We start from the raw sequence: 109862 nt of genomic DNA on the forward strand, positions 1-109862 counted from the left end.
TTGGTGTCTGTGAGCTTTTCCTAATCAGAGTTGCACGGGGGGCATTTTGTGGCTGCTTCAGTTACACTCTACTTAGATATTACACAGAGGGGAGTTAATTTTTGTTTTCTTCATCCTAGCTTAATTTCATCTCATGAAATAATAGTAAGTTTTGGAGTTTTGGTATGAGTTCATCTCCCCAGCCAGTGTTGGGACAGGGTAGCATCGTGGCAGGATTGGTGTAACTTTTCTTATCTTTTTAGCCGTGCTGCGTAAGAGAAGAGTAGTGACAAATTCATTACTTTCGTTACTAGACATGGTCTATTTTGTCTGCAAGTGAAATACATCGATACGTTAATAATTTACACCACGATAACATTACTGCAGAAGTATCTAGAGACGTGACTTTGAGACGTTCACAGTATATTCGAACCGTATACAGTGTTTATTTTGCATAACATTACAAAACAGCCATGTCCAATAAAACAGTGCATCTTTAATAAGCCGCATTGGTTTCGAGTCAGTAGTAAAATGAACGAAAGACTGAGAAGCCCCGTAAACTTGACCCTGACAATAATATTCGATCTTATATTTATGTTTATATATATATATATATATATATATATATATATATATATATATGTTCGAATTAACGTTTCAGAGTAGCCTATATAATTTGTCTTGTCATCACACAGACACACGTACACACACGAACAAATAAAACATGAAATCGCGTAAAACCAAATGAAACTATGGCAAAAATATATAAGCAGTAAAAATTACAGTAGTATCCTGTAGGTGATCCTGTGATAACAGGCGCTGACCCTCTGGAACTGTTTAGTTCTGTTAGTATTGTGTTCAAGTATGAATGTTTATGGGGATTTAATCTGTCTCTGCTGCCGCATCTATTCACCGTAGTGATAAGTGATTAATGCCCCATCAGATCTTTGATGGAGGGACGTTATGCTGGTTAAAGACATACTGATCCGTATGAACAGATATTTGTTCCAGATATTATGCGTTATTAATCGATTTGTTATGCCAAATTTTGACTATCAGCGAAAAAAACATCAGCGAAAACATCAAAAATATAACGAAAACAAACTCAAGCAGAAGTTCAAATTCAAGCTTTACTTTGCAGCAAAATATTATCTACCAGTGTATTAAACGGAAATAGATAAAATACACCGTAATGTAAAATACTGTACATAGCCTGCACTTGTATTCCGTACCTACAACGACTGGTATAGATAAATTACAGATGTTACCGTCTTTAAGTATTATTAAGGATGTCGTGAAAAGTATTGCAATAAGTAGTTTTATTAATTAATTTAATCATTAATTAAAATAGCATAAGCATCATGGATTGTGTATTGAGTGATTTAAATCTGTTTTATGAATCGTTTTTTATCCCTCTTTTTTACCACATCATCTTTTTATGAAACTATGTTGACGTTAGTTATGTTATATATATTAAATATAGTAACCGGCTGCTTGGACACTGCAGAAGCAGTCAATGCTCCATCTGGCGGAATTATACAGCATTGCAACTATCTTTTTAGAAAGCGCATGGGGGCATTTATGGGGTGGGGCATCGTTAACTACGTCATCGCGGGGGATCACATTCCGTGCACGGATCGATCATGGTCCTGTCACGGCCCTGTCATGGACCTATCATGCTCCAAGCGGCTGTTTGACGTGGCTCCCACTGTAGGTGTGCAAAGTTATTAAAGTGTCTTTGTGCAATGGTCCAGGATGTAAGCGTACGACATGTAGTATATATATGAAGGAAGGTGAGCATGTAATTGTCCATAGTGTTCATGGATGTAAGAAGATTGATGGATTTGATCAATTATGAAAAAGATGAAAAGATTGTTAGTTCTGCATAGTGGTGTGGTTGTGGTTGAGAGACCTTATCGCCTGCGGGAAGAAGCTCCTCCTCAGTCTCTCTGTGTTGGCCTTCAAGGAGCGGAATCGCTTCCCAGACCGCAACAGAGTAAACAGTCCGTTATTGGGGTGACAGGTCCTTCACGATCTTCCTGGCCTTGGTCAAGCACCGCTTGCTGTAGATTGAGTGCAGGTCAGGGAGCTCGATGCGGATGATGCGCTCAGCTGATCGCACCACCCTCTGTAGAGCTCGTCTGTCCTGCATGGTGCTGTTCCCGAACCAGGTCGTGATATTTCCCGTCAGGATGCTCTCTATGGTGCAGGAGTAGAAATTCCTGAGCACCTTGGAGGGCAGTCTAAAGTCTCTCAAGCGTCTGAGGTGGTAGAGACGCTGCCGGGCCTTTTTTACCACGGTGTTGATGTGACAGGACCATGCCAGGTCCTGCGTGATGTGAACTCTCTCAGCTGGGCTCCTGTTGATGACGGGGGTCTGGTAGTTCCTCACCTGCTTTGTACTAAAGTCCACTATCAGCTCCTTTGTCTTACTGACGTTCAGGAGGAGATTGTTTCTCTGGCACCAGTTCTCCAGATTTCCAACCTCCTCCAGGTAGGCCGTCTCATCGTTGTTCGTGATCAGGCCCACCACAACAGTGTCGTCAGCGAACTTGATGATGGTGGTGGAGCTGGTAGTGGCCACGCAGTCGTGGGTGTACAGAGAGTACAGCAGGGGGCTCAGAACACAACCCTGGGGGGCTCCAGTGCTGAGAGTGAGGGAGGCTGAGAGATGTCCGCCCATCCTTACTGCCTGTGGTCTGCCAGTCAGAAAATTGGAGATCCACTGACACATTGATGAGCTGAGTCCCAGGTGCTCCAGCTTGGTGGTAAGTGTGGAGGGAATTATGGTATTAAATGCAGAACTGTAGTCGATGAAGAGCATTTTCACATAATTCCCCCTCTGAGTGTCCAGGTGAGTGAGAGATGTATGAAGGAGATGAGAGATTGCATCGTCCGTGGAACGGTTTGTACGATAAGCGAACTGTAGTGGGTCTAGTGGGTCTGGTAGTGAAGAGATGTTGAATATCTCAGTGAACACAGGTGCTAGCTGGTCTGCGCAGGCTCTGAGAATACGGCCTGAGATGCCGTCTGGTCCTGCTGCTTTCCTGGTGTTCACTCTCTTGAAGGCTCTCCTCACGTCATGCTCTGAGATGATGAACGCGCTTCCGGTGCTGGCAGTGACTTCCTGTCTGCAGCCGTGAGCACCGCTAGCATTAGCATCGCTAGCGTCTTTAGCTGCAGCCTCGAAGCGAGCATAGAAAGTGTTCAGCTCGTCTGCCAGAGACACGTCTGCGTTTATCATACCGGATGTTGGTGCTTTATAATCCGTTATTGTTCTTAATCCCTGCCACAGGCTCCTAGAGTCACTCTGTTGGAGTTGTGACTCTAGTTTGCTCCCGTAGCGCTGCTTCGCCTCTTTCACCGCCTTCCGGACGCTGTATGACGCAGCCTTATATGGTTCCATGTCCCCCGACGCGAGTCCCGTGTTGTAGGCAGCGGTGCGAGATCTCAGAGCGTCGCGGATGGTTTTATCCACCCACGGCTTCTGGTTGGGAAACGTTTTAATAGTCTTTTTTTCTACGGTATCGTCCGCTAGTTTCCCGATGAATCCCACAACCGCTTCCGTAAACACGCTGACGTCACCATCGGAGCTGTTTCTGAACATGTCCCAGTCTGCGTCATCGAGTGCGTCCTGTAACGCGGCCACCGATTGGTCCGTCCAGCACGCGACCTCCCTCTGAACCGGAACTTCCTGTTTCAGCCTTTGTTTGTATTTTGGCATGAGGAAGATGGCGACGTGGTCGGATTTACCAAACGGTGGACAAGATTGTGCCTTGTAGCCGTCCTTGACCGTTGTATAGCAGTGATCCAGTGTCCTTTCGCCCCTTGTGGGGCAGGTGATGTGCTGATAAAAGTTCGGCGCTGCGCGTTTGAGGTTGGCACTGTTAAAGTCCCCCGCCACAATAAGCGCAGCGTCCCGGTGTTGTGTTTGTTGCTGTGTGAGTGCCTCATGCAGCTCGCATAAGGCAGTGTCCATGTCCGCTTGTGGTGGAATATAAACGGCGCTGATTATGACCGATGTAAACTCCCGAGGAAGGTAAAAAGGACGACACATGATGGACAGTAGTTTCAGGTTGGGTGTGCAGGAGCGTGTGAGAGGAACAACGCTTGCGCTGTTGCACCAGCTGCTGTTCACCATTAAACACACGCCGCCTCCCCTTGACTTCCCCGAGTCCCGCGTCCTGTCCATGCGGTGAACCGAGAAGAACTTGGCCGGCTGAATGGCGTGGTCCGGCACCGCTGGGTTCAGCCATGTCTCGGTGAAACAGAGGAGATTGCAGTCCCGAATGTCTCTCTGGAACTTTATCCTGGCCCTGAGGTCATCGAGCTTGTTTTCCAGTGACTGGACGTTGGCGAGCAGGATGCTAGGCAGAGGAGTGCGGTGTGCACGGGCTCTCAGCCTGTTCCTGACGCCGGCTCGTTTCCCTCGAGGCCGCCGCTTCGCGTCGCGTCCTTTGTTGTCCCTCAGGATCTCACTCGGCCAGCTCGGATCCGGAGTTAAAAACGTCGAATTGTGAGTACATTGTATACCAATAGAAACAAGAGTGTCTCTATCATAACTAATGTACCCCATGGTGGTAATTTTGCCGGTTTTAAAACGCTGTAAACTAACTTAAAGAACAAAAACAGAGAAAAGGTGGTCGGAGCAGTCGTGACGGCAGCCGACCTCACCGGCGCCATCTTGGATATGGCAGGGTGTGTTGCTTTCAGGCAGGATTTCTGCTCAGTTGTCAAGTGGTTTCCACAGGTAGACACTTGTCCATGGAGCTCAAGCAAGATAGCTCTATCCCTGCTACGAAAGTGAATAAACTGTGACGTTTTCATTTGCAAGAATTTAAACATATTCTGAGTAGCCTTGGACCAATTGCCGTCAACAGATGTTTGCTTCCACACAAGTGTGACTTTTCTGCTTTACTGACTCACTTTTGGTCAAATGTAAATGAGGACAATGGCTGTCAATGAACAAGTACATAGACTACTTAAAAAAAGAACAACTATGTCAACAACCAAGTCAAGCACTTAATCCAATGTTTGACTCGCACGCCTCTCATATGTGTATGCATGGTTCAAGTCAAACTGGGACTAAGTGTTCCTTTTAATTTTTTAAGCAGTGTTTATATTTATTTATATAGATATTTTTTTCTTTTCATGCACTGTATGCCATTTGCAGATATATACCATACAGTGTGTTTGTAGTTTGCCAACAGTTGTTCATCTTTGCAAGGCTGAAATCTACTGCAACAGGCACGATCTTTGTCTACAATGGACTTGGAACAACCTGAGATGAAACACCATGACTGGCAGATATGGTGTGCTCTGTGGAGCATGGTATAGCACTGTGGGACTTCATTTAAACTCCTATCGAGCTGCACGCCAGTGGAGACAACCTTAGCCCGAGAGTCAAGTTCCTGTCCTGCAGCTTATCAGGTACGAGTTTGAGGTTGTTAGTGTGGGGCCAAGGTTGTCCTGTGGCGCTGTGGCTTAGTTGGTTAAAGCGCCTGTCTAGTAAACAGGAGATCCTGGGTTCGAATCCCAGCAGTGCCTCTCGCTGTGACTTAAGGTCACACAATCTGCAAGCTTTCTGATTAACCTAGATTAGAGTCCCACCTTGTGTATCCTTAGTGCTGTCAACATTTCAATCTTGTCTTGCGCTCCATTGATTTTTGAAATACAACTTGACTTGTGGTTGTGATTATTCACGTGTTGGGGAATAATCACAACCTGTACTGATGTCTCAGATTTGTAGGACCTTACACCACAAAATGTGCAATGCACGGGGAGGAGGAGATACCTTATTTAATATGTTATCTAGAGCTTACTCTAATGTGTATATGAATAGGTCTTCATGCTACTGTGTAATCTGAGCAGTGCCTAGTGCAACAATCACCTGGTGGTGCGAGAGCTATCCCTTTTCTGCCTTTTTTACAGCCAGAGATGAATAACCTTCCAAACCAGACAGGGCTAGACAGGGTGGCAAATTCCATGGTGAAATCAAGGCATTCTGTCCACGCTGTTGACAGCTTGTGGGTTCAGCTCCTGCCATAGTTGTTTGCATTTAGTGGAATTTGATTGTTGGCAAAAGAAAAGCATCTGCCTCATGAACTTGACCATGCAAGTTCTACGCCTTCCATGAGTCTTGGGTAGCCTGAAATGAAACACCCCAGACAGCTCCCGCGGTTTGCTCTGTGGCGCAATGGATAGCGCATTGGACTTACATTTACATTTACATTTGGGCATTTGGCAGACGCTCTTATCCAGAGCGACTTACATTTTTATCTCATTATACATCTGAGCAGTTGAGGGTTAAGGGCCTTGCTCAAGGGCCCAACAGTGGCAACTTGGTGGTTGTGGGGTTTGAACCTGGGATCTTCCGAACCGTAGTCCAATGCCTTAACCACTGAGCTACCCCCTGACTTCTAGGCTCAGGTGAACTATTCAAAGGTTGCGGGTTCGGGTCCCGCCAGAGTCGAATGCTTGTCACCTTCTTTTCATCCACACACCACATATAAGATGAAATCCGTGGTCAAGAATCACACTTTCCTTTCCGATGGAGGAAATCTTGGCCTTGCGAGCAATGTTATGTCTTGTCCAGAAGACTCTCTGTTAAAAGTGCTGGGTCTTGCCCGAGGTGCCAGCCAGGCCTTTGGCACTGTGGCTTCGCTGGTGAAAGTGCCTGCCTTGTAAACAGCAGATCCTAGGTTCAATTCCCAGCAGTGCCTGTTGTGAGTTTCTTCTCTTGGTATGCCAGATGAGCTGTGGGTCCAACTCCATAAGGAACTCAAGGCTTAAGTGCCTGTGTTAACAGCTTGTGGGCTTAGGTCATGGCAGGGTGTGTTGCTTTCAGGCAGGATTTCTGCTCAGTTGTCAAGTGGTTTCCACAGGTAGACACTTGTCCATGGAGCTCAAGCAAGATAGCTCTATCCCTGCTACGAAAGTGAATAAACCGTGACGTTTTCATTTGCAAGAATTTAAACATATTCTGAGTAGCCTTGGACCAATTGCCGTCAACAGATGTTTGCTTCCACACAAGTGTGACTTTTCTGCTTTACTGACTCACTTTTGGTCAAATGTAAATGAGGACAATGGCTGTCAATGAACAAGTACATAGATTACTTAAAAAACGAACAACTATGTCAACAACTAAGTCAAGCACTTAATCCAATGTTTGACTCGCACGCCTCTCATATGTGTATGCATGGTTCAAGTCAAACTGGGACTAAGTGTTCCTTTTAATTTTTTAAGCAGTGTTTATATATATATATATATATATATATATATATATATATATATATATATATATATATATATATAAAACACCATGACTGGCAGATATGGTGTGCTCTGTGAAGCATGGTATAGCACTGTGGGACTTCATTTAAACTCCTATTGAGCTGCACGCCAGTGGAGACAACCTTAGCCCGAGAGTCAAGTTCCTGTCCCGCAGCTTATCAGGTACGAGTTTGAGGTTTTAAGTGTGGGGCCAGCGTTGTCCCGTGGCGCTGTGGCTCAGTTGGTTAAAGCGCCTGTCTAGTAAACAGGAGATCCTGGGTTCAAATCCCAGCAGTGCCTCTCGCTGTGACTTAAGGTCACACAATCTGAAAGCTTTCTGATTAACCTAGATTAGAGTCCCACCTTGTGTATCCTTAGTGCTGTCAACATTTCAATCTTGTCTTGCGCTCCATTGATTTTTGAAATACAACTTGACTTGTGGTTGTGATTATTCACGTGTTGGGGAATAATCACAACCTGTACTGATGTCTCAGATTTGTAGGACCTTACACCACAAAATGTGCAATGCATGGGGAGGAGGAGTTACCTTATTTAATATGTTATCTAGAGCTTACTCTAATGTGTATATGAATAGGTCTTCATGCTACTGTGTAATCTGAGCAGTGCCTAGTGCAACAATCACCTGGTTGTGCGAGAGCTATCCCTTTTCTGCCTTTTTTACAGCCAGAGATGAATAACCTTCCAAACCAGACAGGGCTAGACAGGGTGGCAAATTCCATGGTGAATCAAGGCATTCTGTCCACGCTGTTGACAGCTTGTGGGTTCAGCTCCTGCCATAGTTGTTTGCATTTAGTGGAATTTGATTGTTGGCAACAGAAAAGCATCTGCCTCATAAACTTGACCATGCAAGTTCTACGCCTTCCATGAGTCTTGGGCAGCCTGAAATGAAACACCCCAGACAGCTCCCTCGGTTGGCTCTGTGGCGCAATGGATAGCGCATTGGACTTCTAGGCTCAGGTGAGGTATTCAAAGGTTGCGGGTTCGAGTCCCGCCAGAGTCGAATGCTTGTCACCTTCTTTTCATCCACACACCACATATAAGATGAAATCCGTGGTCAAGAATCACACTTTCCTTTCCGATGGAGGAAATCTTGGCCTTGCGAGCAGTGTTATGTCTTGTCCAGGAGACTCTCTGTTAAAAGTGCTGGGTCTTGCCCGAGGTGCCAGCCAGGCCTTTGGCACTGTGGCTTCGCTGGTGAAAGTGCCTGCCTTGTAAACAGCAGATCCTAGGTTCAATTCCCAGCAGTGCCTGTTGTGAGTTTCTTCTCTTGGTATGCCAGATGAGGTGTGGGTCCAACTCCATAAGGAACTCAAGGCTTAAGTGCCTGTGTTAACAGCTTGTGGGCTTAGGTCATGGCAGGGTGTGTTGCTTTCAGGCAGGATTTCTGCTCAGTTGTCAAGTGGTTTCCACAGGTAGACACTTGTCCATGGAGCTCAAGCAAGATAGCTCTATCCCTGCTACGAAAGTGAATAAACCGTGACGTTTTCATTTGCAAGAATTTAAACATATTCTGAGTAGCCTTGGACCAATTGCCGTCAACAGATGTTTGCTTCCACACAAGTGTGACTTTTCTGCTTTACTGACTCACTTTTGGTCAAATGTAAATGAGGACAATGGCTGTCAATGAACAAGTACATAGATTACTTAAAAAACGAACAACTATGTCAACAACTAAGTCAAGCACTTAATCCAATGTTTGACTCGCACGCCTCTCATATGTGTATGCATGGTTCAAGTCAAACTGGGACTAAGTGTTCCTTTTAATTTTTTAAGCAGTGTTTATATATATATATATATATATATATATATATATATATAACACCATGACTGGCAGATATGGTGTGCTCTGTGGAGCATGGTATAGCACTGTGGGACTTCATTTAAACTCCTATTGAGCTGCACGCCAGTGGAGACAACCTTAGCCCGAGAGTCAAGTTCCTGTCCCGCAGCTTATCAGGTACGAGTTTGAGGTTTTAAGTGTGGGGCCAGCGTTGTCCTGTGGCGCTGTGGCTCAGTTGGTTAAAGCGCCTGTCTAGTAAACAGGAGATCCTGGGGTTCGAATCCCAGCAGTGCCTCTCGCTGTGACTTAAGGTCACACAATCTGCAAGCTTTCTGATTAACCTAGATTAGAGTCCCACCTTGTGTATCCTTAGTGCTGTCAACATTTCAATCTTGTCTTGCGCTCCATTGATTTTTGAAATACAACTTGACTTGTGGTTGTGATTATTCACGTGTTGGGGAATAATCACAACCTGTACTGATGTCTCAGATTTGTAGGACCTTACACCACAAAATGTGCAATGCACGGGGAGGAGGAGATACCTTATTTAATATGTTATCTAGAGCTTACTCTAATGTGTATATGAATAGGTCTTCATGCTCCTGTGTAATCTGAGCAGTGCCTAGTGCAACAATCACCTGGTGGTGCGAGAGCTATCCCTTTTCTGCCTTTTTTACAGCCAGAGATGAATAACCTTCCAAACCAGACAGGGCTAGACAGGGTGGCAAATTCCATGGTGAAATCAAGGCATTCTGTCCACGCTGTTGACAGCTTGTGGGTTCAGCTCCTGCCATAGTTGTTTGCATTTAGTGGAATTTGATTGTTGGCAACAGAAAAGCATCTGCCTCATGAACTTGACCATGCAAGTTCTACGCCTTCCATGAGTCTTGGGCAGCCTGAAATGAAACACCCCAGACAGCTCCCTCGGTTGGCTCTGTGGCGCAATGGATAGTGCATTGGACTTCTAGGCTCGGGTGAGCTATTCAAAGGTTGCGGGTTCGAGTCCCGCCAGAGTCGAATGCTTGTCACCTTCTTTTCATCCACACACCACATATAAGATGAAATCCGTGGTCAAGAATCACACTTTCCTTTCCGATGGAGGAAATCTTGGCTGTGTTGCTTTCAGGCAGGATTTCTGCTCAGTTGTCAAGTGGTTTCCACAGGTAGACACTTGTCCATGGAGCTCAAGCAAGATAGCTCTATCCCTGCTACGAAAGTGAATAAACCGTGACGTTTTCATTTGCAAGAATTTAAACATATTCTGAGTAGCCTTGGACCAATTGCCGTCAACAGATGTTTGCTTCCACACAAGTGTGACTTTTCTGCTTTACTGACTCACTTTTGGTCAAATGTAAATGAGGACAATGGCTGTCAATGAACAAGTACATAGATTACTTAAAAAACGAACAACTATGTCAACAACTAAGTCAAGCACTTAATCCAATGTTTGACTCGCACGCCTCTCATATGTGTATGCATGGTTCAAGTCAAACTGGGACTAAGTGTTCCTTTTAATTTTTTAAGCAGTGTTTATATATATATATATATATATATATATATATATATATAACACCATGACTGGCAGATATGGTGTGCTCTGTGGAGCATGGTATAGCACTGTGGGACTTCATTTAAACTCCTATTGAGCTGCACGCCAGTGGAGACAACCTTAGCCCGAGAGTCAAGTTCCTGTCCCGCAGCTTATCAGGTACGAGTTTGAGGTTTTAAGTGTGGGGCCAAGTTTGTCCCGTGGCGCTGTGGCTTAGTTGGTTAAAGCGCCTGTCTAGTAAACAGGAGATCCTGGGGTTCGAATCCCAGCAGTGCCTCTCGCTGTGACTTAAGGTCACACAATCTGCAAGCTTTCTGATTAACCTAGATTAGAGTCCCACCTTGTGTATCCTTAGTGCTGTCAACATTTCAATCTTGTCTTGCGCTCCATTGATTTTTGAAATACAACTTGACTTGTGGTTGTGATTATTCACGTGTTGGGGAATAATCACAACCTGTACTGATGTCTCAGATTTGTAGGACCTTACACCACAAAATGTGCAATGCACGGGGAGGAGGAGATACCTTATTTAATATGTTATCTAGAGCTTACTCTAATGTGTATATGAATAGGTCTTCTGCTCCTGTGTAATCTGAGCAGTGCCTAGTGCAACAATCACCTGGTGGTGCGAGAGCTATCCCTTTTCTGCCTTTTTTACAGCCAGAGATGAATAACCTTCCAAACCAGACAGGGCTAGACAGGGTGGCAAATTCCATGGTGAAATCAAGGCATTCTGTCCACGCTGTTGACAGCTTGTGGGTTCAGCTCCTGCCATAGTTGTTTGCATTTAGTGGAATTTGATTGTTGGCAACAGAAAAGCATCTGCCTCATGAACTTGACCATGCAAGTTCTACGCCTTCCATGAGTCTTGGGCAGCCTGAAATGAAACACCCCAGACAGCTCCCTCGGTTGGCTCTGTGGCGCAATGGATAGCGCATTGGACTTCTAGGCTCGGGTGAGCTATTCAAAGGTTGCGGGTTCGAGTCCCGCCAGAGTCGAATGCTTGTCACCTTCTTTTCATCCACACACCACATATAAGATGAAATCCGTGGTCAAGAATCACACTTTCCTTTCCGATGGAGGAAATCTTGGCCTTGCGAGCAATGTTATGTCTTGTCCAGGAGACTCTCTGTTAAAAGTGCTGGGTCTTGCCCGAGGTGCCAGCCAGGCCTTTGGCACTGTGGCTTCGCTGGTGAAAGTGCCTGCCTTGTAAACAGCAGATCCTAGGTTCAATTCCCAGCAGTGCCTGTTGTGAGTTTCTTCTCTTGGTATGCCAGATGAGGTGTGGGTCCAACTCCATAAGGAACTCAAGGCTTAAGTGCCTGTGTTAACAGCTTGTGGGCTTAGGTCATGGCAGGGTGTGTTGCTTTCAGGCAGGATTTCTGCTCAGTTGTCAAGTGGTTTCCACAGGTAGACACTTGTCCATGGAGCTCAAGCAAGATAGCTCTATCCCTGCTACGAAAGTGAATAAACCGTGACGTTTTCATTTGCAAGAATTTAAACATATTCTGAGTAGCCTTGGACCAATTGCCGTCAACAGATGTTTGCTTCCACACAAGTGTGACTTTTCTGCTTTACTGACTCACTTTTGGTCAAATGTAAATGAGGACAATGGCTGTCAATGAACAAGTACATAGATTACTTAAAAAACGAACAACTATGTCAACAACTAAGTCAAGCACTTAATCCAATGTTTGACTCGCACGCCTCTCATATGTGTATGCATGGTTCAAGTCAAACTGGGACTAAGTGTTCCTTTTAATTTTTTAAGCAGTGTTTATATATATATATATATATATATATATATATATATATATATATATAAAACACCATGACTGGCAGATATGGTGTGCTCTGTGAAGCATGGTATAGCACTGTGGGACTTCATTTAAACTCCTATTGAGCTGCACGCCAGTGGAGACAACCTTAGCCCGAGAGTCAAGTTCCTGTCCCGCAGCTTATCAGGTACGAGTTTGAGGTTTTAAGTGTGGGGCCAGCGTTGTCCTGTGGCGCTGTGGCTCAGTTGGTTAAAGCGCTTGTCTAGTAAACAGGAGATCCTGGGTTCAAATCCCAGCAGTGCCTCTCGCTGTGACTTAAGGTCACACAATCTGAAAGCTTTCTGATTAACCTAGATTAGAGTCCCACCTTGTGTATCCTTAGTGCTGTCAACATTTCAATCTTGTCTTGCGCTCCATTGATTTTTGAAATACAACTTGACTTGTGGTTGTGATTATTCACGTGTTGGGGAATAATCACAACCTGTACTGATGTCTCAGATTTGTAGGACCTTACACCACAAAATGTGCAATGCACGGGGAGGAGGAGATACCTTATTTAATATGTTATCTAGAGCTTACTCTAATGTGTATATGAATAGGTCTTCATGCTCCTGTGTAATCTGAGCAGTGCCTAGTGCAACAATCACCTGGTGGTGCGAGAGCTATCCCTTTTCTGCCTTTTTTACAGCCAGAGATGAATAACCTTCCAAACCAGACAGGGCTAGACAGGGTGGCAAATTCCATGGTGAAATCAAGGCATTCTGTCCACGCTGTTGACAGCTTGTGGGTTCAGCTCCTGCCATAGTTGTTTGCATTTAGTGGAATTTGATTGTTGGCAACAGAAAAGCATCTGCCTCATGAACTTGACCATGCAAGTTCTACGCCTTCCATGAGTCTTGGGCAGCCTGAAATGAAACACCCCAGACAGCTCCCTCGGTTGGCTCTGTGGCGCAATGGATAGCGCATTGGACTTCTAGGCTCGGGTGAGCTATTCAAAGGTTGCGGGTTCGAGTCCCGCCAGAGTCGAATGCTTGTCACCTTCTTTTCATCCACACACCACATATAAGATGAAATCCGTGGTCAAGAATCACACTTTCCTTTCCGATGGAGGAAATCTTGGCCTTGCGAGCAGTGTTATGTCTTGTCCAGGAGACTCTCTGTTAAAAGTGCTGGGTCTTGCCCGAGGTGCCAGCCAGGCCTTTGGCACTGTGGCTTCGCTGGTGAAAGTGCCTGCCTTGTAAACAGCAGATCCTAGGTTCAATTCCCAGCAGTGCCTGTTGTGAGTTTCTTCTCTTGGTATGCCAGATGAGGTGTGGGTCCAACTCCATAAGGAACTCAAGGCTTAAGTGCCTGTGTTAACAGCTTGTGGGCTTAGGTCATGGCAGGGTGTGTTGCTTTCAGGCAGGATTTCTGCTCAGTTGTCAAGTGGTTTCCACAGGTAGACACTTGTCCATGGAGCTCAAGCAAGATAGCTCTATCCCTGCTACGAAAGTGAATAAACCGTGACGTTTTCATTTGCAAGAATTTAAACATATTCTGAGTAGCCTTGGACCAATTGCCGTCAACAGATGTTTGCTTCCACACAAGTGTGACTTTTCTGCTTTACTGACTCACTTTTGGTCAAATGTAAATGAGGACAATGGCTGTCAATGAACAAGTACATAGATTACTTAAAAAACGAACAACTATGTCAACAACTAAGTCAAGCACTTAATCCAATGTTTGACTCGCACGCCTCTCATATGTGTATGCATGGTTCAAGTCAAACTGGGACTAAGTGTTCCTTTTAATTTTTTAAGCAGTGTTTATATATATATATATATATATATATATATATAACACCATGACTGGCAGATATGGTGTGCTCTGTGGAGCATGGTATAGCACTGTGGGACTTCATTTAAACTCCTATCGAGCTGCACGCCAGTGGAGACAACCTTAGCCCGAGAGTCAAGTTCCTGTCCTGCAGCTTATCAGGTACGAGTTTGAGGTTGTTAGTGTGGGGCCAAGGTTGTCCTGTGGCGCTGTGGCTTAGTTGGTTAAAGCGCCTGTCTAGTAAACAGGAGATCCTGGGTTTGAATCCCAGCAGTGCCTCTCGCTGTGACTTAAGGTCACACAATCTGCAAGCTTTCTGATTAACCTAGATTAGAGTCCCACCTTGTGTATCCTTACTGCTGTCAACATTTCAATCTTGTCTTGCGCTCCATTGATTTTTGAAATACAACTTGACTTGTGGTTGTGATTATTCACGTGTTGGGGAATAATCACAACCTGTACTGATGTCTCAGATTTGTAGGACCTTACACCACAAAATGTGCAATGCACGGGGAGGAGGAGATACCTTATTTAATATGTTATCTAGAGCTTACTCTAATGTGTATATGAATAGGTCTTCATGCTACTGTGTAATCTGAGCAGTGCCTAGTGCAACAATCACCTGGTGGTGCGAGAGCTATCCCTTTTCTGCCTTTTTTACAGCCAGAGATGAATAACCTTCCAAACCAGACAGGGCTAGACAGGGTGGCAAATTCCATGGTGAAATCAAGGCATTCTGTCCACGCTGTTGACAGCTTGTGGGTTCAGCTCCTGCCATAGTTGTTTGCATTTAGTGGAATTTGATTGTTGGCAACAGAAAAGCATCTGCCTCATGAACTTGACCATGCAAGTTCTACGCCTTCCATGAGTCTGGGGCAGCCTGAAATGAAACACCCCAGACAGCTCCCTCGGTTGGCTCTGTGGCGCAATGGATAGTGCATTGGACTTCTAGGCTCGGGTGAGCTATTCAAAGGTTGCGGGTTTGAGTCCCGCCAGAGTCGAATGCTTGTCACCTTCTTTTCATCCACACACCACATATAAGATGAAATCCGTGGTCAAGAATCACACTTTCCTTTCCGATGGAGGAAATCTTGGCTGTGTTGCTTTCAGGCAGGATTTCTGCTCAGTTGTCAAGTGGTTTCCACAGGTAGACACTTGTCCATGGAGCTCAAGCAAGATAGCTCTATCCCTGCTACGAAAGTGAATAAACCGTGACGTTTTCATTTGCAAGAATTTAAACATATTCTGAGTAGCCTTGGACCAATTGCCGTCAACAGATGTTTGCTTCCACACAAGTGTGACTTTTCTGCTTTACTGACTCACTTTTGGTCAAATGTAAATGAGGACAATGGCTGTCAATGAACAAGTACATAGATTACTTAAAAAAAGAACAACTATGTCAAGCATTTAATCCAATGTTTGACTCGCACGCCTCTCATATGTGTATGCATGGTTCAAGTCAAACTGGGACTAAGTGTTCCTTTTAATTTTTTAAGCAGTGTTTATATATATATATATATATATATATATATATATATATATAACACCATGACTGGCAGATATGGTGTGCTCTGTGGAGCATGGTATAGCACTGTGGGACTTCATTTAAACTCCTATTGAGCTGCACGCCAGTGGAGACAACCTTAGCCCGAGAGTCAAGTTCCTGTCCCGCAGCTTATCAGGTACGAGTTTGAGGTTTTAAGTGTGGGGCCAGCATTGTCCCGTGGCGCTGTGGCTCAGTTGGTTAAAGCGCCTGTCTAGTAAACAGGAGATCCTCGGTTCGAATCCCAGCAGTGCCTCTCGCTGTGACTTAAGGTCACACAATCTGAAAGCTTTCTGATTAACCTAGATTAGAGTCCCACCTTGTGTATCCTTAGTGCTGTCAACATTTCAATCTTGTCTTGCGCTCCATTGATTTTTGAAATACAACTTGACTTGTGGTTGTGATTATTCACGTGTTGGGGAATAATCACAACCTGTACTGATGTCTCAGATTTGTAGGACCTTACACCACAAAATGTGCAATGCACGGGGAGGAGGAGATACCTTATTTAATATGTTATCTAGAGCTTACTCTAATGTGTATATGAATAGGTCTTCATGCTCCTGTGTAATCTGAGCAGTGCCTAGTGCAACAATCACCTGGTGGTGCGAGAGCTATCCCTTTTCTGCCTTTTTTACAGCCAGGGATGAATAACCTTCCAAACCAGACAGGGCTAGACAGGGTGGCAAATTCCATGGTGAAATCAAGGCATTCTGTCCACGCTGTTGACAGCTTGTGGGTTCAGCTCCTGCCATAGTTGTTTGCATTTAGTGGAATTTGATTGTTGGCAACAGAAAAGCATCTGCCTCATGAACTTGACCATGCAAGTTCTACGCCTTCCATGAGTCTTGGGCAGCCTGAAATGAAACACCCCAGACAGCTCCCTCGGTTGGCTCTGTGGCGCAATGGATAGCGCATTGGGCTTCTAGGCTCAGGTGAGCTATTCAAAGGTTGCGGGTTCGAGTCCCGCCAGAGTCGAATGCTTGTCACCTTCTTTTCATCCACACACCACATATAAGATGAAATCCGTGGTCAAGAATCACACTTTCCTTTCCGATGGAGGAAATCTTGGCTGTGTTGCTTTCAGGCAGGATTTCTGCTCAGATGTCAAGTGGTTTCCACAGGTAGACACTTGTCCATGGAGCTCAAGCAAGATAGCTCTATCCCTGCTACGAAAGTGAATAAACCGTGACGTTTTCATTTGCAAGAATTTAAACATATTCTGAGTAGCCTTGGACCAATTGCCGTCATCAGATGTTTGCTTCCACACAAGTGTGACTTTTCTGCTTTACTGACTCACTTTTGGTCAAATGTAAATGAGGACAATGGCTGTCAATGAACAAGTACATAGATTACTTAAAAAAAGAACAACTATGTCAACAACTAAGTTAAGCACTTAATCCAATGTTTGACTCGCACGCCTCTCATATGTGTATGCATGGTTCAAGTCAAACTGGGACTAAGTGTTCCTTTTAATTTTTTAAGCAGTGTTTATATATATATATATATATATATATATAACACCATGACTGGCAGATATGGTGTGCTCTGTGGAGCATGGTATAGCACTGTGGGACTTCATTTAAACTCCTATTGAGCTGCACGCCAGTGGAGACAACCTTAGCCCGAGAGTCAAGTTCCTGTCCCGCAGCTTATCAGGTACGAGTTTGAGGTTTTAAGTGTGGGGCTAGCGTTGTCCCGTGGCGCTGTGGCTCAGTTGGTTAAAGCGCCTGTCTAGTAAACAGGAGATCCTGGGTTCGAATCCCAGCAGTGCCTCTCGCTGTCACTTAAGGTCACACAATCTGCAAGCTTTCTGATTAACCTAGATTAGAGTCCCACCTTGTGTATCCTTAGTGCTGTCAACATTTCAATCTTGTCTTGCGCTCCATTGATTTTTGAAATACAACTTGACTTGTGGTTGTGATTATTCACGTGTTGGGGAATAATCACAACCTGTACTGATGTCTCAGATTTGTAGGACCTTACACCACAAAATGTGCAATGCACGGGGAGGAGGAGATACCTTATTTAATATGTTATCTAGAGCTTACTCTAATGTGTATATGAATAGGTCTTCATGCTCCTGTGTAATCTGAGCAGTGCCTAGTGCAACAATCACCTGGTGGTGCGAGAGCTATCCCTTTTCTGCCTTTTTACAGCCAGAGATGAATAACCTTCCAAACCAGACAGGGCTAGACAGGGTGGCAAATTCCATGGTGAAATCAAGGCATTCTGTCCACGCTGTTGACAGCTTGTGGGTTCAGCTCCTGCCATAGTTGTTTGCATTTAGTGGAATTTGATTGTTGGCAACAGAAAAGCATCTGCCTCATGAACTTGACCATGCAAGTTCTACGCCTTCCATGAGTCTTGGGCAGCCTGAAATGAAACACCCCAGACAGCTCCCTCGGTTGGCTCTGTGGCGCAATGGATAGCGCATTGGACTTCTAGGCTCAGGTGAGCTATTCAAAGGTTGTGGGTTCGAGTCCCGCCAGAGTCGAATGCTTGTCACCTTCTTTTCATCCACACACCACATATAAGATGAAATCCGTGGTCAAGAATCACACTTTCCTTTCCGATGGAGGAAATCTTGGCCTTGCGAGCAATGTTATGTCTTTTCCAGGAGACTCTCTGTTAAAAGTGCTGGGTCTTGCCCGAGGTGCCAGCCAGGCCTTTGGCACTGTGAAAGTGAAAGTGCCTGCCTTGTAAACAGCAGATCCTAGGTTCAATTCCCAGCAGTGCCTGTTGTGAGTTTCTTCTCTTGGTATGCCAGATGAGGTGTGGGTCCAACTCCATAAGGAACTCAAGGCTTAAGTGCCTGTGTTAACAGCTTGTGGGCTTAGGTCATGGCAGGGTGTGTTGCTTTCAGGCAGGATTTCTGCTCAGTTGTCAAGTGGTTTCCACAGGTAGACACTTGTCCATGGAGCTCAAGCAAGATAGCTCTATCCCTGCTACGAAAGTGAATAAACCGTGACGTTTTCATTTGCAAGAATTTAAACATATTCTGAGTAGCCTTGGACCAATTGCCGTCAACAGATGTTTGTTTCCACACAAGTGTGACTTTTCTGCTTTACTGACTCACTTTTGGTCAAATGTAAATGAGGACAATGGCTGTCAATGAACAAGTACATAGATTACTTAAAAAAAGAACAACTATGTCAACAACTAAGTCAAGCACTTAATCCAACTCGCACGACTTAATCCGACTCGCACGCCTCTCATATGTGTATGCATGGTTCAAGTCAAACTGGGACTAAGTGTTCCTTTTAATTTTTTAAGCAGTGTTTATATATATATATATATATATATATAAAACACCATGACTGGCAGATATGGTGTGCTCTGTGAAGCATGGTATAGCACTGTGGGACTTCATTTAAACTCCTATTGAGCTGCACGCCAGTGGAGACAACCTTAGCCCGAGAGTCAAGTTCCTGTCCCGCAGCTTATCCGGTACGAGTTTGAGGTTTTAAGTGTGGGATCAGCAGTGTCCCGTGGCGCTGTGGCTCAGTTTGTTAAAGCGCCTGTCTAGTAAACAGGAGATCCTTGGTTCAAATCCCAGCAGTGCCTCTCGCTTTGACTTAAGGTCACACAATCCGCAAGCTTTCTGATTAACCTAGATTAGAGTCCCACCTTGTGTATCCTTAGTGCTGTCAACATTTCAATCTTGTCTTGCGCTCCATTGATTTTTGAAATACAACTTGACTTGTGGTTGTGATTATTCACGTGTTGGGGAATAATCACAACCTGTACTGATGTCTCAGATTTGTAGGACCTTACACCACAAAATGTGCAATGCACGGGGAGGAGGAGATACCTTATTTAATATGTTATCTAGAGCTTACTCTAATGTGTATATGAATAGGTCTTCATGCTCCTGTGTAATCTGAGCAGTGCCTAGTGCAACAATCACCTGGTGGTGCGAGAGCTATCCCTTTTCTGCCTTTTTTACAGCCAGAGATGAATAACCTTCCAAACCAGACAGGGCTAGACAGGGTGGCAAATTCCATGGTGAAATCAAGGCATTCTGTCCACGCTGTTGACAGCTTGTGGGTTCAGCTCCTGCCATAGTTGTTTGCATTTAGTGGAATTTGATTGTTGGCAACAGAAAAGCATCTGCCTCATGAACTTGACCATGCAAGTTCTACGCCTTCCATGAGTCTTGGGCAGCCTGAAATGAAACACCCCAGACAGCTCCCTCGGTTGGCTCTGTGGCGCAATGGATAGCGCATTGGACTTCTAGGCTCAGGTGAGCTATTCAAAGGTTGTGGGTTCGAGTCCCGCCAGAGTCGAATGCTTGTCACCTTCTTTTCATCCACACACCACATATAAGATGAAATCCGTGGTCAAGAATCACACTTTCCTTTCCGATGGAGGAAATCTTGGCCTTGCGAGCAATGTTATGTCTTTTCCAGGAGACTCTCTGTTAAAAGTGCTGGGTCTTGCCCGAGGTGCCAGCCAGGCCTTTGGCACTGTGAAAGTGAAAGTGCCTGCCTTGTAAACAGCAGATCCTAGGTTCAATTCCCAGCAGTGCCTGTTGTGAGTTTCTTCTCTTGGTATGCCAGATGAGGTGTGGGTCCAACTCCATAAGGAACTCAAGGCTTAAGTGCCTGTGTTAACAGCTTGTGGGCTTAGGTCATGGCAGGGTGTGTTGCTTTCAGGCAGGATTTCTGCTCAGTTGTCAAGTGGTTTCCACAGGTAGACACTTGTCCATGGAGCTCAAGCAAGATAGCTCTATCCCTGCTACGAAAGTGAATAAACCGTGACGTTTTCATTTGCAAGAATTTAAACATATTCTGAGTAGCCTTGGACCAATTGCCGTCAACAGATGTTTGTTTCCACACAAGTGTGACTTTTCTGCTTTACTGACTCACTTTTGGTCAAATGTAAATGAGGACAATGGCTGTCAATGAACAAGTACATAGATTACTTAAAAAAAGAACAACTATGTCAACAACTAAGTCAAGCACTTAATCCAATGTTTGACTCGCACGCCTCTCATATGTGTATGCATGGTTCAAGTCAAACTGGGACTAAGTGTTCCTTTTAATTTTTTAAGCAGTGTTTATATATATATATATATATATATATATATATATATATATATATATATATATATATATATATATAACACCATGACTGGCAGATATGGTGTGCTCTGTGGAGCATGGTATAGCACTGTGGGACTTCATTTAAACTCCTATTGAGCTGCACGCCAGTGGAGACAACCTTAGCCCGAGAGTCAAGTTCCTGTCCCGCAGCTTATCAGGTACGAGTTTGAGGTTTTAAGTGTGGGGCTAGCGTTGTCCCGTGGCGCTGTGGCTCAGTTGGTTAAAGCGCCTGTCTAGTAAACAGGAGAGCCTGGGTTCGAATCCCAGCAGTGCCTCTCGCTGTGACTTAAGGTCACATAATCTGAAAGCTTTCTGATTAACCTAGATTAGAGTCCCACCTTGTGTATCCTTAGTGCTGTCAACATTTCAATCTTGTCTTGCGCTCCATTGATTTTTGAAATACAACTTGACTTGTGGTTGTGATTATTCACGTGTTGGGGAATAATCACAACCTGTACTGATGTCTCAGATTTGTAGGACCTTACACCACAAAATGTGCAGTGCACGGGGAGGAGGAGATACCTTATTTAATATGTTATCTAGAGCTTACTCTAATGTGTATATGAATAGGTCTTCATGCTCCTGTGTAATCTGAGCAGTGCCTAGTTCAACAATCACCTGGTGGTGCGAGAGCTATCCCTTTTCTGCCTTTTTTACAGCCAGAGATGAATAACCTTCCAAACCAGACAGGGCTAGACAGGGTGGCAAATTCCATGGTGAAATCAAGGCATTCTGTCCACGCTGTTGACAGCTTGTGGGTTCAGCTCCTGCCATAGTTGTTTGCATTTAGTGGAATTTGATTGTTGGCAACAGAAAAGCATCTGCCTCATGAACTTGACCATGCAAGTTCTACGCCTTCCATGAGTCTTGGGCAGCCTGACATGAAACACCCCAGACAGCTCCCTCGGTTGGCTCTGTGGCGCAATGGATGGCGCATTGGACTTCTAGGCTCAGGTGAGCTATTCAAAGGTTGCGGGTTCGAGTCCCGCCAAAGTCGAATGCTTGTCACCTTCTTTTCATCCACACACCACATATAAGATGAAATCCGTGGTCAAGAATCACACTTTCCTTTCCGATGGAGGAAATCTTGGCCTTGCGAGCAATGTTATGTCTTGTCCAGGAGACTCTCTGTTAAAAGTGCTGGGTCTTGCCCGAGGTGCCAGCCAGGCCTTTGGCACTGTGGCTTCGCTGGTGAAAGTGCCTGCCTTGTAAACAGCAGATCCTAGGTTCAATTCCCAGCAGTGCCTGTTGTGAGTTTCTTCTCTTGGTATGCCAGATGAGGTGTGGGTCCAACTCCATAAGGAACTCAAGGCTTAAGTGCCTGTGTTAACAGCTTGTGGGCTTAGGTCATGGCAGGGTGTGTTGCTTTCAGGCAGGATTTCTGCTCAGTTGTCAAGCGGTTTCCACAGGTAGACACTTGTCCATGGAGCTCAAGCAAGATAGCTCTATCCCTGCTACGAAAGTGAATAAACCGTGACGTATTCATTTGCAAGAATTTAAACATATTCTGAGTAACCTTGGACCAATTGCCGTCAACAGATGTTTGCTTCCACACAAGTGTGACTTTTCTGCTTTACTGACTCACTTTTGGTCAAATGTAAATGAGGACAATGGCTGTCAATGAACAAGTACATAGATTACTTAAAAAAAGAACAACTATGTCAACAACTAAGTCAAGCACTTAATCCAATGTTTGACTCGCACGCCTCTCATATGTGTATGCATGGTTCAAGTCAAACTGGGACTAAGTGTTCCTTTTAATTTTTTAAGCAGTGTTTATATATATATATATATATAAAACACCATGACTGGCAGATATGGTGTGCTCTGTGAAGCATGGTATAGCACTGTGGGACTTCATTTAAACTCCTATTGAGCTGCACGCCAGTGGAGACAACCTTAGCCCGAGAGTCAAGTTCCTGTCCCGCAGCTTATCCGGTACGAGTTTGAGGTTTTAAGTGTGGGGCCAGCAGTGTCCCGTGGCGCTGTGGCTCAGTTGGTTAAAGCGCCTGTCTAGTAAACAGGAGATCCTGGGTTCGAATCCCAGCAGTGCCTCTCGCTTTGACTTAAGGTCACACAATCCGCAAGCTTTCTGATTAACCTAGATTAGAGTCCCACCTTGTGTATCCTTAGTGCTGTCAACATTTCAATCTTGTCTTGCGCTCCATTGATTTTTGAAATACAACTTGACTTGTGGTTGTGATTATTCACGTGTTGGGGAATAATCACAACCTGTACTGATGTCTCAGATTTGTAGGACCTTACACCACAAAATGTGCAATGCACGGGGAGGAGGAGATACCTTATTTAATATGTTATCTAGAGCTTACTCTAATGTGTATATGAATAGGTCTTCATGCTCCTGTGTAATCTGAGCAGTGCCTAGTGCAACAATCACCTGGTGGTGCGAGAGCTATCCCTTTTCTGCCTTTTTTACAGCCAGAGATGAATAACCTTCCAAACCAGACAGGGCTAGACAGGGTGGCAAATTCCATGGTGAAATCAAGGCATTCTGTCCACGCTGTTGACAGCTTGTGGGTTCAGCTCCTGCCATAGTTGTTTGCATTTAGTGGAATTTGATTGTTGGCAACAGAAAAGCATCTGCCTCATGAACTTGACCATGCAAGTTCTACGCCTTCCATGAGTCTTGGGCAGCCTGAAATGAAACACCCCAGACAGCTCCCTCGGTTGGCTCTGTGGCGCAATGGATAGCGCATTGGACTTCTAGGCTCGGGTGAGCTATTCAAAGGTTGCGGGTTCGAGTCCCGCCAGAGTCGAATGCTTGTCACCTTCTTTTCATCCACACACCACATATAAGATAAAATCCGTGGTCAAGAATCACACTTTCCTTTCCGATGGAGGAAATCTTGGCCTTGCGAGCAATGTTATGTCTTGTCCAGGAGACTCTCTGTTAAAAGTGCTGGGTCTTGCCCGAGGTGCCAGCCAGGCCTTTGGCACTGTGGCTTCGCTGGTGAAAGTGCCTGCCTTGTAAACAGCAGATCCTAGGTTCAATTCCCAGCAGTGCCTGTTGTGAGTTTCTTCTCTTGGTATGCCAGATGAGGTGTGGGTCCAACTCCATAAGGAACTCAAGGCTTAAGTGCCTGTGTTAACAGCTTGTGGGCTTAGGTCATGGCAGGGTGTGTTGCTTTCAGGCAGGATTTCTGCTCAGTTGTCAAGCGGTTTCCACAGGTAGACACTTGTCCATGGAGCTCAAGCAAGATAGCTCTATCCCTGCTACGAAAGTGAATAAACCGTGACGTATTCATTTGCAAGAATTTAAACATATTCTGAGTAACCTTGGACCAATTGCCGTCAACAGATGTTTGCTTCCACACAAGTGTGACTTTTCTGCTTTACTGACTCACTTTTGGTCAAATGTAAATGAGGACAATGGCTGTCAATGAACAAGTACATAGATTACTTAAAAAAAGAACAACTATGTCAACAACTAAGTCAAGCACTTAATCCAATGTTTGACTCGCACGCCTCTCATATGTGTATGCATGGTTCAAGTCAAACTGGGACTAAGTGTTCCTTTTAATTTTTTAAGCAGTGTTTATATATATATATATATATATATATATATATAACACCATGACTGGCAGATATGGTGTGCTCTGTGGAGCATGGTATAGCACTGTGGGACTTCATTTAAACTCCTATTGAGCTGCACGCCAGTGGAGACAACCTTAGCCCGAGAGTCAAGTTCCTGTCCCGCAGCTTATCAGGTACGAGTTTGAGGTTTTAAGTGTGGGGCTAGCGTTGTCCCGTGGCGCTGTGGCTCAGTTGGTTAAAGCGCCTGTCTAGTAAACAGGAGATCCTGGGTTCGAATCCCAGCAGTGCCTCTCGCTGTCACTTAAGGTCACACAATCTGCAAGCTTTCTGATTAACCTAGATTAGAGTCCCACCTTGTGTATCCTTAGTGCTGTCAACATTTCAATCTTGTCTTGCGCTCCATTGATTTTTGAAATACAACTTGACTTGTGGTTGTGATTATTCACGTGTTGGGGAATAATCACAACCTGTACTGATGTCTCAGATTTGTAGGACCTTACACCACAAAATGTGCAATGCACGGGGAGGAGGAGATACCTTATTTAATATGTTATCTAGAGCTTACTCTAATGTGTATATGAATAGGTCTTCATGCTCCTGTGTAATCTGAGCAGTGCCTAGTGCAACAATCACCTGGTGGTGCGAGAGCTATCCCTTTTCTGCCTTTTTACAGCCAGAGATGAATAACCTTCCAAACCAGACAGGGCTAGACAGGGTGGCAAATTCCATGGTGAAATCAAGGCATTCTGTCCACGCTGTTGACAGCTTGTGGGTTCAGCTCCTGCCATAGTTGTTTGCATTTAGTGGAATTTGATTGTTGGCAACAGAAAAGCATCTGCCTCATGAACTTGACCATGCAAGTTCTACGCCTTCCATGAGTCTTGGGCAGCCTGAAATGAAACACCCCAGACAGCTCCCTCGGTTGGCTCTGTGGCGCAATGGATAGCGCATTGGACTTCTAGGCTCAGGTGAGCTATTCAAAGGTTGTGGGTTCGAGTCCCGCCAGAGTCGAATGCTTGTCACCTTCTTTTCATCCACACACCACATATAAGATGAAATCCGTGGTCAAGAATCACACTTTCCTTTCCGATGGAGGAAATCTTGGCCTTGCGAGCAATGTTATGTCTTTTCCAGGAGACTCTCTGTTAAAAGTGCTGGGTCTTGCCCGAGGTGCCAGCCAGGCCTTTGGCACTGTGAAAGTGAAAGTGCCTGCCTTGTAAACAGCAGATCCTAGGTTCAATTCCCAGCAGTGCCTGTTGTGAGTTTCTTCTCTTGGTATGCCAGATGAGGTGTGGGTCCAACTCCATAAGGAACTCAAGGCTTAAGTGCCTGTGTTAACAGCTTGTGGGCTTAGGTCATGGCAGGGTGTGTTGCTTTCAGGCAGGATTTCTGCTCAGTTGTCAAGTGGTTTCCACAGGTAGACACTTGTCCATGGAGCTCAAGCAAGATAGCTCTATCCCTGCTACGAAAGTGAATAAACCGTGACGTTTTCATTTGCAAGAATTTAAACATATTCTGAGTAGCCTTGGACCAATTGCCGTCAACAGATGTTTGTTTCCACACAAGTGTGACTTTTCTGCTTTACTGACTCACTTTTGGTCAAATGTAAATGAGGACAATGGCTGTCAATGAACAAGTACATAGATTACTTAAAAAAAGAACAACTATGTCAACAACTAAGTCAAGCACTTAATCCAACTCGCACGACTTAATCCGACTCGCACGCCTCTCATATGTGTATGCATGGTTCAAGTCAAACTGGGACTAAGTGTTCCTTTTAATTTTTTAAGCAGTGTTTATATATATATATATATATATATAAAACACCATGACTGGCAGATATGGTGTGCTCTGTGAAGCATGGTATAGCACTGTGGGACTTCATTTAAACTCCTATTGAGCTGCACGCCAGTGGAGACAACCTTAGCCCGAGAGTCAAGTTCCTGTCCCGCAGCTTATCCGGTACGAGTTTGAGGTTTTAAGTGTGGGATCAGCAGTGTCCCGTGGCGCTGTGGCTCAGTTTGTTAAAGCGCCTGTCTAGTAAACAGGAGATCCTTGGTTCAAATCCCAGCAGTGCCTCTCGCTTCGACTTAAGGTCACACAATCCGCAAGCTTTCTGATTAACCTAGATTAGAGTCCCACCTTGTGTATCCTTAGTGCTGTCAACATTTCAATCTTGTCTTGCGCTCCATTGATTTTTGAAATACAACTTGACTTGTGGTTGTGATTATTCACGTGTTGGGGAATAATCACAACCTGTACTGATGTCTCAGATTTGTAGGACCTTACACCACAAAATGTGCAATGCACGGGGAGGAGGAGATACCTTATTTAATATGTTATCTAGAGCTTACTCTAATGTGTATATGAATAGGTCTTCATGCTCCTGTGTAATCTGAGCAGTGCCTAGTGCAACAATCACCTGGTGGTGCGAGAGCTATCCCTTTTCTGCCTTTTTTACAGCCAGAGATGAATAACCTTCCAAACCAGACAGGGCTAGACAGGGTGGCAAATTCCATGGTGAAATCAAGGCATTCTGTCCACGCTGTTGACAGCTTGTGGGTTCAGCTCCTGCCATAGTTGTTTGCATTTAGTGGAATTTGATTGTTGGCAACAGAAAAGCATCTGCCTCATGAACTTGACCATGCAAGTTCTACGCCTTCCATGAGTCTTGGGCAGCCTGAAATGAAACACCCCAGACAGCTCCCTCGGTTGGCTCTGTGGCGCAATGGATAGCGCATTGGACTTCTAGGCTCAGGTGAGCTATTCAAAGGTTGTGGGTTCGAGTCCCGCCAGAGTCGAATGCTTGTCACCTTCTTTTCATCCACACACCACATATAAGATGAAATCCGTGGTCAAGAATCACACTTTCCTTTCCGATGGAGGAAATCTTGGCCTTGCGAGCAATGTTATGTCTTTTCCAGGAGACTCTCTGTTAAAAGTGCTGGGTCTTGCCCGAGGTGCCAGCCAGGCCTTTGGCACTGTGAAAGTGAAAGTGCCTGCCTTGTAAACAGCAGATCCTAGGTTCAATTCCCAGCAGTGCCTGTTGTGAGTTTCTTCTCTTGGTATGCCAGATGAGGTGTGGGTCCAACTCCATAAGGAACTCAAGGCTTAAGTGCCTGTGTTAACAGCTTGTGGGCTTAGGTCATGGCAGGGTGTGTTGCTTTCAGGCAGGATTTCTGCTCAGTTGTCAAGTGGTTTCCACAGGTAGACACTTGTCCATGGAGCTCAAGCAAGATAGCTCTATCCCTGCTACGAAAGTGAATAAACCGTGACGTTTTCATTTGCAAGAATTTAAACATATTCTGAGTAGCCTTGGACCAATTGCCGTCAACAGATGTTTGTTTCCACACAAGTGTGACTTTTCTGCTTTACTGACTCACTTTTGGTCAAATGTAAATGAGGACAATGGCTGTCAATGAACAAGTACATAGATTACTTAAAAAAAGAACAACTATGTCAACAACTAAGTCAAGCACTTAATCCAATGTTTGACTCGCACGCCTCTCATATGTGTATGCATGGTTCAAGTCAAACTGGGACTAAGTGTTCCTTTTAATTTTTTAAGCAGTGTTTATATATATATATATATATATATATATATATATATATATAAAACACCATGACTGGCAGATATGGTGTGCTCTGTGAAGCATGGTATAGCACTGTGGGACTTCATTTAAACTCCTATTGAGCTGCACGCCAGTGGAGACAACCTTAGCCCGAGAGTCAAGTTCCTGTCCCGCAGCTTATCAGGTACGAGTTTGAGGTTTTAAGTGTGGGGCCAGCGTTGTCCCGTGGCGCTGTGGCTCAGTTGGTTAAAGCGCCTGTCTAGTAAACAGGAGATCCTGGGTTCAAATCCCAGCAGTGCCTCTCGCTGTGACTTAAGGTCACACAATCTGAAAGCTTTCTGATTAACCTAGATTAGAGTCCCACCTTGTGTATCCTTAGTGCTGTCAACATTTCAATCTTGTCTTGCGCTCCATTGATTTTTGAAATACAACTTGACTTGTGGTTGTGATTATTCACGTGTTGGGGAATAATCACAACCTGTACTGATGTCTCAGATTTGTAGGACCTTACACCACAAAATGTGCAGTGCACGGGGAGGAGGAGATACCTTATTTAATATGTTATCTAGAGCTTACTCTAATGTGTATATGAATAGGTCTTCATGCTCCTGTGTAATCTGAGCAGTGCCTAGTGCAACAATCACCTGGTGGTGCGAGAGCTATCCCTTTTCTGCCTTTTTTACAGCCAGAGATGAATAACCTTCCAAACCAGACAGGGCTAGACAGGGTGGCAAATTCCATGGTGAAATCAAGGCATTCTGTCCACGCTGTTGACAGCTTGTGGGTTCAGCTCCTGCCATAGTTGTTTGCATTTAGTGGAATTTGATTGTTGGCAACAGAAAAGCATCTGCCTCATGAACTTGACCATGCAAGTTCTACGCCTTCCATGAGTCTTGGGCAGCCTGACATGAAACACCCCAGACAGCTCCCTCGGTTGGCTCTGTGGCGCAATGGATGGCGCATTGGACTTCTAGGCTCAGGTGAGCTATTCAAAGGTTGCGGGTTCGAGTCCCGCCAAAGTCGAATGCTTGTCACCTTCTTTTCATCCACACACCACATATAAGATGAAATCCGTGGTCAAGAATCACACTTTCCTTTCCGATGGAGGAAATCTTGGCCTTGCGAGCAATGTTATGTCTTGTCCAGGAGACTCTCTGTTAAAAGTGCTGGGTCTTGCCCGAGGTGCCAGCCAGGCCTTTGGCACTGTGGCTTCGCTGGTGAAAGTGCCTGCCTTGTAAACAGCAGATCCTAGGTTCAATTCCCAGCAGTGCCTGTTGTGAGTTTCTTCTCTTGGTATGCCAGATGAGGTGTGGGTCCAACTCCATAAGGAACTCAAGGCTTAAGTGCCTGTGTTAACAGCTTGTGGGCTTAGGTCATGGCAGGGTGTGTTGCTCACAGGCAGGATTTCTGCTCAGTTGTCAAGTGGTTTCCACAGGTAGACACTTGTCCATGGAGCTCAAGCAAGATAGCTCTATCCCTGCTACGAAAGTGAATAAACCGTGACGTTTTCATTTGCAAGAATTTAAACATATTCTGAGTAGCCTTGGACCAATTGCCGTCAACAGATGTTTGCTTCCACACAAGTGTGACTTTTCTGCTTTACTGACTCACTTTTGGTCAAATGTAAATGAGGACAATGGCTGTCAATGAACAAGTACATAGATTACTTAAAAAAAGAACAACTATGTCAACAACTAAGTCAAGCACTTAATCCAATGTTTGACTCGCACGCCTCTCATATGTGTATGCATGGTTCAAGTCAAACTGGGACTAAGTGTTCCTTTTAATTTTTTAAGCAGTGTTTATATATATATATATATATAAAACACCATGACTGGCAGATATGGTGTGCTCTGTGAAGCATGGTATAGCACTGTGGGACTTCATTTAAACTCCTATTGAGCTGCACGCCAGTGGAGACAACCTTAGCCCGAGAGTCAAGTTCCTGTCCCGCAGCTTATCCGGTACGAGTTTGAGGTTTTAAGTGTGGGGCCAGCAGTGTCCCGTGGCGCTGTGGCTCAGTTGGTTAAAGCGCCTGTCTAGTAAACAGGAGATCCTGGGTTTGAATCCCAGCAGTGCCTCTCGCTTTGACTTAAGGTCACACAATCCGCAAGCTTTCTGATTAACCTAGATTAGAGTCCCACCTTGTGTATCCTTAGTGCTGTCAACATTTCAATCTTGTCTTGCGCTCCATTGATTTTTGAAATACAACTTGACTTGTGGTTGTGATTATTCACGTGTTGGGGAATAATCACAACCTGTACTGATGTCTCAGATTTGTAGGACCTTACACCACAAAATGTGCAATGCACGGGGAGGAGGAGATACCTTATTTAATATGTTATCTAGAGCTTACTCTAATGTGTATATGAATAGGTCTTCATGCTCCTGTGTAATCTGAGCAGTGCCTAGTGCAACAATCACCTGGTGGTGCGAGAGCTATCCCTTTTCTGCCTTTTTTACAGCCAGAGATGAATAACCTTCCAAACCAGACAGGGCTAGACAGGGTGGCAAATTCCATGGTGAAATCAAGGCATTCTGTCCACGCTGTTGACAGCTTGTGGGTTCAGCTCCTGCCATAGTTGTTTGCATTTAGTGGAATTTGATTGTTGGCAACAGAAAAGCATCTGCCTCATGAACTTGACCATGCAAGTTCTACGCCTTCCATGAGTCTGGGGCAGCCTGAAATGAAACACCCCAGACAGCTCCCTCGGTTGGCTCTGTGGCGCAATGGATAGCGCATTGGACTTCTAGGCTCAGGTGAGCTATTCAAAGGTTGCGGGTTCGAGTCCCGCCAGAGTCGGATGCTTGTCACCTTCTTTTCATCCACACACCACATATAAGATGAAATCCGTGGTCAAGAATCACACTTTCCTTTCCGATGGAGGAAATCTTGGCCGTGCGAGCAATGTTATGTCTTGTCCAGGAGACTCTCTGTTAAAAGTGCTGGGTCTTGCCCGAGGTGCCAGCCAGGCCTTTGGCACTGTGGCTTTGCTGGTGAAAGTGCCTGCCTTGTAAACAGCAGATCCTAGGTTCAATTCCCAGCAGTGCCTGTTGTGAGTTTCTTCTCTTGGTATGCCAGATGAGGTGTGGGTCCAACTCCATAAGGAACTCAAGGCTTAAGTGCCTGTGTTAACAGCTTGTGGGCTTAGGTCATGGCAGGGTGTGTTGCTTTCAGGCAGGATTTCTGCTCAGTTGTCAAGCGGTTTCCACAGGTAGACACTTGTCCATGGAGCTCAAGCAAGATAGCTCTATCCCTGCTACGAAAGTGAATAAACCGTGACGTATTCATTTGCAAGAATTTAAACATATTCTGAGTAACCTTGGACCAATTGCCGTCAACAGATGTTTGCTTCCACACAAGTGTGACTTTTCTGCTTTACTGACTCACTTTTGGTCAAATGTAAATGAGGACAATGGCTGTCAATGAACAAGTACATAGATTACTTAAAAAAAGAACAACTATGTCAACAACTAAGTCAAGCACTTAATCCAATGTTTGACTCGCACGCCTCTCATATGTGTATGCATGGTTCAAGTCAAACTGGGACTAAGTGTTCCTTTTAATTTTTTAAGCAGTGTTTATATATATATATATATATAAAACACCATGACTGGCAGATATGGTGTGCTCTGTGAAGCATGGTATAGCACTGTGGGACTTCATTTAAACTCCTATTGAGCTGCACGCCAGTGGAGACAACCTTAGCCCGAGAGTCAAGTTCCTGTCCCGCAGCTTATCCGGTACGAGTTTGAGGTTTTAAGTGTGGGGCCAGCAGTGTCCCGTGGCGCTGTGGCTCAGTTGGTTAAAGCGCCTGTCTAGTAAACAGGAGATCCTGGGTTCGAATCCCAGCAGTGCCTCTCGCTTTGACTTAAGGTCACACAATCCGCAAGCTTTCTGATTAACCTAGATTAGAGTCCCACCTTGTGTATCCTTAGTGCTGTCAACATTTCAATCTTGTCTTGCGCTCCATTGATTTTTGAAATACAACTTGACTTGTGGTTGTGATTATTCACGTGTTGGGGAATAATCACAACCTGTACTGATGTCTCAGATTTGTAGGACCTTACACCACAAAATGTGCAATGCACGGGGAGGAGGAGATACCTTATTTAATATGTTATCTAGAGCTTACTCTAATGTGTATATGAATAGGTCTTCATGCTCCTGTGTAATCTGAGCAGTGCCTAGTGCAACAATCACCTGGTGGTGCGAGAGCTATCCCTTTTCTGCCTTTTTTACAGCCAGAGATGAATAACCTTCCAAACCAGACAGGGCTAGACAGGGTGGCAAATTCCATGGTGAAATCAAGGCATTCTGTCCACGCTGTTGACAGCTTGTGGGTTCAGCTCCTGCCATAGTTGTTTGCATTTAGTGGAATTTGATTGTTGGCAACAGAAAAGCATCTGCCTCATGAACTTGACCATGCAAGTTCTACGCCTTCCATGAGTCTTGGGCAGCCTGAAATGAAACACCCCAGACAGCTCCCTCGGTTGGCTCTGTGGCGCAATGGATAGCGCATTGGACTTCTAGGCTCGGGTGAGCTATTCAAAGGTTGCGGGTTCGAGTCCCGCCAGAGTCGAATGCTTGTCACCTTCTTTTCATCCACACACCACATATAAGATAAAATCCGTGGTCAAGAATCACACTTTCCTTTCCGATGGAGGAAATCTTGGCCTTGCGAGCAATGTTATGTCTTGTCCAGGAGACTCTCTGTTAAAAGTGCTGGGTCTTGCCCGAGGTGCCAGCCAGGCCTTTGGCACTGTGGCTTCGCTGGTGAAAGTGCCTGCCTTGTAAACAGCAGATCCTAGGTTCAATTCCCAGCAGTGCCTGTTGTGAGTTTCTTCTCTTGGTATGCCAGATGAGGTGTGGGTCCAACTCCATAAGGAACTCAAGGCTTAAGTGCCTGTGTTAACAGCTTGTGGGCTTAGGTCATGGCAGGGTGTGTTGCTTTCAGGCAGGATTTCTGCTCAGTTGTCAAGCGGTTTCCACAGGTAGACACTTGTCCATGGAGCTCAAGCAAGATAGCTCTATCCCTGCTACGAAAGTGAATAAACCGTGACGTATTCATTTGCAAGAATTTAAACATATTCTGAGTAACCTTGGACCAATTGCCGTCAACAGATGTTTGCTTCCACACAAGTGTGACTTTTCTGCTTTACTGACTCACTTTTGGTCAAATGTAAATGAGGACAATGGCTGTCAATGAACAAGTACATAGATTACTTAAAAAAAGAACAACTATGTCAACAACTAAGTCAAGCACTTAATCCAATGTTTGACTCGCACGCCTCTCATATGTGTATGCATGGTTCAAGTCAAACTGGGACTAAGTGTTCCTTTTAATTTTTTAAGCAGTGTTTATATATATATATATATATATATATATATATAACACCATGACTGGCAGATATGGTGTGCTCTGTGGAGCATGGTATAGCACTGTGGGACTTCATTTAAACTCCTATTGAGCTGCACGCCAGTGGAGACAACCTTAGCCCGAGAGTCAAGTTCCTGTCCCGCAGCTTATCAGGTACGAGTTTGAGGTTTTAAGTGTGGGGCTAGCGTTGTCCCGTGGCGCTGTGGCTCAGTTGGTTAAAGCGCCTGTCTAGTAAACAGGAGATCCTGGGTTCGAATCCCAGCAGTGCCTCTCGCTGTCACTTAAGGTCACACAATCTGCAAGCTTTCTGATTAACCTAGATTAGAGTCCCACCTTGTGTATCCTTAGTGCTGTCAACATTTCAATCTTGTCTTGCGCTCCATTGATTTTTGAAATACAACTTGACTTGTGGTTGTGATTATTCACGTGTTGGGGAATAATCACAACCTGTACTGATGTCTCAGATTTGTAGGACCTTACACCACAAAATGTGCAATGCACGGGGAGGAGGAGATACCTTATTTAATATGTTATCTAGAGCTTACTCTAATGTGTATATGAATAGGTCTTCATGCTCCTGTGTAATCTGAGCAGTGCCTAGTGCAACAATCACCTGGTGGTGCGAGAGCTATCCCTTTTCTGCCTTTTTACAGCCAGAGATGAATAACCTTCCAAACCAGACAGGGCTAGACAGGGTGGCAAATTCCATGGTGAAATCAAGGCATTCTGTCCACGCTGTTGACAGCTTGTGGGTTCAGCTCCTGCCATAGTTGTTTGCATTTAGTGGAATTTGATTGTTGGCAACAGAAAAGCATCTGCCTCATGAACTTGACCATGCAAGTTCTACGCCTTCCATGAGTCTTGGGCAGCCTGAAATGAAACACCCCAGACAGCTCCCTCGGTTGGCTCTGTGGCGCAATGGATAGCGCATTGGACTTCTAGGCTCAGGTGAGCTATTCAAAGGTTGTGGGTTCGAGTCCCGCCAGAGTCGAATGCTTGTCACCTTCTTTTCATCCACACACCACATATAAGATGAAATCCGTGGTCAAGAATCACACTTTCCTTTCCGATGGAGGAAATCTTGGCCTTGCGAGCAATGTTATGTCTTTTCCAGGAGACTCTCTGTTAAAAGTGCTGGGTCTTGCCCGAGGTGCCAGCCAGGCCTTTGGCACTGTGAAAGTGAAAGTGCCTGCCTTGTAAACAGCAGATCCTAGGTTCAATTCCCAGCAGTGCCTGTTGTGAGTTTCTTCTCTTGGTATGCCAGATGAGGTGTGGGTCCAACTCCATAAGGAACTCAAGGCTTAAGTGCCTGTGTTAACAGCTTGTGGGCTTAGGTCATGGCAGGGTGTGTTGCTTTCAGGCAGGATTTCTGCTCAGTTGTCAAGTGGTTTCCACAGGTAGACACTTGTCCATGGAGCTCAAGCAAGATAGCTCTATCCCTGCTACGAAAGTGAATAAACCGTGACGTTTTCATTTGCAAGAATTTAAACATATTCTGAGTAGCCTTGGACCAATTGCCGTCAACAGATGTTTGTTTCCACACAAGTGTGACTTTTCTGCTTTACTGACTCACTTTTGGTCAAATGTAAATGAGGACAATGGCTGTCAATGAACAAGTACATAGATTACTTAAAAAAAGAACAACTATGTCAACAACTAAGTCAAGCACTTAATCCAACTCGCACGACTTAATCCGACTCGCACGCCTCTCATATGTGTATGCATGGTTCAAGTCAAACTGGGACTAAGTGTTCCTTTTAATTTTTTAAGCAGTGTTTATATATATATATATATATATATAAAACACCATGACTGGCAGATATGGTGTGCTCTGTGAAGCATGGTATAGCACTGTGGGACTTCATTTAAACTCCTATTGAGCTGCACGCCAGTGGAGACAACCTTAGCCCGAGAGTCAAGTTCCTGTCCCGCAGCTTATCCGGTACGAGTTTGAGGTTTTAAGTGTGGGATCAGCAGTGTCCCGTGGCGCTGTGGCTCAGTTTGTTAAAGCGCCTGTCTAGTAAACAGGAGATCCTTGGTTCAAATCCCAGCAGTGCCTCTCGCTTCGACTTAAGGTCACACAATCCGCAAGCTTTCTGATTAACCTAGATTAGAGTCCCACCTTGTGTATCCTTAGTGCTGTCAACATTTCAATCTTGTCTTGCGCTCCATTGATTTTTGAAATACAACTTGACTTGTGGTTGTGATTATTCACGTGTTGGGGAATAATCACAACCTGTACTGATGTCTCAGATTTGTAGGACCTTACACCACAAAATGTGCAATGCACGGGGAGGAGGAGATACCTTATTTAATATGTTATCTAGAGCTTACTCTAATGTGTATATGAATAGGTCTTCATGCTCCTGTGTAATCTGAGCAGTGCCTAGTGCAACAATCACCTGGTGGTGCGAGAGCTATCCCTTTTCTGCCTTTTTTACAGCCAGAGATGAATAACCTTCCAAACCAGACAGGGCTAGACAGGGTGGCAAATTCCATGGTGAAATCAAGGCATTCTGTCCACGCTGTTGACAGCTTGTGGGTTCAGCTCCTGCCATAGTTGTTTGCATTTAGTGGAATTTGATTGTTGGCAACAGAAAAGCATCTGCCTCATGAACTTGACCATGCAAGTTCTACGCCTTCCATGAGTCTTGGGCAGCCTGAAATGAAACACCCCAGACAGCTCCCTCGGTTGGCTCTGTGGCGCAATGGATAGCGCATTGGACTTCTAGGCTCAGGTGAGCTATTCAAAGGTTGTGGGTTCGAGTCCCGCCAGAGTCGAATGCTTGTCACCTTCTTTTCATCCACACACCACATATAAGATGAAATCCGTGGTCAAGAATCACACTTTCCTTTCCGATGGAGGAAATCTTGGCCTTGCGAGCAATGTTATGTCTTTTCCAGGAGACTCTCTGTTAAAAGTGCTGGGTCTTGCCCGAGGTGCCAGCCAGGCCTTTGGCACTGTGAAAGTGAAAGTGCCTGCCTTGTAAACAGCAGATCCTAGGTTCAATTCCCAGCAGTGCCTGTTGTGAGTTTCTTCTCTTGGTATGCCAGATGAGGTGTGGGTCCAACTCCATAAGGAACTCAAGGCTTAAGTGCCTGTGTTAACAGCTTGTGGGCTTAGGTCATGGCAGGGTGTGTTGCTTTCAGGCAGGATTTCTGCTCAGTTGTCAAGTGGTTTCCACAGGTAGACACTTGTCCATGGAGCTCAAGCAAGATAGCTCTATCCCTGCTACGAAAGTGAATAAACCGTGACGTTTTCATTTGCAAGAATTTAAACATATTCTGAGTAGCCTTGGACCAATTGCCGTCAACAGATGTTTGTTTCCACACAAGTGTGACTTTTCTGCTTTACTGACTCACTTTTGGTCAAATGTAAATGAGGACAATGGCTGTCAATGAACAAGTACATAGATTACTTAAAAAAAGAACAACTATGTCAACAACTAAGTCAAGCACTTAATCCAATGTTTGACTCGCACGCCTCTCATATGTGTATGCATGGTTCAAGTCAAACTGGGACTAAGTGTTCCTTTTAATTTTTTAAGCAGTGTTTATATATATATATATATATATATATATATATATATATATAAAACACCATGACTGGCAGATATGGTGTGCTCTGTGAAGCATGGTATAGCACTGTGGGACTTCATTTAAACTCCTATTGAGCTGCACGCCAGTGGAGACAACCTTAGCCCGAGAGTCAAGTTCCTGTCCCGCAGCTTATCAGGTACGAGTTTGAGGTTTTAAGTGTGGGGCCAGCGTTGTCCCGTGGCGCTGTGGCTCAGTTGGTTAAAGCGCCTGTCTAGTAAACAGGAGATCCTGGGTTCAAATCCCAGCAGTGCCTCTCGCTGTGACTTAAGGTCACACAATCTGAAAGCTTTCTGATTAACCTAGATTAGAGTCCCACCTTGTGTATCCTTAGTGCTGTCAACATTTCAATCTTGTCTTGCGCTCCATTGATTTTTGAAATACAACTTGACTTGTGGTTGTGATTATTCACGTGTTGGGGAATAATCACAACCTGTACTGATGTCTCAGATTTGTAGGACCTTACACCACAAAATGTGCAGTGCACGGGGAGGAGGAGATACCTTATTTAATATGTTATCTAGAGCTTACTCTAATGTGTATATGAATAGGTCTTCATGCTCCTGTGTAATCTGAGCAGTGCCTAGTGCAACAATCACCTGGTGGTGCGAGAGCTATCCCTTTTCTGCCTTTTTTACAGCCAGAGATGAATAACCTTCCAAACCAGACAGGGCTAGACAGGGTGGCAAATTCCATGGTGAAATCAAGGCATTCTGTCCACGCTGTTGACAGCTTGTGGGTTCAGCTCCTGCCATAGTTGTTTGCATTTAGTGGAATTTGATTGTTGGCAACAGAAAAGCATCTGCCTCATGAACTTGACCATGCAAGTTCTACGCCTTCCATGAGTCTTGGGCAGCCTGACATGAAACACCCCAGACAGCTCCCTCGGTTGGCTCTGTGGCGCAATGGATGGCGCATTGGACTTCTAGGCTCAGGTGAGCTATTCAAAGGTTGCGGGTTCGAGTCCCGCCAAAGTCGAATGCTTGTCACCTTCTTTTCATCCACACACCACATATAAGATGAAATCCGTGGTCAAGAATCACACTTTCCTTTCCGATGGAGGAAATCTTGGCCTTGCGAGCAATGTTATGTCTTGTCCAGGAGACTCTCTGTTAAAAGTGCTGGGTCTTGCCCGAGGTGCCAGCCAGGCCTTTGGCACTGTGGCTTCGCTGGTGAAAGTGCCTGCCTTGTAAACAGCAGATCCTAGGTTCAATTCCCAGCAGTGCCTGTTGTGAGTTTCTTCTCTTGGTATGCCAGATGAGGTGTGGGTCCAACTCCATAAGGAACTCAAGGCTTAAGTGCCTGTGTTAACAGCTTGTGGGCTTAGGTCATGGCAGGGTGTGTTGCTTTCAGGCAGGATTTCTGCTCAGTTGTCAAGTGGTTTCCACAGGTAGACACTTGTCCATGGAGCTCAAGCAAGATAGCTCTATCCCTGCTACGAAAGTGAATAAACCGTGACGTTTTCATTTGCAAGAATTTAAACATATTCTGAGTAGCCTTGGACCAATTGCCGTCAACAGATGTTTGCTTCCACACAAGTGTGACTTTTCTGCTTTACTGACTCACTTTTGGTCAAATGTAAATGAGGACAATGGCTGTCAATGAACAAGTACATAGATTACTTAAAAAAAGAACAACTATGTCAACAACTAAGTCAAGCACTTAATCCAATGTTTGACTCGCACGCCTCTCATATGTGTATGCATGGTTCAAGTCAAACTGGGACTAAGTGTTCCTTTTAATTTTTTAAGCAGTGTTTATATATATATATATATATAAAACACCATGACTGGCAGATATGGTGTGCTCTGTGAAGCATGGTATAGCACTGTGGGACTTCATTTAAACTCCTATTGAGCTGCACGCCAGTGGAGACAACCTTAGCCCGAGAGTCAAGTTCCTGTCCCGCAGCTTATCCGGTACGAGTTTGAGGTTTTAAGTGTGGGGCCAGCAGTGTCCCGTGGCGCTGTGGCTCAGTTGGTTAAAGCGCCTGTCTAGTAAACAGGAGATCCTGGGTTTGAATCCCAGCAGTGCCTCTCGCTTTGACTTAAGGTCACACAATCCGCAAGCTTTCTGATTAACCTAGATTAGAGTCCCACCTTGTGTATCCTTAGTGCTGTCAACATTTCAATCTTGTCTTGCGCTCCATTGATTTTTGAAATACAACTTGACTTGTGGTTGTGATTATTCACGTGTTGGGGAATAATCACAACCTGTACTGATGTCTCAGATTTGTAGGACCTTACACCACAAAATGTGCAATGCACGGGGAGGAGGAGATACCTTATTTAATATGTTATCTAGAGCTTACTCTAATGTGTATATGAATAGGTCTTCATGCTCCTGTGTAATCTGAGCAGTGCCTAGTGCAACAATCACCTGGTGGTGCGAGAGCTATCCCTTTTCTGCCTTTTTTACAGCCAGAGATGAATAACCTTCCAAACCAGACAGGGCTAGACAGGGTGGCAAATTCCATGGTGAAATCAAGGCATTCTGTCCACGCTGTTGACAGCTTGTGGGTTCAGCTCCTGCCATAGTTGTTTGCATTTAGTGGAATTTGATTGTTGGCAACAGAAAAGCATCTGCCTCATGAACTTGACCATGCAAGTTCTACGCCTTCCATGAGTCTTGGGCAGCCTGAAATGAAACACCCCAGACAGCTCCCTCGGTTGGCTCTGTGGCGCAATGGATAGCGCATTGGACTTCTAGGCTCGGGTGAGCTATTCAAAGGTTGCGGGTTCGAGTCCCGCCAGAGTCGAATGCTTGTCACCTTCTTTTCATCCACACACCACATATAAGATGAAATCCGTGGTCAAGAATCACACTTTCCTTTCCGATGGAGGAAATCTTGGCCGTGCGAGCAATGTTATGTCTTGTCCAGGAGACTCTCTGTTAAAAGTGCTGGGTCTTGCCCGAGGTGCCAGCCAGGCCTTTGGCACTGTGGCTTCGCTGGTGAAAGTGCCTGCCTTGTAAACAGCAGATCCTAGGTTCAATTCCCAGCAGTGCCTGTTGTGAGTTTCTTCTCTTGGTATGCCAGATGAGGTGTGGGTCCAACTCCATAAGGAACTCAAGGCTTAAGTGCCTGTGTTAACAGCTTGTGGGCTTAGGTCATGGCAGGGTGTGTTGCTTTCAGGCAGGATTTCTGCTCAGTTGTCAAGCGGTTTCCACAGGTAGACACTTGTCCATGGAGCTCAAGCAAGATAGCTCTATCCCTGCTACGAAAGTGAATAAACCGTGACGTATTCATTTGCAAGAATTTAAACATATTCTGAGTAACCTTGGACCAATTGCCGTCAACAGATGTTTGCTTCCACACAAGTGTGACTTTTCTGCTTTACTGACTCACTTTTGGTCAAATGTAAATGAGGACAATGGCTGTCAATGAACAAGTACATAGATTACTTAAAAAAAGAACAACTATGTCAACAACTAAGTCAAGCACTTAATCCAATGTTTGACTCGCACGCCTCTCATATGTGTATGCATGGTTCAAGTCAAACTGGGACTAAGTGTTCCTTTTAATTTTTTAAGCAGTGTTTATATATATATATATATATAAAACACCATGACTGGCAGATATGGTGTGCTCTGTGAAGCATGGTATAGCACTGTGGGACTTCATTTAAACTCCTATTGAGCTGCACGCCAGTGGAGACAACCTTAGCCCGAGAGTCAAGTTCCTGTCCCGCAGCTTATCCGGTACGAGTTTGAGGTTTTAAGTGTGGGGCCAGCAGTGTCCCGTGGCGCTGTGGCTCAGTTGGTTAAAGCGCCTGTCTAGTAAACAGGAGATCCTGGGTTCGAATCCCAGCAGTGCCTCTCGCTTTGACTTAAGGTCACACAATCCGCAAGCTTTCTGATTAACCTAGATTAGAGTCCCACCTTGTGTATCCTTAGTGCTGTCAACATTTCAATCTTGTCTTGCGCTCCATTGATTTTTGAAATACAACTTGACTTGTGGTTGTGATTATTCACGTGTTGGGGAATAATCACAACCTGTACTGATGTCTCAGATTTGTAGGACCTTACACCACAAAATGTGCAATGCACGGGGAGGAGGAGATACCTTATTTAATATGTTATCTAGAGCTTACTCTAATGTGTATATGAATAGGTCTTCATGCTCCTGTGTAATCTGAGCAGTGCCTAGTGCAACAATCACCTGGTGGTGCGAGAGCTATCCCTTTTCTGCCTTTTTTACAGCCAGAGATGAATAACCTTCCAAACCAGACAGGGCTAGACAGGGTGGCAAATTCCATGGTGAAATCAAGGCATTCTGTCCACGCTGTTGACAGCTTGTGGGTTCAGCTCCTGCCATAGTTGTTTGCATTTAGTGGAATTTGATTGTTGGCAACAGAAAAGCATCTGCCTCATGAACTTGACCATGCAAGTTCTACGCCTTCCATGAGTCTTGGGCAGCCTGAAATGAAACACCCCAGACAGCTCCCTCGGTTGGCTCTGTGGCGCAATGGATAGCGCATTGGACTTCTAGGCTCGGGTGAGCTATTCAAAGGTTGCGGGTTCGAGTCCCGCCAGAGTCGAATGCTTGTCACCTTCTTTTCATCCACACACCACATATAAGATAAAATCCGTGGTCAAGAATCACACTTTCCTTTCCGATGGAGGAAATCTTGGCCTTGCGAGCAATGTTATGTCTTGTCCAGGAGACTCTCTGTTAAAAGTGCTGGGTCTTGCCCGAGGTGCCAGCCAGGCCTTTGGCACTGTGGCTTCGCTGGTGAAAGTGCCTGCCTTGTAAACAGCAGATCCTAGGTTCAATTCCCAGCAGTGCCTGTTGTGAGTTTCTTCTCTTGGTATGCCAGATGAGGTGTGGGTCCAACTCCATAAGGAACTCAAGGCTTAAGTGCCTGTGTTAACAGCTTGTGGGCTTAGGTCATGGCAGGGTGTGTTGCTTTCAGGCAGGATTTCTGCTCAGTTGTCAAGCGGTTTCCACAGGTAGACACTTGTCCATGGAGCTCAAGCAAGATAGCTCTATCCCTGCTACGAAAGTGAATAAACCGTGACGTATTCATTTGCAAGAATTTAAACATATTCTGAGTAACCTTGGACCAATTGCCGTCAACAGATGTTTGCTTCCACACAAGTGTGACTTTTCTGCTTTACTGACTCACTTTTGGTCAAATGTAAATGAGGACAATGGCTGTCAATGAACAAGTACATAGATTACTTAAAAAAAGAACAACTATGTCAACAACTAAGTCAAGCACTTAATCCAATGTTTGACTCGCACGCCTCTCATATGTGTATGCATGGTTCAAGTCAAACTGGGACTAAGTGTTCCTTTTAATTTTTTAAGCAGTGTTTATATATATATATATATATATATATATATATATATATATATATATATATAAAACACCATGACTGGCAGATATGGTGTGCTCTGTGAAGCATGGTATAGCACTGTGGGACTTCATTTAAACTCCTATTGAGCTGCACGCCAGTGGAGACAACCTTAGCCCGAGAGTCAAGTTCCTGTCCCGCAGCTTATCAGGTACGAGTTTGAGGTTTTAAGTGTGGGGCCAGCGTTGTCCCGTGGCGCTGTGGCTCAGTTGGTTAAAGCGCCTGTCTAGTAAACAGGAGATCCTGGGTTCAAATCCCAGCAGTGCCTCTCGCTGTGACTTAAGGTCACACAATCTGAAAGCTTTCTGATTAACCTAGATTAGAGTCCCACCTTGTGTATCCTTAGTGCTGTCAACATTTCAATCTTGTCTTGCGCTCCATTGATTTTTGAAATACAACTTGACTTGTGGTTGTGATTATTCACGTGTTGGGGAATAATCACAACCTGTACTGATGTCTCAGATTTGTAGGACCTTACACCACAAAATGTGCAGTGCACGGGGAGGAGGAGATACCTTATTTAATATGTTATCTAGAGCTTACTCTAATGTGTATATGAATAGGTCTTCATGCTCCTGTGTAATCTGAGCAGTGCCTAGTGCAACAATCACCTGGTGGTGCGAGAGCTATCCCTTTTCTGCCTTTTTTACAGCCAGAGATGAATAACCTTCCAAACCAGACAGGGCTAGACAGGGTGGCAAATTCCATGGTGAAATCAAGGCATTCTGTCCACGCTGTTGACAGCTTGTGGGTTCAGCTCCTGCCATAGTTGTTTGCATTTAGTGGAATTTGATTGTTGGCAACAGAAAAGCATCTGCCTCATGAACTTGACCATGCAAGTTCTACGCCTTCCATGAGTCTTGGGCAGCCTGACATGAAACACCCCAGACAGCTCCCTCGGTTGGCTCTGTGGCGCAATGGATGGCGCATTGGACTTCTAGGCTCAGGTGAGCTATTCAAAGGTTGCGGGTTCGAGTCCCGCCAAAGTCGAATGCTTGTCACCTTCTTTTCATCCACACACCACATATAAGATGAAATCCGTGGTCAAGAATCACACTTTCCTTTCCGATGGAGGAAATCTTGGCCTTGCGAGCAATGTTATGTCTTGTCCAGGAGACTCTCTGTTAAAAGTGCTGGGTCTTGCCCGAGGTGCCAGCCAGGCCTTTGGCACTGTGGCTTTGCTGGTGAAAGTGCCTGCCTTGTAAACAGCAGATCCTAGGTTCAATTCCCAGCAGTGCCTGTTGTGAGTTTCTTCTCTTGGTATGCCAGATGAGGTGTGGGTCCAACTCCATAAGGAACTCAAGGCTTAAGTGCCTGTGTTAACAGCTTGTGGGCTTAGGTCATGGCAGGGTGTGTTGCTTTCAGGCAGGATTTCTGCTCAGTTGTCAAGTGGTTTCCACAGGTAGACACTTGTCCATGGAGCTCAAGCAAGATAGCTCTATCCCTGCTACGAAAGTGAATAAACCGTGACGTTTTCATTTGCAAGAATTTAAACATATTCTGAGTAGCCTTGGACCAATTGCCGTCAACAGATGTTTGCTTCCACACAAGTGTGACTTTTCTGCTTTACTGACTCACTTTTGGTCAAATGTAAATGAGGACAATGGCTGTCAATGAACAAGTACATAGATTACTTAAAAAAAGAACAACTATGTCAACAACTAAGTCAAGCACTTAATCCAATGTTTGACTCGCACGCCTCTCATATGTGTATGCATGGTTCAAGTCAAACTGGGACTAAGTGTTCCTTTTAATTTTTTAAGCAGTGTTTATATATATATATATATATAAAACACCATGACTGGCAGATATGGTGTGCTCTGTGAAGCATGGTATAGCACTGTGGGACTTCATTTAAACTCCTATTGAGCTGCACGCCAGTGGAGACAACCTTAGCCCGAGAGTCAAGTTCCTGTCCCGCAGCTTATCCGGTACGAGTTTGAGGTTTTAAGTGTGGGGCCAGCAGTGTCCCGTGGCGCTGTGGCTCAGTTGGTTAAAGCGCCTGTCTAGTAAACAGGAGATCCTGGGTTTGAATCCCAGCAGTGCCTCTCGCTTTGACTTAAGGTCACACAATCCGCAAGCTTTCTGATTAACCTAGATTAGAGTCCCACCTTGTGTATCCTTAGTGCTGTCAACATTTCAATCTTGTCTTGCGCTCCATTGATTTTTGAAATACAACTTGACTTGTGGTTGTGATTATTCACGTGTTGGGGAATAATCACAACCTGTACTGATGTCTCAGATTTGTAGGACCTTACACCACAAAATGTGCAATGCACGGGGAGGAGGAGATACCTTATTTAATATGTTATCTAGAGCTTACTCTAATGTGTATATGAATAGGTCTTCATGCTCCTGTGTAATCTGAGCAGTGCCTAGTGCAACAATCACCTGGTGGTGCGAGAGCTATCCCTTTTCTGCCTTTTTTACAGCCAGAGATGAATAACCTTCCAAACCAGACAGGGCTAGACAGGGTGGCAAATTCCATGGTGAAATCAAGGCATTCTGTCCACGCTGTTGACAGCTTGTGGGTTCAGCTCCTGCCATAGTTGTTTGCATTTAGTGGAATTTGATTGTTGGCAACAGAAAAGCATCTGCCTCATGAACTTGACCATGCAAGTTCTACGCCTTCCATGAGTCTTGGGCAGCCTGAAATGAAACACCCCAGACAGCTCCCTCGGTTGGCTCTGTGGCGCAATGGATAGCGCATTGGACTTCTAGGCTCAGGTGAGCTATTCAAAGGTTGCGGGTTCGAGTCCCGCCAGAGTCGAATGCTTGTCACCTTCTTTTCATCCACACACCACATATAAGATGAAATCCGTGGTCAAGAATCAGACTTTCCTTTCCGATGGAGGAAATCTTGGCCGTGCGAGCAATCTTATGTCTTGTCCAGGAGACTCTCTGTTAAAAGTGCTGGGTCTTGCCCGAGGTGCCAGCCAGGCCTTTGGCACTGTGGCTTAGCTGGTGAAAGTGCCTGCCTTGTAAACAGCAGATCCTAGGTTCAATTCCCAGCAGTGCCTGTTGTGAGTTTCTTCTCTTGGTATGCCAGATGAGGTGTGGGTCCAACTCCATAAGGAACTCAAGGCTTAAGTGCCTGTGTTAACAGCTTGTGGGCTTAGGTCATGGCAGGGTGTGTTGCTTTCAGGCAGGATTTCTGCTCAGTTGTCAAGCGGTTTCCACAGGTAGACACTTGTCCATGGAGCTCAAGCAAGATAGCTCTATCCCTGCTACGAAAGTGAATAAACCGTGACGTATTCATTTGCAAGAATTTAAACATATTCTGAGTAACCTTGGACCAATTGCCGTCAACAGATGTTTGCTTCCACACAAGTGTGACTTTTCTGCTTTACTGACTCACTTTTGGTCAAATGTAAATGAGGACAATGGCTGTCAATGAACAAGTACATAGATTACTTAAAAAAAGAACAACTATGTCAACAACTAAGTCAAGCACTTAATCCAATGTTTGACTCGCACGCCTCTCATATGTGTATGCATGGTTCAAGTCAAACTGGGACTAAGTGTTCCTTTTAATTTTTTAAGCAGTGTTTATATATATATATATATATATATATATATATATATAAAACACCATGACTGGCAGATATGGTGTGCTCTGTGAAGCATGGTATAGCACTGTGGGACTTCATTTAAACTCCTATTGAGCTGCACGCCAGTGGAGACAACCTTAGCCCGAGAGTCAAGTTCCTGTCCCGCAGCTTATCAGGTACGAGTTTGAGGTTTTAAGTGTGGGGCCAGCGTTGTCCCGTGGCGCTGTGGCTCAGTTGGTTAAAGCGCCTGTCTAGTAAACAGGAGATCCTGGGTTCAAATCCCAGCAGTGCCTCTCGCTGTGACTTAAGGTCACTCAATCTGAAAGCTTTCTGATTAACCTAGATTAGAGTCCCACCTTGTGTATCCTTAGTGCTGTCAACATTTCAATCTTGTCTTGCGCTCCATTGATTTTTGAAATACAACTTGACTTGTGGTTGTGATTATTCACGTGTTGGGGAATAATCACAACCTGTACTGATGTCTCAGATTTGTAGGACCTTACACCACAAAATGTGCAGTGCACGGGGAGGAGGAGATACCTTATTTAATATGTTATCTAGAGCTTACTCTAATGTGTATATGAATAGGTCTTCATGCTCCTGTGTAATCTGAGCAGTGCCTAGTGCAACAATCACCTGGTGGTGCGAGAGCTATCCCTTTTCTGCCTTTTTTACAGCCAGAGATGAATAACCTTCCAAACCAGACAGGGCTAGACAGGGTGGCAAATTCCATGGTGAAATCAAGGCATTCTGTCCACGCTGTTGACAGCTTGTGGGTTCAGCTCCTGCCATAGTTGTTTGCATTTAGTGGAATTTGATTGTTGGCAACAGAAAAGCATCTGCCTCATGAACTTGACCATGCAAGTTCTACGCCTTCCATGAGTCTTGGGCAGCCTGACATGAAACACCCCAGACAGCTCCCTCGGTTGGCTCTGTGGCGCAATGGATGGCGCATTGGACTTCTAGGCTCAGGTGAGCTATTCAAAGGTTGCGGGTTCGAGTCCCGCCAAAGTCGAATGCTTGTCACCTTCTTTTCATCCACACACCACATATAAGATGAAATCCGTGGTCAAGAATCACACTTTCCTTTCCGATGGAGGAAATCTTGGCCTTGCGAGCAATGTTATGTCTTGTCCAGGAGACTCTCTGTTAAAAGTGCTGGGTCTTGCCCGAGGTGCCAGCCAGGCCTTTGGCACTGTGGCTTCGCTGGTGAAAGTGCCTGCCTTGTAAACAGCAGATCCTAGGTTCAATTCCCAGCAGTGCCTGTTGTGAGTTTCTTCTCTTGGTATGCCAGATGAGGTGTGGGTCCAACTCCATAAGGAACTCAAGGCTTAAGTGCCTGTGTTAACAGCTTGTGGGCTTAGGTCATGGCAGGGTGTGTTGCTTTCAGGCAGGATTTCTGCTCAGTTGTCAAGTGGTTTCCACAGGTAGACACTTGTCCATGGAGCTCAAGCAAGATAGCTCTATCCCTGCTACGAAAGTGAATAAACTGTGACGTTTTCATTTGCAAGAATTTAAACATATTCTGAGTAGCCTTGGACCAATTGCCGTCAACAGATGTTTGCTTCCACACAAGTGTGACTTTTCTGCTTTACTGACTCACTTTTGGTCAAATGTAAATGAGGACAATGGCTGTCAATGAACAAGTACATAGATTACTTAAAAAAAGAACAACTATGTCAACAACTAAGTCAAGCACTTAATCCAATGTTTGACTCGCACGCCTCTCATATGTGTATGCATGGTTCAAGTCAAACTGGGACTAAGTGTTCCTTTTAATTTTTTAAGCAGTGTTTATATATATATATATATATAAAACACCATGACTGGCAGATATGGTGTGCTCTGTGAAGCATGGTATAGCACTGTGGGACTTCATTTAAACTCCTATTGAGCTGCACGCCAGTGGAGACAACCTTAGCCCGAGAGTCAAGTTCCTGTCCCGCAGCTTATCCGGTACGAGTTTGAGGTTTTAAGTGTGGGGCCAGCAGTGTCCCGTGGCGCTGTGGCTCAGTTGGTTAAAGCGCCTGTCTAGTAAACAGGAGATCCTGGGTTCGAATCCCAGCAGTGCCTCTCGCTTTGACTTAAGGTCACACAATCCGCAAGCTTTCTGATTAACCTAGATTAGAGTCCCACCTTGTGTATCCTTAGTGCTGTCAACATTTCAATCTTGTCTTGCGCTCCATTGATTTTTGAAATACAACTTGACTTGTGGTTGTGATTATTCACGTGTTGGGGAATAATCACAACCTGTACTGATGTCTCAGATTTGTAGGACCTTACACCACAAAATGTGCAATGCACGGGGAGGAGGAGATACCTTATTTAATATGTTATCTAGAGCTTACTCTAATGTGTATATGAATAGGTCTTCATGCTCCTGTGTAATCTGAGCAGTGCCTAGTGCAACAATCACCTGGTGGTGCGAGAGCTATCCCTTTTCTGCCTTTTTTACAGCCAGAGATGAATAACCTTCCAAACCAGACAGGGCTAGACAGGGTGGCAAATTCCATGGTGAAATCAAGGCATTCTGTCCACGCTGTTGACAGCTTGTGGGTTCAGCTCCTGCCATAGTTGTTTGCATTTAGTGGAATTTGATTGTTGGCAACAGAAAAGCATCTGCCTCATGAACTTGACCATGCAAGTTCTACGCCTTCCATGAGTCTTGGGCAGCCTGAAATGAAACACCCCAGACAGCTCCCTCGGTTGGCTCTGTGGCGCAATGGATAGCGCATTGGACTTCTAGGCTCGGGTGAGCTATTCAAAGGTTGCGGGTTCGAGTCCCGCCAGAGTCGAATGCTTGTCACCTTCTTTTCATCCACACACCACATATAAGATAAAATCCGTGGTCAAGAATCACACTTTCCTTTCCGATGGAGGAAATCTTGGCCTTGCGAGCAATGTTATGTCTTGTCCAGGAGACTCTCTGTTAAAAGTGCTGGGTCTTGCCCGAGGTGCCAGCCAGGCCTTTGGCACTGTGGCTTCGCTGGTGAAAGTGCCTGCCTTGTAAACAGCAGATCCTAGGTTCAATTCCCAGCAGTGCCTGTTGTGAGTTTCTTCTCTTGGTATGCCAGATGAGGTGTGGGTCCAACTCCATAAGGAACTCAAGGCTTAAGTGCCTGTGTTAACAGCTTGTGGGCTTAGGTCATGGCAGGGTGTGTTGCTTTCAGGCAGGATTTCTGCTCAGTTGTCAAGCGGTTTCCACAGGTAGACACTTGTCCATGGAGCTCAAGCAAGATAGCTCTATCCCTGCTACGAAAGTGAATAAACCGTGACGTTTTCATTTGCAAGAATTTAAACATATTCTGAGTAACCTTGGACCAATTGCCGTCAACAGATGTTTGCTTCCACACAAGTGTGACTTTTCTGCTTTACTGACTCACTTTTGGTCAAATGTAAATGAGGACAATGGCTGTCAATGAACAAGTACATAGATTACTTAAAAAAAGAACAACTATGTCAACAACTAAGTCAAGCACTTAATCCAATGTTTGACTCGCACGCCTCTCATATGTGTATGCATGGTTCAAGTCAAACTGGGACTAAGTGTTCCTTTTAATTTTTTAAGCAGTGTTTATATATATATATATATATATATATATATATATATATATATAAAACACCATGACTGGCAGATATGGTGTGCTCTGTGAAGCATGGTATAGCACTGTGGGACTTCATTTAAACTCCTATTGAGCTGCACGCCAGTGGAGACAACCTTAGCCCGAGAGTCAAGTTCCTGTCCCGCAGCTTATCAGGTACGAGTTTGAGGTTTTAAGTGTGGGGCCAGCGTTGTCCCGTGGCGCTGTGGCTCAGTTGGTTAAAGCGCCTGTCTAGTAAACAGGAGATCCTGGGTTCAAATCCCAGCAGTGCCTCTCGCTGTGACTTAAGGTCACACAATCTGAAAGCTTTCTGATTAACCTAGATTAGAGTCCCACCTTGTGTATCCTTAGTGCTGTCAACATTTCAATCTTGTCTTGTGCTCCATTGATTTTTGAAATACAACTTGACTTGTGGTTGTGATTATTCACGTGTTGGGGAATAATCACAACCTGTACTGATGTCTCAGATTTGTAGGACCTTACACCACAAAATGTGCAATGCACGGGGAGGAGGAGATACCTTATTTAATATGTTATCTAGAGCTTACTCTAATGTGTATATGAATAGGTCTTCATGCTCCTGTGTAATCTGAGCAGTGCCTAGTGCAACAATCACCTGGTGGTGCGAGAGCTATCCCTTTTCTGCCTTTTTTACAGCCAGAGATGAATAACCTTCCAAACCAGACAGGGCTAGACAGGGTGGCAAATTCCATGGTGAAATCAAGGCATTCTGTCCACGCTGTTGACAGCTTGTGGGTTCAGCTCCTGCCATAGTTGTTTGCATTTAGTGGAATTTGATTGTTGGCAACAGAAAAGCATCTGCCTCATGAACTTGACCATGCAAGTTCTACGCCTTCCATGAGTCTGGGGCAGCCTGAAATGAAACACCCCAGACAGCTCCCTCGGTTGGCTCTGTGGCGCAATGGATAGCGCATTGGACTTCTAGGCTCAGGTGAGCTATTCAAAGGTTGCGGGTTCGAGTCCCGCCAGAGTCGAATGCTTGTCACCTTCTTTTCATCCACACACCACATATAAGATGAAATCCGTGGTCAAGAATCAGACTTTCCTTTCCGATGGAGGAAATCTTGGCCGTGCGAGCAATGTTATGTCTTGTCCAGGAGACTCTCTGTTAAAAGTGCTGGGTCTTGCCCGAGGTGCCAGCCAGGCCTTTGGCACTGTGGCTTCGCTGGTGAAAGTGCCTGCCTTGTAAACAGCAGATCCTAGGTTCAATTCCCAGCAGTGCCTGTTGTGAGTTTCTTCTCTTGGTATGCCAGATGAGGTGTGGGTCCAACTCCATAAGGAACTCAAGGCTTAAGTGCCTGTGTTAACAGCTTGTGGGCTTAGGTCATGGCAGGGTGTGTTGCTTTCAGGCAGGATTTCTGCTCAGTTGTCAAGTGGTTTCCACAGGTAGACACTTGTCCATGGAGCTCAAGCAAGATAGCTCTATCCCTGCTACGAAAGTGAATAAACTGTGACGTTTTCATTTGCAAGAATTTAAACATATTCTGAGTAGCCTTGGACCAATTGCCGTCAACAGATGTTTGCTTCCACACAAGTGTGACTTTTCTGCTTTACTGACTCACTTTTGGTCAAATGTAAATGAGGACAATGGCTGTCAATGAACAAGTACATAGATTACTTAAAAAAAGAACAACTATGTCAACAACTAAGTCAAGCACTTAATCCAATGTTTGACTCGCACGCCTCTCATATGTGTATGCATGGTTCAAGTCAAACTGGGACTAAGTGTTCCTTTTAATTTTTTAAACAGTGTTTATATATATATATATATATATATATATATATATATATATATATATATATATAAAACACCATGACTGGCAGATATGGTGTGCTCTGTGAAGCATGGTATAGCACTGTGGGACTTCATTTAAACTCCTATTGAGCTGCACGCCAGTGGAGACAACCTTAGCCCGAGAGTCAAGTTCCTGTCCCGCAGCTTATCCGGTACGAGTTTGAGGTTTTAAGTGTGGGGCCAGCAGTGTCCCGTGGCGCTGTGGCTCAGTTGGTTAAAGCGCCTGTCTAGTAAACAGGAGATCCTGGGTTCGAATCCCAGCAGTGCCTCTCGCTTTGACTTAAGGTCACACAATCCGCAAGCTTTCTGATTAACCTAGATTAGAGTCCCACCTTGTGTATCCTTAGTGCTGTCAACATTTCAATCTTGTCTTGCGCTCCATTGATTTTTGAAATACAACTTGACTTGTGGTTGTGATTATTCACGTGTTGGGGAATAATCACAACCTGTACTGATGTCTCAGATTTGTAGGACCTTACACCACAAAATGTGCAATGCACGGGGAGGAGGAGATACCTTATTTAATATGTTATCTAGAGCTTACTCTAATGTGTATATGAATAGGTCTTCATGCTCCTGTGTAATCTGAGCAGTGCCTAGTGCAACAATCACCTGGTGGTGCGAGAGCTATCCCTTTTCTGCCTTTTTTACAGCCAGAGATGAATAACCTTCCAAACCAGACAGGGCTAGACAGGGTGGCAAATTCCATGGTGAAATCAAGGCATTCTGTCCACGCTGTTGACAGCTTGTGGGTTCAGCTCCTGCCATAGTTGTTTGCATTTAGTGGAATTTGATTGTTGGCAACAGAAAAGCATCTGCCTCATGAACTTGACCATGCAAGTTCTACGCCTTCCATGAGTCTTGGGCAGCCTGAAATGAAACACCCCAGACAGCTCCCTCGGTTGGCTCTGTGGCGCAATGGATAGCGCATTGGACTTCTAGGCTCGGGTGAGCTATTCAAAGGTTGCGGGTTCGAGTCCCGTCAGAGTCGAATGCTTGTCACCTTCTTTTCATCCACACACCACATATAAGATGAAATCCGTGGTCAAGAATCACACTTTCCTTTCTGATGGAGGAAATCTTGGCCTTGCGAGCAATGTTATGTCTTGTCCAGGAGACTCTCTGTTAAAAGTGCTGGGTCTTGCCCGAGGTGCCAGCCAGGCCTTTGGCACTGTGGCTTAGCTGGTGAAAGTGCCTGCCTTGTAAACAGCAGATCCTAGGTTCAATTCCCAGCAGTGCCTGTTGTGAGTTTCTTCTCTTGGTATGCCAGATGAGGTGTGGGTCCAACTCCATAAGGAACTCAAGGCTTAAGTGCCTGTGTTAACAGCTTGTGGGCTTAGGTCATGGCAGGGTGTGTTGCTCACAGGCAGGATTTCTGCTCAGTTGTCAAGTGGTTTCCACAGGTAGACACTTGTCCATGGAGCTCAAGCAAGATAGCTCTATCCCTGCTACGAAAGTGAATAAACCGTGACGTTTTCATTTGCAAGAATTTAAACATATTCTGAGTAGCCTTGGACCAATTGCCGTCAACAGATGTTTGCTTCCACACAAGTGTGACTTTTCTGCTTTACTGACTCACTTTTGGTCAAATGTAAATGAGGACAATGGCTGTCAATGAACAAGTACATAGATTACTTAAAAAAAGAACAACTATGTCAACAACTAAGTCAAGCACTTAATCCAATGTTTGACTCGCACGCCTTTCATATGTGTATGCATGGTTCAAGTCAAACTGGGACTAAGTGTTCCTTTTAATTTTTTAAGCAGTGTTTATATATATATAAAACACCATGACTGGCAGATATGGTGTGCTCTGTGGAGCATGGTATAGCACTGTGGGACTTCATTTAAACTCCTATTGAGCTGCACGCCAGTGGAGACAACCTTAGCCCGAGAGTCAAGTTCCTGTCCCGCAGCTTATCCGGTACGAGTTTGAGGTTTTAAGTGTGGGGCCAGCAGTGTCCCGTGGCGCTGTGGCTCAGTTGGTTAAAGCGCCTGTCTAGTAAACAGGAGATCCTGGGTTCGAATCCCAGCAGTGCCTCTCGCTTTGACTTAAGGTCACACAATCCGCAAGCTTTCTGATTAACCTAGATTAGAGTCCCACCTTGTGTATCCTTAGTGCTGTCAACATTTCAATCTTGTCTTGCGCTCCATTGATTTTTGAAATACAACTTGACTTGTGGTTGTGATTATTCACGTGTTGGGGAATAATCACAACCTGTACTGATGTCTCAGATTTGTAGGACCTTACACCACAAAATGTGCAATGCACGGGGAGGAGGAGATACCTTATTTAATATGTTATCTAGAGCTTACTCTAATGTGTATATGAATAGGTCTTCATGCTCCTGTGTAATCTGAGCAGTGCCTAGTGCAACAATCACCTGGTGGTGCGAGAGCTATCCCTTTTCTGCCTTTTTTACAGCCAGAGATGAATAACCTTCCAAACCAGACAGGGCTAGACAGGGTGGCAAATTCCATGGTGAAATCAAGGCATTCTGTCCACGCTGTTGACAGCTTGTGGGTTCAGCTCCTGCCATAGTTGTTTGCATTTAGTGGAATTTGATTGTTGGCAACAGAAAAGCATCTGCCTCATGAACTTGACCATGCAAGTTCTACGCCTTCCATGAGTCTTGGGCAGCCTGAAATGAAACACCCCAGACAGCTCCCTCGGTTGGCTCTGTGGCGCAATGGATAGCGCATTGGACTTCTAGGCTTGGGTGAGCTATTCAAAGGTTGCGGGTTCGAGTCCCGCCAGAGTCGAATGCTTGTCACCTTCTTTTCATCCACACACCACATATAAGATAAAATCCGTGGTCAAGAATCACACTTTCCTTTCCGATGGAGGAAATCTTGGCCTTGCGAGCAATGTTATGTCTTGTCCAGGAGACTCTCTGTTAAAAGTGCTGGGTCTTGCCCGAGGTGCCAGCCAGGCCTTTGGCACTGTGGCTTCGCTGGTGAAAGTGCCTGCCTTGTAAACAGCAGATCCTAAGTTCAATTCCCAGCAGTGCCTGTTGTGAGTTTCTTCTCTTGGTATGCCAGATGAGGTGTGGGTCCAACTCCATAAGGAACTCAAGGCTTAAGTGCCTGTGTTAACAGCTTGTGGGCTTAGGTCATGGCAGGGTGTGTTGCTTTCAGGCAGGATTTCTGCTCAGTTGTCAAGCGGTTTCCACAGGTAGACACTTGTCCATGGAGCTCAAGCAAGATAGCTCTATCCCTGCTACGAAAGTGAATAAACCGTGACGTTTTCATTTGCAAGAATTTAAACATATTCTGAGTAACCTTGGACCAATTGCCGTCAACAGATGTTTGCTTCCACACAAGTGTGACTTTTCTGCTTTACTGACTCACTTTTGGTCAAATGTAAATGAGGACAATGGCTGTCAATGAACAAGTACATAGATTACTTAAAAAAAGAACAACTATGTCAACAACTAAGTCAAGCACTTAATCCAATGTTTGACTCGCACGCCTCTCATATGTGTATGCATGGTTCAAGTCAAACTGGGACTAAGTGTTCCTTTTAATTTTTTAAGCAGTGTTTATATATATATATATATATATATATATATATTTATATATATATAAAACACCATGACTGGCAGATATGGTGTGCTCTGTGAAGCATGGTATAGCACTGTGGGACTTCATTTAAACTCCTATTGAGCTGCACGCCAGTGGAGACAACCTTAGCCCGAGAGTCAAGTTCCTGTCCCGCAGCTTATCAGGTAAGAGTTTGAGGTTTTAAGTGTGGGGCCAGCGTTGTCCTGTGGCGCTGTGGCTCAGTTGGTTAAAGCGCCTGTCTAGTAAACAGGAGATCCTGGGTTCAAATCCCAGCAGTGCCTCTCGCTGTGACTTAAGGTCACACAATCTGAAAGCTTTCTGATTAACCTAGATTAGAGTCCCACCTTGTGTATCCTTAGTGCTGTCAACATTTCAATCTTGTCTTGTGCTCCATTGATTTTTGAAATACAACTTGACTTGTGGTTGTGATTATTCACGTGTTGGGGAATAATCACAACCTGTACTGATGTCTCAGATTTGTAGGACCTTACACCACAAAATGTGCAATGCACGGGGAGGAGGAGATACCTTATTTAATATGTTATCTAGAGCTTACTCTAATGTGTATATGAATAGGTCTTCATGCTCCTGTGTAATCTGAGCAGTGCCTAGTGCAACAATCACCTGGTGGTGCGAGAGCTATCCCTTTTCTGCCTTTTTTACAGCCAGAGATGAATAACCTTCCAAACCAGACAGGGCTAGACAGGGTGGCAAATTCCATGGTGAAATCAAGGCATTCTGTCCACGCTGTTGACAGCTTGTGGGTTCAGCTCCTGCCATAGTTGTTTGCATTTAGTGGAATTTGATTGTTGGCAACAGAAAAGCATCTGCCTCATGAACTTGACCATGCAAGTTCTACGCCTTCCATGAGTCTTGGGCAGCCTGAAATGAAACACCCCAGACAGCTCCCTCGGTTGGCTCTGTGGCGCAATGGATAGCGCATTGGACTTCTAGGCTCGGGTGAGCTATTCAAAGGTTGCGGGTTCGAGTCCCGCCAGAGTCGAATGCTTGTCACCTTCTTTTCATCCACACACCACATATAAGATGAAATCCGTGGTCAAGAATCACACTTTCCTTTCCGATGGAGGAAATCTTGGCCTTGCGAGCAATGTTATGTCTTGTCCAGGAGACTCTCTGTTAAAAGTGCTGGGTCTTGCCCAAGGTGCCAGCCAGGCCTTTGGCACTGTGGCTTTGCTGGTGAAAGTGCCTGCCTTGTAAACAGCAGATCCTAGGTTCAATTCCCAGCAGTGCCTGTTGTGAGTTTCTTCTCTTGGTATGCCAGATGAGGTGTGGGTCCAACTCCATAAGGAACTCAAGGCTTAAGTGCCTGTGTTAACAGCTTGTGGGCTTAGGTCATGGCAGGGTGTGTTGCTTTCAGGCAGGATTTCTGCTCAGTTGTCAAGCGGTTTCCACAGGTAGACACTTGTCCATGGAGCTCAAGCAAGATAGCTCTATCCCTGCTACGAAAGTGAATAAACCGTGACGTATTCATTTGCAAGAATTTAAACATATTCTGAGTAACCTTGGACCAATTGCCGTCAACAGATGTTTGCTTCCACACAAGTGTGACTTTTCTGCTTTACTGACTCACTTTTGGTCAAATGTAAATGAGGACAATGGCTGTCAATGAACAAGTACATAGATTACTTAAAAAAAGAACAACTATGTCAACAACTAAGTCAAGCACTTAATCCAATGTTTGACTCGCACGCCTCTCATATGTGTATGCATGGTTCAAGTCAAACTGGGACTAAGTGTTCCTTTTAATTTTTTAAGCAGTGTTTATATATATATATATATATATATATATATATATATATATAAAACACCATGACTGGCAGATATGGTGTGCTCTGTGAAGCATGGTATAGCACTGTGGGACTTCATTTAAACTCCTATTGAGCTGCACGCCAGTGGAGACAACCTTAGCCCGAGAGTCAAGTTCCTGTCCCGCAGCTTATCAGGTACGAGTTTGAGGTTTTAAGTGTGGGGCCAGCGTTGTCCCGTGGCGCTGTGGCTCAGTTGGTTAAAGCGCCTGTCTAGTAAACAGGAGATCCTGGGTTCAAATCCCAGCAGTGCCTCTCGCTGTGACTTAAGGTCACACAATCTGAAAGCTTTCTGATTAACCTAGATTAGAGTCCCACCTTGTGTATCCTTAGTGCTGTCAACATTTCAATCTTGTCTTGCGCTCCATTGATTTTTGAAATACAACTTGACTTGTGGTTGTGATTATTCACGTGTTGGGGAATAATCACAACCTGTACTGATGTCTCAGATTTGTAGGACCTTACACCACAAAATGTGCAGTGCACGGGGAGGAGGAGATACCTTATTTAATATGTTATCTAGAGCTTACTCTAATGTGTATATGAATAGGTCTTCATGCTCCTGTGTAATCTGAGCAGTGCCTAGTGCAACAATCACCTGGTGGTGCGAGAGCTATCCCTTTTCTGCCTTTTTTACAGCCAGAGATGAATAACCTTCCAAACCAGACAGGGCTAGACAGGGTGGCAAATTCCATGGTGAAATCAAGGCATTCTGTCCACGCTGTTGACAGCTTGTGGGTTCAGCTCCTGCCATAGTTGTTTGCATTTAGTGGAATTTGATTGTTGGCAACAGAAAAGCATCTGCCTCATGAACTTGACCATGCAAGTTCTACGCCTTCCATGAGTCTTGGGCAGCCTGACATGAAACACCCCAGACAGCTCCCTCGGTTGGCTCTGTGGCGCAATGGATGGCGCATTGGACTTCTAGGCTCAGGTGAGCTATTCAAAGGTTGCGGGTTCGAGTCCCGCCAAAGTCGAATGCTTGTCACCTTCTTTTCATCCACACACCACATATAAGATGAAATCCGTGGTCAAGAATCACACTTTCCTTTCCGATGGAGGAAATCTTGGCCTTGCGAGCAATGTTATGTCTTGTCCAGGAGACTCTCTGTTAAAAGTGCTGGGTCTTGCCCGAGGTGCCAGCCAGGCCTTTGGCACTGTGGCTTCGCTGGTGAAAGTGCCTGCCTTGTAAACAGCAGATCCTAGGTTCAATTCCCAGCAGTGCCTGTTGTGAGTTTCTTCTCTTGGTATGCCAGATGAGGTGTGGGTCCAACTCCATAAGGAACTCAAGGCTTAAGTGCCTGTGTTAACAGCTTGTGGGCTTAGGTCATGGCAGGGTGTGTTGCTTTCAGGCAGGATTTCTGCTCAGTTGTCAAGTGGTTTCCACAGGTAGACACTTGTCCATGGAGCTCAAGCAAGATAGCTCTATCCCTGCTACGAAAGTGAATAAACCGTGACGTTTTCATTTGCAAGAATTTAAACATATTCTGAGTAGCCTTGGACCAATTGCCGTCAACAGATGTTTGCTTCCACACAAGTGTGACTTTTCTGCTTTACTGACTCACTTTTGGTCAAATGTAAATGAGGACAATGGCTGTCAATGAACAAGTACATAGATTACTTAAAAAAAGAACAACTATGTCAACAACTAAGTCAAGCACTTAATCCAATGTTTGACTCGCACGCCTCTCATATGTGTATGCATGGTTCAAGTCAAACTGGGACTAAGTGTTCCTTTTAATTTTTTAAGCAGTGTTTATATATATATATATATATAAAACACCATGACTGGCAGATATGGTGTGCTCTGTGAAGCATGGTATAGCACTGTGGGACTTCATTTAAACTCCTATTGAGCTGCACGCCAGTGGAGACAACCTTAGCCCGAGAGTCAAGTTCCTGTCCCGCAGCTTATCCGGTACGAGTTTGAGGTTTTAAGTGTGGGGCCAGCAGTGTCCCTTGGCGCTGTGGCTCAGTTGGTTAAAGCGCCTGTCTAGTAAACAGGAGATCCTGGGTTCGAATCCCAGCAGTGCCTCTCGCTTTGACTTAAGGTCACACAATCCGCAAGCTTTCTGATTAACCTAGATTAGAGTCCCACCTTGTGTATCCTTAGTGCTGTCAACATTTCAATCTTGTCTTGCGCTCCATTGATTTTTGAAATACAACTTGACTTGTGGTTGTGATTATTCACGTGTTGGGGAATAATCACAACCTGTACTGATGTCTCAGATTTGTAGGACCTTACACCACAAAATGTGCAATGCACGGGGAGGAGGAGATACCTTATTTAATATGTTATCTAGAGCTTACTCTAATGTGTATATGAATAGGTCTTCATGCTCCTGTGTAATCTGAGCAGTGCCTAGTGCAACAATCACCTGGTGGTGCGAGAGCTATCCCTTTTCTGCCTTTTTTACAGCCAGAGATGAATAACCTTCCAAACCAGACAGGGCTAGACAGGGTGGCAAATTCCATGGTGAAATCAAGGCATTCTGTCCACGCTGTTGACAGCTTGTGGGTTCAGCTCCTGCCATAGTTGTTTGCATTTAGTGGAATTTGATTGTTGGCAACAGAAAAGCATCTGCCTCATGAACTTGACCATGCAAGTTCTACGCCTTCCATGAGTCTTGGGCAGCCTGAAATGAAACACCCCAGACAGCTCCCTCGGTTGGCTCTGTGGCGCAATGGATAGCGCATTGGACTTCTAGGCTCGGGTGAGCTATTCAAAGGTTGCGGGTTCGAGTCCCGCCAGAGTCGAATGCTTGTCACCTTCTTTTCATCCACACACCACATATAAGATAAAATCCGTGGTCAAGAATCACACTTTCCTTTCCGATGGAGGAAATCTTGGCCTTGCGAGCAATGTTATGTCTTGTCCAGGAGACTCTCTGTTAAAAGTGCTGGGTCTTGCCTGAGGTGCCAGCCAGGCCTTTGGCACTGTGGCTTCGCTGGTGAAAGTGCCTGCCTTGTAAACAGCAGATCCTAGGTTCAATTCCCAGCAGTGCCTGTTGTGAGTTTCTTCTCTTGGTATGCCAGATGAGGTGTGGGTCCAACTCCATAAGGAACTCAAGGCTTAAGTGCCTGTGTTAACAGCTTGTGGGCTTAGGTCATGGCAGGGTGTGTTGCTTTCAGGCAGGATTTCTGCTCAGTTGTCAAGCGGTTTCCACAGGTAGACACTTGTCCATGGAGCTCAAGCAAGATAGCTCTATCCCTGCTACGAAAGTGAATAAACCGTGACGTTTTCATTTGCAAGAATTTAAACATATTCTGAGTAACCTTGGACCAATTGCCGTCAACAGATGTTTGCTTCCACACAAGTGTGACTTTTCTGCTTTACTGACTCACTTTTGGTCAAATGTAAATGAGGACAATGGCTGTCAATGAACAAGTACATAGATTACTTAAAAAAAGAACAACTATGTCAACAACTAAGTCAAGCACTTAATCCAATGTTTGACTCGCACGCCTCTCATATGTGTATGCATGGTTCAAGTCAAACTGGGACTAAGTGTTCCTTTTAATTTTTTAAGCAGTGTTTATATATATATATATATATATATATATATAAAACACCATGACTGGCAGATATGGTGTGCTCTGTGAAGCATGGTATAGCACTGTGGGACTTCATTTAAACTCCTATTGAGCTGCACGCCAGTGGAGACAACCTTAGCCCGAGAGTCAAGTTCCTGTCCCGCAGCTTATCAGGTACGAGTTTGAGGTTTTAAGTGTGGGGCCAGCGTTGTCCCGTGGCGCTGTGGCTCAGTTGGTTAAAGCGCCTGTCTAGTAAACAGGAGATCCTGGGTTCAAATCCCAGCAGTGCCTCTCGCTGTGACTTAATGTCACACAATCTGAAAGCTTTCTGATTAACCTAGATTAGAGTCCCACCTTGTGTATCCTTAGTGCTGTCAACATTTCAATCTTGTCTTGTGCTCCATTGATTTTTGAAATACAACTTGACTTGTGGTTGTGATTATTCACGTGTTGGGGAATAATCACAACCTGTACTGATGTCTCAGATTTGTAGGACCTTACACCACAAAATGTGCAATGCACGGGGAGGAGGAGATACCTTATTTAATATGTTATCTAGAGCTTACTCTAATGTGTATATGAATAGGTCTTCATGCTCCTGTGTAATCTGAGCAGTGCCTAGTGCAACAATCACCTGGTGGTGCGAGAGCTATCCCTTTTCTGCCTTTTTTACAGCCAGAGATGAATAACCTTCCAAACCAGACAGGGCTAGACAGGGTGGCAAATTCCATGGTGAAATCAAGGCATTCTGTCCACGCTGTTGACAGCTTGTGGGTTCAGCTCCTGCCATAGTTGTTTGCATTTAGTGGAATTTGATTGTTGGCAACAGAAAAGCATCTGCCTCATGAACTTGACCATGCAAGTTCTACGCCTTCCATGAGTCTTGGGCAGCCTGAAATGAAACACCCCAGACAGCTCCCTCGGTTGGCTCTGTGGCGCAATGGATAGCGCATTGGACTTCTAGGCTCAGGTGAGCTATTCAAAGGTTGCGGGTTCGAGTCCCGCCAGAGTCGAATGCTTGTCACCTTCTTTTCATCCACACACCACATATAAGATGAAATCCGTGGTCAAGAATCACACTTTCCTTTCCGATGGAGGAAATCTTGGCCTTGCGAGTAATGTTATGTCTTGTCCAGGAGACTCTCTGTTAAAAGTGCTGGGTCTTGCCCGAGGTGCCAGCCAGGCCTTTGGCACTGTGGCTTCGCTGGTGAAAGTGCCTGCCTTGTAAACAGCAGATCCTAGGTTCAATTCCCAGCAGTGCCTGTTGTGAGTTTCTTCTCTTGGTATGCCAGATGAGGTGTGGGTCCAACTCCATAAGGAACTCAAGGCTTAAGTGCCTGTGTTAACAGCTTGTGGGCTTAGGTCATGGCAGGGTGTGTTGCTTTCAGGCAGGATTTCTGCTCAGTTGTCAAGTGGTTTCCACAGGTAGACACTTGTCCATGGAGCTCAAGCAAGATAGCTCTATCCCTGCTACGAAAGTGAATAAACCGTGACGTTTTCATTTGCAAGAATTTAAACATATTCTGAGTAGCCTTGGACCAATTGCCGTCAACAGATGTTTGCTTCCACACAAGTGTGACTTTTCTGCTTTACTGACTCACTTTTGGTCAAATGTAAATGAGGACAATGGCTGTCAATGAACAAGTACATAGATTACTTAAAAAAAGAACAACTATGTCAACAACTAAGTCAAGCACTTAATCCAATGTTTGACTCGCACGCCTCTCATATGTGTATGCATGGTTCAAGTCAAACTGGGACTAAGTGTTCCTTTTAATTTTTTAAACAGTGTTTATATATATATATATATATATATATATATATATATATATATATATATATATATATATATATATATAAAACACCATGACTGGCAGATATGGTGTGCTCTGTGAAGCATGGTATAGCACTGTGGGACTTCATTTAAACTCCTATTGAGCTGCACGCCAGTGGAGACAACCTTAGCCCGAGAGTCAAGTTCCTGTCCCGCAGCTTATCCGGTACGAGTTTGAGGTTTTAAGTGTGGGGCCAGCAGTGTCCCGTGGCGCTGTGGCTCAGTTGGTTAAAGCGCCTGTCTAGTAAACAGGAGATCCTGGGTTCGAATCCCAGCAGTGCCTCTCGCTTTGACTTAAGGTCACACAATCCGCAAGCTTTCTGATTAACCTAGATTAGAGTCCCACCTTGTGTATCCTTAGTGCTGTCAACATTTCAATCTTGTCTTGCGCTCCATTGAGTTTTGAAATACAACTTGACTTGTGGTTGTGATTATTCACGTGTTGGGGAATAATCACAACCTGTACTGATGTCTCAGATTTGTAGGACCTTACACCACAAAATGTGCAATGCACGGGGAGGAGGAGATACCTTATTTAATATGTTATCTAGAGCTTACTCTAATGTGTATATGAATAGGTCTTCATGCTCCTGTGTAATCTGAGCAGTGCCTAGTGCAACAATCACCTGGTGGTGCGAGAGCTATCCCTTTTCTGCCTTTTTTACAGCCAGAGATGAATAACCTTCCAAACCAGACAGGGCTAGACAGGGTGGCAAATTCCATGGTGAAATCAAGGCATTCTGTCCACGCTGTTGACAGCTTGTGGGTTCAGCTCCTGCCATAGTTGTTTGCATTTAGTGGAATTTGATTGTTGGCAACAGAAAAGCATCTGCCTCATGAACTTGACCATGCAAGTTCTACGCCTTCCATGAGTCTTGGGCAGCCTGAAATGAAACACCCCAGACAGCTCCCTCGGTTGGCTCTGTGGCGCAATGGATAGCGCATTGGACTTCTAGGCTCGGGTGAGCTATTCAAAGGTTGCGGGTTCGAGTCCCGTCAGAGTCGAATGCTTGTCACCTTCTTTTCATCCACACACCACATATAAGATGAAATCCGTGGTCAAGAATCACACTTTCCTTTCTGATGGAGGAAATCTTGGCCTTGCGAGCAATGTTATGTCTTGTCCAGGAGACTCTCTGTTAAAAGTGCTGGGTCTTGCCCGAGGTGCCAGCCAGGCCTTTGGCACTGTGGCTTCGCTGGTGAAAGTGCCTGCCTTGTAAACAGCAGATCCTAGGTTCAATTCCCAGCAGTGCCTGTTGTGAGTTTCTTCTCTTGGTATGCCAGATGAGGTGTGGGTCCAACTCCATAAGGAACTCAAGGCTTAAGTGCCTGTGTTAACAGCTTGTGGGCTTAGGTCATGGCAGGGTGTGTTGCTTTCAGGCAGGATTTCTGCTCAGTTGTCAAGTGGTTTCCACAGGTAGACACTTGTCCATGGAGCTCAAGCAAGATAGCTCTATCCCTGCTACGAAAGTGAATAAACCGTGACGTTTTCATTTGCAAGAATTTAAACATATTCTGAGTAGCCTTGGACCAATTGCCGTCAACAGATGTTTGCTTCCACACAAGTGTGACTTTTCTGCTTTACTGACTCACTTTTGGTCAAATGTAAATGAGGACAATGGCTGTCAATGAACAAGTACATAGATTACTTAAAAAAAGAACAACTATGTCAACAACTAAGTCAAGCACTTAATCCAATGTTTGACTCGCACGCCTTTCATATGTGTATGCATGGTTCAAGTCAAACTGGGACTAAGTGTTCCTTTTAATTTTTTAAGCAGTGTTTATATATATATATATATATATATATATATATATATATATATATATAAAACACCATGACTGGCAGATATGGTGTGCTCTGTGGAGCATGGTATAGCACTGTGGGACTTCATTTAAACTCCTATTGAGCTGCACGCCAGTGGAGACAACCTTAGCCCGAGAGTCAAGTTCCTGTCCCGCAGCTTATCCGGTACGAGTTTGAGGTTTTAAGTGTGGGGCCAGCAGTGTCCCGTGGCGCTGTGGCTCAGTTGGTTAAAGCGCCTGTCTAGTAAACAGGAGATCCTGGGTTCGAATCCCAGCAGTGCCTCTCGCTTTGACTTAAGGTCACACAATCCACAAGCTTTCTGATTAACCTAGATTAGAGTCCCACCTTGTGTATCCTTAGTGCTGTCAACATTTCAATCTTGTCTTGCGCTCCATTGATTTTTGAAATACAACTTGACTTGTGGTTGTGATTATTCACGTGTTGGGGAATAATCACAACCTGTACTGATGTCTCAGATTTGTAGGACCTTACACCACAAAATGTGCAATGCACGGGGAGGAGGAGATACCTTATTTAATATGTTATCTAGAGCTTACTCTAATGTGTATATGAATAGGTCTTCATGCTCCTGTGTAATCTGAGCAGTGCCTAGTGCAACAATCACCTGGTGGTGCGAGAGCTATCCCTTTTCTGCCTTTTTTACAGCCAGAGATGAATAACCTTCCAAACCAGACAGGGCTAGACAGGGTGGCAAATTCCATGGTGAAATCAAGGCATTCTGTCCACGCTGTTGACAGCTTGTGGGTTCAGCTCCTGCCATAGTTGTTTGCATTTAGTGGAATTTGATTGTTGGCAACAGAAAAGCATCTGCCTCATGAACTTGACCATGCAAGTTCTACGCCTTCCATGAGTCTTGGGCAGCCTGAAATGAAACACCCCAGACAGCTCCCTCTGTTGGCTCTGTGGCGCAATGGATAGCGCATTGGACTTCTAGGCTCGGGTGAGCTATTCAAAGGTTGCGGGTTCGAGTCCCGCCAGAGTCGAATGCTTGTCACCTTCTTTTCATCCACACACCACATATAAGATAAAATCCGTGGTCAAGAATCACACTTTCCTTTCCGATGGAGGAAATCTTGGCCTTGCGAGCAATGTTATGTCTTGTCCAGGAGACTCTCTGTTAAAAGTGCTGGGTCTTGCCCGAGGTGCCAGCCAGGCCTTTGGCACTGTGGCTTCGCTGGTGAAAGTGCCTGCCTTGTAAACAGCAGATCCTAGGTTCAATTCCCAGCAGTGCCTGTTGTGAGTTTCTTCTCTTGGTATGCCAGATGAGGTGTGGGTCCAACTCCATAAGGAACTCAAGGCTTAAGTGCCTGTGTTAACAGCTTGTGGGCTTAGGTCATGGCAGGGTGTGTTGCTTTCAGGCAGGATTTCTGCTCAGTTGTCAAGCGGTTTCCACAGGTAGACACTTGTCCATGGAGCTCAAGCAAGATAGCTCTATCCCTGCTACGAAAGTGAATAAACCGTGACGTTTTCATTTGCAAGAATTTAAACATATTCTGAGTAACCTTGGACCAATTGCCGTCAACAGATGTTTGCTTCCACACAAGTGTGACTTTTCTGCTTTACTGACTCACTTTTGGTCAAATGTAAATGAGGACAATGGCTGTCAATGAACAAGTACATAGATTACTTAAAAAAAGAACAACTATGTCAACAACTAAGTCAAGCACTTAATCCAATGTTTGACTCGCACGCCTCTCATATGTGTATGCATGGTTCAAGTCAAACTGGGACTAAGTGTTCCTTTTAATTTTTTAAGCAGTGTTTATATATATATATATATATATATATATATATATATATATATAAAACACCATGACTGGCAGATATGGTGTGCTCTGTGAAGCATGGTATAGCACTGTGGGACTTCATTTAAACTCCTATTGAGCTGCACGCCAGTGGAGACAACCTTAGCCCGAGAGTCAAGTTCCTGTCCCGCAGCTTATCAGGTAAGAGTTTGAGGTTTTAAGTGTGGGGCCAGCGTTGTCCCGTGGCGCTGTGGCTCAGTTGGTTAAAGCGCCTGTCTAGTAAACAGGAGATCCTGGGTTCAAATCCCAGCAGTGCCTCTCGCTGTGACTTAAGGTCACACAATCTGAAAGCTTTCTGATTAACCTAGATTAGAGTCCCACCTTGTGTATCCTTAGTGCTGTCAACATTTCAATCTTGTCTTGTGCTCCATTGATTTTTGAAATACAACTTGACTTGTGGTTGTGATTATTCACGTGTTGGGGAATAATCACAACCTGTACTGATGTCTCAGATTTGTAGGACCTTACACCACAAAATGTGCAATGCACGGGGAGGAGGAGATACCTTATTTAATATGTTATCTAGAGCTTACTCTAATGTGTATATGAATAGGTCTTCATGCTCCTGTGTAATCTGAGCAGTGCCTAGTGCAACAATCACCTGGTGGTGCGAGAGCTATCCCTTTTCTGCCTTTTTTACAGCCAGAGATGAATAACCTTCCAAACCAGACAGGGCTAGACAGGGTGGCAAATTCCATGGTGAAATCAAGGCATTCTGTCCACGCTGTTGACAGCTTGTGGGTTCAGCTCCTGCCATAGTTGTTTGCATTTAGTGGAATTTGATTGTTGGCAACAGAAAAGCATCTGCCTCATGAACTTGACCATGCAAGTTCTACGCCTTCCATGAGTCTTGGGCAGCCTGAAATGAAACACCCCAGACAGCTCCCTCGGTTGGCTCTGTGGCGCAATGGATAGCGCATTGGACTTCTAGGCTCGGGTGAGCTATTCAAAGGTTGCGGGTTCGAGTCCCGCCAGAGTCGAATGCTTGTCACCTTCTTTTCATCCACACACCACATATAAGATGAAATCCGTGGTCAAGAATCACACTTTCCTTTCCGATGGAGGAAATCTTGGCCTTGCGAGTAATGTTATGTCTTGTCCAGGAGACTCTCTGTTAAAAGTGCTGGGTCTTGCCCGAGGTGCCAGCCAGGCCTTTGGCACTGTGGCTTCGCTGGTGAAAGTGCCTGCCTTGTAAACAGCAGATCCTAGGTTCAATTCCCAGCAGTGCCTGTTGTGAGTTTCTTCTCTTGGTATGCCAGATGAGGTGTGGGTCCAACTCCATAAGGAACTCAAGGCTTAAGTGCCTGTGTTAACAGCTTGTGGGCTTAGGTCATGGCAGGGTGTGTTGCTTTCAGGCAGGATTTCTGCTCAGTTGTCAAGCGGTTTCCACAGGTAGACACTTGTCCATGGAGCTCAAGCAAGATAGCTCTATCCCTGCTACGAAAGTGAATAAACCGTGACGTTTTCATTTGCAAGAATTTAAACATATTCTGAGTAGCCTTGGACCAATTGCCGTCAACAGATGTTTGCTTCCACACAAGTGTGACTTTTCTGCTTTACTGACTCACTTTTGGTCAAATGTAAATGAGGACAATGGCTGTCAATGAACAAGTACATAGATTACTTAAAAAAAGAACAACTATGTCAACAACTAAGTCAAGCACTTAATCCAATGTTTGACTCGCACGCCTCTCATATGTGTATGCATGGTTCAAGTCAAACTGGGACTAAGTGTTCCTTTTAATTTTTTAAACAGTGTTTATATATATATATATATATATATATATATAAAACACCATGACTGGCAGATATGGTGTGCTCTGTGAAGCATGGTATAGCACTGTGGGACTTCATTTAAACTCCTATTGAGCTGCACGCCAGTGGAGACAACCTTAGCCCGAGAGTCAAGTTCCTGTCCCGCAGCTTATCCGGTACGAGTTTGAGGTTTTAAGTGTGGGGCCAGCAGTGTCCCGTGGCGCTGTGGCTCAGTTGGTTAAAGCGCCTGTCTAGTAAACAGGAGATCCTGGGTTCGAATCCCAGCAGTGCCTCTCGCTTTGACTTAAGGTCACACAATCCGCAAGCTTTCTGATTAACCTAGATTAGAGTCCCACCTTGTGTATCCTTAGTGCTGTCAACATTTCAATCTTGTCTTGCGCTCCATTGATTTTTGAAATACAACTTGACTTGTGGTTGTGATTATTCACGTGTTGGGGAATAATCACAACCTGTACTGATGTCTCAGATTTGTAGGACCTTACACCACAAAATGTGCAATGCACGGGGAGGAGGAGATACCTTATTTAATATGTTATCTAGAGCTTACTCTAATGTGTATATGAATAGGTCTTCATGCTCCTGTGTAATCTGAGCAGTGCCTAGTGCAACAATCACCTGGTGGTGCGAGAGCTATCCCTTTTCTGCCTTTTTTACAGCCAGAGATGAATAACCTTCCAAACCAGACAGGGCTAGACAGGGTGGCAAATTCCATGGTGAAATCAAGGCATTCTGTCCACGCTGTTGACAGCTTGTGGGTTCAGCTCCTGCCATAGTTGTTTGCATTTAGTGGAATTTGATTGTTGGCAACAGAAAAGCATCTGCCTCATGAACTTGACCATGCAAGTTCTACGCCTTCCATGAGTCTTGGGCAGCCTGAAATGAAACACCCCAGACAGCTCCCTCGGTTGGCTCTGTGGCGCAATGGATAGCGCATTGGACTTCTAGGCTCGGGTGAGCTATTCAAAGGTTGCGGGTTCGAGTCCCGTCAGAGTCGAATGCTTGTCACCTTCTTTTCATCCACACACCACATATAAGATGAAATCCGTGGTCAAGAATCACACTTTCCTTTCCGATGGAGGAAATCTTGGCCTTGCGAGCAATGTTATCTCTTGTCCAGGAGACTCTCTGTTAAAAGTGCTGGGTCTTGCCCGAGGTGCCAGCCAGGCCTTTGGCACTGTGGCTTCGCTGGTGAAAGTGCCTGCCTTGTAAACAGCAGATCCTAGGTTCAATTCCCAGCAGTGCCTGTTGTGAGTTTCTTCTCTTGGTATGCCAGATGAGGTGTGGGTCCAACTCCATAAGGAACTCAAGGCTTAAGTGCCTGTGTTAACAGCTTGTGGGCTTAGGTCATGGCAGGGTGTGTTGCTTTCAGGCAGGATTTCTGCTCAGTTGTCAAGTGGTTTCCACAGGTAGACACTTGTCCATGGAGCTCAAGCAAGATAGCTCTATCCCTGCTACGAAAGTGAATAAACCGTGACGTTTTCATTTGCAAGAATTTAAACATATTCTGAGTAGCCTTGGACCAATTGCCGTCAACAGATGTTTGCTTCCACACAAGTGTGACTTTTCTGCTTTACTGACTCACTTTTGGTCAAATGTAAATGAGGACAATGGCTGTCAATGAACAAGTACATAGATTACTTAAAAAAAGAACAACTATGTCAACAACTAAGTCAAGCACTTAATCCAATGTTTGACTCGCACGCCTTTCATATGTGTATGCATGGTTCAAGTCAAACTGGGACTAAGTGTTCCTTTTAATTTTTTAAGCAGTGTTTATATATATATATATATATATATATATATATATATAAAACACCATGACTGGCAGATATGGTGTGCTCTGTGGAGCATGGTATAGCACTGTGGGACTTCATTTAAACTCCTATTGAGCTGCACGCCAGTGGAGACAACCTTAGCCCGAGAGTCAAGTTCCTGTCCCGCAGCTTATCAGGTACGAGTTTGAGGTTTTAAGTGTGGGGCCAGCAGTGTCCCGTGGCGCTGTGGCTTAGTTGGTTAAAGCGCCTGTCTAGTAAACAGGAGATCCTGGGTTCGAATCCCAGCAGTGCCTCTCGCTGTGACTTAAGGTCACACAATCTGCAAGCTTTCTGATTAACCTAGATTAGAGTCCCACCTTGTGTATCCTTAGTGCTGTCAACATTTCAATCTTGTCTTGTGCTCCATTGATTTTTGAAATACAACTTGACTTGTGGTTGTGATTATTCACGTGTTGGGGAATAATCACAACCTGTACTGATGTCTCAGATTTGTAGGACCTTACACCACAAAATGTGCAATGCACGGGGAGGAGGAGATACCTTATTTAATATGTTATCTAGAGCTTACTCTAATGTGTATATGAATAGGTCTTCATGCTCCTGTGTAATCTGAGCAGTGCCTAGTGCAACAATCACCTGGTGGTGCGAGAGCTATCCCTTTTCTGCCTTTTTTACAGCCAGAGATGAATAACCTTCCAAACCAGACAGGGCTAGACAGGGTGGCAAATTCCATGGTGAAATCAAGGCATTCTGTCCACGCTGTTGACAGCTTGTGGGTTCAGCTCCTGCCATAGTTGTTTGCATTTAGTGGAATTTGATTGTTGGCAACAGAAAAGCATCTGCCTCATGAACTTGACCATGCAAGTTCTACGCCTTCCATGAGTCTTGGGCAGCCTGAAATGAAACACCCCAGACAGCTCCCTCGGTTGGCTCTGTGGCGCAATGGATAGCGCATTGGACTTCTAGGCTCGGGTGAGCTATTCAAAGGTTGCGGGTTCGAGTCCCGTCAGAGTCGAATGCTTGTCACCTCCTTTTCATCCACACACCACATATAAGATGAAATCCGTGGTCAAGAATCACACTTTCCTTTCCGATGGAGGAAATCTTGGCCTTGCGAGCAATGTTATCTCTTGTCCAGGAGACTCTCTGTTAAAAGTGCTGGGTCTTGCCCGAGGTGCCAGCCAGGCCTTTGGCACTGTGGCTTCGCTGGTGAAAGTGCCTGCCTTGTAAACAGCAGATCCTAGGTTCAATTCCCAGCAGTGCCTGTTGTGAGTTTCTTCTCTTGGTATGCCAGATGAGGTGTGGGTCCAACTCCATAAGGAACTCAAGGCTTAAGTGCCTGTGTTAACAGCTTGTGGGCTTAGGTCATGGCAGGGTGTGTTGCTTTCAGGCAGGATTTCTGCTCAGTTGTCAAGTGGTTTCCACAGGTAGACACTTGTCCATGGAGCTCAAGCAAGATAGCTCTATCCCTGCTACGAAAGTGAATAAACCGTGACGTTTTCATTTGCAAGAATTTAAACATATTCTGAGTAGCCTTGGACCAATTGCCGTCAACAGATGTTTGCTTCCACACAAGTGTGACTTTTCTGCTTTACTGACTCACTTTTGGTCAAATGTAAATGAGGACAATGGCTGTCAATGAACAAGTACATAGATTACTTAAAAAAAGAACAACTATGTCAACAACTAAGTCAAGCACTTAATCCAATGTTTGACTCGCACGCCTTTCATATGTGTATGCATGGTTCAAGTCAAACTGGGACTAAGTGTTCCTTTTAATTTTTTAAGCAGTGTTTATATATATATATATATATATATATATATATATATATATATATATATATATAAAACACCATGACTGGCAGATATGGTGTGCTCTGTGGAGCATGGTATAGCACTGTGGGACTTCATTTAAACTCCTATTGAGCTGCACGCCAGTGGAGACAACCTTAGCCCGAGAGTCAAGTTCCTGTCCCGCAGCTTATCAGGTACGAGTTTGAGGTTTTAAGTGTGGGGCCAGCAGTGTCCCGTGGCGCTGTGGCTCAGTTGGTTAAAGCGCCTGTCTAGTAAACAGGAGATCCTTGGTTCAAATCCCAGCAGTGCCTCTCGCTGTGACTTAAGGTCACACAATCTGAAAGCTTTCTGATTAACCTAGATTAGAGTCCCACCTTGTGTATCCTTAGTGCTGTCAACATTTCAATCTTGTCTTGTGCTCCATTGATTTTTGAAATACAACTTGACTTGTGGTTGTGATTATTCACGTGTTGGGGAATAATCACAACCTGTACTGATGTCTCAGATTTGTAGGACCTTACACCACAAAATGTGCAATGCACGGGGAGGAGGAGATACCTTATTTAATATGTTATCTAGAGCTTACTCTAATGTGTATATGAATAGGTCTTCATGCTCCTGTGTAATCTGAGCAGTGCCTAGTGCAACAATCACCTGGTGGTGCGAGAGCTATCCCTTTTCTGCCTTTTTTACAGCCAGAGATGAATAACCTTCCAAACCAGACAGGGCTAGACAGGGTGGCAAATTCCATGGTGAAATCAAGGCATTCTGTCCACGCTGTTGACAGCTTGTGGGTTCAGCTCCTGCCATAGTTGTTTGCATTTAGTGGAATTTGATTGTTGGCAACAGAAAAGCATCTGCCTCATGAACTTGACCATGCAAGTTCTACGCCTTCCATGAGTCTTGGGCAGCCTGAAATGAAACACCCCAGACAGCTCCCTCAGTTGGCTCTGTGGCGCAATGGATAGCGCATTGGACTTCTAGGCTCGGGTGAGCTATTCAAAGGTTGCGAGTTCGAGTCCCGTCAGAGTCGAATGCTTGTCACCTTCTTTTCATCCACACACCACATATAAGATGAAATCCGTGGTCAAGAATCACACTTTTCCTTTCCGATGGAGGAAATCTTGGCCTTGCGAGCAATGTTATGTCTTGTCCAGGAGACTCTCTGTTAAAAGTGCTGGGTCTTGCCCGAGGTGCCAGCCAGGCCTTTGGCACTGTGGCTTCGCTGGTGAAAGTGCCTGCCTTGTAAACAGCAGATCCTAGGTTCAATTCCCAGCAGTGCCTGTTGTGAGTTTCTTCTCTTGGTATGCCAGATGAGGTGTGGGTCCAACTCCATAAGGAACTCAAGGCTTAAGTGCCTGTGTTAACAGCTTGTGGGCTTAGGTCATGGCAGGGTGTGTTGCTTTCAGGCAGGATTTCTGCTCAGTTGTCAAGTGGTTTCCACAGGTAGACACTTGTCCATGGAGCTCAAGCAAGATAGCTCTATCCCTGCTACGAAAGTGAATAAACTGTGACGTTTTCATTTGCAAGAATTTAAACATATTCTGAGTAGCCTTGGACCAATTGCCGTCAACAGATGTTTGCTTCCACACAAGTGTGACTTTTCTGCTTTACTGACTCACTTTTGGTCAAATGTAAATGAGGACAATGGCTGTCAATGAACAAGTACATAGATTACTTAAAAAAAGAACAACTATGTCAACAACTAAGTCAAGCACTTAATCCAATGTTTGACTCGCACGCCTTTCATATGTGTATGCATGGTTCAAGTCAAACTGGGACTAAGTGTTCCTTTTAATTTTTTAAGCAGTGTTTATATATATATATATATATATATATATATATATATATATATATATATATATAAAACACCATGACTGGCAGATATGGTGTGCTCTGTGGAGCATGGTATAGCACTGTGGGACTTCATTTAAACTCCTATTGAGCTGCACGCCAGTGGAGACAACCTTAGCCCGAGAGTCAAGTTCCTGTCCCGCAGCTTATCAGGTACGAGTTTGAGGTTTTAAGTGTGGGGCCAGCAGCGTCCCGTGGCGCTGTGGCTCAGTTGGTTAAAGCGCCTGTCTAGTAAACAGGAGATCCTTGGTTCGAATCCCAGCAGTGCCTCTCGCTGTGACTTAAGGTCACACAATCTGAAAGCTTTCTGATTAACCTAGATTAGAGTCCCACCTTGTGTATCCTTAGTGCTGTCAACATTTCAATCTTGTCTTGTGCTCCATTGATTTTTGAAATACAACTTGACTTGTGGTTGTGATTATTCACGTGTTGGGGAATAATCACAACCTGTACTGATGTCTCAGATTTGTAGGACCTTACACCACAAAATGTGCAATGCACGGGGAGGAGGAGATACCTTATTTAATATGTTATCTAGAGCTTACTCTAATGTGTATATGAATAGGTCTTCATGCTCCTGTGTAATCTGAGCAGTGCCTAGTGCAACAATCACCTGGTGGTGCGAGAGCTATCCCTTTTCTGCCTTTTTTACAGCCAGAGATGAATAACCTTCCAAACCAGACAGGGCTAGACAGGGTGGCAAATTCCATGGTGAAATCAAGGCATTCTGTCCACGCTGTTGACAGCTTGTGGGTTCAGCTCCTGCCATAGTTGTTTGCATTTAGTGGAATTTGATTGTTGGCAACAGAAAAGCATCTGCCTCATGAACTTGACCATGCAAGTTCTACGCCTTCCATGAGTCTTGGGCAGCCTGAAATGAAACACCCCAGACAGCTCCCTCGGTTGGCTCTGTGGCGCAATGGATAGCGCATTGGACTTCTAGGCTCAGGTGAGCTATTCAAAGGTTGCTGGTTCGAGTCCCGCCAGAGTCGAATGCTTGTCACCTTCTTTTCATCCACACACCACATATAAGATGAAATCCGTGGTCAAGAATCACACTTTCCTTTCCGATGGAGGAAATCTTGGCCTTGCGAGCAATGTTATCTCTTGTCCAGGAGACTCTCTGTTAAAAGTGCTGGGTCTTGCCCGAGGTGCCAGCCAGGCCTTTGGCACTGTGGCTTCGCTGGTGAAAGTGCCTGCCTTGTAAACAGCAGATCCTAGGTTCAATTCCCAGCAGTGCCTGTTGTGAGTTTCTTCTCTTGGTATGCCAGATGAGGTGTGGGTCCAACTCCATAAGGAACTCAAGGCTTAAGTGCCTGTGTTAACAGCTTGTGGGCTTAGGTCATGGCAGGGTGTGTTGCTTTCAGGCAGGATTTCTGCTCAGTTGTCAAGTGGTTTCCACAGGTAGACACTTGTCCATGGAGCTCAAGCAAGATAGCTCTATCCCTGCTACGAAAGTGAATAAACCGTGACGTTTTCATTTGCAAGAATTTAAACATATTATGAGTAGCCTTGGACCAATGGCCGTCAACAGATGTTTGCTTCCACACAAGTGTGACTTTTCTGCTTTACTGACTCACTTTTGGTCAAATGTAAATGAGGACAATGGCTGTCAATGAACAAGTACATAGATTACTTAAAAAAAGAACAACTATGTCAACAACTAAGTCAAGCACTTAATCCAATGTTTGACTCGCACGCCTCTCATATGTGTATGCATGGTTCAAGTCAAACTGGGACTAAGTGTTCCTTTTAATTTTTTAAGCAGTGTTTATATACATATATATATATATATATATATATATATATAAAACACCATGACTGGCAGATATGGTGTGCTCTGTGGAGCATGGTATAGCACTGTGGGACTTCATTTAAACTCCTATTGAGCTGCACGCCAGTGGAGACAACCTTAGCCCGAGAGTCAAGTTCCTGTCCCGCAGCTTATCAGGTACGAGTTTGAGGTTTTAAGTGTGGGGCCAGCGTTGTCCCGTGGCGCTGTGGCTCAGTTGGTTAAAGCGCCTGTCTAGTAAACAGGAGATCCTGGGTTCAAATCCCAGCAGTGCCTCTCGCTGTGACTTAAGGTCACACAATCTGAAAGCTTTCTAATTAACCTAGATTAGAGTCCCACCTTGTGTATCCTTAGTGCTGTCAACATTTCAATCTTGTCTTGCGCTCCATTGATTTTTGAAATACAACTTGACTTGTGGTTGTGATTATTCACGTGTTGGGGAATAATCACAACCTGTACTGATGTCTCAGATTTGTAGGACCTTACACCACAAAATGTGCAATGCACGGGGAGGAGGAGATACCTTATTTAATATGTTATCTAGAGCTTACTCTAATGTGTATATGAATAGGTCTTCATGCTCCTGTGTAATCTGAGCAGTGCCTAGTGCAACAATCACCTGGTGGTGCGAGAGCTATCCCTTTTCTGCCTTTTTTACAGCCAGAGATGAATAACCTTCCAAACCAGACAGGGCTAGACAGGGTGGCAAATTCCATGGTGAAATCAAGGCATTCTGTCCACGCTGTTGACAGCTTGTGGGTTCAGCTCCTGCCATAGTTGTTTGCATTTAGTGGAATTTGATTGTTGGCAACAGAAAAGCATCTGCCTCATGAACTTGACCATGCAAGTTCTACGCCTTCCATGAGTCTTGGGCAGCCTGAAATGAAACACCCCAGACAGCTCCCTCGGTTGGCTCTGTGGCGCAATGGATAGCGCATTGGACTTCTAGGCTCGGGTGAGCTATTCAAAGGTTGCGGGTTCGAGTCCCGCCAGAGTCGAATGCTTGTCACCTTCTTTTCATCCACACACCACATATAAGATGAAATCCGTGGTCAAGAATCACACTTTTCTTTCCGATGGAGGAAATCTTGGCCTTGCGAGTAATGTTATGTCTTGTCCAGGAGACTCTCTGTTAAAAGTGCTGGGTCTTGCCCGAGGTGCCAGCCAGGCCTTTGGCACTGTGGCTTCGCTGGTGAAAGTGCCTGCCTTGTAAACAGCAGATCCTAGGTTCAATTCCCAGCAGTGCCTGTTGTGAGTTTCTTCTCTTGGTATGCCAGATGAGGTGTGGGTCCAACTCCATAAGGAACTCAAGGCTTAAGTGCCTGTGTTAACAGCTTGTGGGCTTAGGTCATGGCAGGGTGTGTTGCTTTCAGGCAGGATTTCTGCTCAGTTGTCAAGTGGTTTCCACAGGTAGACACTTGTCCATGGAGCTCAAGCAAGATAGCTCTATCCCTGCTACGAAAGTGAATAAACCGTGACGTTTTCATTTGCAAGAATTTAAACATATTCTGAGTAGCCTTGGACCAATTGCCGTCAACAGATGTTTGCTTCCACACAAGTGTGACTTTTCTGCTTTACTGACTCACTTTTGGTCAAATGTAAATGAGGACAATGGCTGTCAATGAACAAGTACATAGATTACTTAAAAAAAGAACAACTATGTCAACAACTAAGTCAAGCACTTAATCCAATGTTTGACTCGCACGCCTCTCATATGTGTATGCATGGTTCAAGTCAAACTGGGACTAAGTGTTCCTTTTAATTTTTTAAACAGTGTTTATATATATATATATATATATATATATATATATATATATATATATATATATAAAACACCATGACTGGCAGATATGGTGTGCTCTGTGAAGCATGGTATAGCACTGTGGGACTTCATTTAAACTCCTATTGAGCTGCACGCCAGTGGAGACAACCTTAGCCCGAGAGTCAAGTTCCTGTCCCGCAGCTTATCAGGTACGAGTTTGAGGTTTTAAGTGTGGGGCCAGCAGTGTCCCGTGGCGCTGTGGCTCAGTTGGTTAAAGCGCCTGTCTAGTAAACAGGAGATCCTGGGTTCGAATCCCAGCAGTGCCTCTCGCTTTGACTTAAGGTCACACAATCCGCAAGCTTTCTGATTAACCTAGATTAGAGTCCCACCTTGTGTATCCTTAGTGCTGTCAACATTTCAATCTTGTCTTGCGCTCCATTGATTTTTGAAATACAACTTGACTTGTGGTTGTGATTATTCACGTGTTGGGGAATAATCACAACCTGTACTGATGTCTCAGATTTGTAGGACCTTACACCACAAAATGTGCAATGCACGGGGAGGAGGAGATACCTTATTTAATATGTTATCTAGAGCTTACTCTAATGTGTATATGAATAGGTCTTCATGCTCCTGTGTAATCTGAGCAGTGCCTAGTGCAACAATCACCTGGTGGTGCGAGAGCTATCCCTTTTCTGCCTTTTTTACAGCCAGAGATGAATAACCTTCCAAACCAGACAGGGCTAGACAGGGTGGCAAATTCCATGGTGAAATCAAGGCATTCTGTCCACGCTGTTGACAGCTTGTGGGTTCAGCTCCTGCCATAGTTGTTTGCATTTAGTGGAATTTGATTGTTGGCAACAGAAAAGCATCTGCCTCATGAACTTGACCATGCAAGTTCTACGCCTTCCATGAGTCTTGGGCAGCCTGAAATGAAACACCCCAGACAGCTCCCTCGGTTGGCTCTGTGGCGCAATGGATAGCGCATTGGACTTCTAGGCTCGGGTGAGCTATTCAAAGGTTGCGGGTTCGAGTCCCGTCAGAGTCGAATGCTTGTCACCTTCTTTTCATCCACACACCACATATAAGATGAAATCCGTGGTCAAGAATCACACTTTCCTTTCCGATGGAGGAAATCTTGGCCTTGCGAGCAGTGTTATGTCTTGTCCAGGAGACTCTCTGTTAAAAGTGCTGGGTCTTGCCCGAGGTGCCAGCCAGGCCTTTGGCACTGTGGCTTCGCTGGTGAAAGTGCCTGCCTTGTAAACAGCAGATCCTAGGTTCAATTCCCAGCAGTGCCTGTTGTGAGTTTCTTCTCTTGGTATGCCAGATGAGGTGTGGGTCCAACTCCATAAGGAACTCAAGGCTTAAGTGCCTGTGTTAACAGCTTGTGTGCTTAGGTCATGGCAGGGTGTGTTGCTTTCAGGCAGGATTTCTGCTCAGTTGTCAAGTGGTTTCCACAGGTAGACACTTGTCCATGGAGCTCAAGCAAGATAGCTCTATCCCTGCTACGAAAGTGAATAAACCGTGACGTTTTCATTTGCAAGAATTTAAACATATTCTGAGTAGCCTTGGACCAATTGCCGTCAACAGATGTTTGCTTCCACACAAGTGTGACTTTTCTGCTTTACTGACTCACTTTTGGTCAAATGTAAATGAGGACAATGGCTGTCAATGAACAAGTACATAGATTACTTAAAAAAAGAACAACTATGTCAACAACTAAGTCAAGCACTTAATCCAATGTTTGACTCGCACGCCTTTCATATGTGTATGCATGGTTCAAGTCAAACTGGGACTAAGTGTTCCTTTTAATTTTTTAAGCAGTGTTTATATATATATATATATATATATATATATATATATATATATATATATATATATGTAACACCATGACTGGCAGATATGGTGTGCTCTGTGGAGCATGGTATAGCACTGTGGGACTTCATTTAAACTCCTATTGAGCTGCACGCCAGTGGAGACAACCTTAGCCCGAGAGTCAAGTTCCTGTCCCGCAGCTTATCAGGTACGAGTTTGAGGTTTTAAGTGTGGGGCCAGCAGTGTCCCGTGGCGCTGTGGCTCAGTTGGTTAAAGCGCCTGTCTAGTAAACAGGAGATCCTGGGTTTGAATCCCAGCAGTGCCTCTCGCTGTGACTTAAGGTCACACAATCTGAAAGCTTTCTGATTAACCTAGATTAGAGTCCCACCTTGTGTATCCTTAGTGCTGTCAACATTTCAATCTTGTCTTGTGCTCCATTGATTTTTGAAATACAACTTGACTTGTGGTTGTGATTATTCACGTGTTGGGGAATAATCACAACCTGTACTGATGTCTCAGATTTGTAGGACCTTACACCACAAAATGTGCAATGCACGGGGAGGAGGAGATACCTTATTTAATATGTTATCTAGAGCTTACTCTAATGTGTATATGAATAGGTCTTCATGCTCCTGTGTAATCTGAGCAGTGCCTAGTGCAACAATCACCTGGTGGTGCGAGAGCTATCCCTTTTCTGCCTTTTTTACAGCCAGAGATGAATAACCTTCCAAACCAGACAGGGCTAGACAGGGTGGCAAATTCCATGGTGAAATCAAGGCATTCTGTCCACGCTGTTGACAGCTTGTGGGTTCAGCTCCTGCCATAGTTGTTTGCATTTAGTGGAATTTGATTGTTGGCAACAGAAAAGCATCTGCCTCATGAACTTGACCATGCAAGTTCTACGCCTTCCATGAGTCTTGGGCAGCCTGAAATGAAACACCCCAGACAGCTCCCTCGGTTGGCTCTGTGGCGCAATGGATAGCACATTGGACTTCTAGGCTCAGGTGAGCTATTCAAAGGTTGCGGGTTCGAGTCCCGCCAGAGTCGAATGCTCGTCACCTTCTTTTCATCCACATATAAGATGAAATCCGTGGTCAAGAATCACACTTTCCTTTCCGATGGAGGAAATCTTGGCCTTGCGAGCAATGTTATGTCTTGTCCAGGAGACTCTCTGTTAAAAGTGCTGGGTCTTGCCCGAGGTGCCAGCCAGGCCTTTGGCACTGTGGCTTCGCTGGTGAAAGTGCCTGCCTTGTAAACAGCAGATCCTAGGTTCACTTCCCAGCAGTGCCTGTTGTGAGTTTCTTCTCTTGGTATGCCAGATGAGGTGTGGGTCCAACTCCATAAGGAACTCAAGGCTTAAGTGCCTGTGTTAACAGCTTGTGGGCTTAGGTCATGGCAGGGTGTGTTGCTTTCAGGCAGGATTTCTGCTCAGTTGTCAAGTGGTTTCCACAGGTAGACATTTGTCCATGGAGCTCAAGCAAGATAGCTCTATCCCTGCTACGAAAGTGAATAAACCGTGACGTTTTCATTTGCAAGAATTTAAACATATTCTGAGTAGCCTTGGACCAATGGCCGTCAACAGATGTTTGCTTCCACACAAGTGTGACTTTTCTGCTTTACTGACTCACTTTTGGTCAAATGTAAATGAGGACAATGGCTGTCAATGAACAAGTACATAGATTACTTAAAAAAAGAACAACTATGTCAACAACTAAGTCAAGCACTTAATCCAATGTTTGACTCGCACGCCTCTCATATGTGTATGCATGGTTCAAGTCAAACTGGGACTAAGTGTTCCTTTTAATTTTTTAAGCAGTGTTTATATATATATATATATATATATATATATATATATATATATATATATATATATAAATATATATATATATATATATAACACCATGACTGGCAGATATGGTGTGCTCTGTGGAGCATGGTATAGCACTGTGGGACTTCATTTAAACTCCTATTGAGCTGCACGCCAGTGGAGACAACCTTAGCCCGAGAGTCAAGTTCCTGTCCCGCAGCTTATCAGGTACGAGTTTGAGGTTTTAAGTGTGGGGCCGGCATTCTCCCGTGGCGCTGTGGCTCAGTTGGTTAAAGCGCCTGTCTAGTAAACAGGAGATCCTCGGTTCGAATCCCAGCAGTGCCTCTCGCTGTGCCTTAAGGTCACACAATCTGAAAGCTTTCTGATTAACCTAGATTAGAGTCCCACCTTGTGTATCCTTAGTGCTGTCAACATTTCAATCTTGTCTTGCGCTCCATTGATTTTTGAAATACAACTTGACTTGTGGTTGTGATTATTCACGTGTTGGGGAATAATCACAACCTGTACTGATGTCTCAGATTTGTAGGACCTTACACCACAAAATGTGCAATGCACGGGGAGGAGGAGATACCTTATTTAATATGTTATCTAGAGCTTACTCTAATGTGTATATGAATAGGTCTTCATGCTCCTGTGTAATCTGAGCAGTGCCTAGTGCAACAATCACCTGGTGGTGCGAGAGTTATCCCTTTTCTGCCTTTTTTACAGCCAGAGATGAATAACCTTCCAAACCAGACAGGGCTAGACAGGGTGGCAAATTCCATTGTGAAATCAAGGCATTCTGTCCACGCTGTTGACAGCTTGTGGGTTCAGCTCCTGCCATAGTTGTTTGCATTTAGTGGAATTTGATTGTTGGCAACAGAAAAGCATCTGCCTCATGAACTTGACCATGCAAGTTCTACGCCTTCCATGAGTCTTGGGCAGCCTGAAATGAAACACCCCAGACAGCTCCCTCGGTTGGCTCTGTGGTGCAATGGATAGCGCATTGGACTTCTAGGCTCAGGTGAGCTATTCAAAGGTTGCGGGTTCGAGTCCCGCCAGAGTCGAATGCTTGTCACCTTCTTTTCATCCACATATAAGATGAAATCCGTGGTCAAGAATCACACTTTCCTTTCCGATAGAGGAAATCTTGGCCTTGCGAGCAATGTCATGTCTTGTCCAGGAGACTCTCTGTTAAAAGTGCTGGGTCTTGCCCGAGGTGCCAGCCAGGCCTTTGGCACTGTGGCTTCGCTGGTGAAAGTGCCTGCCTTGTAAACAGCAGATCCTAGGTTCAATTCCCAGCAGTGCCTGTTGTGAGTTTCTTCTCTTGGTATGCCAGATGAGGTGTGGGTCCAACTCCATAAGGAACTCAAGGCTTAAGTGCCTGTGTTAACGGCTTGTGGGCTTAGGTCATGGCAGGGTGTGTTGCTTTCAGGCAGGATTTCTGCTCAGTTGTCAAGTGGTTTCCACACGTAGACCCTTATCCATGGAGCTCAAGCAAGATAGCTCTATCCCTGCTACGAAAGTGAATAAACTGTGACGTTTTCATTTGCAAGAATTTAAACATATTCTGAGTAGCCTTGGACCAATTGCCGTCAACAGATGTTTGCTTCCACACAAGTGTGACTTTTCTGCTTTACTGACTCACTTTTGGTCAAATGTAAATGAGGACAATGGCTGTCAATGAACAAGTACATAGACTACTTAAAAAAAGAACAACTATGTCAACAACTAAGTCAAGCACTTAATCCAATGTTTGACTCGCACGCCTCTCATATGTGTATGCATGGTTCAAGTCAAACTGGGACTAAGTGTTCCTTTTAATTTTTTAAGCAGTGTTTATATATATATATATATATATATATATATATATATATATATATATATATTTATATTTATTTATATATATATTTTTTTCTTTTCGTACACTGTATGCCATTTGCAGATATATACCATACAGTGTGTTTGTAGTTTGCCAACAGTTGTTCATCTTTGCAAGGCTGAAATCTACTGCAACAGGCACGATCTTTGTCTACAATGAACTTGGAACAACCTGAGATGAAACACCATGACTGGCAGATATGGTGTGCTCTGTGGAGCATGGTATAGCACTGTGGGACTTCATTTAAACTCCTATCGAGCTGCACGCCAGTGGAGACAACCTTAGCCCGAGAGTCAAGTTCCTGTCCCGCAGCTTATCAGGTACGAGTTTGAGGTTTTAAGTGTGGGGCCAAGGTTGTCCCGTGGCGCTGTGGCTTAGTTGGTTAAAGCGCCTGTCTAGTAAACAGGAGATCCTGGGTTCGAATCCCAGCAGTGCCTCTTGCTGTGACTTAAGGTCACACAATCTGCAAGCTTTCTGATTAACCTAGATTAGAGACCCACCTTGTGTGTCCTTAGTGCTGTCAACATTTCAATCTTGTCTTGCGCTCCATTGATTTTTGAAATACAACTTGACTTGTGGTTGTGATTATTCACGTGTTGGGGAATAATCACAACCTGTACTGATGTCTCAGATTTGTAGGATCTTACACCACAAAATGTGCAATGCACGGGGAGGAGGAGATACCTTATTTAATATGTTATCTAGAGCTTACTCTAATGTGTATATGAATAGGTCTTCATGCTCCTGTGTAATCTGAGCAGTGCCTAGTGCAACAATCACCTGGTGGTGCGAGAGCTATCCCTTTTCTGCCTTTTTTACAGCCAGAGATGAATAACCTTCCAAACCAGACAGGGCCAGACAGGGTGGCAAATTCCATGGTGAAATCAAGGCATTCTGTCCACGCTGTTAACAGCTTGTGGGTTCAGCTCCTGCCATAGTTGTTTGCATTTAGTGGAATTTGATTGTTGGCAACAGAAAAGCATCTGCCTCATGAACTTGACCATGCAAGTTCTACGCCTTCCATGAGTCTTGGGCAGCCTGAAATGAAACACCCCAGACAGCTCCCTCGGTTGGCTCTGTGGTGCAATGGATAGCGCATTGGACTTCTAGGCTCAGGTGAGCTATTCAAAGGTTGCGGGTTCGAGTCCCGCCAGAGTCGAATGCTTGTCACCTTCTTTTCATCCACATATAAGATGAAATCCGTGGTCAAGAATCACACTTTCCTTTCCGATGGAGGAAATCTTGGCCTTGCGAGCAATGTCATGTCTTGTCCAGGAGACTCTCTGTTAAAAGTGCTGGGTCTTGCCCGAGGTGCCAGCCAGGCCTTTGGCACTGTGGCTTCGCTGGTGAAAGTGCCTGCCTTGTAAACATCAGATCCTAGGTTCAATTCCCAGCAGTGCCTGTTGTGAGTTTCTTCTCTTGGTATGCCAGATGAGGTGTGGGTCCAACTCCATAAGGAACTCAAGGCTTAAGTGCCTGTGTTAACAGCTTGTGGGCTTAGGTCATGGCAGGGTGTGTTGCTTTCAGGCAGGATTTCTGCTCAGTTGTCAAGTGGTTTCCACAGGTAGACACTTGTCCATGGAGCTCAAGCAAGATAGCTCTATCCCTGCTACGAAAGTGAATAAACCGTGACGTTTTCATTTGCAAGAATTTAAACATATTCTGAGTAGCCTTGGACCAATTGCCGTCAACAGATGTTTGCTTCCACACAAGTGTGACTTTTCTGCTTTACTGACTCACTTTTGGTCAAATGTAAATGAGGACAATGGCTGTCAATGAACAAGTACATAGACTACTTAAAAAAAGAACAACTATGTCAACAACTAAGTCAAGCACTTAATCCAATGTTTGACTCGCACGCCTCTCATATGTGTATGCATGGTTCAAGTCAAACTGGGACTAAGTGTTCCTTTTAATTTTTTAAGCAGTGTTTATATATATATATATATTGTGGCGTTTTTATCGCCTGAAAGGATGGTGGAGAGACGAGCGAGCTTATCTTGCTGCCCAATGCAAATGGCTGGGAGTATTTTATTCAAGCACACAATCTCACAACTCGAACACATGAGACGGCTTAAAACAAGAACACCCTATCACACATACCCTGGCTGAAGCCACTAAACCAAACACCTTTCCCCAACACGGTGAACACATAAACAGTCCCTCCCGCAGAGCATGATGGTTATTACCCGAAACCCCGCCCACGCCACATTGCCCCCACCCGAGCTGTGACCGTCCCCGGTCACCATGGCGAACTCAGTCTAGCAGGCGTGACGGTGGCCGGCGCTGGCGTTGTGAACGCCGGAGTCTTTTTGCGGGGGAAGGCGGGGCACAGCCCTCTTCTTGAGGCGGACCGGCCTCCACAGAGCTCGATGTTTTGCTGACGTGGGGCTGGTAGGGAGCGAGCCGGTCCCGGTGGAGCACGACCAATCGCGACCGCCCCGTCAACCGCACCCGGTAGACCACATCAGAGAGCTGTGCGACGACCGTGCAGGGGCCCACCCAGTGCGACATCAGCTTAGGTGAAAGCCCCCTTTTCCTTCCGGGGGAATACACCCAAACCTGCTCCCCAGTAGCAAAGTCGCGCCCCCGGCTGTGGGTATCGTACACGCGGCGCTGCTTAACCCCGGCGTCCGCCAAGTGTCTACGCGCCAATTCGTGGACACGAAACAGTTTGTCTTTCAATGAATAAAAATAGTCCAAACCTGGTTTCGTGGGTAAATCCACTTGAGGCGGGGGCCCGAACACCAGATCCACAGGCGTGCGCAACTCGCGACCAACATTAACGCAGCTGGCGTCAGTTGCGAGGACTCCTGCACCGCTGTGCGATACGCCCAAAGCACGAGAGGCAAATGCTCGTCCCAATCATTTTGCCGGTTGCTGGTAAGCACGGCGAGTTGGGTGGTGAGTGTTCGGTTAAACCGCTCCACGAGGCCGTCACTTTGTGGATGCAGGGGCGTGGTGCGGGTCTTTTTCACCCCGAGGCGCTCGCACACCGCCGCAAACACCTCCGCCTCGAAGTTACGCCCCTGATCACTGTGCAACTGCTCCGGGGAGCCGAATCGGCTGAACATCTCATCCACCAGCACTCGAGCCGTGGTGGAAGCGCTCTGATCCGGAACAGCGAACGCCTCCGGCCACTTGGTGAAGTAATCCATGGCCACCAGCACATAACGATTCCCGCGATCAGAGATGGGAAACGGCCCCAGAATGTCCACGCCCATACGTTCCATGGGCGCCCCCACCCGAAAGTCTTGCAAGGGTGCTCGCGAGCGCTGGGTAGGGCCCTTCTTTGCCGTGCAGACATCGCATCTGTGAACAAAAAGTTCGCTGTCAGTATGACAACCCGGCCAGTAGAACCGAGCACGCAACCGCCGCAGTGTCTTAGTTACCCCAAAGTGTCCCGAACCCGCGTGCCCATGAACCATCCCCAGCACACATGCCCGCAAAGTCCGCGGCACCAGCAGCTGAAAAGATTCACCAGCGCCACACGGCCGTTCCCACTGGCGGTAGAGTAAGCCCCCCCGCAACGCTAGTCGGTGAAACTGCGAGTGGAGAGCTTTTTCTTCGGGTCCCAGGTGGGCGATTGCGGCATAATCCGGTCTCTGGCCCGCGTTAACCCAACTTAATACCCGCTGCAATGCCGGGTCCTTCTCCTGCTCGACCATTAGCTGATCGCAGTCCATCTGTGGCACAAGCGAAACGACCACCGGCGATGGTGTAGGTGCCGCAGTGACTCGGCTGCACGCCGGCTCGGACGGCCGATTACCGACGGGGGCTTCGGAAGACTGCGCAGGGAGAATGTTCTGATTCACGGGGGTCGGGGTGTGTTCGATGTCGTGACCACCCACACGCTCTTCAACCCGCTCGCAGTGTCGACAACGCTCCTTGCTGCACGGCCGGCGGGATAACGCATCGGCGTTAGCGTGCAATTTTCCCGCTCGGTGCTGAACGGTAAAATGATAGTCCTGCAACCGTTCGAGCCAACGCGCTAACTGCCCCTCGGGCTCTTTAAAACTGAGCAGCCACACCAGCAAAGCGTGGTCGGTCCGCAGCAAGAAGGATTGCCCGTATAAATACGGCCTAAAATGCTTAAGGGCCGCGACGACCGCAAGCAGCTCGCGCCGCGTGACGCAGTAATTCTTTTCCGGCCCAGACAACGCGCGGCTGAAGTACGCGACAACACGCTCTTTGCCCCCGGCAACCTGAGACAGGACGGCCCCCAGCCCTACATCGCTCGCGTCCGTGTCGAGAATAAATGTACGAGCTATATCAGGATATTCGAGAACGGGCGACGTAACCAGAGCTTCCCGTAACCGTGTGAACGCACGCGCGTGCTCCCTGTCCCAGCGAAACGGCTGGTTCTTTCTCGTGAGCGCGTGCAGCGGGCTGGCGATCGTAGCAAAATCCCTCACGAACCGGCGATAGTACGACGCTAACCCGAGAAAGGTGCGCAGCTGCGACACATTAGACGGCTCAGGCCAATGCTGTACCACGGCAATTTTGGCTGGATCGGTGGCAATCCCTTGAGCGCTAATGACGTGTCCCAGAAAGACAGTTTCTTGCCGCAACAACTGGCACTTTTTGGGATTGAGCCGCAAATTCGCCCGCCGGATAGCTAGAAACACCTCCCGTAGGTTAGCTAGCGCGACCGCAAAATCCTTGCCGTGTACCAATAAATCGTCTAAGTAGACGACACAACGGTTGCGAGGGATCTCTGCCAATACTCTCTCCATCAACCGTTCGAACGTAGCGGGAGCGTTGCAGAGGCCGAACGGCATGCGCCGAAATTGCCATAGACCTTGTCCGATCGAAAACGCGGTTTTGGGTCGTGCTTCCGGGGCGAGCTCTACTTGCCAATACCCGCTAAGTTCCGGAAGTTCCGCCCCGCTGGTGCGTGCTACTAACTCGTCCGGCCGCGCTTTGGGCACTAGCAACCTAGCTAAACCGAAACTACCACGCAGAGTCCCGTCTGCGAGATTCAGTACCGCACCCCACCTTTCCAAAATGTCTAATCCCAAGATACAATCATCCTCGATATCCGCCACAAAGAATGGGTGAAAAAGAATGATTGCACCTACTTGTATTCGCACTGTGCGACAGGCCCGTATCCTCAAATAACTTCCCGACACGGTGCGAATGTTCACGGCCGGGTCCGGCAGCACACGACCGCGCTCTCCGCGCTTTAACAATCCCCCGCGCAACAGCGAAACTGTAGAGCCGGTGTCCACGAGCGCCCGCAGCGAAACGTTGTCCAGGCCGCAGTCCACGTAGACCCCCGCGCGATTTTCCGACACGTCCCGACCGGAAGTTAAATCCGGCAGTTGGGGGAACAAAGATGGCTGTGGGAGGCGGTTTCCCCTCGGCGCCCCCCGAAGCTAGTTTAACGGCTGCTGGGGTACGCTGTCCTCTGGCCGGAGCACGTTGCAGCGGTATCCTTGGCCTCGGCGTTGTCGCGGAAACTCGCCGGCCGGGTCGAGGCCTAGCCGCGACGGGTAGCCCTGTCCCCGGCTAGGTTCACCTCCCCAGCGGCCGCGAGCCACCGAAGATCGCTCGGCTCTCTCGCCGTGGTGTTCTCCCAAGATGGGCTCGGCGCGCTCAGCCTCGCGCAGCGCCTCGGACAGCGACGCCGGTGCCGCTAACCGGAGGTGCTCGCGAAGGCGGTACGGCCGGATTCCCCGAAGAAACGCGCGACGAGCTAGCTCTTCCTGCTGGCCGTGTCCGAAATCCGGGTAGCCCTGGCGCGCGAGAGATCGCAGGTCCATGGCGAACGCCCCTAGTGGCTCAGAGGCGCTCCGCACGCGGGTTGCCAGCTCCTCGCCCGCGGCCTCGTTACGGTCTCCTGCGCCGAAACGGAAACAGAGCGACTGCTGCAGCTTTAACCAGTCGTCCCGCTCATCAGCCCGGAGATCTTGCAACGCCCGCAGCGCGTCACCCTCCAACAAGAGGGCCACCCGGACGGCTGTTTCTGCCGGGGACCAGCCCGCGAATTTGGCGGCTAGCTCTACCTGGGCGATGAACGCGTGGGGATCGCCGGCGCCGTTGTAGGCCGGCAGGCGCAGCTGTAGGTCGCTTCGCTGGCGGACGGGGCACGGAGCTGTAGCTTGCTCCGGTGTCGGCGCCACGTCACTGGAGGACTCCTCCCCGAGGTCCAATACCGGAACCTGGAACGCGCCGCTCCGCTCCGGTCGCCGCTCTTTGCCTGCACTAGCCCCATCAGGGAGGGTTTTCTTTCTCCGCAGCTGCTCCGCTACTCGGCGGCCCATTTGGATCCTCCGGATTTCCTCCGGGGTGCGCTCCAACTCGCGACTCTCCATAATCCCACTTCTGACACCAAATGTGGCGTTTTTATCGCCTGAAAGGATGGTGGAGAGACGAGCGAGCTTATCTTGCTGCCCAATGCAAATGGCTGGGAGTATTTTATTCAAGCACACAATCTCACAACTCGAACACATGAGACGGCTTAAAACAAGAACACCCTATCACACATACCCTGGCTGAAGCCACTAAACCAAACACCTTTCCCCAACACGGTGAACACATAAACAGTCCCTCCCGCAGAGCATGATGGTTATTACCCGAAACCCCGCCCACGCCACAATATATATATATATATATATATATATATATATATATATATATATATATATATATAACACCATGACTGGCAGATATGGTGTGCTCTGTGGAGCATGGTATAGCACTGTGGGACTTCATTTAAACTCCTATCGAGCTGCACGCCAGTGGAGACAACCTTAGCCCGAGAGTCAAGTTCCTGTCCCGCAGCTTATCAGGTACGAGTTTGAGGTTTTAAGTGTGGGGCCAAGGTTGTCCCGTGGCGCTGTGGCTTAGTTGGTTAAAGCGCCTGTCTAGTAAACAGGAGATCCTGGGTTCGAATCCCAGCAGTGCCTCTCGCTGTGACTTAAGGTCAAACAATCTGCAAGCTTTCTGATTAACCTAGATTAGAGTCCCACCTTGTGTATCCTTAGTGCTGTCAACATTTCAATCTTGTCTTGCGCTCCATTGATTTTTGAAATGCAACTTGACTTGTGGTTGTGATTATTCACGTGTTGGGGAATAATCACAACCTGTACTGATGTCTCAGATTTGTAGGACCTTACACCACAAAATGTGCAATGCACGGGGAGGAGGAGATACCTTATTTAATATGTTATCTAGAGCTTACTCTAATGTGTATATGAATAGGTCTTCATGCTACTGTGTAATCTGAGCAGTGCCTAGTGCAACAATCACCTGGTGGTGCGAGAGCTATCCCTTTTCTGCCTTTTTTACAGCCAGAGATGAATAACCTTCCAAACCAGACAGGGCTAGACAGGGTGGCAAATTCCATGGTGAAATCAAGGCATTCTGTCCACGCTGTTGACAGCTTGTGGGTTCAGCTCCTGCCATAGTTGTTTGCATTTAGTGGAATTTGATTGTTGGCAACAGAAAAGCATCTGCCTCATGAACTTGACCATGCAAGTTCTACGCCTTCCATAAGTCTTGGGCAGCCTGAAATGAAACACCCCAGACAGCTCCCGCGGTTTGCTCTGTGGCGCAATGGATAGCGCATTGGACTTCTAGGCTCAGGTGAGCTATTCAAAGGTTGCGGGTTCGGGTCCCGCCAGAGTCGAATGCTTGTCACCTTCTTTTCATCCACACACCACATATAAGATGAAATCCGTGGTCAAGAATCACACTTTCCTTTCCGATGGAGGAAATCTTGGCCTTGCGAGCAATGTTATGTCTTGTCCAGAAGACTCTCTGTTAAAAGTGCTGGGTCTTGCCCGAGGTGCCAGCCAGGCCTTTGGCACTGTGGCTTCGCTGGTGAAAGTGCCTGCCTTGTAAACAGCAGATCCTAGGTTCAATTCCCAGCAGTGCCTGTTGTGAGTTTCTTCTCTTGGTATGCCAGATGAGCTGTGGGTCCAACTCCATAAGGAACTCAAGGCTTAAGTGCCTGTGTTAACGGCTTGTGGGCTTAGGTCAAATTCAAATTTTATTTGTCACATACACAAACATACACAGTACGAAATGTAGTGAAATGCATTTTACGGCTGCCATTGACCCTGGAAGAGAATTAAGTTTACAAATAAGAAATAAATATGAATAAAAGAAATACGATAGAAATTAAATAAAAATTAAATTAAACTAGGAAAAATAGAACTAAAAATAAAAATAGAAATGTGCTAGGAAAAAAAATAGAACTAAAAATAAAAATAGAAATAGAAATATGATGTGCAAAAATAGAAATCTACTGTACAAATTGAAATATACTGTGCTGTGTGTGCAAATATGCATAGAATAAAGTGACTTTGTGCAGAGGTTATTAAAGTGTCTTTGTGCACTGGTCCAGGATGTAAACGTAAAACTGTAAAATGTAGTGTAGTTGTGAAGGTACAGATGGAGCCACGCCAAATAGCCGCGGCCGTGTGAATGGCGTACGAATGGCGTACGGCTGCCCTATGCACGCCGTAATCCCCCCTCCTTTTTCTTCGAGAAAGGCGTGTCAAGATTTCACAGTTAACACGCCCATTCAAGCCCTATTTGTGCATTTGCCTGGTTCCACCACTAGATGGCGCTTCGTTCTCAAGGACACGTTAACACAAGCCAGCAATTTAGCTGCGCTGAGTTGCAATCACGTGATTTTAACAACCCGCTCCCACCCCCGCCGAACTGACGCTGCCAAACTGCACTAGAGATGAAGATGGCGGCTTAATGGACTATTCGCGGTAAGTGGTGTTTTAATTTATAAAATTTGTTTGGGATTAGTTTACAGTTTATTTCCCAGTTTAGTTTTTTTATCGGCCATTTTGAAAATCACTGGCAGCACCAGCAGCGGTCAGATGTAACTTTAGATAACTTAATGATCTGTTTACCAGGTCTGGAGTTAACATTACAGCTTACTGTCAGTGTCACAAACTCACAATGTCACTCCTCTTTAACTAAAAAAGACACTAAAGCTTCAAAAATACTCTTAATGTCCCTATTACAAAAGGCTGCACTACCGAATGAAGAGTGTTTGTGCTTTATAAAAATGCCTTTAGAATCTGACCGCGTGTTGTCTGGATAAATTCAGCATTTATTTATTCTTTGGGTAAGAGTTAATCTGCAGGTTATATCTGTGAATATAATGTGATGCAGTTCATGAAGGACACAAGCTGAGGATAGATGTACAGGAGCTCGCGAGCTAAACGTTTATAACCACGTTTATATTTTTCTCAGTTTGGCCGTGACTTTGCGCGGTAGCGCGAGCGCTTAGTTACCAAGATGGATAAAAACTCTGAAGTGTTTATCAGTTAAGGAGTGTGAGGAGGGGGAGGTGGTGGGGGGGGGGGTTGTGTGAGGAGGTGTGGGGGGCTTCAGTACTGGGTAAGTTATAGTTTGGCTTCAGAGATGAACTAATATATACGAGTGTTATATCGCTAACTTATTTGTATGAAAAGCGCATTTTAATTTAATGCAGACGATAATACAGACAAACCGGGGTTAACACTAACAAAGTTCAATGGTTAAAGTTATCCCAGTTTATTTACATTCCAGAATTCCCCAAAACAGTATTTCACACACTCTGTGGTGTAGGTTTACTAATATCTTTTATATTTATTACAACTAGATATTCTGTAACGTTTATTTATCTTTGTCTTCACTAAATACTCCTGTTTTCTTTAATCAGAGCTCCGCCCTGGAGGATTGGGGGGTCAGACGGATGATGGTTGGCCTTTTGGAGCTACTGGAGGAGCCTGAACAAGCTGTTGAGGGAGCTGTAGGAGGGATGACGTCACAGTGCAACAGCTTTAGAATGATGTTTGGTCAGGTCTACTGTATATTCTGAACATAGAATTGCAAAACGTCTGATACTTTAAGGAGAAAACAAAGAATTAAACAGTTCCATCTTTAATATATATATATTTTTTTAATGATATTTTAATATAAAAGAACCAGATAGAGACTGATAAGCAGCTGGTGTTATCCGGGTATTTTAATGACCTTTAAGCAAAAATTTTACATGTTTTTACCTGTTTTATACAAATTATTGTTTTACCTTTGACTAGTTTTGGAAGAATAAATTTTATTTTTAAAGTCATGTGTGCGTGTTTTAATTGTTGGGGGATTGTTTGTGTATTTAAAAATACATTTACTTAAACCAACAACTTCAATGTGCAAAAATGGGACCCGACGTTGTTTTAAATAGTCAAAGAGTTAGGCTAATAATAATGATAATAATAATAATAATTATTATTATTATTATTATTATTATTATTATTATTACTGGTTATAGAAACAAATTAAAACAACAGTTAAACACTTGATCATATGTATCTGTGCTAGTTTGTGACTATGTGACCCATAATAATTTTTTCTCAGTATAAAAGTTTTGGGTTTTTTTAAGAACTCCATTAAAAGAGCAAAGACAAACTTAGATGGAGTGGAAGGTAAGAAACCTTAGTGGAGAATACTGACTAAGACATGGTGCTAATTGCTCTGTGTGTGTGTGTGTGTGTTTGGCGGGGGGAGGGGTACTTCGGAGTTACTTGTCTCTGCCCAAATGTTTGTGTTAAAGCAACGGAGAAATGCCGGAGCGCGCACACACACACACACACCTCTCATCCACAAAAGCTTTAACTGTTGTCTTGTAAATCGTTGATTAAACCTATGAACACAGCTGTTCAGCATCAGTCCTAAACACAAGCGCAGGGTCTGTTTTTGTCCTTAATTAAAAGACACCAATATGTTAATAATTTACACAATGATAGCATGTTGTTTATGTTTAATGTTTATTTTGCGGGAAAAGGTAATAAGCAATATTTAAAATAAAACAAACCAGGAAGTAAGTGTTTCATACATTAAGGTGCTGTGTATAACCAAGTGCCCCAACAGACATAGCAACAGTGTAGAGTGTGTGCGCTGTGGGGGATTGGAAGGTGAACGAAGATAATCATTTACAAGACAAAAGACGTTCAGAGGTGTGTTATGCCCTAAACCCCCCCGGCACGGATTGCCCCCCATTACGCAATCGCTATCTTCAAAGAAAAGCCGCCGCCCCTTTTCATTTAAATGCTATAGCGAGTGTTTTTCTTCCCCTCCGCTCGGTTTCGTGAACACAGTTGCGTTCAGTAACACGATGGAACCAATTACCTAAACAGCAGCAACAACAACCATTATGATCACACTTTGTTGAATTTATATTGCTTAAATATTTCGCAGCTCTGTCCTCTTTGCATTGCTACGTGTTTATTTATTTCCTTCTCGCATCGCACGTATAATGCACTCTAAAATCGACACTATCAAACTTGGAAATGATATAATATCAAATCAAACATCACGTTATTAAAATTAACGAATTTGTCACTACTCTTCTCTCATGCAGCACGGCTAAAAAGATAATAAAAATTACACCAAAGTGCTGCAGGTTTGGTGTCTGTGAGCTTTTCCTAATCAGAGTTGCACGGGGGGCATTTTGTGGCTGCTTCAGTTACACTCTACTTAGATATTACACAGAGGGGAGTTAATTTTTGTTTTCTTCATCCTAGCTTAATTTCATCTCATGAAATAATAGTAAGTTTTGGAGTTTTGGTATGAGTTCATCTCCCCAGCCAGTGTTGGGACAGGGTAGCATCGTGGCAGGATTGGTGTAACTTTTCTTATCTTTTTAGCCGTGCTGCGTAAGAGAAGAGTAGTGACAAATTCATTACTTTCGTTACTAGACATGGTCTATTTTGTCTGCAAGTGAAATACATCGATACGTTAATAATTTACACCACGATAACATTACTGCAGAAGTATCTAGAGACGTGACTTTGAGACGTTCACAGTATATTCGAACCGTATACAGTGTTTATTTTGCATAACATTACAAAACAGCCATGTCCAATAAAACAGTGCATCTTTAATAAGCCGCATTGGTTTCGAGTCAGTAGTAAAATGAACGAAAGACTGAGAAGCCCCGTAAACTTGACCCTGACAATAATAGTCGATCTTATATTTATGTTTATATATATATATATATATATATATATATATGTTCGAATTAACGTTTCAGAGTAGCCTATATAATTTGTCTTGTCATCACACAGACACACGTACACACACGAACAAATAAAACATGAAATCGCGTAAAACCAAATGAAACTATGGCAAAAATATATAAGCAGTAAAAATTACAGTAGTATCCTGTAGGTGATCCTGTGATAACAGGCGCTGACCCTCTGGAACTGTTTAGTTCTGTTAGTATTGTGTTCAAGTATGAATGTTTATGGGGATTTAATCTGTCTCTGCTGCCGCATCTATTCACCGTAGTGATAAGTGATTAATGCCCCATCAGATCTTTGATGGAGGGACGTTATGCTGGTTAAAGACATACTGATCCGTATGAACAGATATTTGTTCCAGATATTATGCGTTATTAATCGATTTGTTATGCCAAATTTTGACTATCAGCGAAAAAAACATCAGCGAAAACATCAAAAATATAACGAAAACAAACTCAAGCAGAAGTTCAAATTCAAGCTTTACTTTGCAGCAAAATATTATCTACCAGTGTATTAAACGGAAATAGATAAAATACACCGTAATGTAAAATACTGTACATAGCCTGCACTTGTATTCCGTACCTACAACGACTGGTATAGATAAATTACAGATGTTACCGTCTTTAAGTATTATTAAGGATGTCGTGAAAAGTATTGCAATAAGTAGTTTTATTAATTAATTTAATCATTAATTAAAATAGCATAAGCATCATGGATTGTGTATTGAGTGATTTAAATCTGTTTTATGAATCGTTTTTTATCCCTCTTTTTTACCACATCATCTTTTTATGAAACTATGTTGACGTTAGTTATGTTATATATATTAAATATAGTAACCGGCTGCTTGGACACTGCAGAAGCAGTCAATGCTCCATCTGGCGGAATTATACAGCATTGCAACTATCTTTTTAGAAAGCGCATGGGGGCATTTATGGGGTGGGGCATCGTTAACTACGTCATCGCGGGGGATCACATTCCGTGCACGGATCGATCATGGTCCTGTCACGGCCCTGTCATGGACCTATCATGCTCCAAGCGGCTGTTTGACGTGGCTCCCACTGTAGGTGTGCAAAGTTATTAAAGTGTCTTTGTGCAATGGTCCAGGATGTAAGCGTACGACATGTAGTATATATATGAAGGAAGGTGAGCATGTAATTGTCCATAGTGTTCATGGATGTAAGAAGATTGATGGATTTGATCAATTATGAAAAAGATGAAAAGATTGTTAGTTCTGCATAGTGGTGTGGTTGTGGTTGAGAGACCTTATCGCCTGCGGGAAGAAGCTCCTCCTCAGTCTCTCTGTGTTGGCCTTCAAGGAGCGGAATCGCTTCCCAGACCGCAACAGAGTAAACAGTCCGTTATTGGGGTGACAGGTCCTTCACGATCTTCCTGGCCTTGGTCAAGCACCGCTTGCTGTAGATTGAGTGCAGGTCAGGGAGCTCGATGCGGATGATGCGCTCAGCTGATCGCACCACCCTCTGTAGAGCTCGTCTGTCCTGCATGGTGCTGTTCCCGAACCAGGTCGTGATATTTCCCGTCAGGATGCTCTCTATGGTGCAGGAGTAGAAATTCCTGAGCACCTTGGAGGGCAGTCTAAAGTCTCTCAAGCGTCTGAGGTGGTAGAGACGCTGCCGGGCCTTTTTTACCACGGTGTTGATGTGACAGGACCATGCCAGGTCCTGCGTGATGTGAACACCGAGGTATCTGAAGCTGTTCACTCTCTCCACTGGGCTCCTGTTGATGACGGGGGTCTGGTAGTTCCTCACCTGCTTTGTACTAAAGTCCACTATCAGCTCCTTTGTCTTACTGACGTTCAGGAGGAGATTGTTTCTCTGGCACCAGTTCTCCAGATTTCCAACCTCCTCCAGGTAGGCCGTCTCATCGTTGTTCGTGATCAGGCCCACCACAACAGTGTCGTCAGCGAACTTGATGATGGTGGTGGAGCTGGTAGTGGCCACGCAGTCGTGGGTGTACAGAGAGTACAGCAGGGGGCTCAGAACACAACCCTGGGGGGCTCCAGTGCTGAGAGTGAGGGAGGCTGAGAGATGTCCGCCCATCCTTACTGCCTGTGGTCTGCCAGTCAGAAAATTGGAGATCCACTGACACATTGATGAGCTGAGTCCCAGGTGCTCCAGCTTGGTGGTAAGTGTGGAGGGAATTATGGTATTAAATGCAGAACTGTAGTCGATGAAGAGCATTTTCACATAATTCCCCCTCTGAGTGTCCAGGTGAGTGAGAGATGTATGAAGGAGATGAGAGATTGCATCGTCCGTGGAACGGTTTGTACGATAAGCGAACTGTAGTGGGTCTAGTGGGTCTGGTAGTGAAGAGATGTTGAATATCTCAGTGAACACAGGTGCTAGCTGGTCTGCGCAGGCTCTGAGAATACGGCCTGAGATGCCGTCTGGTCCTGCTGCTTTCCTGGTGTTCACTCTCTTGAAGGCTCTCCTCACGTCATGCTCTGAGATGATGAACGCGCTTCCGGTGCTGGCAGTGACTTCCTGTCTGCAGCCGTGAGCACCGCTAGCATTAGCATCGCTAGCGTCTTTAGCTGCAGCCTCGAAGCGAGCATAGAAAGTGTTCAGCTCGTCTGCCAGAGACACGTCTGCGTTTATCATACCGGATGTTGGTGCTTTATAATCCGTTATTGTTCTTAATCCCTGCCACAGGCTCCTAGAGTCACTCTGTTGGAGTTGTGACTCTAGTTTGCTCCCGTAGCGCTGCTTCGCCTCTTTCACCGCCTTCCGGACGCTGTATGACGCAGCCTTATATGGTTCCATGTCCCCCGACGCGAGTCCCGTGTTGTAGGCAGCGGTGCGAGATCTCAGAGCGTCGCGGATGGTTTTATCCACCCACGGCTTCTGGTTGGGAAACGTTTTAATAGTCTTTTTTTCTACGGTATCGTCCGCTAGTTTCCCGATGAATCCCACAACCGCTTCCGTAAACACGCTGACGTCACCATCGGAGCTGTTTCTGAACATGTCCCAGTCTGCGTCATCGAGTGCGTCCTGTAACGCGGCCACCGATTGGTCCGTCCAGCACGCGACCTCCCTCTGAACCGGAACTTCCTGTTTCAGCCTTTGTTTGTATTTTGGCATGAGGAAGATGGCGACGTGGTCGGATTTACCAAACGGTGGACAAGATTGTGCCTTGTAGCCGTCCTTGACCGTTGTATAGCAGTGATCCAGTGTCCTTTCGCCCCTTGTGGGGCAGGTGATGTGCTGATAAAAGTTCGGCGCTGCGCGTTTGAGGTTGGCACTGTTAAAGTCCCCCGCCACAATAAGCGCAGCGTCCCGGTGTTGTGTTTGTTGCTGTGTGAGTGCCTCATGCAGCTCGCATAAGGCAGTGTCCATGTCCGCTTGTGGTGGAATATAAACGGCGCTGATTATGACCGATGTAAACTCCCGAGGAAGGTAAAAAGGACGACACATGATGGACAGTAGTTTCAGGTTGGGTGTGCAGGAGCGTGTGAGAGGAACAACGCTTGCGCTGTTGCACCAGCTGCTGTTCACCATTAAACACACGCCGCCTCCCCTTGACTTCCCCGAGTCCCGCGTCCTGTCCATGCGGTGAACCGAGAAGAACTTGGCCGGCTGAATGGCGTGGTCCGGCACCGCTGGGTTCAGCCATGTCTCGGTGAAACAGAGGAGATTGCAGTCCCGAATGTCTCTCTGGAACTTTATCCTGGCCCTGAGGTCATCGAGCTTGTTTTCCAGTGACTGGACGTTGGCGAGCAGGATGCTAGGCAGAGGAGTGCGGTGTGCACGGGCTCTCAGCCTGTTCCTGACGCCGGCTCGTTTCCCTCGAGGCCGCCGCTTCGCGTCGCGTCCTTTGTTGTCCCTCAGGATCTCACTCGGCCAGCTCGGATCCGGAGTTAAAAACGTCGAATTGTGAGTACATTGTATACCAATAGAAACAAGAGTGTCTCTATCATAACTAATGTACCCCATGGTGGTAATTTTGCCGGTTTTAAAACGCTGTAAACTAACTTAAAGAACAAAAACAGAGAAAAGGTGGTCGGAGCAGTCGTGACGGCAGCCGACCTCACCGGCGCCATCTTGGATATGGCAGGGTGTGTTGCTTTCAGGCAGGATTTCTGCTCAGTTGTCAAGTGGTTTCCACAGGTAGACACTTGTCCATGGAGCTCAAGCAAGATAGCTCTATCCCTGCTACGAAAGTGAATAAACCGTGACGTTTTCATTTGCAAGAATTTAAACATATTCTGAGTAGCCTTGGACCAATTGCCGTCAACAGATGTTTGCTTCCACACAAGTGTGACTTTTCTGCTTTACTGACTCACTTTTGGTCAAATGTAAATGAGGACAATGGCTGTCAATGAACAAGTACATAGATTACTTAAAAAAAGAACAACTATGTCAACAACTAAGTCAAGCACTTAATCCAACTCGCACGACTTAATCCGACTCGCACGCCTCTCATATGTGTATGCATGGTTCAAGTCAAACTGGGACTAAGTGTTCCTTTTAATTTTTTAAGCAGTGTTTATATATATATATATATATATATAAAACACCATGACTGGCAGATATGGTGTGCTCTGTGAAGCATGGTATAGCACTGTGGGACTTCATTTAAACTCCTATTGAGCTGCACGCCAGTGGAGACAACCTTAGCCCGAGAGTCAAGTTCCTGTCCCGCAGCTTATCCGGTACGAGTTTGAGGTTTTAAGTGTGGGGCCAGCAGTGTCCCGTGGCGCTGTGGCTCAGTTGGTTAAAGCGCCTGTCTAGTAAACAGGAGATCCTGGGTTCGAATTCCAGCAGTGCCTCTCGCTTTGACTTAAGGTCACACAATCCGCAAGCTTTCTGATTAACCTAGATTAGAGTCCCACCTTGTGTATCCTTAGTGCTGTCAACATTTCAATCTTGTCTTGCGCTCCATTGATTTTTGAAATACAACTTGACTTGTGGTTGTGATTATTCACGTGTTGGGGAATAATCACAACCTGTACTGATGTCTCAGATTTGTAGGACCTTACACCACAAAATGTGCAATGCACGGGGAGGAGGAGATACCTTATTTAATATGTTATCTAGAGCTTACTCTAATGTGTATATGAATAGGTCTTCATGCTCCTGTGTAATCTGAGCAGTGCCTAGTGCAACAATCACCTGGTGGTGCGAGAGCTATCCCTTTTCTGCCTTTTTTACAGCCAGAGATGAATAACCTTCCAAACCAGACAGGGCTAGACAGGGTGGCAAATTCCATGGTGAAATCAAGGCATTCTGTCCACGCTGTTGACAGCTTGTGGGTTCAGCTCCTGCCATAGTTGTTTGCATTTAGTGGAATTTGATTGTTGGCAAAAGAAAAGCATCTGCCTCATGAACTTGACCATGCAAGTTCTACGCCTTCCATGAGTCTTGGGTAGCCTGAAATGAAACACCCCAGACAGCTCCCTCGGTTGGCTCTGTGGCGCAATGGATAGCACATTGGACTTCTAGGCTCGGGTGAGCTATTCAAAGGTTGCGGGTTCGAGTCCCGCCAGAGTCGAATGCTTCTCACCTTCTTTTCATCCACACACCACATATAAGATGAAATCCGTGGTCAAGAATCACACTTTCCTTTCCGATGGAGGAAATCTTGGCCTTGCGAGCAATGTTATGTCTTGTCCAGGAGACTCTCTGTTAAAAGTGCTGGGTCTTGCCCGAGGTGCCAGCCAGGCCTTTGGCACTGTGGCTTTGCTGGTGAAAGTGCCTGCCTTGTAAACAGCAGATCCTAGGTTCAATTCCCAGCAGTGCCTGTTGTGAGTTTCTTCTCTTGGTATGCCAGATGAGGTGTGGGTCCAACTCCATAAGGAACTCAAGGCTTAAGTGCCTGTGTTAACGGCTTGTGGGCTTAGGTCATGGCAGGGTGTGTTGCTTTCAGGCAGGATTTCTGCTCAGTTGTCAAGTGGTTTCCACACGTAGACCCTTGTCCATGGAGCTCAAGCAAGATAGCTCTATCCCTGCTACGAAAGTGAATAAACTGTGACGTTTTCATTTGCAAGAATTTAAACATATTCTGAGTAGCCTTGGACCAATTGCCGTCAACAGATGTTTGCTTCCACACAAGTGTGACTTTTCTGCTTTACTGACTCACTTTTGGTCAAATGTAAATGAGGACAATGGCTGTCAATGAACAAGTACATAGACTACTTAAAAAAAGAACAACTATGTCAACAACTAAGTCAAGCACTTAATCCAATGTTTGACTCGCACGCCTCTCATATGTGTATGCCTGGTTCAAGTCAAACTGGGACTAAGTATTCCTTTTAATTTTTTGCGCAGTGTATATAGCTTGTTATGAGCTTGTATATTCTCAGCGCAAGTGCTGTCAACATTTCAATCCGGTCTTGCGCTGCATTATTTTTTGACCTGTTGCTTTCACCCTTTGGGGACCTTTGCAAGCCCAGGTTGTGCTGTTGCTTAAAGTGCCTATCTAGTAAATAGAAGATCCTGCATTAGAATCCCAGCAGTGCCTCTCGATTGGACTTATGTTGACAGCACTTGTGTAAAATTTTCAATCTAGTTTTGCATTCCATTACTTTTTTGACATATAACTTGACCTTTCGTTGTGATGATTTGATGGTCCTTAACAGGTGAATAAAGTGTATGAGGCGCATGCACAAAAACGCAATAGATAAATGCCTTTGCTGAATCGTCATTCGTGTGGTAACCTGATGTCTCAGATTTGTAGCACGTTATTTAGCAGGTATGCCTTTAAAACAGTATTTTGTGATTCCACTTGCCATGACCATATTTGGATTTCCTGTGTCCTCATGCTATATTGGGTAGTGTTAACCTAGTCTGCATGTAAATTCACAGTGATTCAATAAACGAGGACATGATGGCAAGGATGTTAGTGTATTGAGGTTTTTCGCATGACACAACGCGGAGCGAGGCTACACGCGAGTGGAGGCGTGACCAAGGTGATAGCAGAGCAAGTGCACTGCCGAAAAGTGCCTGGGTGAGAGGTTTGCCATTTTGAAAACAATAACTGATTAAGAGAATTTTTGAACTATTTAGTGGACTGAGATTTAATTACCACTGATATTTTGGTAATTAATAAAAAAAAAACTTAAAAAATTGTATTTGAGTTTTTTTTATAGTATTGACTATTGGAACTTACCTATATGTTTATTTTTATAAACAGGAAAACTAGATGGCCCACACGAAGAGGGGATTAGTGGAGGGCCATGCGTCATGTCCCCTAGTAGTGAAGACATTGATGTGGCATCTATTTATTTTGAGTTTTGCAGTAGTGTTGAAGACAAAACAAAAGTTTTGTCTTTAAAAAAAACACAAATGATGATTTGTTCTTTACATATTTTATAGTACACGATACTGTTTTGCTTTGAGGCATGCTCGACAGCGGGTCTATGGCCTGTACTATGAGTACACAGGCCCTGTTCAGACTCATAGACGCGAAAGTTCTCACCACAAACAACATAGCTCTAACACTACTCACACTGATTGGCTGTGGTGGGCAAAGCACAAGTCCATTGGGAGTGTGTGACGTACAGATGAGAGTTTCTGCGTCCCTGTCTTAATTGTAGAAGGGCTGGATGCTGAATTAATTCTGGGAAGTAATGTCATAAAACATCTTAACCACGACATGAAAATAACAAGTGACTGGAAGACAACATTAAGCTCAGAAAGTAAGAATTCCAATACAGAAGCTTTGATCCAACTTCTGTGTAATGTTGAATCATGGAAAGGGGCAGATCCACCTACTAAAGTGGGAACAGTGAAACTGAAGCATTCTGTCACTTTGGAGCCCATGAAAGAGCATATAGTGTGGCGGAAGCTGGCTAGTAAGAAAAATCTTTCTACAGGCTGCACAGTTGTTGTGGAGCCCAGCACAGCATGCACTGCACCAAGAAATGTGTTGGTGGGTAGGATAGTTGTGTCCTTGTTAAGCAATTTCCCTCTGGGATTAATAAAATTATTTGAATCTTGAATCTTGTGGGGGCGGCGGGGGGGATGGAAGCACACCAGTTAATTTTATTAACCCATCAAGCAAGCCTCTTTGTCTAAAACGCAATAGTAAGCTAGCTGATGTGTACACTTGCATGGCTCTCGAAGACTTTGATGTTGACTGTCTTGGCATGTCTTTGCATCAAACAGAAGATTTGCAGTGTAATAAGGTAAATACTAACAGCCAGGCAAATTGACATACAGTGAACCATGCAAGATGGAAAGACAAAACTACATGCCACAAGGTCTTACTAGTTCAGCGTTGTCTAGCCTGGGGCTCCAGGACATTGAAATAGACTCAAACTCTTTAACACCTTACTGGAGAGGGAAGTTGGCCGAACTGTTGGTTAAGTACGAGTCAATATTTTCACGCCATGGACTGGACTGTGGCAAGGCCAAAGGTTTTGTTCATAGAATCTGTCTAAGCGATACTGAACCTTTTAGGCTTCCCTACAGACGATTGTCAACGTCACACTATGAGAAATTGCGTGAAGCCCTAGATGAAATGGAGGAGCGAGATATAATCAGAAAGTCAACAAGTGACTATGCATCACCTCTTGTGCTAATTTGGAAGAGAAATGGTAATTTAAGGTTATGCACAGACTTCTGCTGGCTCAATGCACGTACCATCAAGGACGCACATCCTCTTCCGCACCAAGCGGATGCTCTTGCAGCTCTGGGTGGTAAAACTTTCAGGATACTATAATGTGGAGGTGCATGAGGATGACAAGAGATTCACAGCTTTCACTAAACCATTTGGCCTCTTTGAGTATAACAGCCTTTCTCAAGGACTGTGCAATAGTCCCGCAACATTTATGAGGATGATGATGAGCATATTTGGTGATCAGAATTTTATAAGCGTTGTTATCTTGATGACATCCTCATTTTCATCCCTGATGAACAGCTTGCCCTGGAATGACTAGAAATGGTATTCAGAGACTTCAGTCACATAATTTGAAACTTTCGCAAAAGAAGTGTCATTTCATGAAACCTTCTGTTAAATCTCTCAGGCATGTTGTGAATAGTTAAGGAGTAGCTACAGATCCTGATAGAATCAGAGCTTTTGTTGACATCACAGAACAGGATCTTATGGAAGATGGCACTAACATTCCGTCACTGGCGAAGATCAGGTCGTTCTTGCGGATGGTGTTTTTCTACCAACAATATATCGAAGGCTGTTCTCACATAGGTAAACCTCTTTTTGCATTAACATTAGACATGAAAAAACCGAGACATGGCAAATACGGAAATGTGCAATTACTGGCAGAAAACTCAAATCTCGACACAGGAATGTAAAGATTTGTTTGGTGTCTTGAAACAAGCTTTGCTGGAAAAAAGTTGTGTTGGCTCACCCAGATTTTAGTAAACCCTTTTTGCTGTCCGTTGATGCTTCTAGTAATGGTCTTGGTGCGGTGCTTTCCCAGTGTCAGTGGGTGAAGAGGTTGCCCGCCCCATCGCCTTTACTAGCAAGTCATTTAATGCCCAATCAAAATATACAGCACACAGGCAGGTTTTATGCTCTCAAATCGGCAATTTGTGACGAATTTAGTCACTGGCTTGTAACACTTGGGTTTAATTAAACCGCTATTTACTTTGCTACGGGGTCGAGAATCAAAATACGGGTTTTTAAACAACACTTCCGGTATTGCGCAATCAAGACAGGACAAGTAAAGACGCGACACAATAACGATGTATAAACCAAACCAAAGTGTATTAAACCAAACAAACCAACAAACAAACAAACAAGGTGCACCAAAACCAATATATACAAAATATATACAAATATAAACAATGTGTAAGATGTATGCGGGTGTGTGAGTGCGTGTATGATTGTCCAGAGTCAATGTTATTGCAGTGTGTGAAATGATGCATGGGAGAGATTGGCTCGGCCTCACCGGTATAGATGACAAATCCGGGAGCTCGAGCAACGGAACGAGAGGTGAATTGTAATTGTCTATGAGGAATAATCCAACCGGGGAAAAGTACTCCTTTAGAACCATTCAACAAACTCTCTCTCAGAAAAAACTGGCCGGTTCTGGCTTTATACCGGCACACGTGACCCGACGCCGCTTCCGGGTTCTCTCGCGCTGCGATCGCGCATGCTCGCGAGAGCTGACCCTGTGACCAACACTGTCAATGGGGACAAGTAAAACCAGATCGGGCAAATTTCCGTACACAGGTGAGCCGCATTAGCTCCTTAATCCATTTCCTGTTTGTTAAAATGCCCCTTTCATGTGGCTGCGCTACAGGCTAAGGGATCAGCAGTTTTCAGTGCTTGCAAAGCTTGCTCCATATAATTTCAACATCAATTACATTCCTGGGCCTAAGAATGTAGTTGCAGATGCCCTTAGCCGTGAACCATTTGTGCGACCCAGCGTGTTCCACTGACTTACTAGAGTGCACTATGCTGCACTTCTGGAGAAGTCTCAAGCAGTGAATCCAGAGAAGGTCCAAGATGTGTTTTGCTGGTCATGTCATCCTTTTGAAAAACAAGCAGAAGACAGTCCTCGTTCAGACATTGAAGTGAATCACATTGCTCTGCTTAAGAAATCTTTTGTCTTCCAGGAGGACATTTCTGCCATTCTGGACAGCAGTGGGCAACAAAAAAATGAGGTTCGGCCATTTGCGTACCTGCTTCCTAAGTTGATTGAGTCGATAATTCCATCTTAGCTGTTGGATCATCCACTAATGTCACGGCAGGAGATAACAGAGTTACAACATGCTGATTCTGTCCTAAGCAGAGTGTTTAATTTTGTTAAGCGTAAACATAGGCCATCGAGGAGGGAGCGGAACAATGAATCACTTAGTGTTCCGCAGCTTTTGAGACACTGGAACAAACTGTCAGTAAGAATGGGCTTGCTATATTGTGTGTCTAAGGATGCAGTCACAAAGACTAAAACTTTCCACTTCATTGTGCCTGTTACCGTGAGAGATAAAGTGTTAAAGGGAGTACATGATGAAGCTTGACACCAGGGTCAACACAGGACATTATACTTGGCCAGACATCAGTTCTAACTTAAAGGGATGGAAAGAGATGTAAAGCAGTATGTGCGGTGCTGTAAAACATGTGTTGTGAGTAAGTAACCAGAACTTGAAGCAAGAGCTCATCTTGAAAGCATCAGGACATCAAGACCTCTTGAGCTGGTTTGTGTGGATTTTTGGTCTGCCGAAAATTAATCTAATAAGTCTCTGGATGTTTTGGTTGTGACAGACCATTTTACCAAGCTAGCTCAAGCTTACCTCTGTCCTAACCAGTCGGCTAAGGCGGTTGCTAAGCAGCTATGGGACAACTTTTTCTGTATTTATGGCTTTCCTGAACAAATTCATTCAGATCAGGGAGGTAATTTTGAAAGCAACCTGATTTCTGAAGTGCAACCTGATTTCTGAAATGCTTCAGCTTACAGGTGTCCAAATGTCCCATACGACACCATACCATGTGGTAAAGGTAAAGGCTCCAAAGCTCGGGCAGGGAATGAAATATTGTCATAAAGGTGTAATTTGAGCCACATATGGGCCTTGGCGTCCAGATCCAGGGGAGCTGGAAAAGTCACTTTAAACTCCCCCATTATATTGGTGAGTTAAACACTTTTCTTTGCTTTTTAAATAGCTTTTGATTTGTTTGTAACACATGCTCACAATGTGGTCTGAAGATAAAATCGAGCAATGTTTCCTGTTTACTCCTATTTATAACCTGCAGGTGCGTCTCATCAGATGACGTCACCTGACCGAGGTTATACAGTATAAGCCAAAATTTGCCATTTTGATACACACATCCTTCACAACCGGCAACACGAAAAGATGTTACCATAGCGTTTTTACGCAGCATCGAGTGCCTTTAAAAAGGAACATTTGTTCCCTTGTTTCGGTCAGCTTGTTTTAACTTGGGTAACTGCTGTGCTGCGTTTGCTTGTCTTGGTACATCTAGGAGTACCTAGAAGAAGCTCAGGGAGAGAATGCAAACACCATGTGCACAGACTACAAGCTAGATTTAAACTAAATTATCTAATCAACCAATCACATGGCAGTTGCTTCAATGCATTTAGGGGTGTGGTCCTGGTCAAGACAATCTCCTAAACTCCAAACTGATTGTCAGAATGGGAAAGAAAAGCGATTTAAGCAATTTTGAGCATGGCATGGTTGTTGGTGCAAGACGGGCCGGTCTGAGTATTTCACAATCTGCTCAGTTACTGGGATTTTCACACACAACCATTTCTAGGGTTTACAAAGAATGATGTGAAAAGGGAAAAGCATCCAGTATGCGGCAGTCCTGTGGGCAAAAAATGCCCTGTTGATGCTAGAGGTCAGAGGAGAATGGGGTGACTGATTCAAGCTGATAGAAGAGCAACTTTGACTGAAATAACCACTCGTTACAACCGAGGTATGGAGCAAAGCATTTGTGAAACCACAACACGCACAACCTTGAGGCAGATGGGCAACAACAGCAGAAGACCCCACCGGGTACCACCAGGGCTGGACTGGGACAAAAAATTGGCCCGGGCATTTTGACTAGAGCCCGGCCCACTAGGTATTATTGGCAAAGCCATAAAGCCTTTGAATGAAAACAAACGCTGTTCTGACAGCGATGTACACTGTCCTGTTGGTATACTGTATATGTATCAATCTAATAAACTTAAACCTACACCATCCTCCCTATTCTGGTATTCTAAACAGTACTTAGCGGAAAACAAAAGACTGCTTGGTCGAGTTAACCTCCTGAACTATCTACAACACATGGTGGAAACCTGAAATTAAGACAGAGAAGACTAGAGGTGAGACATGATCTATAATGAGTATTAAAATTAATAAATTAGAGATTTAGTGATATTTTCATAAACTATTTATTTACCACATCAACAACCAGCATGGCAGCACAAAATATTTTTTTAAACAAGCCAACCTTTAAAAAGTGAAAGAAGAGAGAGAAAGAAAGTTGAGAAAGAATAACACTTAATTGAATTTTTTATGCCATTTTACACACAGTACATGGCACAAGAACTGACAACACAACAAAACACAGAGATCACGATCGCTGGAGTGTCATCCAGAGACCTGGGCTGCCACAACCAGCTAAATCGTAACACAAATGCACAGAAATCAATTATTTTTCTACAATAATTAAATAGATTCAACATTTTTCTTCGACATAATTTCAGACTGCACAGATGGTATGATTACTGGGCTTACAGAGACTTAATATTTTTAGACTTAATATTTACTATAAACCATAATGGATTTCTATACATTTAACATCAAATGACCACTTTGGTTGTAAGATTCAGATAATTATTTAAAAGCTAGACATTTAAAATGAGAATAAGAAAGAGAAGTATTTCTTTGTGCCCCCCTTTCCTTGTTAATGCCCTACCTGGCCCCCTGGCAAAACTTTGCTATACCCGCCCCTGCACAGTTACCAGCTGTCAGCTATGTAGAAAAGGATCCTGGTGTTATTTGTCTCTCAGAAACAATTCATAACTTCCCTTCAACTCATTCATGTCACCTAAAAGATAAACCTGTTTCTCCATCACCTGTTCAACTCTCATAATTCAATAAGGACGTAAACCTACTGGTTTCACCTTTATGTTTCTCTCTCACATATCCAAACCGATCATGACTAGCAGCTTTTATGGCTGTGGCTCCAGCAAACAGCTGATAAACCGATCAGCTGATCAACAGGAGAAGGAGGGGAGAGAATGAGAGAAGCCGAGGCAGCTGCGCAGCGTAAAGACACAGGATAACTCCAGCTTTGTGTTTTTTTTTTTTTTTTTCATTCAATACAGGACAAATCGCGTTCCTTTTCACCTCAATACGAAACGCGTAATATTTTCTCTGAATACGGGACGATTACGTTTTATACGTTTGGCAACCCATACTAACTAACCTTATCAATAATTCACTCTCAGTAACATCGTAGCACCAGCATAGAAACTCTGTCATCATGCTAACTAGTGCACAGTAGGAGTTATTGTAACTGACTGTAAAAAGTTAGCAGGCACAACGAAAATAAGCTACACCTACTTGGTTTATAAGTTTTTTTTATGGTTTTACTTGGTTTTACTTAGGCTACCTCAAGTTCAGTTCTGCCACTTGGACCGGCGGCCGCCTCGGGTCTCTCCTCCTCCTGCCGCCTCGGGTCTCTCCTCCTCCTGCCGCCTCGGGTCTCTCCTCCTCCTGCCGCCTCGGGTCTCTCCTCCTCCTGCCTCCGCTTTCCCTCTTCAACCTGCGGCTGCTGGTCTCCATCACTTGCTAATTTTACTGAAGTGGAAGCTCCACTATAGCCACCAAACAACTGTGATATTTTAGCACATTTGGCAGCATCTGCCTGAAGGGCTAGTTTCTTCTTGGCGCTAATTTTCTCGGCTCCTCCTGCTCCTTTGCGTTTTTTGTTCTCTATCTTTGTTCAGCAATGATATGTGATTGCTGAGCCGTTACAAGGGGGCGGGTGCATCTGACCTCCTCGGCTGTAATTGGTCCAGCCCAGAGTCGATCATGACCAATTGGGCAATCCGCTACCTTTACAATTTGCACGAGCTCACCAAAATTGGAAAGTTGAAGACTGGAAAAATTTTGCCTGGTCTGATGAGTCTTGATTTCTGTTGAGACATTCGACTAGTAGAGTCAGCAGAGAATAAGAACATGGATCCATTATGCCTTGTTACCATTGTGCAGGCTGGTGGTGGTGGTGTAATGGTGTGGGGGATGTTTTCTTGGCACACTTTAGGCCCCCTAGTGCCAATTGGGCATCGTTTAAATGCCCACGGGCTACCTGAGCATTGTTTCTGACCATTGTTTCATCCCTTTATGACCACCATGTACCCATCCTCTGATTGCTACTTCCAGCAGGATAATGCACCATGTCACAAAGCTCGAATCATTTCAAATTGGTTTCCTAAACACGACAATGAGTTCACTGTACTAAAATGGCCCCCACAGTCACCAGATCTCAACCCAATATAGCATCTTTGGGATGTGGTGGAACGGGAGCTTCCTGTCCTGGATGTGCATCCCACAAATCTCCATCAACTGCAAGATGCTATCCTATGAATATGGGCCAACATTTCCAAAGAATGCTTCCAGCACCTTGTTGAATCAATGCCACATAGAATTAAGGCAGCTTTGAAGGCGAAAGGGGGTCAAACGCTGTATTAGTATGGGGTTCCTAATAATCCTTTAGGTGAGTGTTTTTGTCTTTGAAATATAGGGATACAATTAGTTTAAAACTATTTTTGTATATGTCTGGGAAATGTCAAAGCATGGATAACCTTAAGATTATTTTTCTTTTTTTTTGTATATTTTAATGATAACAAAACCAAAGTTGTGGGATTTGGAACCAGAGTCCATGCTATGACCCTTCATGGACAAGTGTTTCCTTAAATCATGTAATAACTGTGAAAAAACTTTTTTTTTTTAAATAAACAATGATTCTGAACTGGGTAAACATAGAAATTGGGTAATTGAAGATATTGTCCAAGCTTAAGATGAAATCCTGCAGACCAAGTAAAAAAAAATCTAAAACGTTTATTTGTTCCAAGTCAGCCTAAGTATTCTAATACCTTTTATGATGGTTTAGGCTCATTTGTACTTAACGAAAAATGTTCCTGTCTTTTTAGAGGAACATGTAATCAGGAACATACACTAGGATTAAAATCAAGGTCTTGTTAATGGCCTATAAAGCCTTAAATACTCGAGTGCCATCATTTCTAACCTTTTACAGCCATACAATACAGCATGGTACTTCGGGTTTGTTGATCATTTAGTGCTCACAAATTCCAAACCATGGTTAAAAAGTAACTAGGAGGCAATTAAGCTTTTTTAGTTGCAGCTTTTCAATTAAATGGACACAATTTCACAAAAACAGATCTTGGGCTTTTTAGCTTATGTTTCCACTTTTGGCTACTTCCTAATTTAATGCTTTTATAAATTGCAGTTTAGTAGTTT

General features: G+C 45.0%; 59 non-coding genes across 59 annotated transcripts; all 59 read left to right on the forward strand.

Moving 5' to 3' along the window:
• Positions 1–5452: 5452 nt before the first annotated feature.
• trnat-agu (transfer RNA threonine (anticodon AGU)) lies at positions 5453–5526 on the forward strand. Its single transcript has one exon. It is a non-coding gene; the product is annotated as a tRNA-Thr (tRNA).
• Positions 5527–7477: 1951 nt separating this feature from the next.
• trnat-agu (transfer RNA threonine (anticodon AGU)) lies at positions 7478–7551 on the forward strand. The gene has a single exon. It is a non-coding gene; the product is annotated as a tRNA-Thr (tRNA).
• A 634-nt stretch (positions 7552–8185) lies between these two features.
• Positions 8186–8272, forward strand: trnar-ucu (transfer RNA arginine (anticodon UCU)). The gene is given in 2 exon segments: positions 8186–8222; positions 8237–8272. It is a non-coding gene; the product is annotated as a tRNA-Arg (tRNA).
• A 3240-nt stretch (positions 8273–11512) lies between these two features.
• Positions 11513–11599, forward strand: trnar-ucu (transfer RNA arginine (anticodon UCU)). The gene is given in 2 exon segments: positions 11513–11549; positions 11564–11599. It is a non-coding gene; the product is annotated as a tRNA-Arg (tRNA).
• Positions 11600–13318: 1719 nt separating this feature from the next.
• Positions 13319–13405, forward strand: trnar-ucu (transfer RNA arginine (anticodon UCU)). The gene is given in 2 exon segments: positions 13319–13355; positions 13370–13405. It is a non-coding gene; the product is annotated as a tRNA-Arg (tRNA).
• Positions 13406–17439: 4034 nt separating this feature from the next.
• trnat-agu (transfer RNA threonine (anticodon AGU)) lies at positions 17440–17513 on the forward strand. The gene has a single exon. It is a non-coding gene; the product is annotated as a tRNA-Thr (tRNA).
• Positions 17514–18147: 634 nt separating this feature from the next.
• Positions 18148–18234, forward strand: trnar-ucu (transfer RNA arginine (anticodon UCU)). The gene is given in 2 exon segments: positions 18148–18184; positions 18199–18234. It is a non-coding gene; the product is annotated as a tRNA-Arg (tRNA).
• A 1705-nt stretch (positions 18235–19939) lies between these two features.
• Positions 19940–20026, forward strand: trnar-ucu (transfer RNA arginine (anticodon UCU)). Its single transcript is given in 2 exon segments — positions 19940–19976; positions 19991–20026. It is a non-coding gene; the product is annotated as a tRNA-Arg (tRNA).
• Positions 20027–21046: 1020 nt separating this feature from the next.
• On the forward strand, positions 21047–21120 carry trnat-agu (transfer RNA threonine (anticodon AGU)). Its single transcript has one exon. It is a non-coding gene; the product is annotated as a tRNA-Thr (tRNA).
• A 1706-nt stretch (positions 21121–22826) lies between these two features.
• Positions 22827–22900, forward strand: trnat-agu (transfer RNA threonine (anticodon AGU)). The gene has a single exon. It is a non-coding gene; the product is annotated as a tRNA-Thr (tRNA).
• A 635-nt stretch (positions 22901–23535) lies between these two features.
• trnar-ucu (transfer RNA arginine (anticodon UCU)) lies at positions 23536–23622 on the forward strand. The gene is given in 2 exon segments: positions 23536–23572; positions 23587–23622. It is a non-coding gene; the product is annotated as a tRNA-Arg (tRNA).
• Positions 23623–24616: 994 nt separating this feature from the next.
• trnat-agu (transfer RNA threonine (anticodon AGU)) lies at positions 24617–24690 on the forward strand. Its single transcript has one exon. It is a non-coding gene; the product is annotated as a tRNA-Thr (tRNA).
• Positions 24691–25324: 634 nt separating this feature from the next.
• Positions 25325–25411, forward strand: trnar-ucu (transfer RNA arginine (anticodon UCU)). Its single transcript is given in 2 exon segments — positions 25325–25361; positions 25376–25411. It is a non-coding gene; the product is annotated as a tRNA-Arg (tRNA).
• Positions 25412–27114: 1703 nt separating this feature from the next.
• trnar-ucu (transfer RNA arginine (anticodon UCU)) lies at positions 27115–27201 on the forward strand. The gene is given in 2 exon segments: positions 27115–27151; positions 27166–27201. It is a non-coding gene; the product is annotated as a tRNA-Arg (tRNA).
• A 998-nt stretch (positions 27202–28199) lies between these two features.
• On the forward strand, positions 28200–28273 carry trnat-agu (transfer RNA threonine (anticodon AGU)). The gene has a single exon. It is a non-coding gene; the product is annotated as a tRNA-Thr (tRNA).
• Positions 28274–30688: 2415 nt separating this feature from the next.
• On the forward strand, positions 30689–30775 carry trnar-ucu (transfer RNA arginine (anticodon UCU)). The gene is given in 2 exon segments: positions 30689–30725; positions 30740–30775. It is a non-coding gene; the product is annotated as a tRNA-Arg (tRNA).
• Positions 30776–31759: 984 nt separating this feature from the next.
• Positions 31760–31833, forward strand: trnat-agu (transfer RNA threonine (anticodon AGU)). Its single transcript has one exon. It is a non-coding gene; the product is annotated as a tRNA-Thr (tRNA).
• Positions 31834–32468: 635 nt separating this feature from the next.
• On the forward strand, positions 32469–32555 carry trnar-ucu (transfer RNA arginine (anticodon UCU)). Its single transcript is given in 2 exon segments — positions 32469–32505; positions 32520–32555. It is a non-coding gene; the product is annotated as a tRNA-Arg (tRNA).
• A 994-nt stretch (positions 32556–33549) lies between these two features.
• trnat-agu (transfer RNA threonine (anticodon AGU)) lies at positions 33550–33623 on the forward strand. The gene has a single exon. It is a non-coding gene; the product is annotated as a tRNA-Thr (tRNA).
• A 634-nt stretch (positions 33624–34257) lies between these two features.
• On the forward strand, positions 34258–34344 carry trnar-ucu (transfer RNA arginine (anticodon UCU)). Its single transcript is given in 2 exon segments — positions 34258–34294; positions 34309–34344. It is a non-coding gene; the product is annotated as a tRNA-Arg (tRNA).
• A 1703-nt stretch (positions 34345–36047) lies between these two features.
• Positions 36048–36134, forward strand: trnar-ucu (transfer RNA arginine (anticodon UCU)). Its single transcript is given in 2 exon segments — positions 36048–36084; positions 36099–36134. It is a non-coding gene; the product is annotated as a tRNA-Arg (tRNA).
• A 998-nt stretch (positions 36135–37132) lies between these two features.
• Positions 37133–37206, forward strand: trnat-agu (transfer RNA threonine (anticodon AGU)). Its single transcript has one exon. It is a non-coding gene; the product is annotated as a tRNA-Thr (tRNA).
• A 2415-nt stretch (positions 37207–39621) lies between these two features.
• trnar-ucu (transfer RNA arginine (anticodon UCU)) lies at positions 39622–39708 on the forward strand. The gene is given in 2 exon segments: positions 39622–39658; positions 39673–39708. It is a non-coding gene; the product is annotated as a tRNA-Arg (tRNA).
• Positions 39709–40692: 984 nt separating this feature from the next.
• trnat-agu (transfer RNA threonine (anticodon AGU)) lies at positions 40693–40766 on the forward strand. Its single transcript has one exon. It is a non-coding gene; the product is annotated as a tRNA-Thr (tRNA).
• A 635-nt stretch (positions 40767–41401) lies between these two features.
• On the forward strand, positions 41402–41488 carry trnar-ucu (transfer RNA arginine (anticodon UCU)). The gene is given in 2 exon segments: positions 41402–41438; positions 41453–41488. It is a non-coding gene; the product is annotated as a tRNA-Arg (tRNA).
• Positions 41489–42502: 1014 nt separating this feature from the next.
• On the forward strand, positions 42503–42576 carry trnat-agu (transfer RNA threonine (anticodon AGU)). Its single transcript has one exon. It is a non-coding gene; the product is annotated as a tRNA-Thr (tRNA).
• Positions 42577–44991: 2415 nt separating this feature from the next.
• Positions 44992–45078, forward strand: trnar-ucu (transfer RNA arginine (anticodon UCU)). The gene is given in 2 exon segments: positions 44992–45028; positions 45043–45078. It is a non-coding gene; the product is annotated as a tRNA-Arg (tRNA).
• Positions 45079–46078: 1000 nt separating this feature from the next.
• Positions 46079–46152, forward strand: trnat-agu (transfer RNA threonine (anticodon AGU)). The gene has a single exon. It is a non-coding gene; the product is annotated as a tRNA-Thr (tRNA).
• A 1706-nt stretch (positions 46153–47858) lies between these two features.
• trnat-agu (transfer RNA threonine (anticodon AGU)) lies at positions 47859–47932 on the forward strand. The gene has a single exon. It is a non-coding gene; the product is annotated as a tRNA-Thr (tRNA).
• A 635-nt stretch (positions 47933–48567) lies between these two features.
• trnar-ucu (transfer RNA arginine (anticodon UCU)) lies at positions 48568–48654 on the forward strand. The gene is given in 2 exon segments: positions 48568–48604; positions 48619–48654. It is a non-coding gene; the product is annotated as a tRNA-Arg (tRNA).
• Positions 48655–49660: 1006 nt separating this feature from the next.
• On the forward strand, positions 49661–49734 carry trnat-agu (transfer RNA threonine (anticodon AGU)). The gene has a single exon. It is a non-coding gene; the product is annotated as a tRNA-Thr (tRNA).
• Positions 49735–50369: 635 nt separating this feature from the next.
• Positions 50370–50456, forward strand: trnar-ucu (transfer RNA arginine (anticodon UCU)). Its single transcript is given in 2 exon segments — positions 50370–50406; positions 50421–50456. It is a non-coding gene; the product is annotated as a tRNA-Arg (tRNA).
• Positions 50457–51472: 1016 nt separating this feature from the next.
• Positions 51473–51546, forward strand: trnat-agu (transfer RNA threonine (anticodon AGU)). The gene has a single exon. It is a non-coding gene; the product is annotated as a tRNA-Thr (tRNA).
• Positions 51547–52181: 635 nt separating this feature from the next.
• trnar-ucu (transfer RNA arginine (anticodon UCU)) lies at positions 52182–52268 on the forward strand. Its single transcript is given in 2 exon segments — positions 52182–52218; positions 52233–52268. It is a non-coding gene; the product is annotated as a tRNA-Arg (tRNA).
• A 976-nt stretch (positions 52269–53244) lies between these two features.
• Positions 53245–53318, forward strand: trnat-agu (transfer RNA threonine (anticodon AGU)). Its single transcript has one exon. It is a non-coding gene; the product is annotated as a tRNA-Thr (tRNA).
• A 635-nt stretch (positions 53319–53953) lies between these two features.
• trnar-ucu (transfer RNA arginine (anticodon UCU)) lies at positions 53954–54040 on the forward strand. The gene is given in 2 exon segments: positions 53954–53990; positions 54005–54040. It is a non-coding gene; the product is annotated as a tRNA-Arg (tRNA).
• A 1008-nt stretch (positions 54041–55048) lies between these two features.
• On the forward strand, positions 55049–55122 carry trnat-agu (transfer RNA threonine (anticodon AGU)). Its single transcript has one exon. It is a non-coding gene; the product is annotated as a tRNA-Thr (tRNA).
• A 635-nt stretch (positions 55123–55757) lies between these two features.
• On the forward strand, positions 55758–55844 carry trnar-ucu (transfer RNA arginine (anticodon UCU)). Its single transcript is given in 2 exon segments — positions 55758–55794; positions 55809–55844. It is a non-coding gene; the product is annotated as a tRNA-Arg (tRNA).
• A 1004-nt stretch (positions 55845–56848) lies between these two features.
• trnat-agu (transfer RNA threonine (anticodon AGU)) lies at positions 56849–56922 on the forward strand. Its single transcript has one exon. It is a non-coding gene; the product is annotated as a tRNA-Thr (tRNA).
• Positions 56923–58628: 1706 nt separating this feature from the next.
• Positions 58629–58702, forward strand: trnat-agu (transfer RNA threonine (anticodon AGU)). Its single transcript has one exon. It is a non-coding gene; the product is annotated as a tRNA-Thr (tRNA).
• A 635-nt stretch (positions 58703–59337) lies between these two features.
• Positions 59338–59424, forward strand: trnar-ucu (transfer RNA arginine (anticodon UCU)). Its single transcript is given in 2 exon segments — positions 59338–59374; positions 59389–59424. It is a non-coding gene; the product is annotated as a tRNA-Arg (tRNA).
• Positions 59425–60418: 994 nt separating this feature from the next.
• Positions 60419–60492, forward strand: trnat-agu (transfer RNA threonine (anticodon AGU)). Its single transcript has one exon. It is a non-coding gene; the product is annotated as a tRNA-Thr (tRNA).
• Positions 60493–61127: 635 nt separating this feature from the next.
• Positions 61128–61214, forward strand: trnar-ucu (transfer RNA arginine (anticodon UCU)). Its single transcript is given in 2 exon segments — positions 61128–61164; positions 61179–61214. It is a non-coding gene; the product is annotated as a tRNA-Arg (tRNA).
• Positions 61215–62244: 1030 nt separating this feature from the next.
• On the forward strand, positions 62245–62318 carry trnat-agu (transfer RNA threonine (anticodon AGU)). The gene has a single exon. It is a non-coding gene; the product is annotated as a tRNA-Thr (tRNA).
• Positions 62319–62953: 635 nt separating this feature from the next.
• trnar-ucu (transfer RNA arginine (anticodon UCU)) lies at positions 62954–63040 on the forward strand. The gene is given in 2 exon segments: positions 62954–62990; positions 63005–63040. It is a non-coding gene; the product is annotated as a tRNA-Arg (tRNA).
• Positions 63041–64050: 1010 nt separating this feature from the next.
• trnat-agu (transfer RNA threonine (anticodon AGU)) lies at positions 64051–64124 on the forward strand. The gene has a single exon. It is a non-coding gene; the product is annotated as a tRNA-Thr (tRNA).
• A 635-nt stretch (positions 64125–64759) lies between these two features.
• Positions 64760–64846, forward strand: trnar-ucu (transfer RNA arginine (anticodon UCU)). The gene is given in 2 exon segments: positions 64760–64796; positions 64811–64846. It is a non-coding gene; the product is annotated as a tRNA-Arg (tRNA).
• Positions 64847–65852: 1006 nt separating this feature from the next.
• trnat-agu (transfer RNA threonine (anticodon AGU)) lies at positions 65853–65926 on the forward strand. The gene has a single exon. It is a non-coding gene; the product is annotated as a tRNA-Thr (tRNA).
• Positions 65927–66561: 635 nt separating this feature from the next.
• On the forward strand, positions 66562–66648 carry trnar-ucu (transfer RNA arginine (anticodon UCU)). The gene is given in 2 exon segments: positions 66562–66598; positions 66613–66648. It is a non-coding gene; the product is annotated as a tRNA-Arg (tRNA).
• A 994-nt stretch (positions 66649–67642) lies between these two features.
• trnat-agu (transfer RNA threonine (anticodon AGU)) lies at positions 67643–67716 on the forward strand. The gene has a single exon. It is a non-coding gene; the product is annotated as a tRNA-Thr (tRNA).
• Positions 67717–68351: 635 nt separating this feature from the next.
• On the forward strand, positions 68352–68438 carry trnar-ucu (transfer RNA arginine (anticodon UCU)). The gene is given in 2 exon segments: positions 68352–68388; positions 68403–68438. It is a non-coding gene; the product is annotated as a tRNA-Arg (tRNA).
• Positions 68439–69438: 1000 nt separating this feature from the next.
• Positions 69439–69512, forward strand: trnat-agu (transfer RNA threonine (anticodon AGU)). The gene has a single exon. It is a non-coding gene; the product is annotated as a tRNA-Thr (tRNA).
• Positions 69513–70147: 635 nt separating this feature from the next.
• trnar-ucu (transfer RNA arginine (anticodon UCU)) lies at positions 70148–70234 on the forward strand. Its single transcript is given in 2 exon segments — positions 70148–70184; positions 70199–70234. It is a non-coding gene; the product is annotated as a tRNA-Arg (tRNA).
• Positions 70235–74861: 4627 nt separating this feature from the next.
• trnat-agu (transfer RNA threonine (anticodon AGU)) lies at positions 74862–74935 on the forward strand. Its single transcript has one exon. It is a non-coding gene; the product is annotated as a tRNA-Thr (tRNA).
• A 635-nt stretch (positions 74936–75570) lies between these two features.
• Positions 75571–75657, forward strand: trnar-ucu (transfer RNA arginine (anticodon UCU)). Its single transcript is given in 2 exon segments — positions 75571–75607; positions 75622–75657. It is a non-coding gene; the product is annotated as a tRNA-Arg (tRNA).
• A 1016-nt stretch (positions 75658–76673) lies between these two features.
• Positions 76674–76747, forward strand: trnat-agu (transfer RNA threonine (anticodon AGU)). Its single transcript has one exon. It is a non-coding gene; the product is annotated as a tRNA-Thr (tRNA).
• Positions 76748–77382: 635 nt separating this feature from the next.
• On the forward strand, positions 77383–77469 carry trnar-ucu (transfer RNA arginine (anticodon UCU)). Its single transcript is given in 2 exon segments — positions 77383–77419; positions 77434–77469. It is a non-coding gene; the product is annotated as a tRNA-Arg (tRNA).
• Positions 77470–82288: 4819 nt separating this feature from the next.
• trnat-agu (transfer RNA threonine (anticodon AGU)) lies at positions 82289–82362 on the forward strand. Its single transcript has one exon. It is a non-coding gene; the product is annotated as a tRNA-Thr (tRNA).
• A 6400-nt stretch (positions 82363–88762) lies between these two features.
• trnat-agu (transfer RNA threonine (anticodon AGU)) lies at positions 88763–88836 on the forward strand. The gene has a single exon. It is a non-coding gene; the product is annotated as a tRNA-Thr (tRNA).
• The last annotated feature ends 21026 nt before the right edge of the window (positions 88837–109862 follow it).

This window comes from Clarias gariepinus, chromosome 14 (genome assembly GCF_024256425.1).
Source record: "Clarias gariepinus isolate MV-2021 ecotype Netherlands chromosome 14, CGAR_prim_01v2, whole genome shotgun sequence".
NCBI classification, from domain to species: Eukaryota; Metazoa; Chordata; class Actinopteri; order Siluriformes; family Clariidae; genus Clarias; species Clarias gariepinus.